The following is a 113,834-nucleotide window of genomic DNA, read 5'->3' as shown; positions in this document are numbered from 1 at the left end:
ATGCCTCGGGGTAGGATTAGAACGAATGTCCTAAAACGATATATTGGATAATTGGATCACACAGCTGGAGAAAAACTTCCCACGACAATTAACTGCTGTAATGTAGGTAGTTTCATGAAAATGTCTAGCCACCTGGGACAAAATGCTTATTGTGAAGGGCAGGAAGGTAGAAAAAAGACCAGGGTAGGTTTAAAAAATTCGCAAAGAATAAAAACTAAAAGTCAAGAAATTTCACATTTCTAGCATATTTCCTTCTGTGTAATATTTCACTACTAGAGTGGGGCGTCCTCATTTGACCCCGTGTCGTATTAAGATAGGGTTAATTCTATTTACTTGTGCTATCGTTATTTTTATTTTGTATTCTGGCCTCCAAGCACGCAGATTTGGCCGCCGAGAAGGAACTCCCGGTAGGCTACGATGGCAGCCAAAAAAAAAACGAGTTTTAAAGTGCAACTGCACGATTGAATTAACATTGGCTAGAATCTATTGCCAACACATCCGGAACCTGTTGAAAAACTCACTTCCTTACAATTGATGCCCACAACCGAAAAACTGACCCTTTTCCCACGCTCTCTAGCGCTTCTCTCTCACGCTACCTGGAAGTAGCAAACTCGTCAACGCCACCTAGCGATACGAAGGCAGTTGGAGTCGAGCTTAGTGGAGACCAAACTAGCCGAGATATGCTTGGCTGCTAGTCAATTCGCAAATTGATCAGGCATCCATAATGCAGACGCATCTTTCAGCCAGCATCATACAAATTTAGTTGTTCATGCCTGTGTGCCAGGAGTGGTTTGCGAAGCCCATCGCCGAAGGCTAGTTTCGCAGATTACAACAGCCAAACTTGGTTATATCGAAAACATTTTGTATTGTATTGTAGGACATAGTACAGCCGAATATCATGCGATAACGCTTTAGCATTCATTGGGACTGTCTTCGGCAGTGTTGACATCTAGATTTTTTAAAAAATAATGTAGATGAAGCTAAAAAAAAATACCAGAATAAACCAAATTGAAGCAGAAATAAACTGAAAGAAAAAACCAACATACCGGTACAATACTGATGACAAATCGCATTACGACACACAAATCGAAAACAAACTAAACCAAAAAATACACCAAATCGAAAAACATAAACCAAACGGTTGCAAATAAACCAGATTTGGTTTTAAAAAGACTAAAATGGTAACACTGGTCTTCGTAACCCAGCATAGTCTCCATCGTCGCTGGGGTAGCCTACTCTCTGCGGATGAAAGAGGCAATGCAGGATGGCAGCCTGACTCTGTTCGACTTGCCTAGAACTTCTCCATCCAACAGCCACACCAGCACGTGCCTATAAGCGACCAGTCTGAATTGCCTGGGAGATATAACAGCTTCGTTTAATAAGGATAGAGCTTCGGTAGAGAGTTTGTCTTGTTGAACCATAGGCATACGAAGCCGAGCAACGTGATCAAGTTTAGCATCTTCAAGTTTATTACATTTACATAAACATAATTTGTATGTATGTTATTCCTGAAGAGGACATCTTGTGATGTCGAAAACGTTTGATACTTAATTTGTTGCGTAGTTTTATGTTTATGTAAATGTAATAAACTTGAAGATGCTAAACTTGATCACGTTGCTCGGCTTCGTATGCCTATGGTTTAATAAGGAATGGAACAATTACGCAACCAGCTCTTGAAAGGCTGTTGAACAGTAAACAAGCTCAAGTAAACTCACTCATTTGACAACTTTCCATCGTGTCCTCTGGGCTTGCCATCTTTTTCCCAATTCTTCCTATCAACCCTGAAGAAGGTTGTAGGACTGCTGGATTGACCATTGCATGGAAGTCGTCCAACACAGTGATGCAATAGGTGCTCTCCGCCATGCCGTTAAGCACCCTTACACACTGCTCGATTTCATGGTTCGAATGTCACATAACATTGGTTAAGACGTAGGCTACCGTACTACCTCGGATGGGCCTATATGACAGCTTTGGTCTGTCCCTTAACCAACAATTTCAATGGATAAGTCAACAGACATGGCTTATTTTTTTCAAAATCGAGATTGCATAGAGCCTATACTACCTGCTTTCACATAAAAAAAGCACGTGTAACAACATTGAAGGAGCGAAAAAAAACCTTCCTCTAGGACAGTGGTCGGCAACCTGCTGCTCCGGAGCCGCATGCGCTTCTTTAGCTCCTCTGAAGTGGCTCCCTCCAGATTTGACATGATTTGGTATAGCCAATGCGTTCGACTGTGATAATGAAAAAATAAAACGGCATCAAAACGTTGTTTACTAGTTGTGTAAGATGATGTAGCAATGAGCCAACTCTGATCGAATGATACTCTGTCAGAAAATAATATACTTTTTTTTTACAATTTTTGTTATTCAAGTTTTGACTTTATCAGGTCAGTTTACAGCTTTTGGCGTGAACACTGAACAGCATACCCTTTTTTATCAGTAGCAATGCACAAATAAAAAAGAAAAGTTTTAGGCGAAAATAGAGATGTTACTCAGCATAGACAATTGGACATAAACATAAACTTTGTACTCAATGTAAATGATGTTGGCATATCTGCATGCTTAATAGGCTATGTGGGAAAAAATCCCAAAATAAATGACTTCTAAAGGCACTGTCAGAACAGCCATAGAGCATTAATTTTGCTGCACGTTATCCCATTTTGGAGATTAGTTAAAGTAGACAGTATTGGAACTTATGCAAAGATCGGAGCAGAGTAAGGAAGCTTTCAAAAAAAGAATTGTTCGATAGCAAAGAAACTGTGGTCTGATCTACTTGAAACACATATATTACGTTTTGTGGCTCTCAGCTGGTCATATCTGCCAAAATATGTAACAGAATCGCTCTTTTGTTAAAAAAGGTTGCCGACCACTGCTCTAGAACAAACGCAAATGAAGGACTTGCAAAAGCGATTGTCGCTTCAGTCTGACTCCAACTGACGTCATAATCCGAGTGTTGCGCAATGCAATCCGCCATTGCAGAAACGTGGCCAAAAATACAAGCGCGTGGAAAACCAGAGTTTTGATAATTTTTATTGAGATAAATATAGCCTTAAAAAGTAAGGGCGAGGTTGGTATTTACAGATTGAAACATGCTCTTTCAGATAAAATGAAGTCAAAGTCATCGTGCAGTTGCACTTTAAGGCCTGTACTGTGTTGCAAAATTTTGTGCCGTAAATATTACTTTGAGGCAAAAATGAAAGATTATAATTAGGCTAAAAGCGAATAGCAGAAATTGTTATATTGCAAAAATGTGCAGTAGCTTACATGAATTTAAAAGGGCACCATTGCCCCCCCTCCCATCCATCTACAGGAAAATTGAGGGCAGGGGGGGCATACGCCCTCCCGCTTCCGGCGCCCCTGCTTCTAAGCTTCAACTGATCGCTGCTTATAGCGACTTCACTAAACTTCCAATTGTTGCTGACTGAACGCAAAATGAGCCAGGAGAAGCACAATGTTGCTTTTGCAAAGTCACAATTCCATTGTTTAACAATGACTACAGTAAAAGAGAGACTCTTGTTTGATCTTTGTATTGTATTCGCTGCAAATTAGATTTCGAAGACAGTATAGGCTAACTCACAAATTTTAATTTATACCAACCCATCAATGTGGCGCCCATGGCTCGAGCCATACCTGCTATACCCTAGGTACGCCACCGCTTGGTTGACAGTCCGAGATACATTTATAAATTATAATCTTAATTTTTTTTTTTTGTAAAATTGCGATTCAATACAAGAGCCACAAAATTTATGTTGAAGAGCCGCATGCGGCTCGCGAGCCGCAGTTTGCCCACCGTTGGACTCTAAAACAAGATAGAATCGCCAAAACGCAAACGTGATAACGTGCTTGAGAACGAAATAAGCAATTAATTTAAGAAAATTGAAATAAGAAAATTGGCACGGTCGAACACCTTCAGAAAACTTTAGAATAAAAAGGAAAAAAAAAAATTACTAACAAAAATCAGTGCCGGTCTTAGGGTATTTCGGGCCCTGTGCGGAATATGCTTTGCGGGCCCCAATGACAATGATCCAATTCAGTAGCGTAGCTAGGTATTTTGAAAGAGGAGGGGCGTAGTTTGGCAGTCGGCTGGGGGTTTGGGGAGCCTCCTCCAGAAAATTTTGAAACATTACTTTGAATTTGAGGCATTCTGAGAGCATGTTCAACAAAAATTTGGGTATGAATATTACTGTAAAATGGGGCTGTCCGGTGGCATAGCACAAGGATAAGATCATGCTTTCTTTGGCATTTTTCGGAAATAAAGCTATGCCTCTATAATTATGTTGAGTTTGGATGCAACCTATTTCGTCCCCTGAAAAATTTGTACCCCGATTTCGTACCTGAAATTGGAGTAACAAAATCAAATTTCGACCTATTTCGTCCTCTAAAAAGATCGAGAGAAATTTTGAAATGTTTGTGGCAACTCCGATCAGCGACTTCGGCTCTGTTGTTTTTTTTCTCGATCTTTTCAAGGTACGAAATAGTTTGCACCAGTTGAGTCTTTATGTTTTCTTGTTGCTAATTCCCTTGTTGAATTCACTTGTTGAATTTTTCCATTGGAAATGACAAAATTACTGCATTTTCTGAGTAAATTGCGGGCCCCCTAATTTGCGGGCCCTGTGCGATCGCACGGTTCGCACACCTCAAAGACCGGCACTGACAAGAATGATATCAACAATTTATATCTAGGCTATAGCTTTATCAGCCCGTATAGTTTTTAGCTGATGTTTTCAAGATTTTTGAAAATAGATAGCCTACTTGCTATGAAGATCAGCCATGGTGTTTTATCAAGAGTGCTGATGGTCGTGAGGGGAACACATCTTGATGCGTTAGGCAGAAGAGGAAGGTAGGCAAAGAAAATCCCATAAAGAAATCCAACCACGGGTGAAGCCATTTCAATCGCAACGCACCAGGTCTTGCGTGACTTACAAAATTGTTTTTGTTTACAATTTGACGATACGATAGCATTGACAAAAACAAATAAGCCAAAACAACACCATCTTTTTACAAAAATTTAATTTTACCCAAGTAAGTTACGTGTTTTGATGTGACGTTACGTGGATAGAGCGATAATTATAAGATGTAGCCTAGTAGCAGCATGTCACAGTAATATTGGGTTATGTTTTACGCGTTAGACCAAAACAGAAAAAAATAATTAAACTTCGCACATTAGGCTACGTGGAAAAAAGTATTAGACAAACAATGGCACGACGATCCAGTCCAAGATATGGATAAAACCACTGGTTGGAGCATATGGCCACAGCTATGGCGGTTGGTTCAAGAGGATGGAAGACTTCTGCAAAAACAACAAGAGCACAAGAACCAAAAAGCCAGTAGAAGTAGCTTATCTACAATGTTACTATTTTGCTAATAACTCCACACCCGTAAGCTTATCATTGCAGGGAAATGAAATATTTGTATGCTTGGTGTATGCCTAGTGCCTACAGTCTAGACTCTAGACAGTGTCTATGCTTTCGATCATGGAATCTTGGGCCAGCAATCTAGGCCTACTTAGATAGGATGCTTTCAAGAAAGATTTAGCTCGTTCATATTTTAATTTAAAATCTGCTACAGTTATATATTCATTTCTTATAGTTGCTTATTCTAAACTTCTGGCCCTGGTAGCCTGGTAGGCTACCGTATTGACTGTTGCTATTGTTAAATACGCAATACAACCAATGAAGCATGACGTGGAAAACAAACCATTTCACGAGCTGAGCTTATAGTGGCGAAGCACAGTTTTTGAACGGTTTGTTGGTTTGTTGTTGTTTTGATCAAAAAATCGCTCTTTCTAGTCGTAGGCTACATTTTGCACTAAAATTACTCTATTGACTTAGTATTACAATTAACTTATTTATTTAAAAAAAGAAAAAGAATTTACTGCAGGGCCGTAGCCATGGGCCCAATTACCGCCGGCACAGCGCTATTGCCGTCTCCACTGAACGAAAGGACCTATTGATAATTTTGATTTTAATATATTTCAGTTAACAATTAAGTAAGTAGCCTATACTTGTTATTATTTCATTTATAATCTACACTTAGCCTATAATCTTTTCGTGCAGCATTTTCGTTTATTACTTGATGTTTTTGTCCTAACTTGGCCTAAGTTTGCGGCTCAGGGTCTACGCTAGGTTTCTAGCCACTTAATGTTTGTGTTTGGTGAGGCTTCTTTTGCTCTTACGGACAGGGCCTGATTAAGGCTCACGGAGGCCCGAGGCACAGCTAAGTTTAGGGGCCCCTATTGGCAATCGCTTTCGATGCAGAGCAGGAGTGCTCAACTGTTAGCCTACTGCAAAATCGTTACACAATTTGAAATTGTTACTCAAAAATAACAAGTGTGCACATACTGGCACAACAACTTTCGCTACCTACGCCTACGGTAGAAAGTGCTATAAAGTGGACCGGCTGATAATTTGGACCACTGCTGTTTTTTCAATGACTGAAGTGAATAATTTCATGGTTTGTGAACAGCTTGAATTAACCTTTCTTACTGACTTAGTTTTTACTGTTTCAGAATTCAGATTCAAAGGATTGAGCTGGTTCTTTGTTGTTACTAGAGGTTTCTTCACGAAATATTAGATAAAGCTATGGGTTATTTCCAGGTGTAAATCGGAGGAAAATCGAAAGTTAAAAAACACGTCTGCCGCGATAGCTCAGTTGCTTAGCGCGTGACTTTGTGAACGAAGACTCTTCAAGATCAAGCGGCACTGGTTCGACTTTGGGAGTGTGCGCTTGAGCAACGCATTCTAAGGACTGCTCTTCATTCAGCAGCACCTAATGGATGGAATAAGTTAATTCTCCGGCAAACACACTTCAAGCATCGCAAAACTTCACTCTGCCAATCTCGGTAACCAGCCCTACGTCAAAAGTTTCTACATAAGCATGCGAAACTGCCAGGAGTAACCTATCAAGGCTTTGTCAGTCCGAGGATAAAGATTTAAAACTAATCATTCAACCAAACAAAACCAACAAAACAATATACTCATCTCCAATATGGCATCACAAGCTGGGGCACAGCTGACTCTTCCAATCTTAAAATTCTAAACACCTTGCAAAACAACGCACTGAGATGTATAGCCAACTGCGACTACAATACAAAACTTTCTCCCAAATATAAAAAGTTTTATATACTCAAGATAGAGGATATTCATCGACTAGAACTAGGAAAATTTATGTTTAAAATTCATCATAATATATTACCGAATCATTTTGAAAGCATGTTCACAAAATCTAAAGACATTCACAAGTATTCAACCAGAAGTGCGAAGAAAGAGTCTATATATATTCAGCAAATAAATTCCAATTCTGGGAAAAAATGCATCAAATATGCTGGAGCCAGTGGCGTAACTAGGGAATGTGCCGCCCGGGGCGGATTCAGATTTTGCCGCCCCTTCAAGAAAAAGCATGTGAAAGTGAAAGTTTTTTAATTGACTTTAAGTGGAATTATTGTATGTTTTGAACCAGTAGCGTAGCCAGGAATTTTGAAAGGGGGGGGGGTTTAAGGGCCGGCGGGCAAAGCCCGCCGGCGTCCTCGCCAAAGACAACACCCAGCGGCGGGGGGTCTGGGGGGCATCCCCCAGAAAATTTTGAAAAATTACTTTGGATTTGGTGCATTCTGAGAGCATTTTCAACAAAAATGTGGGTATAAATATTCCTGTAAAATGGTGCTGTCCGGTGGCATAGCAAAAGGATAAGATCATGTTTTCTTGGGCATTTTTCGGTAACCTAATAAAGCTAAGTCTCTATGTTTTCTTGTTGCTAATTCCTGGCTGAGATATTTGAATGTTTGGAATTGGCAAAACTCGCTCTTTTAATAGAGTTTCGTTTAAAATTAGGCAAACTTTGTTTTAGAGACATAGAGACTGAAAGCATCATTCTTAATATCGTGATGTCACACGCGTAGCCAAAGGGGGGGATTGTAACCCCCCCCCCCCCTTGGCTACGCCACTGTTTTGAACCATGCCATTCTGTTTGCTTTTATGTTTCGTGTACTTTTGCATTATCAACCAAAAAAATAAAACGTTCTGTCTGAAAGTGCCACCCCCCAGACGTGCCGCCCGGGGCGGTCCGCCCCCCCGCCCCCCTAGCTACGTACGCCACTGGCTGGAGCAACCTTGTGGAATAACATCCCAAAGCAAATCACAAGGTTGTCGTTTTCTTCTTTCAAAAACAAATATAAAAAACAACTCATTTCAAATTACTAGGCTAAAGCTGATTTTTGGCATTGTTTACATCCTAATCTGATTTAGGCTACTACTTACTGACCCATTTAAGTGCCATTCTGTGATTATATTGTTGCTTTAAGCTACTGTTCTTGATAACTTTTTTTTTTCTTTCCTTTTTTGTTGTTGTTGTTTTCCTTTGTGTTTGTGTTTTATTTTTTTTTGTACTATTAATCCAATTATATATTGTATCCAGTAAAACATCCCATGTGGGGGCACCTTGACTTAGATAACCGCATGTTTTTTTCGGTGCCTCCGTGGTGTAGTTTCCATATCAAAAAAGCGATTTGTTATATCTACTGATGTGGACATTGAAAATGAATGTGGAGCTATGCCGAAATAAACTTGATTAATTGAAATGGATTTTGGTTTGAGTTCGAAATCAAGTAGATAGGAGTGGAGCGGCAGTGACAGACTTCCAAGTCGGAGTCCAGAAAACCTGACTCAGTAGCCTGCACCTCTGGCTACTTCCTTCTCAAAACGCTCAACAACACAATTTTGATTTTTATGTGAATCTTAAAAACATAACACAAAGTTGCCAGAGTAGTTTAATTTCTCACAATAGTTGTAGTCTGGAGCTTATACTGCTATTTTGCATTCATCAAATGCTGGCATTTGCACAACAATCTAACCTCTTAGAGTAATTTATTAAGAATCGATTTCGCTAGTTTGGAGCTCTAACAAAAATAGTTAATACAATTTAGGCTTTATGTCCCCGGCTTTAAGCTTGCCAAACATAACTTTGATGGCTTGAAACGTGTTTAAAAATCAACAACCAAAATAAAAACTCCTCTGTGTTTAAGATCATATGACAAATTGAAAATTTTTTTTGCCACTTTGTAGTTTTTATTTTTGTCTTCAAATTTCAAAGGTTTGACCAATATCTTCTGTTAATTTGGCGCAAATTTAAATTGTTTCAGTTATGGTTGTCCAATTATCAGCAAAAAAAATGCTTCAAATAAAATTTTATACAGTAAAGCTTCTGTTTGTACTGGTTCATTCCAAGCTAAAATGATTTCGAACAGCCCCATTCAATTTGTCCTCGGCTCGAGAATTTAGATTTGAATCAAGAAATTTATTGGAAAAAAATGATGATCTGGCAACACCGACATGACAAAAGCGAGTGTGAGAAACTTAAAATTGAAAAGAATCAAAAGAAAAAGATTGGTATTGGTGCTTGATGTTGGAGATGGTGTGGCCGTTTCCTAAGAGAGTTTATTTTCCGTACTCCAAAGAATAAAATAAAAATCAACAAATTGTAAACAAGGGTCGCTGTGTGATGAGAATACGGTATTTCGAAAATATCTATGAAGTCCTCTGTCACATCAAGTACGGTACCGTAAATTGGGTGCAACCTACCGGTAGTTCGTACTTTGAACCATTCGTACAGTCAGTTTGTACCCTGAAAAGATCGAGAGAAAAAATTTAAAAAAGCCGAAGTCGCTGATCGGAGTTTCCCCAAACAATTTGAAACAAACTCGAGGGTTAGGATTAGCGGAAACTGCGGAAAAATATTTGCAGAAACTGCGATCAGCAAAGGTTAGGGTTAAAGCATAGATTACTCTATGGTTAGGGTAAAGGTTAGTGGAAACTGCGGAAAAATTTTTGCGGAAACTGTGATCAGTGAGGGTTAGGGTTAGAGCATAGATTACTCCATGGTTAGAATTAGGGTAAAGGTTAACGGAAACTGCGGAAAAATTTTTGCGGAAACTGTGAACAGCGAGGGTTAGGGTGAGAGCATAGATTACTCTATGGTTAGGGTTAGCCGAAAACTGCGGAAAAATGTTTGCGGAAACTGCGATGAGCGGACTTCGGTTTTGAGCTATTTTTTCTCGATCTTTTCTGGGGGAAAATTTTAAAATGGTTGCGGAAACTGCGATCTGCGACTTCCGCTTTTTTTAATTTTTTTTCTTGATCTTTTTAAAGTACGAACTGACGGTCCGAACTGTTCATGGTATGAACTACGTAGGTTGCATCCTGGTAAACTGGGGTAATGGGTGCATTTTAAAAGTTTCAGCGAAGTCACTCTGTAAGAATTTCATCAGACCAACGATGTGCGCTTGAAGAGTCAAAGTCCCCTGTAGCTGCCCAATACACCACATAACGGATTAACTTCGACCGAATGAGGTTGTGTGGCTTCTTGCGTCATAATACTCTGGGTAGGGGTCGGAAAACTTATGCACTAACGTTACTGTTTTTTGCTTTGCTACGTTTCACCAGGCTTTTTTTCTTTGGTTTATTTTTGCGTGTCATTTGAGCGAAAGTGACAAAGAGCACGCTGGTTCATCATTCTCATTTTCAGAATTTTGCCTGGGTCTTTTCTTTCTTACTGCAATATCCAAACTTAACAAATTTTGCTGCAGCTTGTGGTAATAGCCTACTCGTATAATCTATTTTTATAACCAACCTTGTCTTATCAATATTACTCCCGGGGAAATCAAAGCCAGACATTGTGACGTAAGACTTGAATTAAATTGCGCTGACATACGGTACGAAATTTATTAAATTAAAATCAACAACACAGCAGAAGAAACATGAAAACAACACTGTCAAAGTGTCAAAGTCTTCAAATATCTTGATCAGGAATATCTATAACTACGGGATTGGAAACTCTGTGGAACTGAAAGGGTGGTTTGAAAAATTTTTTTTTGCAATTTCAACATGGGGGGGTTCTGAAAACCTGGCAAACCTTTAAAAAATAACATTTACACAAATTTTTTTTGGTAGGCCTCAAAACCCAGCCACCTACCCCCCAATAAAGGTCACGAAAGGTCAAATCTAGTAAAAATCTTTTAACTTGCCAACTACTCATAGTAGAAAGTCAGTTTTGGTGTCAAAAGATGTAGAATACCTATGTTTTTATGTGTCATAACAGGAACTTTTTCTCTAAATGCATTAGTTTTTAAGATAATTCAAAAACATGCATTTTTGGGGTATATGTCACATTCCATGCCAAACGTCCTGAAAATCATTAAGTTCCCAGTTTGACCCACGTCGATTTTGCTCAAACTAGGTTAATATGTTGTTAGGCATGACATAGCTATGCATTATAATACAAATTTTAGCTCAATATCTATTATAGTTTTGGAAATATGATGTTTTAAAGTTTTAGGTCCCCCCTAAACTTTTCCGCATTTGTTTTTTTGGACTAATTTCAATTAGCCATATCTTTCACTCCAAAGGTTTTATGAAGTTTATGTTTGATAAAATGGTTCACTCTTAGTTATATTACATGATTGCATTGTCAAAATGCAATTAATTTGCAGCATAGTGGAGTACTCAAGCCTCAAAGTAGCTCTTTTCTTTACCAAACACAAATTTTGTGCCATATTTGGAAGTCTGTAACTTTTTTATGAAAAGTAGGATGGTTATTATATTTATCATGAATGTTCTTTCTCTACCAGATAACAACTTACCAAGTTTGATAAGTAACACTATATTTATTGGAAAGTTGCAATGCATCAAAATATGTACCCAAAGCAAAAAAGCCAAAATAATGCTATCTTGTGGTGTAAAAACACCCCCGTAAAAAAGTGTTGACAAAACAATCTTTTTTACCTGTTGAAGAACATTACCTAAGGATGAAGAATCAGGAAATATGAGTACACTGCAAGGATGTGTCAAATATTATTCAATTCTTCATCACAAATATGCTTAATTGCAGGGGGTTTTTCCATTTCAGCCAAGTTCATGTTACCATTTTATAGTAAACTTTTGCCCTGTGTTTGAGTTTTGGTCTGTGAAAATGACATATATTGACACATCCTTGCAGTGTACTCATATTCCCTGAGTCTTCATCCTTAGGTAATGTTCTTCAACAGGTAAAAAAGATTGTTTTGTCAACACTTTTTTGCGGGGGTGTTTTAATAACACAAGATGGTGTTATTTGGGCTTTTTTGCTTTGGGTACATATTTTGATGCATTGCAACTTTCTAATAAATGTAATGTTACTTATCAAACTTGGTGAAGTTGTTATCTGGTAGGGAAAGAATATTCATGATAATATAATAACCATCCTGCTTTTCATAAAAAAGTTACAGACTTTCAAATAAGGCAAAAAAATTGTTTTTGGTTAAGATAAGAGCTACTTTGAGGCTTGATTACTCCACTATGCTGCAAATTAATTGCATTTTGACAATGCAATCATGTAATATAGTTAAAAGTGAACCAATTTACCAAACATAAACTTTACATAACCTTTGGAGCAAAAGATATGGTTAATTGAAAATGGTCTAAAAAAACAAATGCGGAAAAGTTTAGGTGGGACCTAAAATTTTAAAGCATCATATTTCCGAAACTATAATAGATATTGAGCAGTGGCGTATATTCAGGGTGTTCAAGGTGTGCACTGCACACCCCAAGAAATCCAGAAAAAAAGAAAACTTCCATCGGTTGTCGATGTTCTTTACTTTCATGATATTCTAACATCTTGCTGCATGCTGATTGCTTTCTTTTCAATTGCAAAACTCGTCCCCTTCTAATTTTGATACTCCAACGTTTGAGGTCATTGCCTTTAATTTTTTTCGGTCATTACCTTTAAGCTGGGTGTGCACTGACAGCTTGGCGAGTGCTATTTAAAATAAACAATTAAGAAAAGTGACGTCACAAGGCAGCGAAAACAGCAATGGTTTTAGGTCAGCCAGGCTGTGCAGTGTGCACTCGCTGATCTGCACACCTTGGCGCGTCATTGGGGGAATCCCAGACAATAGCAAGTTTTCGCTTGTTGGATTAGAGTTTGAGGTGATCAGCGTTGGAAACAACTTTTGCTAGAACTGAAGCAAAAGCAAGCTTTCTATGACGATGTAATTCAAAAATTTATTGCACAAACAAGAAGAATCGAATTATGCTATAGATGAATTTTCCTTCTGTAGTCGAGGTGTTAAACATTTTCGTTTTTACTAAGTAGTACGGCGGATAAAAGTACAGCCGACCAACATAGCAATCGACTTTCTTTTCTTGTTTATTATCGAGTTGCTTTGCTATTGTTTTAACTTTCACCTGTTTGTTTTTAATTCGCTTGTACATTTCTCAAGGTGTTGCGACCGTGCCTAATCCTTGCATGAAGTAAATCATTTCCATCTCGAGCACGCTTTAACTTTCGCGTTTTTTCAGACTCCTGCTGTGTTATGGCAAGCAATATTGTTCGTTTTGATGGTCGGAAATAAAAAGTGAACTGAAGTATGTGACTTTAGAAATGCAACTTAATGTTTGATATTACTAAGGGTCGAATGCACCAACAGTGATTAACTTAAACAATGATTAAAGTTAATCATTCATTAACTAAACAGTGATTAAAGTTAATTCGTTGTTGGTATGCACCAACAAAATTTTGTGCATGATTAGCTAATCAATGATTTAATCAGACTGTTGATGGTTTTTGCTGAGTCATAACTCTAGCAATGAGTATTTGTTTGGGGTTCAGTACAGTTCAGTGGTAGAAAAAGGTACCTACATCCTACATACATTATTTGTTCATAGCAATGGCAAAAAGCGTTATATTTGCTGATAAATTATTTGGTAGAAACAAAAGCTGGACCGGTATTCACAAATTTGCTCGAAATGATATCTGCTGTAATATGTACTGAGCCAGGTAGCCTACTAAGCAGCCCTTTTGTCAGGTGCCAATGAAACACCTTTTTAAGGTGCTCCCTGGTTTTAACTACTGAAGTTGGGGTGCCGTAACTTTCACTACATTGCAGAAGCAGCCTGAAATTAGCTGAATTTAGCAGATGCAGTTAGGCTACAAGGTTGTTCATCAGAAATTTGAAAGTGAATCTTTGAGACAATTTCACTTAGAACAGTGTTTCCTAACCTGGGATGGGAGAGGTGTTATGACAGTCTAATATCAAGAAACCATTTCTCATGCTTTTTAAGAAGTTTTGAAAGGGCATTTCAAGGGTTAGCGACGGTTGTGCAAGGTCGCTTTGCTTTTCAAAGCTTTGGGGGCCTGAATTTTTGCTTGGTACCGGGCCCGAAATGTTCTCTCAATGGCCCTGATAGAAACCGTTGCATTTTGAAAGAGGTTTATCTTGTTTTTGACCATTTTGTGCTCGAAATACTCAGAATGAACTAAACTTAATGTAATTTTTTCAAAATTTTCTGAGGGAGGCCTTCACTTGTTACTGGGGTTGCCTAAGTCAACACACTGGAGGGGGTCTATCTATATGGATTGACTCCTTGCTGTTTAAACTCCTGGCAATACCACTACAAGACTACAGGGTGCTAAACTGTCCAGACCAGTTTACAGTACGGTACTGCTCAGGCTTTGTTAAAAACAACATGTTTTATTTTACACCCATTGCAACAACATACAGTACACTGCAATTACACATGCAACACAACAGACGACTGGAAGCAGCGAAGGAACCATACAGTTATTGAGCAGACGCTCTTACCAGTCAGGCGGCTAGATGTTAAGGTGGAGGTAATGGAATGCATTTCATCAAGACACAACTGCCAACTAGAAATTTATTTTCATAAACATTGGGCTAATATAAATTTTTCTGAAATGATTTGACTACGTTATTTTACTGTTTTGTATTTCAGTGTAGAACAAATATTTCAACATTTTTTCTTGACTGTTAAATTTATATAATTCATTTATAAAATGTCAAAACAACGTTCGCAAAAGTTTTCTCCACACGAAAAAGATCTGTTTCTCACTTGCATTGCAACATATCGCAATATTATTGAATGCAAGAAGACTGATGGTGTGACTACACAACAAAAATGATGACTGGCGGGAACTCACCAAAGATTTTAATGGTGCCTCAACCTTGGCAGTTAAAGAAGAGGGTACGCTTTGATGGTTGTGGACAAACATGAAGGCCCAAGCAAAAAAAAGGGTCTCTTTGGCCCGCCAAGAACGCTTCACCACTGGCGGTGGTCCACCCCAAAAGAGTAATGACACCGAAAAAGAAAATTTGAATTAGCTGAACAACTGATACAGGCACAAATCGAGCAATGTAAAAAATAACAAATTTGAGCTTTGCTACTCTGTTTAAGTATTTATGTGATAACTAGGGCGATGTTTTGTAACCAAAGTTAATTTTTTATAGTTGTATCAATTAACAAAAGAAATGTATAACCAAAATTTCATGGTTGTGGGGGGTCAATGTTTAAGATGTTATAAAGTTACCAAAAGTCACTTTTTGTGTTTTTAGATTACTTTTCATTTGTTAGGTGCTTAGGTCACTTTATTTTGCGTACTTTTTTGCCTAATTCCCCTATTTGTATATCTTTTATTGCTCCTGGAGAGATGAATTTACATTTAATGTACAGTAATGCCAAGACTTTTAATATATCTTCTACTATGGTATGGATTTTAGGTATGCACGAGCCCATGCTTGTTTGTATCACTTGTATTACCGAAAACTCGTTAATAAATTTTTGTGATCAAACAAATTGTGTTAACTATATTTAACCAGTTGTTTTCCCTGCAACAGCTAAAGTGTTTGTTTTTTCCTGCAACAGCTAACTTGTATAAAGTGTTCGATTGACAGAAACTTCTTCCCAGAGAATGTAAAACATTACATTGTGTAATTTGAATGTGTAATTCTGATTTGAGTACAAATTGAAACTAATTTAGATGCTTTTTTATGTTGAATTGTTGCCATTTCTTTCGCTTTCTTGTTTTCGTTAAATAAAGTTACTTTTTGGTGACTTTTTCGCAAAATTGAAGTCATTTTGGTTACAAAAAATCGCCCTAGTGATAACATTTTGTATATGTACAATTGAATGGTTGTAACTTTTCGCTGTTCGTAATTGTTATTCATACAGAACAATTTAGAAATAAACACACCAGGTAGCTGTAGCCATGGTTTCATAACTTCATTAAAACAGACAGAAAAAACTACTACCCTGCCAGCAAATCAACCACTATTTACATTGATTCAACGTTTACAGACGTTTAATCAATGATTTGCTGGCTGTGTATTAACTCACAGATCCCTCATCAGGTGTACAATGAAAGAAAACAGCAACCGGCTCATTTACAGCACTGGGTGAAAATCAATCAATTACGTTAAAAATATTACTTTAGTTTAAAAATATTGACAACCCATGTCCTCCTGGTGACAAGATTGGTGTATGAGTTCCAAGACCGGATTACTTTATCTAGAAGTATTGAGTGATAAGTTGCTGTCTCATTGCGTTTCCACCAACTGTGGGCATGGGTTGCTGTTGGCTCTTTATGCTGGAGTTGGCGTGAGATAAAGATTCTTCAAAATCCACCACGGCGAACAGCAAAATTATGCAAACAAGCAGTTGCGACTATAATGGGAAGGGTGTTATCCAGTTTAGTTCGTAGAGGAATTTGCAAGCACCGAAACCTTTGCTTCCAAACTTCGCTTTGTGAGGTCTTCAGCATCAAGTTCAGCAGAATCCACTACATTCACTGCATCAACCATGTTGTTATTACTATTTTGTATCTAATTGTACACACTGGTACACATGAATTCCATACATGTAATAAAAATACAAAGTGATAGGTGTGCATGGTCACTGTGATTAGGTAAACATTGATGACAAGCAAAAGGGTTAGGGATGGACAATGTAGTATGAGTACATATCAAGTATGTACGGTATGTTGTACAACAACTCCTACCATAAAAATAGTTCTATATATGTATATGTCATGAAATCCTAAAATATGAACAGTCACATATATAAATATATATATGTTCAAACAGCTTGTCAAACAATTTTTAATAGGCCTGGGACAATGTATTTTAGGACATCCCTAGAAAGGGGTCTAAAATAGTATGTATATCTATGTTATACAACAACTCCTACCATAGAAATAGTTCTATATAACATATCATTGAATGCTAAAATATGGACAGCCACATGCATATAATATATCAAATATAGTTACTATGGTATCATACATACTCCCTAAAACCTCTACAGCCTGTTTCATCCTAAAAGAAGGATCAGCAGAAGGTCCTTATTCGAAAACAGCTTGTTAAACAATTTTTTATAGGCCTGGGACAGTGTATTACAGGTATATTTAAGCCACACCAAGCCATCAGTAATAGAGCATATGCTACAATCAGGGGTGCCGGTAAGCTACTGCACATATTGCAATATAACAATTTCTGCTATTCGCTTTTAGCCTAATTATAATCTTTTATTTTTGCCTCAAAATAATATTCACGGCACAAAATTCTGCAACACAGTAGTCAGTAGTTTACACATCATTATAACAAAGCATGATGCCTTTCTTTGTATACCGGACACTTGTTCATTACTCAATAGTGAGCTGATAGATGAGCATTATCGCTATATCTTATCTTAAAACTTTTAAAAGAATTGGCCTTTCAGCAACAAAAATGCTTTTTTCATAATCCTGCACCCCCCAGTCGAAAATTGTTCCGGCACCCCTGGCTACAATAGCCAAATTTTGGTAAGCAACCCATAACCTCAGCTCAATCAGTTGCTGTCCATGAAAAGTGAAGAACCTTTACAATTACATTTTGGTCATTCTAATCCTATCACACATCACACCTTCCATACCGTAGTTCAAAAGGTGCAGCCTGATGTTGCAATTACCAAGAACTAATACAATACCAGTACTAGAAACCTTTGCTGGAAAGTTAATCAAGCTTTAAACCTACTCTAGAGCTGTATTAACTCTGTTACTTAACTTCCTAGTTAATCACAGTTTAATCATGGTTTAAATAGCCCTTGGTGTTGGTGCATACCAAAGTCTCACTTAATTGTAGTTTAATTTAAGATTAAGTTAAATACAGTTTAATCACTGTTGGTGCATTCGACCCTAAGTCTTTCATTCAATGCGATGTCAAATAAATATCTATTTTGTATTCTTCTCCATTCCGACAACATTATTTTTGTCAGTTCTGTTCATGTTCAGAATTTGTGCTGAAAATGCTCTCTGAACGCACCAAATTCAATGTTAATTTTAAAAATTTTCTGGGGGAGGCCCCCCAGACCCCCCGCTGTTGCTTAGCCGTCACTGAACACCCTGTCAAAGTGGTCACGGTACGCCACTGATATTGAGCTAAAATTTGTAATGCATGGCTATGTCATGCCTAATAACATATTGACCTAGTTTGAGCAAAATCGAAGTGGGTCAAACTGGAAACTTTATGATTTTCAGGACGTTTGGCATGGAATGACTCAAATACCCCAAAGCAATGCATTTTTTAAATTATCTCAAAAACTAATGCATTTAGAGAACAAGTTCCTTTTATGACACATAGAAACATAGATATTCTACATCTTTTGACACCAAAACCGACTTTCTACTATGAGTAGTTAGCGAGTTAGAGGATTTTTTAATAAATTTGACCTTTCGTGACCTTTGTTGGGGGGTAGGTGGCTGGGTTTTGGGGCCTACCAAAAAAAATTGTGTAAATGTTATTTTTTAAAGGTTTGCCAGGTTTTCAGAACCCCCCCATATTGAAATTGCAAAAAAAAATTTTTTCAAACCACCCTAACCAGTAGGGTCACTTTTCCTTGTGCGCTGCAGTGATAAATAATCACATAAATTGACCTCAAAGGGCAGCAAGTGGTAGGCTAAACGAACAACCAAAAGTGTAACAATCAATTCACCTGCTTTAAATTGTAAGGACTACGCTTGCCTGGTTTGTTTATTTGTTTGTATTCCATTAGTGCAGTAATGTAGTAGCCTATTTTGTTTGCTGCTTAAAAAATTTCCAGAATGACTATTGGTTTTAGTTCTGATAACATTGTAAACGTATTGGTTTCGTACTGGATTGGTCTGTGAACAAGTTGATGATACAACAGCACATTTCACTGATTGCTTAACACTCTTCATTTAATTCTGATCCGATTTGCAGTACGCAAAATGCTAAAGAACAACAGTAGGCGGTTTTTGGACTCATTGCATTGATTCATTTTTTGGATTCATTGTTTTTTTTTCTAGCAGCATAAATGTACTTTTAATCTTTTATACATCAATTAAGTTTTAATGTGAGTGTACATTTTGTATTATTATTGTAAAATCGAATTTTGTATATCTTTTAGTGGGTATTGTATTTTGTTAATCTTTTTGTAGTCGTGGTAATGTGATGACCCTACTGATGTATAGCATTGAATAGAGTTTCCAATGGATGCAACTTAGTTCGTACCATGAACAGTTCGTACCCTCAGTTCGTACAGTACCTTGAAAAGATCGAGAGAAAAAATTAAAAAAGCCAAAGTTTCTGATTGCAGTTTCTGCAATCATTTTAAAATTTTACCCCTGAAAAGATCGTGAAAAAAATTAGCTGAAAGCCGAAGTCCGCTGATCGCAGTTTCCGCAAACATTTTTCTGCAGTTTCCGCTAACCCTAACCATAGAGTAATCTATGCTCTAACCCTAACCTTCGCTGATCGCAGTTTCCGCAAACATTTTTCCGCAGTTTCTGCTAACCTTTCCCCTAACCATAGAGTAATCTATGCTCGAACCCTAACCCTCGCTGATCACAGTTTCCGGTAAACGCAGTTTCTGCTTACCCATGGATTGAACTAGGTTAGCACCCGTTTCCAATCCCGTAGTTATAGATATCCCTGATCTTGATACGCTTTGCGTGACTAAAACTCTATCAGGCTTAAACAACCTAGTTCGTACCTTGAACCATTCGTACAGTCAGTTCGTACCCTTAAAAGATCGAAAGAAAAAATTAAAAAAAGCCGAAGTCGCTGATCGGAGTTTCCCCAAACAATTTGAAACAAACTCAAGGGTTAGGGTTAGCGGAAACTGCGGAAAAATGTTTGTGGAAACTGCGATCAGCGAGGGTTAGGGTTAGAGCATAGATTACTCTATGGTTAGGGTAATCGGAAACTGCGGAAAAATGTTTGCGGAAACTGTGATCAGCGAGGGTTAGAGCATAGATTACTCTATGGTTAGGGTCGGAATGGCCCGTTTCGGTGAGTCCGATTTGGTGAGTCTGATTCGGTAAGTCCGATCTCTTAACGGGGATTTTTTCAATTTTTTTTTTTAATTACCGGGTACCGTAGCCTAATTATCATTACCGGGTTAGGGGTTAGGGTTAGAGGTTAGGAACTCACTGAATCGGACTCACCGAATAGTAGCAGACCCGGTTAGGGTAAAGGTTAGCGGAAACTGCGGAAAAATGTTTGCGGAAACTGCAAAAAAATGTTTGCGGAAACTGCGATCAGCGAGGGTTAGGGTTAGAGCATAGATTACTCTATGGTTAGAATTAGGGTAAGGGTTAACGGAAACTGCGAAAAAAATTTTGCATAAACTGCGATCAGCGAGGGTTAGGGTTAGAGCAGGGTTTCCCAAAGTGGGGTTCGCGGACCCCTGGGGGTCCGCAAAGACTGCACAGGGGGTCCCTGACGATATGACAAAATGGCGAAAACAGGCTTGACATTGTACGGTACCGTACTTCCATTGTCGCAGATGAATGCCGCCGTGATTTGTAACTAAAATGAATTATTTAATGAGTGTTAGGCCGTGTCAATCTTAAATATTTGAAATGAATTAGTACGTCTTGGTAATTGCTCTACCTTAAAAATTGCATTCGGCGTCTATGATGCAACAATTAAACGTACGGTGTATAGCAGTCGGGAATGTTTGCTATATAGCTACAAGGCTAAACTGTTTTTCGGTTAGCTACCTGTAGGTCTATGCAGTCCGAGCATTAAAATAGATAACCCCATAGGTGGTAAGGTTATGAAGTTCTGAAGTTTCAATTTTTGTTCGAATTGGCCTTAGGCCTAGCTTAATAATTCAAAATAAAATAAAAATAATAGATAAAAACATAGAAATAACTCAATGCGAAGGGGCGGTGTTTAGGTATAAGAGTAGCAGTAGCGAAAGGACGATAGAATAGTAACGAATCGAAGTTATCAGATAATTCATTTGTGTTAACTTTTAGTAGAATGGCAAAGGTGGCACTGCAGCTGACAACACTTTTTACAAATATATTTCTGCGCAGCTTTTTCTCCGGTAGTCTACAAAGTCAGTAGGCCTACAACAATTGAGGCTAAGCGATAGCCTGTTGCAAAAGTTTGTGCAGAAATAAATTTGTCAAACATGTAGGCTACCGGTAGTCAGCTGCAGTGCCACCTCTGCGATTTTTCTAATATCCTGACTGACACGGATATTTTTTTTCTGTTTTTAAATTTTAGTGTTATAGTTCAAATCTTATGGATAAATTTTTGAAGCGAAAGGATAAGTCGAATGATTCGGAATGTGAAGCCCAGCAATCTCAGGATGTTTCATCCCGGAAGACGAAGAGACAAAAAGTTCGAACATACGATGAGGAGTATCTTAAGCTCGGGTTTATTGAATGTCCTTCAGATGTTACTAAGCCTCAGTGTTTAATATGCTACAAAACATTGTCGAATGAATGTATGAAACCAGCCAAGTTAAAGCGGCATTTGATGGCTCAACATCCTGAGCTAGCTGGAAAGCCACAGGCTTTTTTTGACAGAAAGAAGAAAGAATATTTAAAGCAAAAAGAAACTTTTACACAATCTTTGGTGTCGAACGAAAAATTAATGAAAGGATCTTATTTAGTGGTGCTAAGGGTGGCTCGAGCCAAGAAAGCGCACACAATTGCGGAAAATTTAATTCTTCCAGCAGCAATTGACATGTGTGAAGTAGTTTTGGACGGCAAATGTGCAGCCAAGCTTAAAGAAATTCCATTGTCGAACAACACGATTTCAAGAAGAATCGATGAACTTTCGAATGACATAAAAGCACAGCTGCTTGAAAGACTGAATCAAACTAATTTTGCAATCCAATTGGATGAAAGTACGGACATTGCCAGTCAAGCACATCTCTTGGTTTATGTTAAATATTCATGGGGAGACAAAATGATAGAAGATTTCATGTTTTGTCATCAAATGCAATGCAGAACAACCGGTTTAGACGTTTTCAACGTACTTTGTGATTTCTTTTCACAATCAGAACCGTCGTGGGAACGATGTGTGGCTATATGTACCGATGGTGCAGCTTCAATGACCGGCAAGCACTCCGGGGCTGTAGCTCGTATCAGGGAAAAAGTACCGAACATTATACGAACGCACTGCATGATTCATCGCGAAGCGCTTGTTGCGAAACATTTAGGAAAATCTTTGTCTGAAGTCTTATCTTTATGTGTCAAAGTTATCAACTCTATCAATGCTCGCCCACTGCAGTCCCGAATGTTTTCGAAACTTTGCGATGAACTAGGCTCAGAACATTCAAGCCTTTTGCTCCATACGGAAGTTAGATGGCTGTCGCGAGGAAAGATTGTAGCCTAGAACGCCGGTTTGAACTGCGAGAGGAGGTTTTAATTTTCTTGCGAGCGCACAATGCGGACTTAGCTTCACTAGTAGCCGATGAAATTTGGCTTGGAAAACTTGCATATCTGGCAGATATTTTTAACCTTCTCAATCAACTGAACTTGTCACTTCAGGGAAGAGATGCGAACATTTTACTCAGTCAAAACAAAATAACAGCATTCACAAAGAAACTCAACATAATATGGAAAACGAGAATAAATGAAAATGTTGTGGATATGTTTCCTGTTCTGTGTGACTACATTGCCAACAAACCTTTAAATAATAAATACAGATTTGATTTTCTCTGACATTCAACAACATTTGGAATTGCTTTCTGTACATTTTACGAAGTACTTTTTAAAAGAGACATATGAGAATTTTGACTGGATTTTAAACCCTTTTGTTGTTGCAAAAACTGATCTGTCAGGACGCAAAGAAGAAGAATTGGCTGAATTGTCATCTGACCGAACTTTAATGATTAGTTTCAATCAAAAACCTCATGCATCTTTCTGGTTAAGTGTTGAGAACGAATATCCACTGCTCTCACAAAAGGCTACCCAAATGTTATTACCTTTTGCCACTACCTACATGTGTGAGACAGCATTTTCAGCTCTTACAAATATGAAGACAAAATACCGCTTGTCACAAATTGCTCCAAGAATTGAGAAGTTGTGCAGTAAGAAACAATCACATCCATCCCATTGATGTTGTCATTTCGATTAATAAACATGATTCAGTGTTACTTATTTTTATATGTATTAACATTTATCGCTGGTTAGGCGGAAAATTGATGCGACATAAGATTGGGGTCCGCGAAAAAACACTTTGACAAATAGGGGTCCATTGCCCAAAAAGTTTGGGAAACCCTGGGTTAGAGCATAGATTACTCTATGGTTAGGGTTAGCGGAAACTGCGGAAGAATGTTTGCGGAAACTGCGGAAGAATGTTTGCGGAAACTGCGATCAGCGGACTTCGGTTTTGAGCTATTTTTTTCTCTCGATCTTTTCAGGGGGAAAGCTTTAAAATGATTGCGGAAACTGCGATCAGCAACTTTGGTTTTTTTTAATTTTTTTTCTCGATCTTTTCAAGGTACGAACTGAGGGTCCGAACTGTTCATGGTATGAACTAGGTTGCATCCGATGTAAAGCCAGGTCTTCAAATTTAAAAATGCTAACCACTCGCCTACGCCCTACGGTACCTCTCTTGCTAACAAATTTACACTACTAGCCTGTATAATATACAATCATGTTTAAATAAGTTTCTGCATTCTCCAATGCATATATCTGAGTGGGTGCAACCTAATGGGTGCAACCTAATTCGTACCATGAACAATTCGTACCATCAGTTTGTACCTTGAAAAGAGCGAGAGAAAAAATTATAAAAAGCCGTAGTCACTGATCGCAGTTTTCACAAACATTTTAAAAGGGTTAGGGTATCTGAGTATCGGTATCCGCAAACAAACAAACTGAAAAGATCGAGAGAAAAAATAGAACATCGCTGATCGCAGCTTCCGTTTTTCCGCAGTTTTTGCAAACATTTTAAAATTTCCGATAATGATGCTAAGAGTTTGCCGAAGCCGCTGATCGCAGTATCCGCAAACATTTTAAAAGGGTTAGGGTTGATCGGAGTTTCCGCAAACATTTAAAAGGGTTAAGTTTTAGGGCTAGGGTGTTTCCGCAAACAAACAAACTGAAAAGATCGAGAGAACAAAATAGAACAAAGCCGAAGTTGCTGATTGCAGTTTCCGTTTTTTCCACAGTTTCCGCAAACATTTTAAAATTTCCGGTATTGATTCTAAGAGTTTGCCAAAGTTGCTGATTGCAGTTTCCGCAAACATTTTAAAAGGGTTAGGGTTGATCGGAGTTTCCGCAAACATTTTAAAAGGGTTAGGGGTTAGGGTTGATCGGAGTTTCCGCAAACATTTTAAAATTCCTTTAAATGATCCTAAGAGTTTTTGTTTGTTTGCGGAAAATTTTAAAATGTTTGCGGAAACTGCGATCAGCGACTTTGGCTTTTTTAATTTTTTCTCTTGATCTTTTCAAGGTATGAACTGACGGTACGAATTGTTCATGGTACGAAAGCCGAAGTCGCTCATCAGAGTTTTTGTAAAAATTTTAAAGTTAGGGTTAAGCGGAAACTCTGATCCGTGTGCTATTTTGGCTTTTTTTAATCTTTTTCTCAATTTTTTCAGGTATGAAATAAGGGTACGAATTGTTGAGGGTACGAATTAGGTTGCATCCTATCTGAATTATATCTACATCTTAGGCAAAGGCTACACATTACACTTCCTTACCTTTTCCATGACCAGATCAAGCCTGATATGCCAAAGGGCAATGTTAAAATTGCCCAATCTTAAAATTTCCCATTCAGTTCAGTTTATTGTTTTGCTGGTGAAAAACAAACAAAAAGTACATACAAATTGAGTGTCTATCAGCACAACAGGGTGGCAGCGAAAGACCTGTAAGGTCATCTATGTCAGCTGCCACCGTAGATGCCACTCCCGAACCGCAAAACTTACTATCTCCATCTAGCGGTTGCTTTTTTGAACTTTTATTTGTCACATGGCCTTAGAATATTACTTCCCGATTCCATTGATGCTTCACTGGTCATTCTAGGATCACCAGAAGAGAATTTACAGCAAAGTTAGTGTTGACAATCAGAAAGTTTTCAATTTTATTTGAGAAAGGTTTTTGGGCCTAGGTCAAACATTTGCTGATTGCTGCAATCTGAAAAGCGGTTTTAGTCTAATTTTTAGAGCGGAAATAGGGATAGCAATCTTCTTACCTGTGCTATTTCAGCTTTTGGGTTGAAAAAAACATTAGCCTAGGATTATTTTAAAATTCTTGTTTCGGGTTATTTCACTAAATATTTGTGGTTAGGGAAATCACTATATAGTTTAAAATGAACTAGCACGGGTGCAACCTAGTTCGTACTCTGAACAGTTCGTACCCTCAGTACGTACCCTGAAAAGATTGAGAGAAAAAATTAAAAAAGCCTAAGTCGCTGATCGCAGTTTAATAGCACAAAGCCGAAGTCGCTGATTGGAGTTTCGCAAACAACTCGAGGGTTAGGGTTAGCGGAAACTGCGGAAAAATATTTGCGGAAACTGCAATCAACGAGGGTTAAGGTTAGATCATAGATTACTCGATGGTTAGGGTAAGCGGAAACTGTGGAAAAATGTTTGCGGAAACTGCAATCAGCGAGGGTTAGAGCATAGATTACTGTATGGTTAGAGTTAGGGTAAAGGTTAGCGGAAACTGCGGAAAAATGTTTGCAGAAACTGCGATCAGCGAGGGTTAGAGCATAGATTACTCTAAGGTTAGGGTAAGGGTTAGCGGAAGCTGCGGTTAACGGAAACTACAGAAAAATGTTTGCGGAAACTGTGATCAGCGAGGGTTAGGGTTAGAGCATAGAATAGTCTGTGGTTAGGGTTAGCGGAAAGTGCAGAAAAATGTTTGCGGAAACTGCGATCAGCGAGGGTTAGGGTTAGAGCAGTGTTTCTCAACATTTTTTGGCCCAACACCCCCTTCATGAGCTGGCAAAATTTTACCGCCCCCCCAACAATAACGATTAATTATGAAAAGCAAATATAAAACAATAAATACCGTACTATTAATACTACAAAAAGTGCTCAATGTCAAGCAAAAAGTCAAGCAGAACGAATTACATTAAATATAGGCTATTACCAGTCTTTAAAACCCTTACAGCCTGTTTTACCCTAAAAGGTGGATCATCAGAACGTCCTTATTCAAATAGAATTCTATTGGAATATAGGGACCTTCTGATGATCCCCCTGTTAGGGTGAAACAGGCTGTAAGGGTTTTGGAGACTAGTAACTATATTTGATGAAAAACAAATATATATTTGCGAGCATGAAAACAGTCTAGGCCCTACTGATAGTCAATGTGAACCTTGGGCTTGGTGAGAAAGTGCCAGTTTCTTCACATCCGGTGTAAAGCCAGTGAGAAACATTCGAAGTTCACCTCTTATGTCAAGTGGGTTTCGCTGTTTGGTGTGGCAGAACAGCACAGCTGAATCCCTTTTCCACCAGCTATGAGGTAGGAAATGCTACCATGAAGATACGAGCTCTTTGACGAAATCGTTACGCTGGGCGATAGATGGGTTAAACCAGAATGGTCCCTAATAATCAAAACGCCCCCCTTTAGCCGAGGTAATCATACCGCCCCCCTGAAAAATCAAAACGCTCCCTGGGGGGCGGTACCGCCCCCGTTGAGAACCACTGGGTTAGAGCATGGATTAGTCTATGGTTAGGGTTAGCGGAAACTGCAATCAGCAACTTCGGCTTTCTTTCTCTCAATCTTTTCAGGGGGAAAATTTTAAAATGTTTGCGGAAACTGCGATCAGCGACTTCCGCTATTTTTTAATCTTTTCTCTTGATCTTTTCAGGGTACGAACTGTTCATGGTACGAACTAGGTTGCATCCAACTAGCACAGCAATGTTTAGTCTTCTAGTCACAATTACAATAGAAGCTTTTGGGCTTTGAAAATGGCTGAAATAGCTATTCACTACCCCCGCGAGTTAAAAACAAAGATAGCACACAAAATTGGCCATGTCCAAACCATCTGAGATATTGATCTAAACCTTAGGATTATTTTGTTTGGTAGCCTAAGGCATATTATGGCAACTTTTCAGTAAGTCTGAGAGGTGCCATATACATGTACAAGATATCTTCATATTGGCGGTTTTCATGTGGAATGACCCTTTCATATTTTTGTGATAATAGGCTAACAAGTTGTTTAATTTTTTAAGGACTTCTGTAGGTAAACTTTCAATCAACAAAGAGATGATAAGTGCTATTACATTATTAAGGCTATTCTTATATTTCAGATCAAGTAATTTAATTGGTTACGTGTGGTGGTGTTTAACAGGCATCGATGCAATTGCAGCAGAAAATGGCCAAATTAAATTCTCAATCAAATGAACAATATGAAGCTATTGCACAAGATCCTATAAAACATATAATGACAGTAGTTGAAAAGAGGGTACGGAATATGGATAAACGCAAGGTAAACAGTTGGTTGTGCAATCTTATCATCATCTTATGTCATCTTATGATGTTATGTATCTTATGATGTTATGTATTAAGTGACAGTACTATTGTGTATGTATTTTTCATGTACATATGATCGTATTTTTTTCATTTTCTGCTCCCACTAATATGTCTTCTAAAAGTTTGTATATGTTATCAGATGTTATTGATGGTTAGAGTTATTAGTTATGAAACTAGCTGTTAACCTAATTAACAGCAAATGCGTTATGCATATCAGAATGATGAAAAAGCACCTCGGTGCTTACAACATCAAATATTTATTATTATTATCTTTTTGATTTCCATCTTTACCATCCATTTAGTTTGTTACCTGTCTCATTGACAAACTTGAGGGCTTTTTGATCAAATGTTTTGTTGTACGGTATTCAGTCTTACGTCTGGTAGCCTACTGCTAGTTGAAGATTTAGATTATGTAAAAAGGCGGGAAAGCTAATCTTCATGTCCATCTTCAGACATGCTTTTGGTGTCTTGCCACAACCACATGCTCTTGACCGGTATTTAACCACCTCCTTTTTGAATGTTGATCCAGGGCTCTCGCTACTCATCTATGCAGCTTCCTTGTATTTGTTATCTTATATATATGAGTTGTCATGCCTATGAGTAGTTATGTTCAATTCATCACATGAAAAATTGTTGCTTTCTATATCTTCACAGCACAGAAAAAGGACATTTCTCAATATTGTTTTGGCTAACAAACTATATATAAGACAAAGTCTTACTTTGATTGCTTTATCAGTTATAACTTTTGCATTCAAAATTCATAAAAGGCTTCAAACATCCACATTCGTTCTGTGTTTAAAATCCTGCATCTTTCCGGAATGGCCCGTTTCAAAGACTTAGATTCGGAGAGATCCCAATTTGGAGATGTGGGACAAATGACCAAAAAGTCTCAGCAAAAAAAACAGTTGTTTCACAGCGTTTCATGATTCCGCTGTCTATTAAAACAGAAATGTCTACATGGAGATTGAAATTCTTTAAAATCCCACAGCAGCATCTGTTTATTTAAAGAAATTAGTTCATAATGTCTAGAGATTATTCAACTAAGGGTCTGCTACTATTCGGTGAGTCCGATTCGGTGAGTCCGATTCGGTGAGTCCGATTCGGTTAGTCCGATTCGGTGAGTTCCTAACCTGTAAACCCTAACCTCTAACCCCTAACCCTAAAACGGCAATGATAATTAGGCTACGGTACCCAATAATTAAAAAAAAAAAATTGAAAATATCACCAAATAGAGATCGGACTCACCGAAACGGGCCATTTCGTTCAACTAAAGCAATGTTTCTCAACCTTTTTTGGCCCAAGGCCCTCTTCATGAATTGGGAAATTTTTACCGCCCTTTAACCAAAACAATTGATTACGAAAAGCGAAAATAAAACAATAAACACTATTAATACTACAAAAAGTGCTCAATGCCAAGCAAAAAACCAAGCAGAGCGAATTACATCAGATATAGTTAGTTGCCAGTCTCTAAAACCCTTACAGCCTGTCTTATCCTAAAAGAGGGATCATCAGATGGTCCTTATTCAAATAGAGTTATATATATTTCTATTATATACAATAAGAACCTTTTGATGATCACCCTTTTAGGGTGATAACATGCTGTAAGGGTTTTAGAGATTAGTAACTAACTACATTTGATGAAAAGCAAATATATATTGGCGAGCATGAAAACAGTATAGGCCTACTGGTCGTCAGTGTGAACTTTGGGCTTGGTGAGAACGGAATGGCCCGTTTCAGTGAGTCCGAGTCGGTCCGATTCGGTGATTTTTTTTAAATTATCAGGTACCGTAGTCTAATTATCATTGCCGTTTTAGGGTTAGGAGTTAGGGTTAGAGGTTAGGAACTCACCGAATTGGACTCACCGAATCGGACTCACCGAATAGTAGCAGACCCTGGTGAGAAAGTGCCAGTTTCTTCACATCTGATGTAAAGCCAGTGAGAAACATTTGAAGATCACCTCTTATGTCAAGTGGGTTTCTCTGTTTGGTGTGTAGCAGAACAACACAGCTGAATCCCTTTTCCACTAGGTATGAGGTAGAAAAGGCTGGGTCTGCTACTATTCGGCGAGTGCCCGATTCGGCGAGTGCCCTATTCGGCGAGAGCCCTTTTCGGCGAGTTCCTTCATCGGCGATTTTTTGAAATTTTTTTTTTAAATTATCGGTACCGTAGCCTAATTATTATTGCCGCTTTTACATCGTTTTAACGACGTTAAACGTTAAAATAAGACCCCAACCCCCAACAACAGTCCGTTGCAGAATATAAGTTCAATATTTTAGATACAAGTTAGGCCTACTTTTTGTGGATTTTTAGGATGTCGATTGTGGATTTTGGCGAGTCAGGCATATATGGGTCTGCTACTATTCGGACCATTTCGATTTCTGACCATCATATGAAAAACAATACACGTCAACATAGCAAAGGTAGAAGCGACAAAACGCGAACGTTAAAACGTGCTTGAATTCGTCATGTCAGTTCAGTTGTTTTTCTTTCTGATCATGATATCAAAAACAATACGTCAACATAGCAAAGGTGTAGAAAAAGGTAGAAGCGACAAAACGTGAACGTTAAAACATGCTTGTGACCGAAGTAAGTTATTGAGTTGAAAGAAATTTAGCACGGTCGCAACACTTTCAGAAAAATTTAAGATATGAAGGAAAAATAAAACAAAGAAAATGTTACAAAAAAAAAATAAAATAGATCATGTTTATGTCTATAAGTTAGTACTTTTGAATAGTTAAAATGATTAGTTTGGACCAACAAATGTGTGGCCTACAGCTTGGATTGAAAGGAAATTATCGGGTACCGTAGCCTAGTTATCCCGACCAGCAAAAAATTGTTCCAAGAACACAGTTCATTTTTACATTGTAGTAACAGAATGAAAAGGCTAAACAAATGTGTGGCCTATCGTGTTAACGTCGCTAAACGTTGAAATCGTGTAGAAAAGGGAGCTTTTGCTGACTAGGATACTTTGAAACTGAGAAACATTCACAGAAGCCCTACGATTTATTCCAAGAACCCATTTAGCATAACATTTCATTTGTACATTGATTCAACGTCTGAATACATTATCTTAAAAATGCAACGTATCGTAGGGCTTCTGTGAATGTTTCTCAGTTTCAACGTATCCTAGTCAGCAAAAGCACCCTTTTCTACACGATTTCAACGTTTAGCGACGTTAAAACGATAGGCCACACATTTGGGTAGCCTTTTCATTCTGTTACTACAATGTAAAAATGAACTGTTAGGCTAACTGGGTTCTTGGAACAAATTTTTGCTGGTTGGTATAATTAGGCTACGGTAGCCTACCCGATAATTTCCTTTCAATCTAAGCTGTAGGAGTGTAGGTCACACATTTGTTGATCCAAACTAATCATTTTAACCATAGGCGCCTAAGCCGTGGGGGCCAGGCCCCCACGCATATTTTGGCGTGGGAGCAACTTTTTATGCGGCATTGATACATAAAACAATAGATGAACTAGTGATCGGCAGCAGGAAAACATTTTTAAATACAAACCGCAACAGCTTCGCAGTAAATAATCACTAGAACGAGTAGCGATGCTACAATCCCACCCCAGACAAAAAAATCTGTCATTTTTACGTTGATTTAACGTCTGCAGACGTTGAATCAATCTAAAAATGACTGATTTTGCTGCCTGTGACATAGCAAAAATCTACCATTTTGCGTCGATTCAATGTCATCAGATGTTGAATGCGCCTAAAAACAACATAATTTGCTACGTTGACGCAGCGTGCGTTTAACTTAATGCGCTTGCAAACAGCCTCCTGTCGCTTTCGAAAGTCGAAACCTCTGCAGAGAATTGTCGCGGCAGTGAATCGGTTGCTGTGAAAATGAACTTGAAGTCTCGGCCCGAGGTTACCACTAACCAACATAACAAGGGCTGGTACAAACCGCACTGCCCACAGTCGCACAAGCGGCATCATCAACACAACAACGGACTCGCGCAAGTCCGTTGCCATAGAAACCCGATCAAAGGCGGGGAATATGCGCATCTTTTGTTTCATCTGCAACACAAAAACGGGCGTATTACAGCGAATTGAAACTTGAAAGCTGGTCAGCCATAAGTTGCGATATTGTAGTGAAAAGGGAGCAATGTCAAGTCGAAAACTTAATCAAAGGTCTCTCTGTAACTATTTTTCAAGGGCTGTTTACGGATGTCAGCAACTTTTAAATTTATTAAAGGTGACGTGCTGTTGAATTGATGTAAACATGAATGATTTTGCTTTCAACAGGTATATTTTCAAGCATATGATCAAGTTAGTATTTTCATTCCATTTACAGTATACCTTTTAGTAAACCTTTTCGTCTCTTGTTTCATGCTAATAAATCTAGTTCGTTGCTAAACTTTATGTTGCGCTTAGCTTAAAGAGTTGCAGTCCATCAACCGCTAGCCAACGCAGACGCATAGCATGTGTTTTGGTCGAGCTTTGTTTATAATAATTAACGGTAGGTCGAACGTAGCGATAACTCCGAGTGTGGCAATAAAAGCAATCCTAGTGTGACGACATAATTACGTCATCCATCTGCGTGACATTTCGCTGAATTTACGTTGCTGCTGATGAAACACGCTTTCGCCCCCACGGCCAAAAAAATAGTTAGGCGCCTATGATTTTAACTATTCAAAAGTACTAACTTATAGACATAAACATTATTTTTTTTGTAACATTTTCTTTGTTTTATTTTTCCTTCATATCTTAAATTTTTTTGAAGGTGATGCAACCTTGCTAAATTTCTTTCAACTCAATAACTTACTTCGGTCACAAGCACGTTTTAACGTTCGCGTTTTGTCGCTTCTACCTTTTTCTACACCTTTGCTATGTTGACGTGAATTGTCGCTTCTACCTTTGCTATGTTGACGTGTATTGTTTTTCATATGATGGTAAGAAATAAAAACAAACTGAACTGACATGACGAATTTTAATTTAATAGTTCAAACATTTTATTTTTATTCCTTTCTGCACGATTTCAACGTTTAGCGACGTTAAAACGATGTAAAAACGGCAATTGCAATTAGGCTACGGTACCCGATAATTTCCTTTTAAAAATTTCAAAAACTCGCCGAATAGGGCACTCGCCGAAAAGGGCTCTTGCCGAATAGGGAACTCGCCGAATCGGACTAGTCGAATCGGACTCGCCGAATCGGACTCGCTGAATCGGACTCGCCGAAACGGGCCATTCCGGGCTTATATTATACTGTGCGTAAGAGCTGCATAAAATCAGGAGAAGAGCCGCAGGTTGGCCAGCCCTGAACAAACACAAAAACCGCTTACATAAATGATCCCTCCTAATTCTTTAAATATACAGCAGCCATCCTTAGATTTTCAAGAAAGCACCGAATCGGCCTTATCCGAAAAAGGCTGTCACCAAATTTAGATATCTCCGAATAATCCCAGACCAGTACTTTTCACAATAACTTTAGCCACTGCTTTATTAAAATTTGACCAAATCAAACATGATCTTTCTCATCCTTTCACTAATTTATGGTCAAAATGGTTTTTATCTGCATGGTCATTGGTCATCAATAAAATTAACGTTACAAGAGATCTAATGCAAAGGAGGCAAACGTGGCCTATGGAACCATGTTCATAGTTCTCAAGAAGGATTTGAAGATGGGCCCATTCAAACACATGAAGAAACAGTTGCTAAATGTCAATACCATTAAGAAACGTCTCTCCAAGAGCCAGAATTCTGCTCTCATGCATTGAAGGAGGAGGCACGCTGCCAAACCTTGTGTTCAGCGATTAGAAGAAATTTGATGTCCAGCATCATTTCAACAGTCAGAATGATCGTGTTTGGTCAAGAGATGGTGACATGGAAACCTGGGTAATCACTTGGAGACAAGGGGTGACATCAATGATGGTGTGAGCCACAGTCAACGAATCAGGAAGGAGTCCATTGATTTTTGTGGACCAAAGAGTGAAATTTAACCAAGTAAACTACCGAAATTCTTAAGGGTTTATTGTTGCCTTGGGTAAAGAAACACTTCAAAAAACGTAATTGGTCATTCCAACAAGATTCTGGCCCTTCACTTTCACATGGAGCAAAGAGAATGCAAAACTGGCTTTCAGCCAATGTGCTGTTTTTAATTTCCAAGGAAGAATGGCCTCCTTCATCCCCAGACCTGAACGTGAACCCCCTATACTTTGGTATTTGGTCTTACCTGGAGAGCAAGGTTTTGACTAAACACCACCAATGTTTGGAAGCACTGAAGGCTGATCTGAAAAAAGAATGGATCTATAAGTAAATACCTCAAAGAGTTAATCGTGACTTTTGCAGTTTCTTTTCGAAGCGTCTTCGACTTGTTTTCGACGCAAATGGTGGACACATTGAGTAAAACTTTTTTTCATAAATATTATTATATGTTTATTACTCAAAAAATTGTCTACCATTTGTAAAGTACAGTTGGTTGAAGTTGTAACGTTAAATATTGATTACCGTCATGTATTGCACAGTGTTATTATGTTGTTAAATTGTTAATGTTTTGTGTATTTTTATATTTCCTGGTGCTGACCTACGTATGTGAATGTGATATAGTCATATAAAGCTAACATATGGAGGTGGTGACTTGAGCAAAAGCAAGTTTTTCAACTGTTTATTTCAACACGAGGGTACGAGTTGGATGCAACCTAGTTGCAACCTGGATGCAACCAACACGAGTTGGATGCAACCTAGTTCGTACCCTAAACAGTTCGTACCCTCAGTTCGTACCCTGAAAAGACTGTTTATTTCAACTGTTTATCTAATTTCGAAGACTGAGTCACCAATTAATTGGTGACGACTTGAACTGACTTCTGATTCTGAAGTCCTAATACTAGTGCTTGATGTTTATTAGTCGCTTTCCCTTTGTGAGATTCTCAGCAGGGCACTTCACGTATTAAAATTTATAGTGTTTTATCAGTCTAACCTTTTAAATCATCTTGTTATTTTTTCTTGTGTAGGTGAAACTTGATGGATATCGAAAGATGTCTTCACAAGGTGTGACACTTGACCCTGATCAAAAAGCTGCTGTTCGAAAATATAATGAAGTTGTTGGAAGTCTGGATTTTGCTAAAGAATTGATAAAAACATTCTCTTCTTTGTCTGTTGAGGTATTAATCAGTATTAATTTGGAGTGGTCTGTAATAATCTACTGTATATGAGACAATTTTTTATGCCTGACAACATGTTTTAATGTAGTTGTTCATGTCAGGTGATTTAGAGCTTTATATGACAGTAACGACTAGAACATCACACAACTCAGGCAAAAGAGAAAGTTGAAAAAAGAAAACTAATCTGGAAAAATGATGGTTTGCGAAAATGAGAGAATTGAAAGTAGTTACTTTTAGCGCCAAAAAACTCGAGAGTGCGATGTTTTAACTATTTCCCGATTAGTTTTCTTTTTTCAATTTTCTCTTTCGTCTTAGTTGTGTGATGTTCTACTCGTTACCTTATATGACATGGTCGACCTTTGTATTAAACTTTCTCATGATATTGTGCAGACTGTGCGAAGCTGACCAAATTAATTTCAAAAGGCTAAGTTTTTAATCAAACAAGAGTTTAGGCAGCATAAGAATTCAAAGTGTTTGATGTTTTTGTAAATTTGAAAGTGATTTTTTTATAAAATTACCACAATTATGTGTTTTAAATTTTACTTCAAATTTTTCAATTTCATTTGAAATTTCAGTTCGTTTATTTTGTTGTCATTTCACTGGCCAACAACAAATTTCAGTTATTTAAGGGTTTTTTGTCTCTAAACGTATTACTGTACGTACTTCCACTGGTATCAAAAATATCTTTAGTTTTTCTAATAATCAATTTATAAATTGTATATACATACAATTTATAGAGTATCAGACATCACTATTAAAAAAAAAACAACATGAAATAAGTTTCGCTTATATCATAAATCTTACTAAAGGTTTAAAATATTATCGTACAAGTATTTTGAAAACGTTGTGTACTACAGAAAAACAAACTCAGATTTCGAATCAAGGCATAAGATTTATTTAGAAAAGTTTATGTGTATCTCTGATTAAAAAAGTTGGTTAAAATTTGTTGTCTAGTGTTATAAACTATTTTACCATTGAGCATTGAAGCAATCAAACACTTAGTTTCTGATTGTCTGAAGCTACAACTTCATTATTTTCGTGTTGTCTCGGATGATATTTCACAACTTTTTAAGGTACAAAAGGCAAAGGAGCAGATTAAACTAAAGGAGGAGAAGTTGAAAGAAGAAGAAGAGTTGAAAAGATCACAGTTTGTTGCTTCTTGTCTCCTTCTCTTGAGACTTCTGTCTTCTCAAGATAAAGTTCAAGAGGATTTTTTAAAAGGCGAAAATAATGCTGTGGTTGGTCTTTCAATTGCATTCAGAATAGCATAAACAGTTAAACACAGATAAAGCCTCGCTGATGCTACGACACAGCATTTAATGTAATATACAGATACATACAAACTAAAAAATGCAAGCGTATTTGATTATAGAACTTTTGTGTGAAGGGCTAAAGGCTCTTCACATAGTCGCCCTTAATTCCTTTGTGCATTTCTTTATTTCATTTCATGTATGTATAATTGTATAGAGTAGGCCTTAGTCAGTTGATCAGATGCTTGATAAGGGCTACCATGTGGTATATAGCCAAAAACGTTTGCAAGTTTATTTTATGTTTGTATGCATTTTTCCGTTTTGCAGTCCTGGAAAACCCCACCAAGTGGTTAAACTTCAAAACACCATAACCTTTTAGTGAAATGGAATTTTTTCAATTTTTTTTTAGTCTCATTTTTTGACCTACGATATATTTTAAACCATGGCGACCTTTAACACAGGCCGTGACAACGTGCAGTTTGCATCTTCTAATCTGACTGAAGGCTGACTTGATCTGTTGGTAGCCAAAATCGCTAGTATAAGTTGATAGTTTGAGTAATTGCCTAGTAAATATATATTGTCTATAGTTCATGTATATATACTTTGTGTGATTTTGAGTTACTTTTGTACTATTGTTACCATACAAATAATGGACTAGATTTTGGCAATTTTATTGGAAATACGAAAAGCGCCTGGCAACACTGGTAATTGGGAAGTATTTGTCATTTTTTAAACGTAAAATTAGGAATTTTGCAGTGATTTATGATAGCTATGTTTTAAACTTAGAAGATAATTGTAAATAAGAATATCGCATCTCTAAATTGTATGATACAATAAAGTACAACATGTTCCAAAGAAAATACTAAAACCGGTATACACTATACGGCGATGTTTGTTCTTGTATATTTCAGCCAAAATCAGGCAACCTATTCTTAATGATAAAATCATTTATGATTTTGTAATTTCACAGGAAGTTGAACAGAGTGACATGGATGTACTCTTGCAGTTTTATGAAAGTTGTTTAAAGCTGACGGCCGAGGCTGGGAACAAGTACGTCGATTTTTTTAGATTTTTTTCACCTAACAGATTTTTAAGTTAAAACTAAACAGTAAAATAATCTGTCTTGTGTGAAAGAAGGACCTTACCTCATTCACACGACCTCGCGGCAAAAGGGTTGGCCACAAACTAGGTTCCAACTCCCCATTTGACTATCTAATCACACCTGAACTGGAGCCGCTTCATTTGACCGGCTCTTAATAGGTGCACCTAAAAGACTGCTCCCGAAAATTTGAAGTAAATTTAAGGTGTTTTTAACAAAAATCCAAAATGGAAAAGACGAAATTGAAGAAAGTACTTTTCTGAAGAATGTGAAAGACACCAAGATTAGAAAGTTCAGTCGCTTGTAAAATCATTTACAACAATAAACTAGGCTACCTGATTCATTGAACCGAGCTGATTTAATAAAGTCAATAAATTTGTTAATAATAAAGAGAAATAAACCACGACCTGCTGCTGCAGAGAGACCATAGAAGCATTCCCATTATAAATCGTGGCGGAATTGTTGTTGAACAAGAAGAAAAACAGTTTTGAATTGAAACACTTCTGGTGTATGTGCAAAATAGTGTTTATTTGCATGAGTGCTATACATGAAGTTGTGTAAAGACTGTTTGTCTGCTTATTTTTTGTGCTGCCCGATTATTTCTTAGATTGGATTCTGGAATCTGACATGCAGAATCATCATTCATTTACAATAGGCGATTATCTGCCCTTGTCATAGTTTCCTTCTGTCACTAATCTACCGCCACACTTGTATTATTTTTGCAGCATGTTGAACGAAACGAAAGAAGCCAGTCAACATCTCAACAGACTGTATGATGCCAGTAATGCTGCAGTGTGTGGAAGCACATGTTAGTATCGGTTATTTTTTGTGTAGTTTTAAAAGATGTTTTGTAGTTTTAGCATGACTTTCATGAAGCACCAAAACGGTACACGATTTTGGCGTTGAACGCTAACGAAGTCAGAATGGTGTAGGATTTTTACTTTGTTTCGTCATTATTTCACCACGCCTTGTTTGTGTGAAGCAAGCGAAGTTGTCGTATCAGCAGTTCGCGAATCCCACAGTGAAATTACTCCTTTTTGGCAATTGCCATGGCAAACGTTGTGGCCGCTTCAAGCTGAAATGATCCGAGTAGGACTTTAAATGGTTTGCTGTTTATTGCAATGTACAGTATGCACTTTGCTGAAAAGCCATTTCTGTCTGAAACATTTCTTATTGAATATTAGTTGCAACATATTTAAATCTTGGTAGTGTGGCCTGAGAGCGTGGAAAAGAGAATCTGAACAAAGTTTCACCTTGAGGCAGCAGTGATATCACTATCCATTGCTTCGATACTCCAGTAAGTTGCTGACAGTTGAAACGATGATGTATTTTTTGCACTTTCGACTGTGTCGCATCTACCCTCATGACACTTGGACTAATCTTGTGTTTTTTCATTGGTGGCGCGCAATGTTGTGTATGAAACAATGCATGAAATATTTTTATGTTTGTTCATAGATGCTGATATCAGATCGACTTTCATCAAGATTTTGGAATGCGACTACTTCGAGAGTTTCCCTGACTACACTCAATTTGACGAACCAGGTGTGAAAGCTGTTATGACAACTTTACGAGATTTGTATATTGTCTCTGCATCTGAGTTTTCCAATTTGGATTTTTTTCAGCTAGAAAATCTGCCCTTTTGAAAGGGTAATAATTTAGGAGCAAAATGGTCGGAACGCCTGGTTAATCTAATAAAAAAATAAAGACTCCAAAATGTACTATACTAAACTCATGTTTAGCAAACTTTTCAAAAACTAAACTGTGCTATAAATGTGACATTTATAGCACTGAAGATGAAGACAATTTATTTGTTGAGCATCAGTTTAGTAGAAACAAATATCCTTTTTAAATGGGTCCACGTCTATTAGGCGCAGACAGTTAGGCGCTGGTCAAATAGGCGCGCACACTGTGGCGTCTGGATATTTAGGTGCGGAACACTGTAGCGCCTGTTCATTTAGGTGCCATTTCCTAGTAAAGTCTGCAGATTGTATCAGCTCAACTTTGGCAAAACCTAGTCGGGGTTTTGACGCAAAACTAAGTTACTCTTCACTCAAGCCTACCACTCGCTTGAATATAGGCTACGGTATATTTTTTTACTGGTTTTTAATGTAGTTATTATTTGACTTATATAACTAAAAGTGAACTCAGTCAAGTTCGGAAACTTGAATAATAATTTATTGATAAAGCTTTTGCCAACGCAAACCTGGACTAACAACAAATAACTGCCGAACACGCTTATTAAAAAAACAATATATTTTTCTGTTCAATATAAGATTTTGTGTGAAAAGCATTGCCGGTTTAAGCAGCTTCACTCACTGAAGTCATGACAACAACAAATAAATGCACGCGCATTAACAAAACAACATATTTTTCTGTTCAATATAACATTTTGTGAAAAGCATTGCCCTACCTGCCAAGCTTGTATAATACAATCTGCAGACTTTGCTACGAATAGCACCTAAACGAACGGGCGCCACAGTGCTCCGCACCTAATTATCCAGACGCCACAGTGTGCGCGCCTATTTGACCGGCGCCTAACTGTCTGCGCCTAAAAGACTTACTCCCTTTTAAATAGGGCCACTGTGGCTGAGCTGGGATTGCACGCATATTACATACACTCAATAGATTTGAGGATGCTAGATCTTGCATTGTATGGTTTCTTTTAAACAATTTCTTACACAATTTGTTTGGTTAAAACTGATGTGCAAATCACTGTGCTTCAGTGTAAAAGCTTGGTCATCACTCTTTGATCAACTTTTAATCTAATAATCTTGATTGTGATTGCTACGACCTCATACGTAAAAGAAGGGTTTGATCAGCTGCGTTTGATTTTTTTTTGCAAACCTTGATTGCTTATAGAAGCCCAACAATCAAAGCAAGTTTGGTAACTTTATAATTCTTCGGAGCTACCATTTTCATGACAGCATTTTTGCACCACCATTGTTTACAGAACAATCAGAAACTGTATTTCATTGTATTGAATCTAGAGGTGTACCGATATATAGATATCGGTGATATCAGCCATCGATACTAAAAATGTAAAAAAAGCATTTGTTGCAGATTTTTTACACTCAGAAAAGATATAGACTGTTTGAAGTAGTAACTCACGTCACACTGATGTAAAAAATGACAACTTGTTTAAATTTTTGACACCTCACACTCATGTGGTCAGTGTTCAATCTGAGGTGCGTGATTACACAAATGCGCAGCAACACCAGGGCATTTGCGCAGTGTGAGATTTGATTTCTGCGCACTTGCAACGCTTCAAATTTAAAGCAAAGCTTTTCAGTTTAATTTCTACGGAACGTATCTGTGATCTGTTAAATTATACTTAAGTACAATTAAAGTGTGTGTCTCAAACAAAAAACCATCATCAGTTAAAAAACGACCAAAATAAGTTAAGTCTTTGTCAAATTTTTGACCACAGTAAATGAATCAGTAAAAAATAAAATTGTCATGTTGAGACGCAGCCCGACCATCTAGTGATTAGTTTGGTGAGAACTTGAAGAAACCACCCCATATACTTTGGATGTAGTGCGCTTATCTTAGAAACTTGTGTCTTGATTTGGGGCCCGAGGTCTTATTGGTACCGGACCTACCGTAATTTATCTTGTCAATGACCCTGTTAATGGTCGAAATTTTTTGTAGATGGGACTTGGTTAAAATTGTATATCTTATTCTCAATTACGATCGCCTATTTAGAGAGTTTACGCAAACCAAACGTTTATTGTTTTTTTCAGAAACCCCAATTATGACATTTGTTTCTTCCCTTTATATCCAACTCCCCATCCCCAATCATGGTCGCCATTTATTATTAGACACTACTATTATTACACAACAATGCAATTGAGATTGGATTGATTGAATCTTTAAGAAGGAATAATGAATCTTTGCAAATAACTTATGTCAATTCACAACTTTTTGATAGTTTTATGCAGGGCCGCTGCGAGAATAATTTGTGCCTGGTACCAATGAGATCATCAGGCTCCAAATCAAGGCACTTCCAAGAAACATGCATTATGGCCAAAGAATACACTGTGATTTCGTCAACTTTTCGAGCCTTTTGGATAAATTACTGGCCCTTAAATTCATTCCGGCTTGGGTCCACAAATATATCTCCTGGACCTTCTGTCAATGCTACTCACTATTGTTTTTTTGCGAGTAACGTCAAACTTAGCATGCGATTCAACTACAAATACCAAAACTGTTTCGTGCAGCATAGGCAAAATATCGGTATCGGCCTAATGAAGTGAAAATATTGGTATATGTAGGTAGTTAGGTACATTTCTAATTGAATCCAAACCATTTCATTTACAAAGTGCGTTTATTGTAATGCTGAATTAGAATTACTCTTTATCGAAATTTTGACTTTATTAGAAAAACTAGACGAGACTGGTTTGGAACGTGAAAATGTTGGAAGTTCAGCGGATTTAGAACACGGAAGTGACGACTACCTCAATCAGGTTCAAACCGGCGTGGAATTTACATCACAAACCGCCACTCAAATGGAAGCCGTCGAAGTTGAAGGTAGTTTGCTTGTAGTTAAGCTATATCACTGGAATTATCTTTGTTGTTGAACTTTTGGGCACAAAGAATGACATATCTATTATACGACACATATTGTACCAGGGTTGAGAAAAACCCGGGTTTTTTTGGGTTTTATTGAGTTTTTTTTAAAAAAGATGCAAAAAAAAGGTAGATTCATGCTTATTTCACCTCAAAACTACTTTTTACGAGTGAAGTGCTTTTCACTCACAGTACATGCTTGCATAACTCAATAAAATAATGCACTAGGGCTGTTGTTGCTTGAATGTTGCATCATCCATTAGTTTCAAGATCAAGTTGGATGTTGCATCATCCACTGATTTCTATACCAAGTTGATGCTACCGTGGAGTAGTAGAAATCACATTATTGCATCATTTGTTTAGATTTGAAGGCAAGGAGCATTTATGCCATCATGTTTAAAGATTTTTTATCATTTATATATATATTATATATAGTAATGGATGAGCAATTGAACGATTGCGTGGCCAATTAGGCAAATGCTCTGAAACAGCCATGCGTTAGAATCCAGAATCTGTAATTGGTAAATAGCCTCCTAAATTGCATTTCACATCATATATACAGACTACAGTAGAGTAGTACTTTCACCAATTTAACTATAAGGCCTTCTTGCATAAATGAGTTTTAGTGTAGTATACACAAAGTGACATTACTTGATTTTTGTGTACTGTGCAATATCCACTGCGTTTTCAGTTTATTCTTGGAAATTACTTCACAATCACATCCTTAAGTCCTAATTTAAAGTTTGTTGTAAGTACCTTGTAGTGTTTTTGTAAATTTTTTTAATTTTCCAATAAAAACTGGACAAATATGATGTTCTGGGTTTTTTTATGGGTTTTTTTGTTTTTTTTTAAGTGGGTTTTATTAAAAAAACCCACCCGGGTTTTTTTGGGTCGGGTAAAATACCAACAACCCTGTATTGTACACTTTGGATGTTTCATTTTTTCACTATTTTCGATATTCATAATACACGGGGCTTGATGTAACGTTTTGGGTTGGGCTAACAAACATAGTTCACACTTACGTACTCAAATACAGTGGGCCCATATGCAAGGGCAAAGTGGAATCGTTATTGATGCTCGTGAAAAAGTTCAAAGCTTTTCTTTAATACTATTTTAAGAATAAAACAACATCCTGGAAGCTTTTCAAAGATATCCATTATCCAAGCTTGTGAAGAGCAGTCACAAAGCAATTATTTGATTGAATTTTTTGAGCTTTTTATATAGCTTATGCATTTCAATCCCATTCTTTACGTTTCTAGCAGTTTTTCAAAATTATATACTGTACATTAAAAAAATGGAGGTAAAGGAGTAGTAAGTTTTATCTTCAAAAACTTTCAAGTTCTAAATGAGCAAAAACAAGTTATGCCGTAATACATCAAAGTCCGTTATTTGAAATTTCAACCGCCGTACTGCAATTCTTCATGACATCATAAGGATATGAATTTTTAAGTCGCGAGTTTTTACCCAAAACCCAGCTACATATGACCCAAGGTGTGGTGAAAATGTATTCCAGATATATATACCACAAGTATGCCTGTACTCAACCTACTGACATAACTTTTTAATAAAATATATTTTGTATCTCATTAGTTGAAGAAGATCAATCCGAAGGTCTGGATGTTGTGGATGCGACCCCGTTCATGGATCACGCTGATGCAGTGGTAGAGAATACAACAGTAGGCACAATATTTACATTTTGTCACTATTTAGTTACAATAGTTTTTATTTGTTTTTGGTTGTTGATGGTCTTGTCTGAATAGAGGAAGGTCCGTGAAACTTCTTGCTTGGAAGCTCGGCTTGATGCTCATGTAGAGCGTGTTGCGATACCTCAGCAAGGCACGCTCCAGTGTGACATGTTTCATAATAGTTGGTTAGAAGATTAACTATGTTTCCATATTTTCATAATCCTATAGATCGGGAAGTTCTCATTGTTTACCCGAGTTACTGTCGCCACTACTGCAAGTGTGCTGGAATCGCGAAAATGAAATGAACTATTTGTGCGTATGTGCTTCGCCTACTGTAGTAATCGGACAAAATGAGCTCAGATGTAACCAATCCAATATTAAAGCTGTAATCAACAACAAATAGTGACTGGCGTCATTCAAGTAGCGAGCCATTACGCCACGGCGTCATTCGAGCATCGTAGGATACGGATAGGGTCGGAGTTACTTTAGCAGCGGCTGTAGCGCTATAGAAGCTGTGGGCTAGCAGCGGCTATAGCGCTATAAAAGCTGTGGGCTTGATTTTTGTTATCGGCGCATTGGATCCTCTACTTCTGAACACTTCGTACAAGTAGTTTTGTTGGACAACATTACGAAGAAGAGCTTGCAAAGTTCAGAACATTATAAAGGTACCTAAACAGCGCACAGCTTCCTCCCGTGCTACAACTCTCGGTTATTGAATCTAATTGATTGGATACGTTTTCAAATTTTAGGATGCCGCTTGGATTTTTTGTATATTTGTACTCTAATTTTTTTATGCATTATGTTTTTCAGATCCAGACTTCGTTTGACCAAACAGGGTGTTCCGATCGAAATTTGATAGACACTCATTTGCAACAACAGGTTAAAATGTTTGTTGTGTTGAAGTTGATTTACAAAATTGTAGTTTTTAATCGATCTTTAAAAACGGAATCAACAGTTCATTAATTAAAAGAAACTTCGAGCTATGTACAATAGGGTGTTTCATTTTTTCACCATTTTTGAAATTCAAAATGCCTGGGGTCTCATCTGGTGCTGTTTGAGGTAAAAAGTTTACACACCAATTTTTTTTCAATTGTGACGTCATATTGAGGTGGTCCACGAGGTTTGAAATTTTTGGGCCTTAAAATCTCGAAATTTAGCCGTATCTCCGGAACCACTCATCATAGATCGACAAAATTAGTGCCAAAATGCGCAGAAGGGTCGGTTTCCTATACCTGATGTAGAGAATATTAAGGTCTATCTGCTTCAGAAAAAAAGTTATTTCAAAAAATCTGATTTTTGGTCTATTTTCTCCTGATGAACAGAAATCATGTGATCGAGATAACAAGTTTTTCTGTATTTTTTACTCTTGGAAGCTGCTATTTATAGTCCTCGTTCGTTTTGCAAGACATGAAACGGTAATAATGGAAGGTATTACTATTATAATGTAACCGTTGAAGAAGAGGTATGCTGCTCACCTGCTTTAGATTTTGATTAAGTATCATTATGGCATTAAGGTCATTAGTAAGTCGATGCAAAACTTCAAGAAATTGGATAGAAGTGTGCTTAGCGTTTAAATGCACAGCAGCTATTCTTGTTACCGGAACGTTCACCTGATTAGTTGGTGTTAAGGTTTCAGTAGCCTACTTGGCTTGTCTAGTCTTGCTATCTGGTTAAGCAAAGCCCCATCTTGCATTGTTCCAGAATCCTTCTTGGCACCGTCCACAAAAGAAATGACATTGGAAAGATATATTTCGTATGTGGAAACATGCGTTCAAGGGTATGAATATCATGACCAACTTCATCATTAAAATAATTGACCAGTCGAGTATTGACTCCGGACTTTTTTCCTGTGTTGAGAGCAGTCGTATCAGCCATGGCTGAATATACTTGGGACAGATAAACTCTGCAAGCCTTCTGGATGATGGTGTCAAAAATCAGTTTTGCCGTGACCGACATACTTTTGGAAAAAGATTTAACAGCAAGCACACTTTCGTGCTTCATGCCATTATCATCAACAAGTTGACCCAAGAAAACGTATCGATCTATTTTATTGACAACACGCCCATCATAACATAACTGCATGGCAGAAGCTGAGTTGAAAGGGTTCTCACTTTCCATCAGAGATTTTTCTTTTGTTTTTTGTCGTTGACGGTATACTGTCGAAGGTGATGCACTGATGCAGCTATTTAATCTTTTCCAAGAACCGACCTCATAAGATCTGACTGCTGGCGTACCGAAGTCATCCTATTATCAGCAAGTAAACAACTTCTATCATTTATGGAAAAAAAATGTAGGGGTTGTTCATTTGTTTAACTTCACTGCTCGTTTCCCACCTCCTTTTACGATTTTCCAGTTCCAAAGCCTTTGCTATATGGTTGACATCTATGCCACCGATGAACCTTTTTCGATGTTTTTGCTGATCTTTCAAGAAAGCGATTTCTTTCTCCTGGACTCGGTTTTCGAGTTCACAGCTGCAAGAGAGTTTCTTTTGAAAAGCAACCGGATTTTCAGAGATCGAACACTTGCATGCACGTATATCGAACAAGTTCTGTAATCATTCTTGATTAACCTCATTACCTCTGCGCTTCATTTCCTTCTTTCTTGCTGTATTGTACTTCTCTATCACATCTTTTAACTTTGTTTCAATGCTCTGTTTGCTAAGCACTGGAAGACTATCTTTGTTCCATATGCCAACTACATCTTTCAGCAGTTCATCTTTCAAATGGGGTATTTTCTTCAAAAACTTAAGATTTGTTTCGGTTACTTTCTTCCTCAAGTAAAAATAGTGACTGACTATATCTGAATTAAGGAGAAGCACATTTCTATCCAATTGCTTTAAGTTTTGCATCGACTTATTAATACTTGACCTTAATGCCATAATGACACTTAATCAAAATCTAAAGCAGGTGAGCAGCATACCTCTTCTTTAACGGTTACTTTATAATAGTAATACCTTCCATTATTACCGTTTCATTCCTTGCAAAACGAACGAGGACTATTATTACGCAATAGCAGCTTCCAAGGGTGAAAAAATACAGAAAAACTTGTTATCTTGATCACATGATCTCTGTTCATCAGGAAAAAATAGACCGAAAATCAGATTTTTTGAAATAACTTTTTGTCTGAAGCAGATAGACCTTAATATTCTCTACATCAGGTATAGGAAACCGACCCTTCTGCGCATTTTGGCACTAATTTTGTCGATCTATGATGAGTGGTTCCGGAGATACGGCCAAATTTCGAGATTTTGAGGCCCAAAAATTTCAAACCTAGTGGACCACCTCAATATGACGTCATAATTAGAAAAAAATTGGTGTGTAAACTTTTTACCCCAAATACCACCAGATGAGACCCCAGGCATTTTGAATTTCAAAAATGGTGAAAAAATGAAACACCCTAATGTACAATCCACCCGGAGAAGCAGTGATCTGTCAACTTGCTATTTCTTAGAATCATTTCTAATCAGCAACATTTCAACTATAGTCAGAAGCTTCATGCTGTCAACACCTGGTGACCGTCATCCGGCACTAAATCAAAGACCCTTCAGCTTACAAATGTGCTAGGATCAGTGGACAACCTGCTTGCTACAGACTTCTCCAGTTTTCTTTTTCGAGAGATTTTATTCAACAACTGATAATCCCTCGATCCTAATGTAAATTTCCGATCACCTCGTTGGTCCAGGATGAAGGCATAATCCTCTTGGCCTAACTTTTCCTTTATATCAGGTTTCGCAATGTCGAACAGCAAATTCAAGGTTGTCACAAATACCTGTTGCTGCTGTGTCTGAATGGTACTAGGTGTTAAATTTTGTTCCTTTCATGCCAAAGCAAGTTTAGGCTGGTCCAGTAATAAACTTAACTTGTTTTTAATTGTGGTATTCGATTGGAAACCGGTGTATTTGGCTATTGCACCTTTAGACACCTTTTTCCAAATCAATACAACCTCCAGACATGTTAAATTAATTGCGTTTTGTTTGTTGTTCTTCAGAATTTTGACATAGTAGAAAATCTTTCGAAGAACATCTTTTTTGGTTGGAATAGAGAGAATGGTTCAGCCATTGGCTTTCCAATGTATTTAACGTCCACTGATTTTGATCTTGTTGCCATTGTACTCCAGACTCAAAACTAGTGTTAGGCTACAAGCTTTAATGGTACCGTAGGCTAACTTGTCTAACGTCTTTACTGTAATAAAGTCTAATGTCTGTAAAGCAAAAACGGAACAAAATGGTCAAGTTAGCAGTCTTAAAAATGGGTGTCGAATGGATATTTGGTTAAATAAAATTACCTTAACAGTCAAAATGGATATTTTAGATGTTGGCAAGGGCACCAAGATAAAAAAAAAAATCAGATAAAAGCCCCCCCCAAAAATAAAAAAATTACCATAAGTTTTCCCATATGGCCTATCATGTTCCTATACTAAAAATTTTAAATGGCCATTGCTTGGCGAATACCTGAACAAACCTGCTAAAATCTTTTTTTGGGAGTATTTAGAACCAACCTCATAATCTGAGGGGGTTACCGCCATGTTTTGAAAGAAAAATTTTACTTGACCCACCCTAAGGATCGTGCTTCGCGACCGCCATTTGCATCAACATCACAGACCGGCAACAGTCATTAAGAAAAAAGAGCCTGATTAAAAAGAGTCTGATTAGGCTCATTGTTAATTCTCTTTTAAAGTTGTACTACCTTTCATGTGAAACTGTAGGAAGTACGTCAACGGTCTAACTCTAAACGAAAACTTGACTAGCAAGCTGTAGATTTTTCTAATGTTTTTTTTCTAATTAAAACAAATCTTCCAATTGTGCTTGTTAGAATCAGGTCAGCGTCATGAGCTTCCAGTTCGAGGACCCTCCCATAGACGCTCCTGCTCCAGTAGAGGACACGCAGCAACGACCAGTCCACACTATCGAAGAGGTGCTGGCGGATGTGCAAGGGGAATACAACTTCTTACAAGATTCTATGCTCGATTTCGATAACCAAGGTATTTATCAACAATAGCCATTTTGTTTTGCTGATTGTGTGAAGTGTTGGGAAGAGCAATTTCTAATAGTAACTTCTAGATATGTTTTTCACCGAAATACCGATTTTGTTTACACTTTAGCCGCACAAACAACACAATCCTTAGCCTGTCTTGCATGCAAATTGTGTATTTTTTTTAAAAGGTATTAAAAGTGGAAGTTCGTATACTGGTCATGCCAATCCTTCAAATGAGCCAACAAACAACGCTGTGCAAGACGTCGCTGCTCAGCAAAACACAGCTTTTAGCAATGCTTGTGATCCCATTGAAATAGACAATGCCTACCATAAATCAGGACCAAATTTAATGCCAAAAGATGACATCAACCCACCTCACCCTTCCGCTAATCCCGCAACCCCCCTTTACTCGTCGTCTGCATACACGGAACAGGAAAAAACAGAAAACTACATTGCAAGCAGTAATATCGACCAACAACGCTTGGAAAGCCAAATCAAGGCGCCGACAGACAACTTAGGAATGGGACAAACAACGTTTGGAAGCAACGAACAAACATTTCCTTCTGACATAAAATCTTCATCGCCCGCTCAATATGCCGGTACTCTTCATTCTATGGAATCGTATCAACAACATCAGGAGTTAAATATGGTCAAGGTTAGCCATTTATTACCACTTGAGCGTAATGTAATTTTGTAAGGTCTTTTACGGAATGAAATACATCGACTGTACAATTGTACATCCTGGTGTTTTTTGTTTTACAAAATGCGTTCAGATGAATTAAAGCTGAAGGCTGCACAGGAAGAGTTACAATAATAAGCTATGACTTCGACCACAGCGCTATCAAGGAATATAGTTTCTCTGTTATCATTTCGTTTTAAAATTTCAACTTTGCTGTTTGATGTTTAGCTGTCGATGTTGCAACGCATCAATTTACTTAAACTTTTTGCTCCTGTTTACCAGCGTTTTCTTATTTCTGCTGTTATTTTTTGTTTTATGGCTTAGGCTTGAAAATATGTCGCTTTTACATACTTTTACATACATACTGTATAAATTCAGGATTCTTCAAAATTACAAAATACAAAATCTTGTTCATATTCTGAAAGGATTTGCAACACATAGAATGGGGAAGTTTCCCCATTGCCTTCCCATGACATGTGCTGCTTTCTAGAGGTTTTCACTTCTATACATTCAAGCAAACCAACTTTCCTGTTGTCCGGACCATTTCTGGTTGATTGTTTGTTGTGTTACGCTTTTTAATAATAATAATGCTTGTTTTTATATAGCGCTGTATCCATCACCTAAGCAGACAGTGTCAATGCAGCCGTACAGAGGCGCAACTGAGTACATTATTACCCGAGTCCATTCCATTGCTCAGTGCCAAGCAGGAATTAGATTCAGTACCCTTTTTAAAAAGTCTTTGGTATGATCCGACAGGGTATGGAATCCATGCCTACCGATTCAAAGGCGGACGCATTAACCACTAAGCCACCGAGCCGGTGAATGTTTAGCGGCCTGTTTCAAAGATAAATTACACGAGAAATATAACTTACTTTTATTCAGCAGCCTGCACCAGAAAATACGTACTCGACATCGCCTTTCAGTTCTTTGCATGGGAACAGCCAGTCACCTTTTGAAGGTGCATTGCCCGGAAATGCCATCCCCGATCCCATACCGATGCCATCATCCAACCCCGCGATGATGTCACAAACTTTGAATACACCAGACCCACCAACTACTCACATACCTTTCCCAAACGACAAAATGTCAGGATATCGAAGTTACAATACTTCTGCCCCTACTGGTGGTTCCCCAAGCAATGCTGGCGTTGCTGCTGGTCAAGAAGATCCTTCCGCTCAGTATGCAGCTTTGCAAGAGGTGGGCAGCTTTTAAGTTTTCTTCTTTATGTAGATTGCCAGCCTTCCTTTATATTAATAAACCCCTGTACTAAACCTATAAAAAGCTAAGCATTATTTTGTGTGGACTTACAAATTGTCAATATCATGCAGTAGTTTATCAAGCTTTGAAATCATTGATGTTTGATCGGTTATTCACAGATATTAAACTCGAGGCTTTTCCACGTCTTGTATAAATATATTTGGTTTGAGTTAAATGTAGTGGCAGAGTTACTGAGCTTGATAGCTGGAAAAATAGAAACCTTGTTTGTATCAATTTTGCAGAATCAACCACAAAATACTCTTCTATCTTCCGGCGACGCTGACCACATCTCTCCCACCGGTGTAAAGCAAGATGCAACCCGAAATGATGACGCCATTCAAGAGAGAGGTTTGCTTAATACGACGCATGATGAGTGTTGCATTTGCAGTCAAACAATTCCCAATATCTTGCTCTAAACCAGTGCTTCCCAAACTTTCATCGCTGGCGGCGCTCTTTGAAAACTTATATTAAACATTCACAGCGCACTAGTTAAGCCAAAAATTTGCAAATATTTCAAATGAACAAGAAATCGTATAAATTATTTTTAATACACAAAAAAATGAAAAAGTTCTATGACACTTTTTCAAAATTGAAAACTTGTTTGAGAGAAAATCGCTGCTGGGATGACTAAAGAAATGGCTCGATGTATCGTTGTATTATAAATATCCACTCTGATGCTTCCGAAGTTGACTCCTCGTGTGACCGGCTTATGCATCCACCACACACTTTGCACTAATGTCACGAGGATGTCGTAAATTTGCTTTATTTTCAGAACCAATGAAGGTTGTGAAAGAACCATTGGCCCCTTCGAATTCGATCAGAGCGAGCAATACTAAAGCACCCTCTCATCCTCCTAATCAGCAGATGAACAGAGCTCACAGACCTCCACCACCTGTCTTCCAAAACTTTGGCCAGCAGCCACAGCAAAATTATAACAGAGGAAACATGATGCCGAGATTGCAGGTACCTTCTGTCACAATTATTTAGTTGATAGAAACGGCTTATTAGTAGTTTGCTCCTGTGTGAACTTCATAGGCAATTTGTCTAAAAAAAAGACTATTTTTTTAATTGAAGGGGGAAACGCTGCAAGGCATAATGGGTCACTCCATACCAAGTGATCCAGGAAACAGCAATATTTAATCACACTATAGAACTTTTAATCGAAATTTAGGAGATTTATAAAGCTTATCAGCCTGACTTAAAAAACTATTCACTTTTGAAATAAGACAAAAATTAAACAGGTTTGATAAATTGAACTTGTTAATTTTAGGCATAATTTCAAAGTAATTTTTTCTCGAAATTCTGCAATATTCAACATGATTTGGTAATTGCTCAAATGCTCAAGCTGTTCACTTCAATGTTTTTCTGAGCAAATAAATTCACGTTGAGCACAATACTGTAAAAAGTTTTCCAACTCTGACCGTTGAACTTCCTAAAGTTAAGTTTGAAATCACTAGTTTTTGGAGTGCATTCATGCGAAACGAGCTTATGGAGTTCTGTATCTCGAAAGTGAAATTAGATACAGTATCATTCTTATTTTTGAATTAACGCAAAACTGTATACAAGGAAGTATATGAGGATTTATGACACTAGTTTAACAATTTTTCATGTGCACAAAAATTGTGAAATTTCTCAGTTGTGGTAACTTTGTCATGTTTTGTCCAATTCAAAAATATTTAGTAATTGAGGTTTCAATGTGTGATATACAGCTCTGGATCACTTGACATGGAGTGATCAAGTCAGTCATGTTAAAGATCCATCGAATCTGGAATAGGCATTAAAACATAAGATTATTCAGCCTATTTTTTTCCAATTTTGTGTAACTTCAGTAATTGCATTTCTCAATCACACTCGGATTCTCCTGTAACCATGCCTGTAACAGATTCCCCTCTTACGTTTCTTTACTTTAATATTTAAAATAGTGTAGTCAACTGGTAAAAACCATTTTACAAAGTCCCCCTTGCTTGCCTACATACTATAGCCAAAGCTGTGTTCTAGTATGAACAAAAACTCTTGTTGTTTTGAGCTAGGTTTTCAGATAACTACTACCCTGTACTTTCATAAACAAACACTGCTCGAGTTTTCCAAGCCAGATTTCGTTATTTACAAGTAGAAAAGTTAATTTGATGTTAAAAGAGTGCGAAAAAATTAGATTTCTGCAGTTATTTGTTTGTTCTCACGATTGCCCTTTTTCAGAACCAAAATATGGGAGCATTCTACAATAACCGTGGAGGGAATTACAGACCTAGTCACAATAGAAACTCTGGCAACTTTGACAGCATGGGTCATCCGAAGAACTTTGTGGGGCCTGCGGGTGGATACCAGCAACACCCTCAGCAAGGAAACAGCATTCCGCCTTTTAATTCTCAATACAATCGCCAGGTGAGAAGAAATTTTATTAGAGTTCAGGAATATCAGGGTTCCACAAGCACCAGAGTGGAGGTCTTTGAATGAATAGGCCACTTTACCTGAGATTTATTCATAATAGCAAAATGCAGTAGAACGCAGTGCTATTTTTGATGTGTTATTCATGATTTCATATATGCTTAAGTGCTTATGTAGAGACTGGTACTCTTGCCACTGGTTGTTGAAACTTACAAGAAAGTTTGAAATGAATCTTGTATTTGCATAAGGGAACGTTCAAATATTACGTAACGCCTTCTAGGGGGAGGGGGGGGGGGGTTATGCAAAGCGTTACGTTAGCGTCACATCGGGGGGGAGGGGGTTCAAGCAAAACGTTACGTAACGCTTTCGAGTACGGAATGGTAGTTTTTTGTGCTGAATTTGTAGTGAAAAAGCGTTACATGGGGGAGGGGGGTCAAAAATTCGGAAAAAAAGCGTTACGTAATATTTGAACGTTCCCTAAGTGAACTTGCGAACCTGCTCGAATATTTTCGTGTTGAGAATAACATACACCATACACTTTTTACTTGGTTTAAAAGTGATTGATACATTTAGTATTCACCTGTTCCAAAGCGAACTGGTTAATGGAGTGGTTCTATTTAGGATAACGGGATGTATGGAGGAGGAGTGCAGCGTCGTGGTGGAGGCGGATCAAACAGAGGAAACAAAGGTATTTGAGATGCTAATATTAATTCGTTCTGGTTTGTGCGTAGGATTCAGATCTTTTTTCATTTAAATTGCTCTAGAAGCACATTTCCTACTCTGTTCCGCATTTGTATTTTACTTAAAGCCCCACTCGAGTGAGAGGTGTCACAATTATCACCACAGACACGCGTTTGCATCACCACATTCCTGTCTGTAGTTAAAGCACTTCAAAGAGAGCTTGTTTGCACCATTAGGATTATTCTGCGAAAGCGCGACATTCAGGTTGTTGAAACGAAACTTTTAATAGATTTCGTCAAGAAATGTGGCGAACAAAACCTGAGTTTGTTTGTTTCGATATCTGCCGCAAGAACCTTGGTCGATTGTGTCAGTGATGGTGACGTGCGTTGCGTCATACATTGGTTCAAATGTATTGACTTAAACAATGTCAGTATAGCTGTTGTGACGTAGATATTGCAATGATTCCCAACATTGGTAACTATTCGTTTTTTTTTTAATTAAGGATACCCTCCTCGGGTCAACAACGTGAGGAACAGCAGCTCAAGCAACTACAATCGATCGCGGACATTTAGACCACAGAATCCCGAACAGACCGCTTAACTCCAGTTTTCTCTGTTGTATTTGCTCAACTTGGCCTAAACCGCGTGACACATTTTGTAAAGGTCCTTGAACTATTGCTGCAGTTTTTTTCGTTTACTTCAATGATTTTGCGTTTACCGGAGGGTTGTAATTGCTTTGCAGATGAATGGGACATTTTTCTTGACGTGCTGTTTGAAAAAAATCGAGTCGATGCAAATTGGTTGATTCCGTTGAAGAATTACGTTTCATTCATGTTTCTAAATAAATTCAAGTTGCCAAAATGAAATATCTTTGCGTGTTTCAAATCGAAAAGGTTTTGAATAACGCGGAGGTGTTTGGTTTTGCCAGCTGCAAAGAATTTGTCGGATCAACAAGAAAAATGAATCTTTGTAACGAGATATGCGTTGAGTGTTGGTCTGTGTAGACAATTGTCATGGAGAGGGGTATAAACCAAGGTGTAATGTTAAGCTAGTATTCGACAGAAACGAACTCTGTGATAAACTACGTGAAAAAGCCTACTCGCGCCATATTAAATGTAGCGCTTCGACTTTAGATGTCTCAAAAGGCAGCTTTATAAATGTGTTTTATACAGGGATATCTAGAGAAGGGCATACGAAGGCTCGCAGCGATTGCCTTATTCTCATGACACTTCCAGGGCGGTAGTTTCTGGTTTGTAGCACGTTAAAAATGCGGTTCTTTTTGGAATTGCAGAAAGTTTTGTAGTGCAGCTGGTACAATGAGCTACAGAAGACGGTTAGCAAATGTCACGTAGAGCATATTTAAAGAATACTTGTTTACAAAGACAGTTGAAAAGTTACCAGTAAGCTGTTTTTTTTAACAAAGGCTTTGCAGTTTAGTGTGAAACTTCGAAATGTTAAAGAAAGATGCAAATTGTTTCTAGTAGGGGGAGACCGGGGAAAGTTGTGCAAGTCCCCGTTTGAAAGGAAACAAAGAGCGTAATGAATCCTTAACGCCATTATTATATTTTACCTATAGGGAGACCGGGGCTAAAAGTAACAGGGGTAAGTTGTAACACTATCATTTTCTCTCCAACTAAACAGAAAAATATATTTCTTTATTGCGCCCTCTATCAAGTGTATTGTAGCTAAGTTACAGAGAAACCCTCGTTTCAATATCTCTCCGTACAGTTGAGTTATAACGAAAAGCATTTTTTGCCTACTGAAAGTAAAATTTTAGAAAAATAAACTTGTAGCCTAGTTACTACGACAAGAAAAAGTAAGCTAGAGAGCTGGTCTTTTTTTTTAATATAGCCTAACCATTTACTTAGGTATTAAAAAAATTAAAGTTGACCAAAAATATGTGGCATTTTATTGGTGAAATATCGAACAGTTTATGGCTAACCGGTATTGGGGCAAGATGTAACAAGAGCTGTGTTATGTTCTTTGGCAGTAAATGAACTAGATTATTTGGTAACTGTTACAATTATGCGTAATTATAAAAGAAAAAGTGAACGTGGGAAGATTCCACCTGCTGTATTAAAACGTGCTGCTGAGGAAGCCATCACTGGAAATGAGTCTATTCGAAAAATTGCCAAAGATTACAACATATGCCATGTGACTTTGTACAGACTGGTTAAGAAAGTTAAAGGTAAATTTAACTAGCCTACCTAAGATAGCTTACTGATTGTAAGGAAAAACATTGAACACCTGTAGGCTGTAGGCCTATGTCTTTTCTATTTAATTGTTGGCTAAATTAGGCTAGTCAGCCTGTTTTGAAGATTACAAAGTGATGATGTAAGCATACCATCTCATGTCATAAATAGCCTAGCTGGTTGTCACACTGAACTTACAGAACAACAGTTGAGAAAAGATTTGTTGCTATACGGTGTCATTTTAGGCTTTGCTTGTTTTATTATGAGTTTAAATGTCAGTAAAACAAACTAGGCTATAGCCTACAAGCTAGCTTATGTTAAACTATATTCTTTTTTATAGCAAGTGCATGAAGTTAGGCAATGCTTGGAGGATCAAGCCGTTGGATACACAAAGCATAGACAAGTGTTTTCTGATGAACAAGAAGAAATAATTGCAGATCAAATTAAACTTATGAGTGATATATATTTTGGCCTAGCTCCTTCTGATATTAAGATGTTGGCTTACAAGTGTGCTGTCACTTGTGATATTGCAATACCATCATCTTGGAGCAAAAATAAAAAAGCTGGTGTGGATTGGTTTTCAGAATTCTTGAAAAGACGCTCCGAATTGTCAATTCGATCTGCTGAAGCAACTAGCTTAGCAAGGGCAACAAGCTTTAATAAACACAATGTTCAGTTGTATTTCAACAAACTTGGTGAAGTTTTGAATCGTTACAAATTTAAAGCCTTTGACATTTGGAATTTGGATGAGACAGGGGTCACAACTGTGCAAAAGCCTCGTAAAGTTGTGGCTCGAAAAGGCAGCAGACAAGTTGGTGCTATTACTTTAAGGGAAAGGGGAGAATTGGTGACTGTTTGTCAAGCAGTTAATGCCACCGGCAGTAATGTGCCGCCAATATTGATTTTTCCTAGAAAAATTTATAGAGACTGGTTTATGTGGTTCGTGGGGGACCACTTGGCTGCATTGGTATAGCAAAGGGTTCAGGATGGATGCAGGAAGCTCAATTCTTGGAGTTTATGCATCACTTTATTAAGCATGTGCGACCCAGGAAAGAAGCCCCTGTTTTGCTACTGCTAGACAACTATTCTGCACATTTGTCAATTTCTGCAATGAACTTAGCCAAAGAAAATGGGGTTGTGTTTCTGTCGTTTCCTCCGCACACTACCCATAAACTCCAGCCTCTGGATGTTTCAGTTTATGGGCCTCTTAAGAAATATCTTGCTAGTGCACAGGATAATTGGATAAAAAATCATCCGGGTGAAGTTGTAGCGATTCATTATGTTGAAATAATGAATCGCTACAAAGTAATGTCAATTTATCATCTGTCAGCCATTCTTAATGAAGCTCTACCAAGAGCCAACACCCCGATCAATATCATGAATGGGTTTAAGAAAACTGGCATTATGCCTTTTAATCCAAATATCTTTGAAGATCATGAGTTTGCTCCTGCTTCTGTTACTGATGACCCTATCCATGGCAATCCTGCCCCTGCTCTACCTATCATCACAGATGAAAATACTTCCACTGAGATAACAAGTCATGAACAATCCTGTATCACTCCAAGTGAGGATGTTTCTACTGATCAATTTTCAGTTGCAACACCTTCTACTTCTCTTCGTTCAAGTGAAACACCAAGTCCTTCTGTTTCTTTGAGTGCTGGTTCAACAGTGTTTTCTCCTATCAAAGTATTGGGAGGATTGCCTATAAGGCTGCACCTAGAAAAGTTGGGGCAAAGAAACGCAAAACTAAGCAGTCTGCAATCTTGACAGACACACCAGAAAAAGAGAAGCTTGAAGAAGAGCAACATGCTTCCAAATCCAAGCACACAATGAAGCGAAAGCTTACTTTTGAAAAGAAAAAGAAACAAGGCTGCTCGAAGAAAACCGAATGGTATTGTTTGGTGTGCTCCGAACCGTATTCGAATAGTAGACCGGGAGAAAACTGGGTCAGGTGTGAAAAGTGCCATGGTTGGTCGCATTCTCAATGTACCGAGGGATTGTCAAAGTATTATTGTCACCTTTGTGAGGAGTAAAGGAAAAATGTGAATTTTTGAAACGCCTATTATATTGTGTGCAGTTTTGCTTCAGTGTGTAGGGCAAAGTGGGGCGTGTTGTCACAGGGGCGTGTTGTCACAGCACGATTTCCATGTGATAACCCAAGCGTACAACCACGAGTTTTCAATGGAAGGCATAGTTTTCAGTTCTCTTTCCTACAAGCAGTGAAGATTAATAAATTTGTCACCACAGCAGAAATTATGAGGAGTGCCATTGAATTTTGGGCAAAATCAGGTTTTATAACTAAACTAAAAATGGTCTGGAAAACTAAGGTATGATCATAACTGATCAGAAAAGATATCATTCGTTAGCTTTAAGCCTGCTCTTTTCATCATACCAAACAGATAAGACATGCAAGTAGAGATGTACACATGGTTGTTGAAACCACCTGATTTCATACCACGGGGCGTGTTGTCACAGCTGTGACTACACGCCCCGAGGTGTGCATTTTTAATATTAAGAAACATAAAAAATTATTTGTGCTTATACAACGAGGTAATATGCGTATTTGTTAAAATACAACGCTTTTTTAGGAAATAAAAATTAATATTAGATAATGATACACACATATATTCGATAGTGACACATAATTCTCAAGATGACATTTTTATTGTTTTTGATAATGGGCATAAAATTTTTACCAATATGTTGTAAATTAAATTTTTTTGCATTTCGCATATTTTTTATTCGTTCAGCCTGTATTAAAACCATTTTTTGTTGGTTTCTGTCATATTTTAGTCATAAAGCATGTGCAGAAATTTTGTGACAACACGCCCCATGCTCTGTGACAACACGCCCCGGGGTGGGGCGTGTTGTCACAGTCCATTCACTTGCATTAAACATGCATTTATGTAAAAACGAAATAATCCAGAAAAACTTTAACTGTAGCTAAAAGAAGCCGAATGATACCTCTTTCAATTGCACTATCTAGCATTTCGATACCATTGGTACAGAACGAGATATATGCTAATTTGTAAAAATTGTGACAACACGCCCCACTTTGCCCTTCCTTCTGGTGAACATTTTCTGACCTTGAAGAGTGAATAAACCTTTCTTGAGAAAAAGTGAATGTTCAGTAAAGTGCTTGCTATTTATTAGCAGCAAAAATATTCTGTTACAATTAACTTGCCCCTGCCTGTGTTACAACTTGCCCCCAGATCCGGGGCAAGTTGTAACGCCCGATTGAAGTTTTTCTAGGGCAATTTTCTCAAAATCCTTAATACATATCACAGGGCTTTAGGTGGAATGATATGCGTAAATAGTTTACCTATACAACTAATCTCCAAAAAATTCGCTCAAACATGTTTTTACAGACATACAATAAATAATTCAAAAAATGTTACAACTAGCCCCGGTCTCCCCTAATGCCTTTGAAGCACGTGAATTGCAGTTATCAGTTTTTTGGGCAGGTTAGGCTTGATCAACGATATAAGGTGTTTAGGTCTCAGAATCTAAATTCGGATGCAAACGAAATTTTGATTTTTTGGATGCACAATAGAACTAGTCAAACTTTAGCAGCAGGGGTCAGTATAGACATGTGATGTAGCCTAGTTGTATTTTCGCAGGTAAATTTTTTTTGTAGATATGTTAGTTTTCTTGAAATTTTTTGTTCTTTAAAAAAAGTGTGAATGGGGCAAGTTGTGCAATTGATAACGGGGCAAGTTGTGCAACTGTAATATGGTCGTAATATGTTGCTCAACTTGCCCCTGGCACTAATGTTGCTCAACTTACCCCATGGTGCTACACAGCTTGCCCACCGTGGTGTTGCACAACTTGCCCCGGAAAATAATCCGGGGCAAGTTGCGCAATCGTTACTTAAACTTGAATACAGTGCAAAAGAATAAATAAAACCAACCAGTTTTTGTCTTAAAACTTGGCTTATTAGCATGTTTTTGAAATGCAATACTTGAATCTTCGAAAACGTTAGTAAAATAAAAAAAAATTAGATTTAAAAAAAAACCTGCTCAACTTGTCCCGGTCTCCCCTAAATGTTGTCAAGCAAGTGGAAACTCGATTGCCAGCTAACAAAGAAGTTTTCTCTGGATTGTCTTTGCCAAAGCCACACACAGTTTTGTCACATCTTTACCGGCCATCTTTCCATCAACTTTTAATGCAGCATTTACTTGGTGATAGCAATGAAGATGAAGTAGAAGAGCAATATCAAAAAAATTCTTCTCCAGTCTTGGGCTGAAGAGGATATATTTGAAGACAATACTATTCAACATGATGCCATAAAGTTTTGGGCTGGTGTTTCTGATTTCATGGACAGCAGTGGCTACTTGCTACCATTTATATTAAAATCTGGCAAAATTTATATTAAAATCTGGCAAGATTAAAATCTGGCAAGATATGCTTTAAGCTTCCTAACTGCACCAGTGTCTAATGCATTTGTTGAGCGCATTTTTTCTCATGTTAACGCCATCAAAGCAGACACAAGAAGTAGAATGGGCATAAAAATGCTTGAAGTAATAACAAGAGTGCGAACGACTTTGATGGCTAATGATAGGCTACCTGCTGCAAAGATTTTCTGTAACAGAACAAATGTTGAGGAAATGTAATTCTGAAATGTATCACACATTACGTGAATAAATTTGTGTTCTTTTTGAAGTTAATTAAAATTTGTAGTTGGTGCAGTTTACACAATTTTTTGATAGGTGTAACTATTTCGTTTCAATTTTCAATATTTTTGTCTAATTTTGACCTTGTATTCTTGCTATTTGTTGAATTCTTGATAGTTGTAAATATTTTGTTTGAATTTTCAATTGTTTTTATCTAATTTTGACCTTGAATTCTTGCGTTTCTAATTAGGCATATTTTTCAGAAAAATTTAGCATGTCGACGGTCGAAAACAAGACAGTCGAAAATGACATTTTGAGAAATTCCCTTTTTTGCATTTTCAAAACCTATGCACTTACGGCTATTTACTACTATTTAACTACCATAGTTACAGATATTAATGCTCAAAGTAAAAGCATTAACGGAATTTAAAAAATAAAAAAATAATTGTTTTTTTGGCCTTTTACTCCAAAGTGTAAAAATCCACTTACGACTTTTTGTTTTCGACCGTCGATACTTAGGGCTTTAAAATCTGGCAATCCTTCTTGATACAGTCACACGCGCACACCCATAGATCCACCTCCTCCAACAACGAATCAAAACGTGGCAACTGGCAAGTTTACCGAATTTTGATCAAGAAACTCAGAACCGGTGAAGCCGGTATATTTTGTTTGTCGAAGGCGTTTGGAAGCAGAAGAAAATTGTTATGTCTGAGTAAGGTAACATAAACCTTGAGATGTGCAACCACCTCTGTTATGCGTGTGAATGCAGTGGTGCACAGCCCTAGGAAAATAAATAAGAGGTGGACTTCACCAGTCAGTAGGAAAAGCATATTTTGACTTGCTGAATTGCTCCACTTTACCCTACTGTACTTTAAAACATTGCATTCAAGTTCCAGGTCAGCAACCTAAAGACTTGGCTTGCTAGGCTTATTTGATATTGTGTGATAGCCTAAAACGTTTAGTCATGTTCAAGTGGCAGTTGACTTTGGTGACCTTTTGGTCTTTTGCTGCCATCCTTGAAAAGTATTTATAGTTAGAAAAAATAATGTGCAAAAAAGCAAGCTGTATGTTTGAAGAAAAAGCGCTGCTAATGTGAACATGCACAGCTAATGTGAGTGGCAGTTTTTGTAATCTGACTAGGTTCTCAACATGTGGTACGGTAGCCTACCCTACATGTACCACTAGTGGTAGGGTACCTCTAAACATCTACCAGCCTATCAGGCATTGTCAGTGTTGCAAGATATTTTTCACTACAGTAACTAAAAGCAGTGATTATTCTATTGAAGTCAATTTGAAATAATGGGAAATCAAAGGAATCAACAATAGGCTATCAAAACTTGCAACTGCCAAAAGTTTCTCGTAAAGTCTGGAAAGTCAAACTAGCCCATTTGGCAGGTAAACTTGTGAATCTGACAACCCTTGAAAATTACCTGGCATTGTCGACTTTTTCAGAAATTGGCAGACATTTTAAATGGTTGTCAGACGATAATATTTATTTTTACCCTAATTGCAACCCAAACTGTAGTTTGCAGAACTGGTACAATTTGAACTAGCAACCCTGTCAATGCCTAAAAATACTTAACAATGCACGAAAAAAGACGACAATGCCTAACAGTAGGTATTTGATTAGAGGTACCGCTAATGATATATACGCAAAAAACTTTCTGGTGATAGGCCTACAGGCAGTGGCTGGTGAGTCCTAGAAATGGGGGTGCTGTAGATGGACAAAGCCCGGCAACGTGTCTGCTGAAGGCAAATACAACAATGGGGGATCTCCCTCAAAAAAAATTACGTCATTTGATTTGGTGCATTCTGTCTGAGCATATTTTAGCTCTAAACTGTAATAAAAATTTAAGTAAAACTTGGTTTATTTAAGAGTTTTGCAAATGTGTAATATTTTGAAGGGGACGATCAACAAACATAGGTGAACAACACGTTCTAAATGATGCAAGAGAAAACGCTTGTTTTTTTATTGCCTACGGTACTCCACAAAAAATCCCGTGGCCTATGTCACTTGGGTGCAACCTTTTTTGTCCCTTGAACACTTCATACCCTCATTTCGTACCCTGAAAAGATCGAGAGAAAAAATCTATAAAAGCCGAAGTCGCTGATTGCAATTTCTGCAAACATTTAAAAAAGGCAGTGGCTATTTGACCGGCGCCGGTCTTTGAATCTGAAACACTATTTGACCGTCATTACGTCATTGTCCAGTCACTTTTTTTCTTTTTCTCTTTCAAAGCAAAAGATGAGAAGCGCACATATAAGTTCTGAATCCAACCATTTAATTCAACTCGTTATGTGGCGCGTGTGGTACGTCGCCGCTTCCTATTCTAGAGGGACTGAGTTCGATACTACCCAGAAGCGTTCATTTTTTTTAACTAAATTTTGACCCAAAGTGCATTTTGTTGAGAGCAAAAATGTATTGCTTCGTTCGGCAAACACGGTCACATCAATCAATCATTTTATTTTTCGTCATTAACGCGTCCGGGACGAAAAAGATACTAACTACAAAAATCGATACATATAGACCTCCCAGCACAATAATGAACGGGAAGACGTGGCAAAACCTTGAAAAGTTTAAAACGTGCCTGAATTGAAAAATTATGTAGGCTATATACCGTATCAGTAGTTAGCACGGCCACAATCGGAAAATTACCCAGAGAAATTCTCAAATTCCAGCAAATTACAAAAACTCTAACTTTATTACTCACATTTGAAAAGACATAAAAAATAATTAAAAACTGACTACAAAAATGCACTTCGTGTCAAAATTTAGTTAAAAAAAATAAAATAAAAAAAAAGAACGCTTCCGGGTAGTATCGAACTCAGTCCCTCTAGCGTCGGAGGCGGCGACGTATCGCATGCGCCACGTTACGAGTTGAGTGAGATGGTTGGATTTAGAACTGATACGCGCTTCTCGTCTTTTGCTTTGAAAGAGAAAAAGAAAAAAGTGACTATATAGTGACGTCATGACCGGTCAAATAGTGTTTCAGATTCAAAGACCGGCGCCGGTCAAATAGCCACTGCCTTTAAAAAAGTTTCCCCCTTAAAAGATTGAGAGAAAAAATAGAACGGGTCCACGTCTTTTAGGCGCAGACAGTTAGGCGCCGGTCAAATAGGCGCGCACACTGTGGCGTCTGGATATTTAGGTGCGGAACACTGTGGCGCCTGTTCATTTAGGTGCTATTCCTAGTAAAGTCTGCAGATTATATCAGCTTGGCAGGTAGGACAATGATTTTTACGCAAAATGTTATATTGATCAGAAAAAAACGTTGTTTTGTTAATGCGCGTGTGGAGATGAGGTGCGAGACAACGCTCCACTACTCTTGATATTAGCACATCTCCACAGGAAATTTGCTATGCATCCTGAACACAGGTTGCAGCCAGATGGAACTTTACTTAATCTGTTATCTTTCACAATTACTTTTACTCGGGATGAATTGGTTGTGTGGCGAACACGTATGAGATAACGCTCTACTACATGAATACATCTCTATAGGGTATATGAACCCTGGCTGCAAGTTGCAAGCATAATGATGCGATTTTGCTCGTTGTTAAACGTAGTCGGGTTTTGACGGAAAACTAAGTTACTCTTCACACTGAGTTTCAAACTCAAGCCTACCACCTGCTTGAATATAGGCTACGGTATATTTTTTACTGGTGTGTAGTGTAGTTATTATTTGACTCACTATAAGTGAACTCAGCCATTTTCAGAAACTTGAAACCTGGACTAACAACAAATAAATGTCGAACACGCGCATTAAAATATAATATTATATATTTTTCTGTTCAATATAACATTTGTGTGAAAAGCATTGCCGGTTTAAGCAGCTTCACTCACAGAAGCCATGACATATTTTTCTGTTCAATACAACATTTTGTGTGAAAATCATTGTCCTACCTGCCAAGCTGATATAATCTGCAGACTTTACTAGGAATAGCACCTAAATGAACGGGCGCCACAGTGCTCCGCACCTAAATATCCAGACGCCACAGTGTGCGCGCCTATTTGACGGGCGCCTAACTGTCTGCGCCTAAAAGACTTGCTCCCAATAGAACAAAGCCGAAGTCGCTGATTGCAGTTTCCACAAACAAACAAACTGAAAAGATCGAGAGAAAAAATAGATCAAAGTCAAAATCACTGATCAGATTTGCCACCAACATTTCACCTCTCAATGCTACACTGCAGTTTTATTACTACCACTAAATTAATTTTATCGTTAACTATCAGCACCTAGCATTAGAACTTTGTAATTTTGACACAATATGAATGCAAGTTTGTTTCTTACGTTGCTATTGTAGATATTTTAGTATAAGGTATATGTATCTCATCCACTTGGCTAAGGGTGGCTGCTTGACTCAAAAGACCAACATGGTCACTTTGCAGTTCCCCTTTGTGGTTTACTTACTTGAACGATGTTGTGTACATTTATTGTTTTTCATTGCTGTATCATTTAATGCAGGGGTCGGCAATCACCGGTCCGCGAGGAGTTCATAGCCGGTCCGCAAAGAGTTCATATACTTTTACAAATTAAGTAAACGTTCAGAATTATTATAGTGGTCTAAGATTAACTGATAAAAATTCAAATTAATCTTTTTAATCAATACACATGTAGAGGCGTCCTTTCTTCATTAAACTTGCTAACCACTACCACGTGCATTTTCTTGAGCTTGTTGAGACTGGCGAGGCAGCAATGCTGTTGTTACGTCATAGTTACTTTTCTCTAGGTGCCATTTTACAACAGTTACTGTGCGATTCATTTTCAAAAAGAGTGACATGTAGAGGTGTCCTTTCTTCATTAAACTTGCTAACCTCTACCACGTGCATTTTCTTGAGCTTGTTGAGACTGGCGAGGCAGCAATGCTGTTATCACGTCATAGTAACTTTTCTCTAGGTGCCATTTTACAACAGTTACTGTGCGATTCATTTTCAAAAAGAGTGACTTAACTTTTACGTTGACCATTCATTTGTGAGTGTGAAATTAGAAGATAGAGTGCAGAAGTTTTTGGGAGTAGCAGTTTGACTATTGATTAAAAGTTCATAAAGTCAAACTATGGTAGGACTATAATAATAATAATGTATTCTGGTCCAGTACACATGGTACTACAGACTAGACTGTAATACCAGCATAACACGTCTTAACAAAGCAGCTGCTACAGAAATTGGGGTCCAACTAATTTAAAGAGCGTCGGAGTATCGGAATATTTAGAATAAAAGCTAATTTATCAGGAAGTTATGGGTAAGCTTAGGGTGAGGACTGAGGATTAGATTTAGGTTTATGGTGAACGTTATGAGTAGTGTTAGGTTTCCGTAGACCGTAAACAAAGCAAGCTTCCAACAAGTGAAACCAATTTTTTGCAATAAAAATATCTCTTTCAAAACAAGATCTAGAGTTTTAAGATGCTATATTTATCCTGTTTTTCATTACAACTCTGAACCCTGGAATATTTCAACAAAAATGACAGAAAAGATTAATGCTTTTGAAATGTGGTGCTTCCGTAGAATGCAACAAATTTCATGGCTGGCAAAGAAAACAAATAAAGAAATTCTACACCAAGTGAACCAAACCAGAACTCTGTTAAAAAGTATGAAAATCAGACAATATAAATTTCTCGGCCATGTAGTAAGAAAGCAAAAACTGGAGCATCTCTTTTTAACTGGTAAAATTTTTGGAAAGCGGGCACCTGGCAGACAAAGACAAACACATCTGGAACAACTTAACGACAAGACAGAAACAATCATCCATGCAACATATAATAGGAACATTTGGTCTAATTATTCATCTGACGCCGTCGATGCCTGGTTCAGGCAAGGCAACTGAAGAAGAAGAAGACCGTAACATTCCCATAATTCCGACACTTAACGTCGGAAAGGAAAATATCGAAATATCCGATTTTTCAGAATTAGGGTTAGAATTAAGTAAGGGTTGGGGTTAGGGTTTGGATTTGGTTTTTGGTTGTAGTACGGTGAATTAACCCTCATTCCGACACTCAGTAAATTAGATGGACCTAAGAAATTGTTACTGAAACTTAATTGGTAAAATATTACAGATTTATCCGAGAAAAATGAGTACAAAACAAACAACTATGTTGAGTTTTTTGGAAATGGCCGTAGGCAAACAGTATTTGAAAAATCTGATGTCGCAAACGAGGGGTCTACATCTACAACCTCAAACAAAAGGAAGGCTTCTTTCATTCGCCATTATAAGTCGTCCTATGTAAAGTGCGGATTCATTTCAACTTGTGATTCCGAAACACCTTATCCGCTCTGTCTAATTTGTAACAGCAAGTTATCAAACGACGCTATGAAGCCCTCAAAACTAATTCGGCACTTGCACACAAAACATCCCGAACTAAAAGGTAAACCTTTGGACTTTTTTGAAAGAAGAAAAAGTGATCACGAAGCTGAAAAACGATTACTAAGGACAGGTTTATCAACAAAGCCAAATGCACTAAGAGCATCATACTTGGTGTCTCACCGCATCGCTAAGACTAATAAACCATTTACTATCGGAGAAGAATTGATTTTACCAGCGTGTAGTGATATTTGCCGTGAAGTTTTAGGAGAATCGGCAGCTAAAAAGATAGCGCAGGTTTCGCTTTCTGCGCGCACTGTTGCGAGACGTATTGAGGACATGGCGATAGACATTGAAGCTCAACTGTTAGAGCGGTTGGTGAAGTCACCATGGTTTGCGATTCAGTGTGATGAATCTACTGATATCGAAAACAAAGCTGTGCTGCTAGTTTTTGTTCGATATCTTTATGAAGAGGATGTTCATGAGGACATGTTATGTGCTTTGTATTTGCCAAAAAAAACCACAGCCTCCGAACTGTGGAAGGCTCTGAATGAATATTTCATAGGGAAACTAAACTGGTCTTTTTGTGTCGGTCTGTGTACGGATGGGGCTGCAGCCATGATTGGTCGTCTGTCTGGTTTGACTGCTCGAATTAAGGAGGTCGCACCAGAGTGCGAGGCCACTCATTGTTTCATTCACAGAGAAATGCTGGCTAGCCGAAAAATATCATCCGAGCTTCATAGTGTATTCAATGATGTAGTAAAAATGATCAACCTTATAAAAGCGCATGCACTGAACACTCGGCTGTTTGAGCAGATATGTGAGGACATGGATGCCGAGCACAAATGCCTTCTGTTGTACACAGAAGTAAGGTGGCTCACCAGAGGAAAATCACTGAACAGAGTTTTTGAACTAAGTGAGCCACTGCAAAGGTTTCTTTTGGAGAAAAATTCAGATCTTGCTAGCAAATTTATTGATGAAAAATGGGTTCTCAAACTTGCCTACTTGTGTGACATATTCAATCTGCTCAATGAACTAAATCTTTCACTTCAGGGCGAAATGACAACTGTATTCAAGTTGGCAGATAAAGTGGCTGCGTTTACAGAAAAACTAAAATTGTGGGAGCAGCGCGTATACAAAGGGGTTTTTGACATGCTTCAAACATTAGCAGAGACTTTGAAAGACAGTGAGCCTGAGCAAGAGTTCTCCGAACTTGTGAGCAGACACTTGCGTACTCTTTTAATAGAATTCAAGCGCTATTTTCCAAGCGCTAAAGACCCTCGAAATGCAAAGGATTGGATCCGTAATCCATTTATTTTCAAACCTGGTGAATCGACCTTACCTGTTCGACAACAGGACCAGCTCCTGGATATTGCTAATGACGGTAGCTTGAAAGTTATTTTTCATACAACGACTCTACCAACGTTTTGGATGAAAGTCTTGCCGGAATACCGTGACCTTGCCATAAAAGCATTAAAAACCTTGCTGCCATTTCCGACATCCTATTTATGCGAGTCTGGATTTTCTGTAATGGCAGCAACAAAGACGAAACCGCGAAACAGATTGGACGTGAGAGAAACATTGCGGGTGTCGTTGAGTTCTATATTTCCTAGGTGGGATCGTCTCGTTGAGGCAAAACAAGCCCAAGGCCCACATTAAATAATGACCTTGCGGTATATGAGCTGCAATAAATTTTCATTGTTGAACATTAGATTTTTTTAAAGACCGGTCCGCGAAAAAATTTCATTTTGAAACCGGTCCGCAGAGCAAAAAAGGTTGCCGACCCCTGATTTAATGTTTAGCTGTTATGATATTGACTGCACACCACAATAAACCAATCAATCCATCTTCTTTTTTATGAGTTCAATCATTCATTTTCTTTATTATCATTCATTTCTCTGTATCTATATTTCTCCATGTGGGGATTTTCCATTTGTGGTACGTAAAGAGCCACAATATGGTACTTTCGCCAACCTTGCCCAAGTGCTCAAACTGCAAGCAGAGGCATTCCATTATAATTCAACAAATCCAAATAACCACTAAGTCTTCAATTTTAATGACTAAAGCATATGTCATAGTATGCGAAAAATGCATCTCGGCAAAAAAAAAATTTTGAAAATCGGACAAGCGGTTTTCGAGATATCGGGTTCTGAAGTTTTGTGGATGTCACTAGGTGGCGCTGTTGATGTTCCCAATGTTTTTTGATTTTAGGGTTATATTTGAGGTAGAAAGTCGGTTGAAGTGTCTATTCCACCATTTTTCATGAGGCAGAATTCAAAAATGATGTCAATTTTAGTCTACAAGAATTAGCTAAGGAGTTATGTGGCATTTAAAAAAAATTGGGGGACCAAATGCCAACCCCCAAATTTTCATGTGGGTAACAAGATATCCCAAATTTTTTTTTTGTTCTTTAAAGTTTCTTGCGTATACTTCATGATAATATACTGTTTATTTATGAGACTTCTGTCCTTTTTGCACAATGCAACCTTTTATCAAAGACTTGCATGAGAAGTTATATGATCTATTAATGCAATATTTGAATAATGCATGCTTATGATGTCACAATAACAAATTACAGATTTTCCCAAAAACCTTTTTTCATAGTAAAAATTGCTCAGGAAAACTAGCCCTTGTTTCAAAATTGCAGTCAAATTTTGTTTTCCCGGGCAATTTTCACAATGAAAAAAAGTTTTTTAGGGAAATCTGTAATTTGTTATTGTGACGTCATAAGCAAGCATCATTCAAATATTGCATTAATAGATCTTTGATATAAGGTTGCATTGTGCAAAAAGGACAAAAGTCTCATAAAAAAATATTATACTATCATGAAGTATATGCAAGAAACTTTCAAGAACAGAATTTTTTTTCAGGATATCTCGTTACCCACATGAAAATTTGAGGGTTGGCATTTGGTCCCCCAAATTTTTTTAAATGCCCCATAACTCCTTAGCTAATGCTTTTAGACTAAAATTGAGACCATTTTTGAATTCTGCATTATGAAAAATGGTGGAATAGACACTTCAACCAACTTTCTACCCCAAATATAACCCTAAAATCAAAAAACATTGGGAACATCAACAGCGCCACCTAGTGACAGCAACAAAATTTCAAAACGCGATATCTCAAAAACCACTTGTCCGATTTTCAAAATTTTTTTTTTGCCCAAATTCAAATTTTTAACACAACAAAATATATCAAAACCAACACCTTTTGAAACCTAGTGGTTACATTTCTTTCTAAAATTTGTTGAATTATAATGGAATGCCTCAGCAGTGAGCTTTACGCAATGCAACAGCAAGGTGCCTTCAGTAAAGTGCTCAGTCAGCTTAAGCTTAGAGCAATGCCTATCATAAACTTATAATATTTATTGTATGATTTTCCTTGTTTTAAAAGAATATCAGTATGTATATTAAATGCATACAGGTTTAGTAGGCCTACCAACTATCATATATATATGATACTTCTGATATCCCATGCATTGTGTTCAGAACATTCCAATATTATCACATTAATTCTTAGCTAATATTGTATCCTACAAAATGGTGACCACACTGACAGAAGACATGAAAAAGCAAATGCGTGAAGTTTGTGCAAGAATAGTTGCACCAGGCCATGGAATCTTGGCAGCCGATGAAAGCACAGGTATGACGTTGTTTACATACGCGCCGACTTCCGGGGGCGGTGCCCCCCGTAAATTTATGGTTGAGGGGCACCAAAAATGGCTATAACAATATACAAGTGGCGTTTCAAAGATAAAATACTTCACAAAAGAGATTTATATACATTATACATAATTTAAACAATTCAATTCAATTTATTTTTCTTTGTCAGAATGCAAAAGAAATGATATTGTGAAAAAGAAATACAGTAACAAAACCAACAAAAGGAAAAGGTGGCAAAACCTTAATGGTTTAAGACGTGCATGAAAGGATCTAATATTGCGGTATATGCATCAATAAATATAGTTAAGCACGGCCACCAAACCTGATACTTTAAAATAAGTTGATGAATTAGTTAAGAATCAGTCGCCTCCTCGTTCCTGGAACAACTGGAGCGCCAATTCTTAAAGCAATGAGAACACGACTGAACCCAACATCACAAAAACAGACTAACATACACAGTTACACACACATATTGAAATTACGTAACGGACTATCAAAACAGGGACTATTTACAGATTTCATACAGAAATAAAGTGTTCGCAGCAACGATATTAAGTAGCCTATATATTGCAGAACAAACACATAATATGGCAGCTCATTATCAAGATAAAATAGCGGATTTAAAGAATGCCGAAAGCGTAAACAGCCTACGTTGCTCTTGCCCACAAAACAGCAGCTGATTGCATGGCTTTCTCTGGAACTTGAATTACTATTGAGATGCGCACGGCACGCACGCTCACAGTCATACACTGCAGCTTAGTGCTTATCTTCCCGCGTGTGAGGAGCAACTTCAAAGTCAAAACGCGTAGTAGTGAAAAAGCGAATGCGAGGTTGAATGTTTATTCTTATTTTACGAGTTATCCAAACGTCCGTTAGATTTTTTGTGATTTCAAACATGAAATCGATTTTAGCAAACTTTATCGAGTTGAAACTACGACACAACAAACAATAACGTGAATACAGCTTAAAGAAAAAATGAATTTTTCAAAACTGTCACCCATGTTATGCTTCAATAAGCACTGTATTGATGCATATATGTGAAAATATATACATCTGATACACTCATCTATATACACACTCCTGCACTACCGTATATAAATACTCAAATATAGGTCGATCTCGTGTATAAGTCGAACCCCTACTTTTAAGCTGAAAATCGTTGATATTTCCTTCTTCCGTGTATAAGTCGAATAACTTGTTCCCGACACTACCATTCGATGGTTCATCTAAGTCAGGGGTTCTTAAACTTTTTGAGCCGCGCCCCCCTTTGACGTGCCATCCAAACTTGCGCCCCACCAAACTACAAAATTAGCAAACATTATAGTGTAATGACTACAGGAATTTATATTTAGCTTTCATCAATGTGAGGGATGTAATTGTTTTTCGGAAACCAAAAGTTTAATTCGAGGCTTTGTAGCTGATAATGCACACTTCAGATCGGCTTCACAATCAATAAGTTTGTTTCGATGTTTTGTTTTTATGTTCAAAATTGTAGAAAGGCCACTTTCGCACAGATAAGTGGACGAAAACGGAAGAAGTGTGCGCATCGCCACGCTACCCACTCCCTTGTATATGTGCAAATGTTTAACCCAAAAATCAGTTAGTGGCTTTGCTTCATAATCGTCTTTTGCAGTGGAGTTACACTTTATTTCCAAGAATTCCTCTTGCAAACCGTCGGGAAGAATGTCCTCGTTAGCATGAAAGGGATTTCTTGTCATTTTCCATTCTGGAAGGTCGGTGTCACCCAAGTCTGGGAAATAGCGTTCGAATTCTTGTTTCAAAAGCTCATCTTCCAGTTCAAGTTGCTTTTTGTCAAGTGCAGTATCTAGGTTGGTAAATGAAGCTGCATTTCCTATTTGTATTCGGCGGTGCCACAACCCCAGCTTTGCCACAAATGCTCGAATGGAATCATAGCTATTAATCCGGTTAGTATTTCTGCCCTGCAAGAGCAGATTTAAGTCATTGAGGGCCTCGAAATTGTCCACGAGGTATGCCAACTCCAGCTAAAACTTCTCTGATGAAAATGGAAGAAGGAGATCTTGCTTCCCATGAGCTTCCAAAAATAGCATCAGTTCATCTCTCATTTCATACACGCGGGCTAACTGATTACCTTTCGATAACCAACGAACAGATGTATGGAAGAGGAGAGTCTTATGGTTCGAATCCATATCCTTGCACAGCTTGGTAAACAGTCTCATATTGACGGCACTGGTTTTGACGAAGTTTACGGCTCGTATGATTACTGTAAGCTTATCTTTCAGTGCAGCTGGTAGAGTCCTGGAGGCCAGAGCCTCACGGTGAATCACGCAGTGAGATCCAATGGCATTGGGACCTTTTTGCTTTATCCTGGCAATAAATCCACTTAGTCACACGCGTTTAGTCACATAGTTTGACATCGCTCGCGCCCCCCTTGTGAACCTTTTGTGCCCCCCAAGGGGGGCGCGCCCCCCAGTTTAAGAACCGCTGATCTAAGTATTGGCATTGACATGCGTTGAGAGAATTTCAAAATATAGCGTAGAGTAACTTACGCTGCTGGAATAGTCACGAATTATTTACAGCAATAATAAGTAAACCAGCTAAATTAGACGCGCTATTTTCCACTAGGTTTTCCCCCGCTGTGAGATCAATTATGATTCAACAGAACGCATTGTTTTGTTCGCAATGTGTGAGAATTAAATCGAAAACTGATAAAAGAAAGTAGGTTTAATGGTCTTGGTCGCAGATATTTTTTGCATTAACGACGTCTCTTACCGCTATTATCCCATATAGCCAACCTGACATCATTGTTTTACGCGGCTGCTAAGGTTTTAAATTGACTTCAACAATCATGGAATGTTACGCAATAAGAACGATTATGTGCTACACCCAAAAATAAAAAAATGACCGCTTAAAACAGCTCTTCCTGCTGTTTTGTTTCGTGAGCTTTGCATATTGCTCAACAAGCGCAGAAATTTTAGAATTGACAAGAAATCATTAAATTTAAAATTTAAGTTCGAATCACTGGAAATAAACGTATTCTTTTACTTCGGCCGACGTCATTTCACACTCCGTAATCTGCGTTGGCAATGATTTTGCTGCAGCAAACATGCGTTAATTTTGAAAACTGCCGAGCTGGAAACAACAGCTTGTCCCGTGCATAAGTTGAACCTGTCTGTTTGAGGTGAAAATCACTTGCGAACATCTTGACCTATACTCGAGTATATACGGTATTATTCGATAAAAGACTATAAAGACTTTCGATAAAAAACAGAAGAGAAAACACTTCGCCGTTGTTAACGCTTTAAAAGTAAGTAATTGGCAAAACGTGCGATACGAGGTTAATAAAACCGATAGCGGGTTTCCACTCTGCTTGAAATCATGATTTTTTGCGTTTTATTACGATAACTTCACTGTTTTGATCGTTTGTATTCACTCGCACGAAAAGGAAATGAATCGGCTTGTTTTCCAACTGTTCTAATTATGAGCTAACAATATCAGAATTTTTATAGGCGTACCGCATGCGTAAAACTAAACGTTTCAAACAGCGGTTCTAATAAATTTGGTTTGCGACCTAGGTGTCAATATAAACAAGACAGTAAGCTTAATTAAAGACTATTTTTTATTTGAGTAAAATAGCGTTATGGTTATGACGTCATCACCTTTCTCGCCCCCCAAGGTTTTTTGAAAAATCTGCGCCTATGGTTGTTTAGGTGCGTTCAAATATTATATGGTGCTCTTGAAAGGATGTTAGAGTTATTATTATTACAGTACTTTCTATGGCTTGACAACAATTGCCATATTTGTAATCATGTGGGAGGAGTTAAGAAATGTAAGAAAATATCATCTTGTGATATGTGAGCACCCTGTTAATTTTTTTCTCCATAATCATGGAATACCATGGTTCTGTAAAACTTTCGTAAATAGCAAGCATGTTTCACAGGCACAATTGGAAAACGATTTGATATGATTAAAGTTGAAAACATTGAAGAAAACAGACGCCAGTACAGACAGCTTTTAATGTCTTGTGATTCATCAATGGGTATGTCATGTATCATTTTTTTTCTATTGCAGTATATACTGAAAGCTTAAATTTACTTATGATTGGTGAAATAATAGTGTACTCATACTAAATGCTACCCATAGATCTAGTACACTGATATATTTAATTTTGCAATGTGCATGCACTTGTGTTGTTGTAGATACGGTAGTGGTACATACCATTATTTTGACATCCAACAGTTGAAGAAGACTGATACGGTAAAATTTTTAAATTCAACTCTTTCTAATACAGTACAACAAATATTGTCTGACCATTAATGTATATTTTTTAAGTTCCATCCAAAAACTCTCCTACCCCAAGAATTACTTTTTGAGAAGGACTATACTTACGATGCAATAAAAATCACCTCGTATTGTATTTATGTCATGTTTTGTTTTTGGCACTAAAAGGTCAAATATCATTTGCTATTTTAATAAAACGCATCAACAGTTTGTCTGGGCTAGGATTTTCCATAATGCAAGTCGCAATAGTATATCTTATACAATATACATTATATATACCGGTACAGTATATATATAGTTGTTGATATATATTATTTGTGCACATGATTATATGTGTGTGAAAGTGTGATATAATTACAGGTATTTTGTTTAAATCAAATATAGTTATTACTCTCTAAACCAGTGGTTCTCAAACTTTTTCAAAAAATTTGTTGAACGGTCCCCTTGCGATTTTTTCGACGAGTCACGTTCCACGAAAAACTTAAGGCAAATTTAATTAGCGCAAAAACTCTAAATCGTTTCTAGTACTAGTTGCAACGTTTATCTGATGAAATTGAAAGTAAAAGCAACAACAGGCAGGATGGTTTATTGCTTCACTGACGTTTCGCACACCATGACATTGCGCATCCTCAGGGCGAATAACATACAAAATAAAATTTCACAAGGTTATATACTGCAGTGCGATTGCGATAGAAATCGCATATAATCGCATATTGCCATAGAAATTGCGATAGAAATCGATAGAAAAGGTAAATAATATCATAGAAATCGCAATCATAATAACATTAAACTATTACATAATAACATTAAACAGTTCGCTGGTTGATCGGAGAAAGATCACTCTACCATCATTGCACATCAAACTTGGACTAATGAAGCAGTTTGTCAAAGCACTTGATTAGTTCTGGGGACTGCTTTAACTACTACATATGCTAAAAATTTCTTGGCCTGAGGTATGAGTAGAAAAAAGCAGGGATATTTGTTTGGATTCAAATTAGAACGTTGCTCAAGGACCAGCACTTTGTAACTATCATGGCCACCATCGAGGCTTGAGCTTGGAATGCATTTGCTGATGTGGTTTATAACTTTCTTCGGAATAAGAAAGCTGATAATTACAGAGAGATGGTTCAGGAGCTTCTCATCTGCATGCACGAACTTGGGAGTAGGATGAACATTAAAGTTCACTACTTGCACAGCTGCCTGAGTGAGTTTCCAGAGAACCTTGACGACGTAAATGAGGAGCAGGGCAAGCATTTCCATCAGGGCATCAAAGTGATGGAAAAACGTTACCAAGGTCGATGAAACTGCAACATGATGGCAAATTACTGCTGGGATTCGATGATAGATGTCCCTTATGCAGTTCATAAGAGATCAGCTACAAAAATAATTTTTTTGGTATCTTAACGTGACTGCGTTTGTTTGTACCAAGATATGCTTTGGATTTTTACAGCACTATACAAATTGTTTTAAGGTGACAGTACACTGAGCTTGCAATGCATATGTTTAGTTTAAATCTGCAGATTCAATTCTGTCACAAAAACACATATATATATAATTATATATAAAAAAACAATGAAAACTATTAATACTACAAAAAGTGCTCAATGCCAAGCAAAAAGGCAAAGCAGAGCGAATTAAATCAAATGTAGTTATTACTATCTGAAGCCTTTACAAATTGTTTCACCTAACGGATCATCAGAAGGTCTTATTCAAATAGAATTGTTGAATATTCAAATATTCAAATATTATAATATAATATTTGATTCTAATAAAATATATAATATATAATATATATAATATATAATAAATAATATATATATAATAATATATAATATATAATAAAATATAATAATATATAATATATAATAAAATATATAATATAATATTTTATTTTGATTATATAATATTTGAATAGTTGATTCTATTTGAATAAGACCTTCTGATGATCCGTTAGGTGAAACAATTTGTAAAGGCTTCAGATAGTAATAACTACATTTGATATAATTATATATACATTACAATTAAAAAAAATCAGCTTTTCAGGGGTGCCTTACCAGTGATGACTGATAAGGTAAATAATATCAATTTAATTTTTTTTTCATATCTAGAAAAACTTGAAGTGATGAGCAAAAACTAACACCAGATTGAAAAAATTCCATGCAAGAAAAATTGTGTTAACCAATGGTGTTATTTTTTGTGATTTCATTCTGCATTCAACTACAAATATCGAATTATTTCATTGACGCAGAGCAAAGAATTAAAATTATGTAATGACTTACAGCAAATTCGATTGGAGGTGTGATTTTATTTCATGAAACTCTGTACCATAAGGATGAGAGTGGGAAATACCTTAGAGACCTGCTTAAAGAGAAGGGAATCTGTGTGGGAATTAAGGTAATGATTATTTTGTGGAATTACTTTCATTGTATTTCTTACCAACAGAGCAGCTAACCCGAGGGCCGATGAGTATCATGGTCTTGCTGCACACTGTGCCTGTGCATTTATAAATTTGTCACTGAGACCTTTCGTTAATGTTTGAAACGACGTGGATCCGAGAGCACTTGGCTGTGCGTTGGTAAGACATTTAATGACATTCTTGAAAGTGATTTTGATGATTAGCTTTGTTGCCTTCTCGGCCACTGTATTCAAACTTTCAAACGCTGTGCCCCAGTTGACGAACAACAGTAATCATTACAAAAACTGTTGTACGAAAATATTTAATACATGTTCAGCTGGATAAAGGCGTTGTGAAACTCCTTGGAACTAAAGACGAAACAACCACACAAGGTAATCAAACTTTCAACGGTGGAACTTTTGATATTGCGCTTTGTTTGTGTAGTGGAAGATTGCTTTGCACTTCATTCTTGATTTTCTCGCTCAAACTGTTTACTTATACAGCAACATAGTCCACCCGATCGTTACACATAGTCGGCATAATATCCTTTTACCCATTTTCCTGTCGGTTAATGTATAACTGCATAAACTCGAATGGACAAGGCTAGCATATTCGCTCGTTGATGTTGAAGACCTAGTACTTTTATTTCAATCATTGTGATTTTTCAATCACCTCCATCAAGTGTTAAGTTTATGTGGTTAATGACAATATTGTAATTTGAATACTGTCTTATATAGGTGATCGACAACAAAGTATTCATATTGAATAGCACTGAATTCAAACTATACAAAAAATAAAATAAGCCAAAAAACCTATCCTACTAATGGCTTCTTTATTAAAGTTAGCTCATTGCATGGTACAATTGCAAAATGGCCCATATAGCGTACTTTCATAAATATTCATCAGTATAGAATCATTGAAGAAGCAATATCAGCTGTACAAACGGCATCATCGGAATGGATGGATATGCTCATTCAAACAACTCAAACCTGCAAAAAGCAGCCAGAATCATTTTGTGTGCTAGAATAATAAAAATAATGCGTATATAGTTATATATTATATGTATTTTACTTTAACGCTGTACCCCAACCTTAACTCTAACCCTTGTAACCCATCGCTGATAAGCGTTGTTCGCAAACAGTTTCATCGCAGCCTTATATTCACATCCGAGTACATTCGTGTCCTAAATGCATTTCCACAACGCTGAACTAGAACGAGATTCAATGCGGTTTCCAGAAGGGTTTTGGTATGACCCTAGTATCCAAGTCTAAAATCGAAAGTAAAAACTAGGCTTAGAATGTGTTGGTAGCAGAACCATCCAGCAGTGAAGCGGTTTGACTAGCGACAGAATGACCGCGCAAAGAGTAACGTTACTTGTTTGACTTCTTATCTACATCTCTCATATTGTCGCTAAATATCGAGGCATCCGTCAGTTAACTGCTAGCTGGTGTCATCGTCAATAGAAAGTATCTCCTCTTTATTTACTTCTCATTAAGCATCTGTTATCATTTGTGAAGGTTTGGATGGGCTTGGCGATAGATGTGCTCAATACAAAGCGGATGGTTGCGATTTTGCTAAATGGCGATGTGTGTTAAAGATCACAGACAGCACGCCGACTACATTGGCGATCAACGAAAACGCGAATGTACTGGCAAGATACGCAAGCATATGTCAGCAAGTAAGAACCTGTCCTTGAAAGGAATACATGATGGGTTTTGTATCAATATATACATTTTGATCAGCCTCGCATTTTCGGAGATGGTTTCATGTGAATTTTATAGCTTTTCCTTTTGGTCACAAGTCAATGAATGTACAGTATTTCAACCGTGATTGGTTGGCGAAGCTGGTTTAGCCCAACTGATGTTCTTTCATTGTTAACTTGGATTTGAAACAAGTTCGCTCTCCAAGCATATTTCTTGAACAGCTATCTTGCGCAATTGACTGGTTTGACGATCAGACATTCATGTGAAAAAAAAAAACTAGTTTTTGATTTTTACAGCTCAATTCATTTTACAAGGGCAACTTGCCCTACTACTTAATGTCTATAGCAGGAAAATGTTCACATTTGAACTTACCTGGTTATTTACAACATGTTCATAGCACTGCATTGTGCCCATCGTGGAACCTGAGATCTTGCCCGACGGAAACCACACTTTGGAGCGATGCCAGGAAGTCACTGAAAAAGTAAGACACCCCACAAACCAGTAGTTTTCAACAACTAAGAGATGAAGCTTTGGTAGAGAGTTTGCTTTATTTCAACTAAGAGATAACACCTAATATTTATTGTTGACTTTCCTTTACGATGAATCTAAAGCCCCATTGTTAATGTTAATTGTTATCCCTAACTTCACAATAGCTTAAGTATAATTATTAGCTTGCAATGGGTAAGCTAACAGTTAATGTGATAAAAGCACTTAGAGAAAAGTTCAATGAAAGATTTTCCATTTCTTGGTAACTAAACAATCACTTTACAAAATGGAGGCAATCAGAAAAATTTTTATGGAATCATGGGGGAGTGGGGGGGCCTTAAAGTTTGAGAAACTTTTAAAAAATAACATGAGGATTTTCATATCAAGCAATTGTTTTTTTGATATTTTAATACCATAATTGAATTTCTCAGCCATGAGAACATGGGAATAGACACTTTGTTCATCATAACTGGACAAGAAATGGTGACTTTAAGGCATTTTCCCAAAATATTTCCACGCACAATGGCGCCACTAGTGGCAAAAATGTAAAATTTTAAATTGCGATAACTTGAAAACGACACAAGGTATCAAAAAAATTCCAACAGTTATAAATATTATTCTAAAATGTGCACCAAATATGTAAAAATGAAGAAAATCTAAGAGATGGTGGTGTTCACCATTTGTTGAATTATAATGGAATGACTCTTTGATCAACCTGAAATTCGTAACCGAACTGAATCTAAAGTCGATTGATTGAACTAACAATTTTTTCTCTGTAGGTACTGGCAGCCTGCTACAAAGCACTTAACGATCATCATGTTTACCTGGAAGGAACTCTTCTTAAACCAAACATGGTCACAGGAGGTCATGGTTGTGACACCCAGTACACTTCTGAGCAGGTGGCTGCGGCTACTGTGACAGCTCTTCGCCGGACTGTTCCTTCGGCTATGCCAGGTCAATGCTGATGAAACTTTTTTTACACATTATTGGTTCACATGTTGTCTGATAATGTTAACGTATTATCTTCATTTTATATATTTGCTTTCCATTTATTTCGGCAAAGTACTTTGTATTTTTATTTTCTTAATGGAGAAACGTTGGTTACGGTATTCCGAAATGTTGCAAGTAGATTTTAGGCCTGACTGTGTACTTAAGTACTTACACCATTTATTTACAAGTGAAGACCTGAGTTTGACCTTATTTAAGTTTCATTTATTGCAACTACATGTATCTCGTTCAAAAGAGTTTGCTGTGGCTTGGCAAAATTTTATATTTTGTCTGAAAAGTTTTTGTGTTTTAGGGATACTTAAGTTCAAGTTTTCAATTGCTGTTGCATTCAGTGTGAGAAAAGAATCGTTAACTGTTATTGAATAACGAGAAACGCGCAGCGATGGAAAACCAACAATGCGGAAAAAGAGACACACGAGACAAATTAAAACGTAACTAACTACAAACGGATTTGCACCACATCCGTTTGTAGTTAGTTACATTTTCTCTAATGTACTTCAACTCAATTTGTCTTGTCTGTCTCTTTCCGCAATTTTGGTTCCTACAGTAGTAGTTACCGGTACTCTTGAGAAGTTGAAATTTATTGTATTTTTAAAAAAATTTATATTCCTTGAGACCTTTAAGCCAAAAACGTTCAATGGACTATGTGTAAATATTAAATAGGTAAAAATATTCTCATAATGTCAACCCTGTTGTGTTGTTGTGCCTTGCCTGTCTTTGGTACAAAAAAGCAAACTCTCACCCGAAACTATTTTATTATTGAATTGCCATACAATCTTCCACTCATATGTCCAAGTGCTTAAATTTCTTGTTCTTACAGGAATTACTTTCTTATCTGGAGGCCAATCCGAAACTTCGGCAACTGAAAACTTGAACGCGATCAATTGCATTGACTCGAAGCAACGTCCTTGGGCTCTCTCTTTCTCATACGGGCGAGCATTGCAAGCATCTGTGCTCAAAGCTTGGCTGGGCAAAGAAGGAAATGTGGCCGCGGCTCAAAAGGCTTTTTTGCATCGGGCTAAGGTATGACCAGAGATGTACGTATGCGCCGCAAATTCTACGCCGCACACTTGCGGCGTAGACTTTTTGTTTACGCTAACGCTTGAGGCTACGCCGTAAAGTTTTAGCTACGCCGCCTTGAGGCTACGCCGCGTTTAGGCTACGCCGCCTTGAGGCTACGCGCTTGAGTTCTACGCCGTAAAGGCTACCCCGTAAAGAGGCTACGCCGTAAAGTAAAGTAGCGCATAGCGTCAACGCATACTTTTTAATGTATTTTTTTCGCTACAACACGCTAATACCTTCCAGCGCTGCAGTTGAAAGAATGTTTTCAATGGGCAAAGACATATTGGAACCAAAACACAGCAAAATGTCAGATGAACACTTTCAGATGCTTGTGTTTCTTCGTGAAAATTCAAAATAAAACTTGTTTGTTTCGAGTGGTTTATACCGTGTGAATGTTTGGTACCTAGCAAACAAAATGAGTTTACTCGAGTATATGCGCTGACGCCGCCAACTTTTTTTACAAGTTACGTTGACGCATACGGCGTATGGTTTTCGAACGTTTGCGTTTACGCTGACGGCGTCAATATTTTTTGTATGCGCGTACATCACTGGGTATGACGGAGTACTGCATTGAGTTAATACGCGCGGCGATTCACTAGTAGCGCATCTGACTGGGAAATATGTAACTGATCACAGCTTTAGCAGTGAATTGCCGCCTGAAGTGAATAGGCAGTTTTTTAATCTGAACAGTATTTTTAAAGTGGTCACCGTATTCAAATTCACACTTCTCTGTTAGTTTTGTAAAGTACATTATTAAGCCTCTTCCATTTGCTTTGTCATTAGGTTAATAAATTACTTTAGGATTTTAGATTGTACTTGAATATGTTGATAACAGGCATAGTACATTATTTTCGTGCTGCCTCTACGTACGACTTACGTTTCCTGGTGGGCTCCCCTGGTCAGGGGGAGCACTAATCTGATTAAATCAATCTTCGACACGTATTTCATTTCCAGATGAATTCCCTGGCTACTGTCGGAAAGTACAAGCCATCGATGGAAACCGATGGGAGCGGTGACCATGTTGATCTTTTCGTTGCCAACCACCAATACTAATGGCCAACCACAACGTTCTTATTGCGTTGATAAAAGTCAACTCATGCATCAATAATTTTTATAGAGCAAATCAGAAATTGCTCGTTTTTCTGTTTCAAGTAATACCATTTTTTATTAAGACGGTACATATATTTGAGTTGTCAATCATTTAATCGAAGTTCCGTCATACTGCAGTAATTAAAATCGATAGCGTTTAGTGAAGAGCTGAAATAAAGATACGTTTAAGTGAATATTTGACTCTGAGCCAGGTTTGTGAGGATTGTCTAGAGCAGGGTGGTCCAAGACTGCGAACATGAAGGGCCACATTAGGATCTGAGAAAAACTTCACGGGCCGCATAGTGAGAAATGATAACGCGTTGCTGAAAGTAGAAACGTTGTTAAATAAAAACTTAACTAGGTTGCGATTTTGAACTTCTTTTCTGTACATTTCGATCTGTTTTAGCTGCATTCTTACTGTTCGCAGGCTATGAACATTAACAAATCTTGTCGCTGACAAAATACAGTTGCAATGAAAGGACTGAGTTTGCTGTTCTGATCGACCTAATGTTTTGCTGCACGCCTAACTTACTTTTTAATCTCTGCTTGCGACTCAAAAAGTGATTTTCAGCTAGTAAAAAAGATACGATACATGACACGTCAACAAATTAGCAACCCAAAACAATTTATTGTTTTTTGCTTTTGCATATAGTGTCGATCTCTGGTTTAAATTCAGTGGTCGACAGACGTAAGCAGGCATCCATGGTTTCATCAGCCATTCTGTTCCGTGTGTCGCTTTTTAGTCGCTTCATAACGGAGAAAGTGCCATCATAACAGAGAAAGTGCTTGCAACAAAAGCAAAATCTTGACGCACGTTTGTGTCGTCACAAACCGACATTGTTCCCTCATAGTTACCTATTGACCCGATTATGCGCGACTTATTCAGGGTTGTGGCAAATGTAATGTATTTAAAAAACGTAGGTGTATTTTTAAATCTTGGATTTAGCACTGATAATTCCGGGGTTTGGACCAGGGTTTGGACCAGCCTATTGACCCGATTATGCGCGACTTATTCAGGGTTGTGGCAAATGTAATGTATTTAAAAAACGTAGGTGTATTTTTAAATCTTGGATTTAGCACTGATAATTCCGGGGTTTGGACCAGGGTTTGGACCACCCTGGTCTAGAGACCCAGTTTGAATGGTACACTAACCAGGTACCGGATAATACATTTCTCAGTGTCTCGCATGGACCGGATAATGAACATGGCCGGATTTAGCCTAAGCGCTGCCCTAGGTAGATACGAAAAGTGCCGCCCCCAAAAAATTTTTTCGATGGTGCGCTACGATTTATATTTTTAATTCTTTACAAAAAAGTTATTTGCACTGTTTATTTGAATACATCGATGAATGTCATTGTATAATAATGAACTAATTGTTTAAAATCGCTTTCGGCGGGCTTTTTCTCTTGCAAACAAATCAATAATTTCTTCAAAGTCTGTAGAAACAAGTAAAGATGAGTTAATCCCAGAGATGTACGTATACGCCGTAAATTCTACGCCGTAGACTTGCGGCGTAGACTTTTTGTTTACGCTAACGCTTACGGCCACATTTTTTTGCATAGTTGTCGCTTGAGGCTACGCCGTAAAGTTTTCGCGTTTTTTTAGCGCATAGCGTCAACGCATACTTTTTTAATGTATTTTTTTCGCTACAACACGCCAAAAATGTGAGATCATTCATGCATTGTTTACATGCTTTAAGCATCAAGGCAAGTACACAAAATAGCCTGCAACTTTTCCATCAACCTAACATTGACTAAAAAATTTTTTTCTTGGCTCCTTTAAATTTACTGACAGTGAAACAAACCGAACAAAGATAAAAAAAAGTTGCACAGACTAACCCTAGTCCTCCATACTAAGCGAGACAGATAAATAAAATAAAAGAAGCAGCACATGTTGTTGAAAACCAATCAAGCGTGAAGTACTCTAGGGGCGATGACTTGCTATACATGACTTGTCGCACTGTTTATAAATGTGTGTGATGTGATAACATATTTATTAATTCCTATATATCTGTTGTGAATTATTATATTCACGTACAGTATTATCAATGTAATATTCGTATGTATTTTGCCGCCCCCAATAATTTGCCGCCCTAGGCAACTGCTACTGCTAAATCCGGCCCTGATAATGAATAGCACAACTGAATAGCCCACATGGGAATTTCTTGATTCAGGGCCTTAAAATGATCCCGGGTCCAAAATTACCCCATGGACCTTCCTGTTATGTTACTGGTTGCCATTCTTTCTGAAAAACAAAAGCTCAGTTTTAATTTTCAATCCGTTGTTTGAGGACATAAGATTTCTATACTCAGTCTTTCCAGTAAACTACATTTCAACTTAAAGATTACAGTGAAATAGAAAGAGTTTTCCAAGGGGAAGGAAACACGTCTGCATATGAATATATTTCATGGCTGGTAAAAGAAACGCAGTGATAAGCAAAGGTGGCATCCGCTTCTTTAAAAATAGCACGATACCGCTACTCGGGCTAAATTAAAGCTACCAAGTGTCACACTACCGCTACTAGGACTAAAGTAGCCTGCGCTATCGCTATTTTTGTCTTAAACTGACACATGAAGCACTTTGTGACGTCAAAATGATGTTGAAAACAAATGATATTCGTTTACGCTGCTATTTCAACCTCGTTACAGTAATTTATTGTTACCCATCTTTCAAAATAACACGAACATTTCAAAATACGAGTCGCTGAGTCGAACTTGCGCCGCGTGATCTTGAGCCGTGCGCGTATAACCACTGAGCTAACGGGGCGGACCATGCAAAAACAAAGTAGACTACAATGCAAAAACAAAGTAGGCTACCGATTACCTCTCTTTCAAATCTCAGAAAAAATTTGCAGATCTATCTTTTAACTTTAAGTTGTGGCTTGAATTTTCAGGAAAAAAGTTTCACACTTTTTGGCTTAACTTAGCTTAATGTTAGAGCGGAATATTCACCATTGTATGGCTTAGCAGTAACCGCATTCCTGCCGTTTGTCTCCGCGTATATGTGCATGTCAGTGTTTTCAAAGTTGATAAAATACCGTTCAAGCGTACCTAAATGACATCGAAGCCACCTTGAGATCAGCATTGACAAACATCGAGCGACGGCTAGACTTGCTTTGTCGTAGAGAGCTGTCGCATCCATCACATTGAATAAATGTGTTTACTTTTTGTTTGGTTTTGTTTCCAGCAGGCTACAAGGCCTAGTAAACTAGTAGGCTTCGAGTACATACTGTAGTTTGCATTTAGTTTTCGTTCAAATTAAACCTTTCAATAAATGTCACAAACGTATATTTCGCATTGTTTATCCTTTTAACCGTAAAGAGGGTCGCGGAAAATTTTAGGAGATTAAAAGGGGTCGCGAGCAAAAAAGTTTGGGAAGCCTTGGAATCTAATCTACCCGCAATTAGGCTAAATGACGTTTTCTGTGACGTGAAAGAGCGAAAAGCAGATGATACAAAACAAATTAAGTGGTGGTTTTGCCGTCAGCTGCTTGAGTTAGTGATAGGGAATAGTCATTTCAATGACCTGGGTCGATTCGATTCCCACACCTGCCGGCTTCCATTAGGAGAAACTCGGGTAAGTTGACTCAATGGGCAAGTCGGCCCACTCTAAATATTTTTTTAAGTACAATAGTTACTGTTACGTATCATACGCATACTGAGAAAGTGATACTGAAACTACCTTATCACCAGGCTGGGAGGCTCTAGCAAGCAATATAAACAAGTGAGCGCGATTTTTTATGAAAAATTATGATTTTTAAATTTTTTGGATTTTAGAATTTTTTAGATGTCGAGTGAGTTTTTTCTTAGTACATAAGAAAAGTTATTATTTGGCGAGTGCAACGCTAGGTAGTTATTAAGGTTAACTTTAACGGTAAAGCCGTTGTTAGAAGCTCGATAGTTTGACATAAATTTTAGTTTTTACAATATGGTTGTCATGCAGGGAAGTTGGCCCATTTCGTGGGTGGGTAGGCTACGTACGTTGGCCCTCATGGCCAACTTGCCTTTATGAGGAATTATATAGAATGATAATAATTGACTAATTAATACGACAACTTATTTTTGCAAGATTGAAGTAGCCTATCATCAAGTATCCAAAGTAAGTAAATCGCGGCTTTACATCGGCATTAAACGATTAATAACAATAATACACTTCCTAACATCGTTTTTATGCCACATATTGCGACAACTTATTCCTAACCCATATGGTAATAATAGAATAATGGTAAGTAATTATATCAAGAAAACCAATCGATGAAATGTGTCTCAGCAGGTGTATTAGACCGAGAGCCTACGACAGAAGATTTCACCCCATAAGGTACAAAAGGTTTGACCCCTTGAAGTTACTGGGGTCAACCATGTCACTCACAAAAAGTATGGAAGATTGACCGCACCGGGTGGATCTGGACCCTAGAGCCCCCTAAAAAGCCCAAAAAGGGGGTTAATTTCACCCCATAAGGTACATGGACCAAACTTGGTGAAAACGAAGTTCTATGTCAGGACATCACAAAAATATCAAATCTAACAATATTTTCGAGTGGAAAGGTGATGTAAGACTCCTCCCAAAGTGACCCCCCAGGGGGTTAATTTCACCCCATAAGGTACATGGACCAAAGTTGGTCAAAACGAAGTCTTATGTCAGGACATCACAAAAATATCAAATCTAACAATATTTTCGGGTGGAAAGGTGATGTAAGATGCCTTCAAAGTGACTTCCCTTAATGTGACCCCCTCGGAAGGTTTATTCCACCCCATAAGGTACATGGACCAAACTTGGTCAAAATGAAGTCTTATGTCAGGACATCACAAAAATATCAAATCTAACAATATTTTCGGGTGGAAAGGTGGTGTAAGATGACTTCAAAGTGACTTTCCTTAATGTGACCCCCTCGAAAGGTGAATTTCACCCCATAAAGTACATGGACCAAACTTGGTCAAAACGAAGTCTTATGTCAGGACATCACAAAAATATCAAATCTAACAATATTTTCGGGTGGAAAGGTGATGTAAGATGTCATCAAAGTGACCCCCAGAGGGTTTATTTCACCATAGAGTACATGGACCAAACGGGGTCAAAACGAAGTCTTCTAGGGCACCACAAACTATCAAATCTAACAATACTCTCAGTTGGAAAGGTGATAAAAGACCTACCCAAAAGTGAATCTCCTCCTATAGTTTAATTTACTTCATCCCTTTCTTGAACCAACCTAGGTGTAACGAAAGTGCTATGCCAGGACAGTACGAATGGATTAAATTTAAAAATATTTTTATATAGGTTTTGATGAAATACATTCACACGCTGTCCCATGATGCATGAAATGGAACTATAGCCTACTTTACAAAAAGTTTTTGTATAAATCATATTCAGTCAATCGAAAAAAGGCAACAGGACATGACAATACATGGCTTTGTAACACCAAAAACAGAAAGTACATAAGAAGCATATAGGCTACAGTAGCCAGAAAATTGATCGAAGATCTTGATACGACCACTAAATGTGGACTTAATCGAACAACTGACTATCCAAATCAAAACGTTTCGAAATGAATCATTTGGAACGTTAATTTAGGCAGTAATGAACATTTTCCAGCTGCTACAATAAATAACCCAATAAACCCAATGTAGTAAATTTTTGTTTAATGCCATTTGCTTCATGTCTCCAATCAGTTATTGTAACTGTTCATTCATAAACAGAGATTGTTCGTGTAAATGTAAACGGTCGTTTCTTTATTCTTCATTGTCACTGCTGTCGCTTTCACTTTCTTCATCTTATTCTTCAGATTCATACAATTCTCCTGTTATATACAGAGATAAAGCAAGCTGTCTGCGATGTACCAGCCCCAAGCAATGTGGTTATCCGCACGTCTGACACTGACTGTCTTGTAATTGGCCTAGGTTGCTATGGAACTTTTGATCCTTCATTAAAGATATGGATAGAAGCTGGCTTGCAAAGCAATAACACGCAGCGGTACATCAACATCAACCAGCTGCATAGGCCTACCGCACTTGGAGTGACGATTTGCAAGTGTTTATCTGCATATCATGCCTTTACAGATTCTGATTACACCTCGTCATTTAGCAGGAAAGGGAAAGTGCGGCCGCTGAAATTACTCCAAGGAAACCACGAAGCGCAGGCTGAACATTTTCCAGCTGCTACAATAAATAACCCAATAAACCCAATGTAGTAAATTTTTGTTTAATGCCATTTGTTCATGTCTCCAATCAGTTATTGTAACTGTTCATTCATAAACAGAAATTGTTTGTGTAAATGTAAACGGTCGTTTCTTTATTCTTCATTGTCACTGGTGTCGCTTTCACTTTCTTCGTCTTATTCTTCAGATTCATACAATTCTCCTGTTATATACAGAGAAATAAAGACTGTACGAAACAATTGCTATTATGCACTACAGATATGCGTAACATACAATAGTAATTTTATTATCTTTTACAGACGTCTATTTTTCTTCGAATAATGCAACATTGCAACTTACTATTAACTGGAAAAAGTTCAACATTTATTTGTTATTTAGTGCACCCAGGCATTTTTCTCAAGATTGCAGAAACTATTGGTTATAGGTTCCTAAAACGAAACTTTACAGCCAGTTATTGGCTAATGTTTACAGTAAGAAAGTAAATGACAGATAGACCAGGAGAAAGTTTTATATTTATAAAGGGTAACCCAAGCGACATCCAATGTTGTTTACCTTCTTCTTGACTTTCCTGGATGAGATCAGATTCCACGCAGAGACATCTAAAGATGCTTTATACCTTTACCTTCAAACCACACCACTTTATAACAACCTCCTTCTTCTTTCCAGCCATAGCCTACTCTAGCAGCGACGTTGCTGCTTGTTCACTTCTAGTTGAAGATAACCACCATCTTGTGATGAGATGAGTGCGCCTTGTCTTCTGGAGAAGTACTCGTAAACAAAGTGGTAGAGTACTACTATCTACAGTAGCTTCTGGTATGCATGATATCCTTTCATTTTCTTTTTTGGGTTTGTAGCCGTCTAAAAACATTTGTAAACGGACTTCGTTGACATAATTAATTTTCTTGTTTTTGTACATGTTACACACAAAGTTCTCTATTGCGATGATAATGTCTTCACTAATTTCTTTGTCTTGTCCGAGTTGGCTAAAAGCTGCCTGCGCTTCGTGGTTTCCTTGGAGTAATTTCAGCGGCCGCACTTTCCCTTTCCTGCTAAATGACGAGGTGTAATCAGAATCTGTAAAGGCATGATATGCAGGTAAACACTTGCAAATCGTCACTCCAAGTGCGGTAGGCCTATGCAGCTGGTTGATGTTGATGTACCGCTGCGTGTTATTGCTTTGCAAGCCAGCTTCTATCCATATCTTTAATGAAGGATCAAAAGTTCCATAGCAACCTAGGCCAATTACAAGACAGTCAGTGTCAGACGTGCGGATAACCACATTGCTTGGGGCTGGTACATCGCAGACAGCTTGCTTTATCTCTGTATATAACAGGAGAATTGTATGAATCTGAAGAATAAGATGAAGAAAGTGAAAGCGACAGCAGTGACAATGAAGAATAAAGAAACGACCGTTTACATTTACACGAACAATCTCTGTTTATGAATGAACAGTTACAATAACTGATTGGAGACATGAAGCAAATGGCATTAAACAAAAATTTACTACATTGGGTTTATTGGGTTATTTATTGTAGCAGCTGGAAAATGTTCATTACTGCCTAAATTAACGTTCCAAATGATTCATTTCGAAACGTTTTGATTTGGATAGTCAGTTGTTCGATTAAGTCCACATTTAGTGGTCGTATCAAGATCTTGGATCAATTTTCTGGCTACTGTAGCCTATATGCTTCTTATGTACTTTCTGTTTTTGGTGTTACAAAGCCATGTATTGTCATGTCCTGTTGCCTTTTTTCGATTGACTGAATATGATTTATACAAAAACTTTTTGTAAAGTAGGCTATAGTTCCATTTCATGCATCATGGGACAGCGTGTGAATGTATTTCATCAAAACCTATATAAAAATATTTTTAAATTTAATCCATTCGTACTGTCCTGGCATAGCACTTTCGTTACACCTAGGTTGGTTCAAGAAAGGGATGAAGTAAATTAAACTATAGGAGGAGATTCACTTTTGGGTAGGTCTTTTATCACCTTTCCAACTGAGAGTATTGTTAGATTTGATATTTTGTGGTGCCCTAGAAGACTTCGTTTTGACCCCGTTTGGTCCATGTACTCTATGGTGAAATAAACCCTCTGGGGGTCACTTTGATGACATCTTACATCACCTTTCCACCCGAAAATATTGTTAGATTTGATATTTTTGTGATGTCCTGACATAAGACTTCGTTTTGACCAAGTTTGGTCCATGTACTTTATGGGGTGAAATTCACCTTCCGAGGGGGTCACATTAAGGAAAGTCACTTTGAAGTCATCTTACACCACCTTTCCACCCGAAAATATTGTTAGATTTGATATTTTTGTGATGTCCTGACATAAGACTTCATTTTGACCAAGTTTGGTCCATGTACCTTATGGGGTGGAATAAACCTTCCGAGGGGGTCACATTAAGGGAAGTCACTTTGAAGGCATCTTACATCACCTTTCCACCCGAAAATATTGTTAGATTTGATATTTTTGTGATGTCCTGACATAAGACTTCGTTTTGACCAACTTTGGTCCATGTACCTTATGGGGTGAAATTAACCCCCTGGGGGGTCACTTTGGGGGGAGTCTTACATCACCTTTCCACTCGAAAATATTGTTAGATTTGATATTTTTGTGATGTCCTGACATAGAACTTCGTTTTCACCAAGTTTGGTCCATGTACCTTATGGGGTGAAATTAACCCCCTTTTTGGGCTTTTTAGGGGGCTCTAGGGTCCAGATCCACCCGGTGCGGTCAATCTTCCATACTTTTTGTGAGTGACATGGTTGACCCCAGTAACTTCAAGGGGTCAAACCTTTTGTACCTTATGGGGTGAAATCTTCTGTCGTAGGCTCCCAGACTATATGAAGAGGGGCTAAAGACGTTGAAGAATGGTGTGAGTCAAAGAAAAATATACAACCACTTCTCAAGCGACGGTCTAAAACGTAGCCTACCTCGTTTCGGAGATTCATTAAAAAATGTTCCGCTATGCAAAAAAGGGTTTTTTTACTGCAAACAAGGTTCTACCTATCAGTATCGTTAAGGTGACCAGATCGGTAGGAATAAAGGCATGCCGTTCCAACTACTTGATAGTTAATACAGTCTTCGTTATTTTCGAAAGCTTATTTGGTGTAGGCTACTCATGTAAAAAAAAGTTTACTGAGGTAAAATACAGCATTATATTAGTATGGTGCATTATATTATGCCTGGTACAGACTGCGATAGTGACCATGTTCCAGTTGTCTGCTCTCTGAGGGTCAAGCTAAAGAGATGCAAGAAAACTAAGCCAAACCCGAAATATGAAATTGATCTACTACGTAGAAATCCCGAAATACGTACAAAATTTTCCGCCTCAGTCAAAAACAAATACGATTCGTTTGAAAGGCTAAAAACAACAGATAAAATACTGGAACAATTTAAAAATAGCGTGTCGGAATCACTGGAAGAGTTCATACCACTAGTCAAAACTGAGAAACAAAAGAAATGGATGACATCTGAAATTCTTGACCTCATGGAAGAAAGAAGAAAAGCAAAGAATAATAAACAAAGATACAAAATTTTGAACAAGAAAATTAAAAGGATGTGTGTTGATGCTAAAGAAACCTGGATAAATACTCAATGTGAAGAAATCGAAAATGTTAAAATCAAAGATAGTAAATATATACACAAGAAGGTGAAAGAGGTAACAGGGAAGAAGAGGTATTGCTCACAAGCAGGATGCATCAAGGCAAATGATGGAACTATTCTGATGGACCAAAAAGATATTCTGCAGCGTTGGTGTGAATACATTGAAGAGCTGTTTTTCGACGAACGCGAAAACAAGCCAGGCATCTCCAAACCCATGGAAGGTCTTACTATTATGAAAGAAGAAGTAACAATCGCTATGAACAAAACAAAACATGGAAAAGCAGTTGGACCAGATAATATCTCAGTTGAAATTATCGAAGCTTTAGATGAGTGGGGTTTAGACCTAACCACTGGGATCTTAAATCATATTTATGACACCGGAAACATCCCTAGTGATATGGTACGTTCCATATTCATAGCTTTACCAAAGAAAACTGGAGCAACAGAATGCCCACTCCACAGAACAATTAGCCTTATGAGTCACCTAACAAAGATCCTACTCCGAATCGTGATGATGAGATTGAGACCAAAACTAAAACCGGAAATTTCAACAGCACAGCTTGGATTTGTCCCAGACAAAGGGACCAGAAATGGAATTTTTACATTAAAAATGTTAACAGAGAGATGTATAGAAAAGAACAAGCATCTTTATCTATGTTTCATAGACTTTTCTAAAGCTTTTGATAAGGTTTAACATGCCAAATTATTCCATATACTGCATTCTTTAGATATCGACGGTAAAGACCTCAGAGTCATACGAAACCTCTATTGGGAACAAACGGCTGCAATACGTATAAATAACGATCTTAGCGAATTCAAACCGATACAACGTGGCGTCAGACAAGGATGTGTCCTATCTCCAGACCTATTCAACGTTACAGTGAGATGATTTTGAGAGACATCGAAAATATGAATGGAGTGAAGGTTGGAGGACAAAATATAACAAACTTGAGATACGCTGATGATACAGTCTTGATAGCAGAATCTGCAAACAATCTAACCTACAGGACTTATTAAATTCTGTTGTCAATAACAGTAAAGCAATGGGTTTAGAGTTAAATTCAAGAAAAACAGAATGCATGACGGTTTCAAAAAAGAAAACTTATCCAAATTGCAACCTAACACTCAATGGTGTTAGCCTACAGTGAAACAAGTTGATAAATTTAAATATCTTGGATAGGCTACATTATAACTTCCGATGGCAAAAGTGACACTGAAATTAAAAAGAGAATCGCCATAGCAAAGGATACTTTCAGTCTCCTGGAGGAGGATGATGAGGGCTTGATGCTTGGTGGCCAGGTGCTCGATGATGTTGAGCTTGCTGGCCGTGATGCCCTCGGTGTTCAGCTGCAGTACGGTGGGTCGTCGGTACTTTTCGACAGTGCGAGCACTGCCGTGCCTTGAAAAGGGCATTTCCCTACCCACCCTGCGCTGAACAGTCTCATTAGCTCTTGTTTGACAAGCTTCGTTTCGCATACGTATTTTGTATAATTTCGTATGTTACTGACGGGGGGGACCACGTGAAGGTGCTTGTCTTCCTTGTCTTCCTCTTACTTTCAGTAAAATGAGCACAGTCTTCAGAAATCGCAACATGACAATAAAGACCAAAATTAAACTTTTAAAAGCATATGTAGAATCAATTCTAACCTACGGATGTGAATGCTGGACAATAAGTAAAGATATGAAGAAAAGACTAGAGGCTGCTGAGATGTGGTTTCTCAGAAGGATGTTGAGGATATCTTGAACTGAAAAGAAGAGTAATGACGAAGTTATGAAATTGGCAAATGCAGAAAGGAGATTAATAACAACAGTTAGAAGGCGTCAGATGCTATTTGTAGGTCATATTCACAGACATGGAGATTTGGAAAAATTAGCTCTATTGGGGATGATACAGGGAAAAAGAAGCAGAGGTCGACAAAGATTAACTTATTTAAACAGCTTGAATCAATGGGCCACAAACACAACAGTTAAAACGAACGATTTTATACAAATGGCAAATGACAGAGAAGTTTGGAAGACCATGATTGCCAACGTCTGTATCAGATCAGGCACATAATCATCATCATATTAGTAGATGATATCATAAAATAAATCCTATGCCTCTATAAAACCAAGAAATAACTAAAAAGAAAAAAAAATTGAGGAGAAAGAGAACTTTTCCACTGTTTAATATACCGTAGATGGGCATGTTGGCCACGTGGCCAACTTACCTTCCATGGTGGGCCAAATTACCCTCACAGGAAGGCAAGATGGTCCATTTTAATTTTTTCGGAAAACTTGAAAAATTATATAGCCTACCTAAGAATGTTGGTTTGATGCCAGCAGTGTTGGGCGCGATAACTCATTTTTCAGTTAAGCGATAACGATAATCGATAAACGAAAAATGCTTAAAGCGATAACGATAAACCATAAATCAAAAAAAAAGTTAAGCGATAACGATAAACGATAAAATTATCGCCGATAATGTCCGATAACAATATTTTTTTTTTTTTTTTTTTTCTTGATTGGCGCTGCCCCATCATAAGCAGCACGAACTGTTTTCACAACATGACGAAAAATCGAACATAATATACTGTAAAGGGACAAAACTTTTGTAAGTTATGCATGAATAGAATCGCAACAGCGGCAGGGGGTATCGAATCTTCAACCTCTTGATCTAGAATCAAACCACTGAGGTAACCGCCGTGCTTATAATTATACCTTCAGATACCAGTTGGATGCTTTTATCGGCGATTATCGGCGATAATCAAATATTTTCTTTGGCGATAACGATAAACGATAACTGAAAAAATAATTGAGCGATAACGATAGGCGATAAAAATTTATCGCCGATAATTATCGCCGGTAAATTATCGCCAATAAAGCCCATCACTGGATGCAAGAATATGTCAACTTCTAGAGTGATAAATTCTCTACTCTTCAATAGCATTCGCTTTGACATATGTTTTGTTATTAGCTCACAAATTCAATTTTATATTTTGCTGGGTCAACTTACCTGGCCCAGCAAAAATTTTATATTTTGCTGGGCCAACTATTTTGCTGGGCCAACAGTCTCTCCTACTGTTTTTTTTTTCTGTGATTAACAAGAAAAGTTCAAGGCAAGGATGAACTCACTGGCTGAATGCTGGACGGTCACAATTGGACGGTAGCCTCTTATAACATGCTGTGATTGGATGGTAGTTTCACTGCAGTCATTGGGATCTGGCAGAATGTCTTGTGGCTTCCTCAAGTGTTACAATGTTAGGCCCAGTGTTGCCACCAAAAAATCGCTATGAATCCCTACAGGCGTCATTCAAAAATCCCTATATTTCCCTATGCATTATTGACAATACGTGCACCACAGTTTCAATAGCACTGCCCCTGGCTTCCTAAATAAACTTTGCAAAGTTGGATTTTGTGATCAAGTGTCCATAGAAATAAACCCAAAAAATTTTGATGTGTGTAGTAGTCCACCCCGATACCTCAGTTGCTTAAGCGCCCGACTTTGTGCACAAAGAAATCTCAAGATCAAATAGTGCTGGTTCAAGTTTCGGGGTATGCGCTTGAGTAATGCATTTTCATGACACCAGCTCTCCATTCAGCGGCTCCCAGTGCACAGAATAATTCAAAGACAACAACATTTCGACAATCGGAAATTTCACTCTGCCAATCTCGGTAATCGGGGTGCTACTCAAACTGTGGTAGCCACGCGTGCCTTTGCCCGTACACAAGCACTTGGCCGCCTGTACGCACATAGGCGTAGGGGAAAGGTAGTTTAGGTGCGAAAAAATTCTCGCTCATATAGCCTACTATAAGCAGAGATGTACGTATACGCCGCAAATTCTACGCCGTAGACTTTTTGTGTACGCTAACGCTTACAGCCACATTTTTTTGGATAGTTGTCGCTTGAGGCTACGCCGTAAATTTTTCGCGGTTTTTTAGCGTACAGCGTCAACGCATACTTTTCAATGTATTTTTTTTGCTACAACACGCCAATACCTTCCAGCGCTGCAGTTGAAAAAATGTTTTCAATAGGCAAAGACATATTGAAACCAAAACACAGCAAAATGTCAGATGAACACTTTCAGATGCTTGTGTTTCTTCGTAAAAATTCAAAATAAAACTTGTTTGTTTCGAGTGGTTTATACCGTGTGAATGTTTGGCACCCAGCAAACAAAATTAGTTTACGCTAGTGTACGCGCTGACGCTGACGCCGCCAACTTTTTTACAAGTTACGTTGACGCATACGGCGTATGGTTTTTCGAACGTTTGCGTTTACGCTGACGGCGTCAATATTTTTGTATGCGCGTACATCACTGACTATAAGTAAAAGCGCCCGAATATTTTTTGAGACAAAGCATAGACCACCTGATAAAAAATTCTACACTGCTCCCAATAGTCTGGTATAATTTGAATTATTTGAGAATAAAAATCAAAAATAAGTTCAATTTTAATAAAGTATGAAACATACTGAAATTTTTTGTCCAAATTTTTATCAAATTTGCCAGATTTTCGACTAGTTGAATAGTTTTAGGGGTGCGGTTGCACTTTATTTAACATTTGCATAACTATTATTTGAACAAAACATCAAAAATAAGTTCAATCTTAATGAAGTTCTTGAAACATGCTGAAAGTTCTTGACCATATTTTTAATAAATTTGCCCAAATTTACGACAAATTGAAAATTTGGAGTTACTGTTGCACCCTTAGCTCCTACGCTTATGGGTACGACGCGACTAGTTTGAAAATAATTTTTTGAGTAGGCTATTGTTTTGTGATGAGCAAAATGTACTTTTCACGATGCCCAGGTTGTATTTCTTTCTCGGTATAATTTCCGTAGTTTCTTATGCTGTTAAAAGAGTTAATTCATAAATACATAAATAAAAGACCATCACTTTCAAACTTAACTGATTCCGATTTGGACAAAATAAAGTGATAACTGATAGCCTATTGGGAGACGGGAGTGTTAAATTGTCAAAATTCTTTTGGACAATAGGCCTACGATGCATCACAATGAATATTTAGCTTTATTGCAACAAATGGTGCTGGTCTGCCGAAACCGCAGTATGTTGTTTGTAGAGTTTTGCTCAACAATGACCCAATAAAACCATCAAATCTAAAGTGATGTTTAGGGCCTGGATTCAAAACACAGAGAATTACAATTTATTTTACTTGTAAGGATGATTTTATTAAGATTTTAAATGTTTATTGGCTGTCTAATGAAATTTTGTCTTCCTGATGGATATTCTACTAATTTGACTATCTAACTCCATTAAACTATTTCCACACATTTATTATTCGAAATATAATTTTTAGCTATCAGAAGGTGTTCGTATAATATTGTATGTCTACAACAAAAATATATTTAAGCATTATAGCCTACTGTAGTGTAGAATAATGAAACAATAAGAAGTTATGAACTATCACATTTTAACAGTCATCCAAATATTGTATACGGTCTAATTTTTATTCTCTCACGTGTCTCGTGTCTCTTCGTTTCTCTCTGTCGAAGGTCGAATGTGAACAGTTTTATTTTCTGTTTCCTTTTTTCTATTTAAAGCAGCTCAGACGGAAAAATACAAAATCTTTAGAAAATGACGCAGCCTATGAGTTAAAATGGTTCACTTGCCAGCAAGGAAAACGTGTTTGGAATGATAGCCTACTGGAATGATAGCCTACTGGAATGATAGCCTACTGGAATGATAGCCTACTGGAATGATAGCCTACTGGAATGATAGCCTACTGGGTTGCTACAAGTAGAACTAAACTAATTTTTAAAAGGAAACGAAACGAATTAAAAACCTGCCCAAGCACAAATAGGGTATAGGCTAGCCTACGCCCTACAATGCAATCTCATAGGCTACAAATGAGAAAGCCTTGTGTGCATCTTATGAAGTACCGGAGCATTAAGGAATGTAAAAGCTCAAAAGTCACAAACTGTCAGCAAAATGTTAGTCAAGACTGTTTGTAAATTTGATCATTGTAGATTTGTAATAAGCTCCTAAGATTGGACTTGTTATTGTCAGTTTTTTTCGTTTGAAATGTGTGACCGGTACGGTGAATGACAATAAAACATCTGCCGGTACGCTGAATTAAAAAGTTAGAGTAGCACTGAACGGGCTAAACAAGTCTTACTCGGTCCAAGACAAGACCGATCAAATTAAAATCTCCTCGGACGTGAACAAAAGCAAGCTGAGTACTGACTACGTTAATTTAAAGTTAATTGGCTGTGGTTTTGTCTAATTCATTGAATGTGATCGCTTTTGTTCTTTGACTTTCCTTTTTTTTTTAAACGGAGCAAGTAAATCACATGGAGACACGCTAACAACAAAGCTAGATGTTTTTATTGATGAGCAAGAGGCCAAAAACAGCCTATTGAAGCAGCCATGGTTTATGGAAGAGAACCATAAACCATGAAATGCTGAGAACTACTGGTTCTAATCTTACTGGAGCCTATTCTGAAGACTATCTCACTCTAAAGCCAATGAAATAAACACGAGAGTTATTCTTTTAAAAAATATACCGGTATTGGCTAAATAAGTAGGCCGATCCTTTAACCAAATGTTGTTGCTCACGTTACTTTCCGAAAAACCTTTCCAGTCTGTTTCACCCTTGGAGATCATCAATTGATTCTTAGTCAAAGATAATATTTAAATATAAACGATTTGAACTATTATGACTTCTTATTACAACTGCAGTAGGCTATATTATATTATAAGTTATTCTATTTGAATAAGAAAACAAACCAGTTTGCTTTTCTCATTACTGATTTTGATCTATTGGAATGAACGTTTTCTGAATATTCTAACAACGGTGAAATCGACTGTTAATCATTGAGATAAATCGAAACAACATGGCAACAACATGGCAACAGCATGGCATCAACATTGCGATATTTCCGGTAGAAACGTTTTATTAAAAAAGTAACAACGCAAGCAATGGCGAAAACTGTGACCATAAATCGACCAATCAGAGTAATGACATAGCTGCAGTGGCAGACAAAAGCAAAGGACAAATTAGAAAAGTTTGAACAATTGTTTTAAACAATTGAAACAAGCACGACGTAAAACATTGCTAACCACCTTCATAACTTACGGTCTGTTTACTGGACCAATGGTCACAACCTTTCAGAATCAGTTCAAGTTTAATGCCACGATCTTCATTTCCAACAAATTGCTCACAGTGTTCTTGTTCTACATCTTTTAGCTGGTGAAAATTTTCTCATCAAACTTTTTGTGGGAGACGCTAAGGGAACTTTAGGTCCCGGTTTTGACGAGTATTGGCATTTCTTTGAAATTTCTTCTGAAACAAATATGAAAATGTACTTAATTTGTAATATTTAAAATCATTCTTACATAGGATAGTTAAATTTTGTTTAATATAGACAAGAAACGTTTAACCGAAAGCTAAACTACACAACCAGTTTTAGCATATTTTTTGATACCTAATGCGGTGTGATACCAAATTTTCTGTGTAGGCTATGTGTTATAACAAAGTGCATTCTCCACAAATGCTTTATCAATATGCTATCTATTGACAAACCAGGTTGGATAAGTTACAATAAGTGCTGTTGGTTACTACACACATTATTCTCAAAAAACATTTTCTTAAAGGGGTATTAAAGGAAAAACCTGACTTGGCGATTTTCCACGTTCTTAGTGTTTAACATGCTACCATAAAACGATTTTCAATAAAATTTTGCCCCATTGCGGTCTGACCACCATTGTGCGCGTGCTTTTGTCAGAGCTTTCAAAACGAGATTGGCCTGAGCAACGAAGCGTGCGACTGTAAAGAACGTCATAAAGTCTACGTCATAAAGTCTAGCAATCAACTGATCACGCAATAATTGTTACTGCGGGCGATTTGACTGTAGGCTATGTATGTATGTACATCAAAACAGCACATTTCAACATCAAAACAGCAGACAGTTTGCTCAAAACATCAGATGTGGTAACGTGGCTTTTGTTATTGCTGGACTTTATGACGTATTCTTGAGCTGTGTTTGCACGTTTTGGTCATTTTGAAAAAAATGAAAATAAATGAAACACTGGACTTTGGGCCTTGCCAGCGCCATTGAAAACAAATTTTTTTGGGTAATTGTTTTTGAAATGTATTCTTGAATGTTCAGTTTACTCATTTTAATGCTTAATTCCGGTTTGAAATTTTCCTTTAGTATGCCTTTAAAACTGGACTAGAATTAATATACGGTTTTTGTTTTAGAAGGTTCAAGTTTCTTACCTTCATTTACTTTTTGAAATTTTATTTTTCTGTGGAAGCTAGTTCCAATGTTTTTTATTGCTTGTTGCCACGGCTCGTATTCGTCTTTCGTTGGTTTCCGGTAATTGCTAGTTGCATCGCAGATGTTTGCTGCAAAGCAATACATTCAATTAGAATAAAAATTGAATTGCAGTCAACGTTTCAAATAAATTTGGTTATGATAACGATTTAATCTAGGCTACATGTAAAGCAAGTTAGTTAAACTACAATCGTATTGACTCATGCTTATAATCGTATTGACTCGTGCTTACCTTTTAAACCTCCCAGTAAAAATGTTCCAATTGTTTCTTTCGTTCTTCGGTTTTTGCCAATAACTTCAAAAACAACTTGTTTCTCTTCTAGCTCTTCAGGAGTAAATCCATATATTTTGAAAACATGATGGAACCTAAATTAAGAAAAATGCAATAAGATAATTTGGTAATAGCATGGCCTAATCGAAATATTTCTTCTTCAACTTTATGTCAAAATATGTTTTCTATAAATTTTGCCAAAGGTTTTAAATTTGAAATTATTTTTGGCAACTTTAAATTCAAAAGTGGGCTGTGCAATGTGCATGCTTTTTATATAATTATATCACCTTGAAGTTCCTTTCAAGTTGACATATTTTGATTTTGTTTTGAGACACTTCTGCTTTTTTTTGCTTTGTGGATGCATAGTACACGTTATCTTGCAAGTGTCATATTTTCCTGCTCCATCTTGCATCCAGTTCAGGAGATATTTTGCTTTTAAAACAGTGATGAGCAGTTCTGATGTCACAATCGGACTTTTCTTTCTGTGAACGGGACTCACATTAAAGATATCGCAGTCGTTGATGTCACTTTTGCTAGGAAATGAATTTCTGAAAATAAAAAAAATGTTTAAGTAGGCTTAGAGAAAGTGAAAACAAAAGTTTTCAATATTCGAACACACAGCTTACAATTACTGTACTTCACCATTTTTATTACAATTACAACACACATTTTTAATTACTTTACAATTACATATTTTGTAGGTGAACGTTGTTATATGAATGCAGCAGAATTGAAATAAGTGGAAATTGTTGTTCACTCGACATTGTAACATAAAAATTCATGAGCGGTAGCCTATCTGGTGTAAATTCTTACAAGTACTTTTTTAGTAACATAGGCTACAGTAGTAAGCTTTATCAGTACAATATCTGGCATTGTGTTGGATTTATGCCACAGACGTGCATTTTAGTTGAATATAATTAATATCTTGTTTCACCACGGCCTAATTTGACTCATTTAAAATCTTAATTGTAATGCAATATTTTGCACGAGTTACAGTCACGCGTTTCTAGCGTCAAGACAAAAGAGGGCTTGAATTATTATTTATTGGTGTTGTTCGCTGAAGTCGAATCTATTTATCATATTATTTTTGCATACTTTCTTGCAGCCACGATGCGTTAGAAAATAGCCGACCCTCAATTAGCTGAAGGACAACACGTCATCGTCACTCACCTTCGAAACGCTTCTTCGCTGTAGTTGACGTCATCCGTGGTAAACTTGTATTGCATTTGTATTTCAAGCTGCGGAGCCTAAAAATATTCCTTGTTAGTTACAAACTTATTCATCGTTTTCAGCTTGTCACATTTTATTTGATACTTTGACTGCTGAAACAGCCATATTTGTTTAGCTGATCTTTGGGGAGTTCTATTTACTTGTCGACTTCACAATGAAACAATAAGCCTACTATTTGTCATTAGTAGGCAGAGTTTTTCGATTGCAACAGCTTAATACAGAGAGTATAAAGAATAAACAATGGGTAAAATTTCAACTATAACCAATCTGTTTGGGTTTCATATAAGCTGAATGTTTTTTTAACTGCTCAGAAATATATTTACCTTTAACTTTCGTTTAGCTTCAGCAATTTTTTTTTCAATCACTATTTCATCTTCTCGTTGATAATATTTGGTCAAAAACGAATCTTCTCGATGTATTCCGAACGATTCCATGGCAGTTATCGCTCTATCTTTCTCTCTGTGCTCCCACTGCACTGAGTACCTGCGTCGGTAGTCGATTGCTTTGTCCAGTAATGTCGGTTCCTCAGGTGAACAGTTTATATCTGACTTATTACATTCCTTGTAAATTTCGTCTCTTATTTGTTGCCTCATGTTGTAAAATCTATAATGGTTTGCTTGGGTCTAAAACACTTCCACAACTCCGGTCTACAAATTGCTTGTCATGCAAATGATTGCTTCGGCATCTCGCTGATGCTTATATAGGCCTAGGCCGCGCATTAAATATAGCTCAAGCGCTAAAGCTGGTCGATCACGACTTACTGCAGGTACTTTCAATCACTCAACTCTGGGCTACTTTTTCTGTCATAAAAAAAGCAGCCAAACATTTGAAGGTGTTTAGCAATTCAACGATCCATTTGTCACAACAAACAAAATCATAACTTTTTCTAAGAAATTTTGAAATTAGCAATTTTCTGTTTCTCCTAAAACATAAACAGAAGAAAAAGGTTACTTCAGTTTGGCATTTTTGTCAACCTACTGCAAATCGTAAAAAAATAAAAAATTCTATTTAGGTGATTTTATTTTTACCACGCTTCTTTGAAAGTGTTTTAAAGCTTTTATAAGATATCTTTAACACCTGCATTATTGTTCTGTAGGCCTAATATAATTTTAATCTTACAAAATTTTATCTAAGCATGTAATTAGTGAAACCAGGGAGTTAGGAATCATGTATGAATACGAAAATAGTACAGCGACTGCAAAACCAGGCTTGTAAGATTATAGCTTAGATTAGACACTCAATCATAGCCTAAGGCCCTAAACAACAAATACTATTAATACTTCAAAAAGTGCTCATTGCCCAGCAAAAAAAACAAGAAAAGCAAATTACATCAAATGTAGTTATTACATTCTAAAACCTCTATCAGTATGTTTCACCCTGAAAGGGGGATCACCAAAAGGTCCTTATTCAAATGGTATCTTATTATTATTCTATTTGAATAAAGACCTCCTGATGATCCCCCTTTTAGGGTGAAACAGGCTGTTGAGGTTTTAGGAAGTATTATTTGATTTAATTATAGGCGATATACAATAGGCTATTATCCAAATAATTTTTTACAGTCTGCAAAGTTGCTGACAATAAAACGCCGGTACCTCATAACAATGTTAATTCAAAATGCAACAGCTCATTGTCTCTTGAAAAGAGTGAAAAAAATTAGAGTTAATAAAAAAATATTCTCTACTGTCTGGTATTTTATAAGTATAATCATAACATGGTTCAGTTTTAGATGGACATTTAGAACAAAATTAGCAGAGCTTTTAGAATATACTAAACTCAGGGCTAAAATTGGAATGAGAAATTTTTTTCAATAACCCTCACCCTACTAAAAGGACTGAAAATTGAAAGGATAATAATACCTTGCTTTAAAAATGCACTATTTGCATAAATTTGTTGTCAGGAGATCCATTTTGCCTCTGTTTACTTTTATACATTTACTTTTATATCAACCTCTAACCTCGTGATCACTGCCAGTAGCGAAAATCAACTACAGACTTGTTTCTGTAGCGCTACAGTAAAATTAAATTTTTGACTACCGGTACTCATTATGAAGAGACAAGAGAACGTGCATCGGTGGGGACGTTGGAGTTTTCGGACAAGTCAGCAAAAGCAATTCCAAGTGAAATCTAGAAAGTACCAATGCATGTGTGCGACATTACAGGAATCAGCCTATCATTGTAACAAAACAAAAAAAACTTCTTTCTAGAACGAAGTTATAGTAACTTAATGTAGCTTATGTCTACGACCGCGCAAAAGAAGAACCCTACATTATAACTATAAAATCCATAAAAACATTGGTATATTGCTTACAAACCAATTAGTGAAGTTCAGCCTATATTTAAGCACATAGGAAAATATACACTCAACTTCACTAATTGGCGCACTCAAAGGGAAGTGGAATTGGGCCATGCTCCCCACCATTTCCAAAATTTTGTTTGCCCAACTGGTAGGTTACGGTAGCTTCAAACTTTAGCAGGCTATAAGATGTTTAAAGTGTTATGCTGCTCTTCGTCAAAAAATGTCAAATTACTGTAAATTGAATGCACCCTTTGCAAAATCATCCTGGTAACGTCACTGTGCCTAGACTAGAGTAGGATACATCGTAGCGAGCAATATAAGAAGTTGGTAAATCCTTACATTATGTAAATGTCAAAGACATGCGTAGGATTTGTAGGCTATAGGCCAATAGTAAATAACCTCCTCATTTGAGTTTCTTTTCAAGATCACCCTTTTATAGATGAACAAACATTGTTTAAAACAAATGGAATTTGTAGTAAACAAATCACTAAAAATGAACATTGCAAACGTCAAGACAAACATTGCAGAGGACGGTTAAACTCCCTACGTTTGAAATTAATCAACGCATTCTATTAACCAATCTCTACGGCTTTTAATGTAGGGAACAAGGAACAACTTACAAACACCACTTCAACAACATTCAAATATTTTACTCTGTCAGTCTGTTTTTTTCACACCAGGCGATGGAAAGTTTATCGGTAAGAAAAATAAAGTTAAAATCTAGAAGAGTTTAGTTTTAAAAGTTTCTTAGCAACGATTTACCAAATTGGAGTTAGCCTTAAAAAAACTCCTTTTGGCAGTCACCTCAACACTGTTGCAAAATTTCAATACGAAAGAAGTGTCGAAGACTGCTTCCGAATGTCACAAATTTTATGACAAACAAACATTTTTCTTTTGAAAATAATGAAATCCTATCTCAAATTAGAAATCTTATATTTTGAAATTTGGATGTGGGCACTTTTAAAATTACACTCATTCCTCTCGATATCAATGAAAGCGAATATTGTTCTTGAAGTTGTCTGAGGGGGATTTACTTTCTTATTATCCACTTTGACACACAAAGCGAGTGCTACCGATAGTATCAAGGGAAGTTTGAAATTTGTTGCAAAGGTTTGCAGAGAACAAAAATAGAATTATTAAAAATCGGGAAAGTGGCTAATTAAACTAGCATTATTGATACCGCTATGTTTTATTTGTTTTTTCATGGTGAGCAGTGGTTATGAATAAAGAAGAGACAACCAAACATGGTGTAGTCGTGGTAGATAGCATATTCGTTTGCAATAAATTACATTTGTTATGGTCGTTTACCCTTATACTCAGGTTTCACTTGTTTTAATATTTTAACCAACTTACTTCACTTCTCCCATGCACCCGAAAGTGCATTTATGTTGGCACAATGATTGATTCTCTAATCCGTGAGTGATTCTCTAATCCGTGAGTGATTTGAGTATTTTCAGAATGATGTCACCACAAAGCAGTCAGGTTCGTGTGGAAACAAACATGCACATGCATTTATCTTTGATACACATTTCACCGGTGGTTTTTATTGCAATGAACCGACAAACTTACATGATTTATTACTTGATTAAAAAGGTTTCGATGTGAGATGATTTCGTTCATCTCGACTGAACTCATGTTTTGATGTCCACGCGATTGAAGACGCATGCGCTGCCTGGCACATTGCCAAACAAATATTGTTGTAGCGTTCTTCTTAATCCTTAATTTAAAAAAAATCCCTTCAATGACGAAACTGTTTTCTTGGTTCATACGACTCACTAAAATTCAACAATAAATTATGGATGCACACTTTCCATCAAATGTCTGACGTTATTGTAGGGCCTACTATAAAGATAGCCTAATCCTCTAACATTTATTTCACAGTTATCCGATATGTTGAATTGCCCAACGTAACTTTCTGCGTTTCTGGTACAGAGGTTGGAGTTGAATAGATTTTGACATGCGCGATTCATTTAATTATCAACCTTTTGTACCACTTTTCTCCGTTCTTTCTTTAAGCTGTGTGTTGGGCGACTAAAGTGTTTGTGTTCAGTGAATAATAATAATAATCAAAGGTAGGCCTACGTTGGTACGGTACGTATACAAAAGGACTCCACTGTTGTACGCTACATTGCAAGTAAACTGTATTCCATGGTTATTCTGACACCATTATTTGCTGACTGGACAGTACGCCTGTCAATACTTTTCAACATCATTCCTGTTTATTTTTATTTGTAAAAATACAACCAAAAGCGAGTTATGAAAGTCAGTGATCGATGCTCGAAAGTTCGTTTGTTCAAAGCCCACTGCGAGCAGATAGGTAGCCTACAATTGAGATTGGTTTCACTTTGGCGATTTGCAAAATTTCGACAAAAAATATTTTAAAGTTAACATATGAATAAAAAAATCTTGGAGCCGGAATAATTGAACTAATGTGGAAAAATTGTTGGGTCATCGTCGTCAAACAGCTAATACAAAAACTGCATAAAAGCTGCCATGATACCGATACTCTTTACTTGCGACATATAACAAAAATAAAGGCGTATTTGAGCAACGGTTGAAAAATTGAAAGCTCTCAAAAAGATGGATACCCGAATATCAGACAAAAACATTTTACGTATAGTTGAAAAGGAATACGTCAGCTGCATAAAGTAATGTCTGCAACAAAGTTAATCTGAATCGAATCTCTTAGTTGCTGTGGTGCAACGTAATAGAATAGAATGCGTTCCGTTTCAAATTTCTTAACAACCTCAAAGTAAAGGAATTTAGGAATTTGCGATTGAATGCTAAACTCAAAAGAAATTTCTAAGTGAATTCACTTGTTACGATATTTCTATTAAACACACTAGTGGTTGACTGCTCATTTCTTAAAATGAATAAAAAAAACCCACACAATATCCAATGGGCTACCTGCAGTACATATGGCCTTCTCTACTGGACCTACTCTGCAAATTGCTTTTGATTGTCACAATGTAGCCTACTGAATTGATGCAATAAAAAGCGTATTTTAGCTTCTTTACAAGAACATAGATCGCTGAAGAGCATCTTTAAATAAAAACGCCTTCAAAAGAATTTGTCTATCGATGATTTCAAACCATAGCTGATCTATTTAACTGCTGGAACAGTTAACTTGTAGGTAGAACGTATATCCTGTAAACTTCAGCGTACGGTGAAAGGAATAGTTTGCATGACTATAGCTATATTTCACGCTTTTGCAAGAGTTGTCACAATTTTAAGATGGAAAATTACAGAAGTGTCAATGCCTTTGGTTCTCGTGACAAGCCTTCAAAATATAGCCAAAGGAGAGTAAAACATTTTTGAAGTATTTTTTTTAATTAAAACATACTTTCAAAAAGGCAACATTACTCTGAATCTCTGGGGTGGTGTATAGAGGAAGAGTGGGGCTAGTCGGAAAGTTTTTTTTTTAAGTGAAATTTAAAACATTTGGTGCATAACCCGACAACTTGAAGCGGCTTAAATTATCATCTATGATGTCCTCTATCATACAATCAAAAATAAGCATTGAATCAATTCAGCTTTTAATAAAAATTTAAAATAAACAAACATACATATGATTTTCAACTAACCCCATGCCTGGGGTTAGTTGAAAAACGTCAGTTTAATGCCCACTAATGAACTGGATACTCTTTTTTTCAACCAACAAACATTTACATGGGGTTGTAAGCAAACATGTTTACTTGCTTTAAAATCAAAATGCAATGAATTCTACACCTCATCAGCGTAAAAATACTTTTCAATAAACGCATTATTGAAACTTGTGGTGCCGTATGTATAGCACTTCCAAGTTATTCAAATTAAAATTTTACAATTTATGTCTGCTTAAAACAAGTACATTGGAGTTTATACTACTTATTATCATGCCACGACGATATACTCGTATCATACTACGTAGTCATACCGTTATCAAACCATTTTCCAACTAACCCCACCCACTATTTTCCAACCAGCCCCATTAGCATATGACAAACTATTTTCCTAAAATATTCAAGCATGGTGCATTGGACTAAAATTTGTTTGTTTCTTAGTGTTGTAGAACACCTACAGCTGACACACACCAAAAAACTTCTGCCTATCTTTAACGATATCGTCGCATAAGATGTTTTTTTAATAAGACAAAAATTTTACTTCGAAAGTAAGAAAATACAAAATTGTCAGCCAAACAGGTATTCCTTGACTCAACAAATCGAACCTAACATGGATTATGTGTTTTTAGAAACTACTTCACATGTTGGCAGTAAATATTTAAAAAAGTTATTGAGAGTTAAAAAAAAAATTTTTTTTCAACTAACCCCTTCTTCCAACTAACCCTACATAGAGGGATAAAAACTACATTTTTGGAAATGTATTTCCGTATGAACCATAATGCTTTAACACATAATACAACTAACATTTAGTGGCAGGAAATGGAATGAGTTGCAAAGTGGGGTCATGTGTTTACTGAAAATGAGAAAAACAGCAAGGAGTCTGGGGGACCCGTTTTAGACAATTTTGAAAATCTTTGAACACAACTAAGCTTACATTTAGTATTTCATGTAATATTAAAATGCAATCATAATCCATGTTATTTCAATATCATCATTACGTTAATAACTGGATATTCTTGCTCAAATATTTTTACAAGTAACTGCATTAGTAGGATGTGGACAAAAAACTCAAAAAACCTAAACAACTTTCCGATGCTAAAACAAAAACCTCATATAAGGTTAGCAGTACCCAGCAGGCTTTCAAAATTGCATCGATGAAAAAGTGTATACTATGCTAGATTGCTAGTGTCCTAATGAATATCTGAAATAAGCTTACATCTGCTTACCAATTCCATTCTTTTACATTTGTTTCTGTCGATATTGAATCGAAGCTCAACATTCAGCCCAAATTGCAATACCAGATACAAAAGCTTCCAAAATTGATTATGCTACATTTTACATTCTAAAAAAATGTTAATGTAATTTAAAGTACGACGTTATACAAAGTTCCTAGGCTGGAAAAATGTTGAAAACTTATGGTAAAAGTTAATTTATCCAAATAACTAAACGTTTTTGCCCAAATGATTTTATTAATAACTGCATTAGTATAGGATATATAGAAAAAAGCAAAAAAAATTCATCTACCCAGCAGGCCTTTGGATCCCACCCAGGAAGAAATGTAGCACAGATGCACAAACCTTTTACCTACTATGACAGTTTAGCCTATGCAAATGTGGTCTACCAACTTCAACTTTTTATCTACCAATTAATAAACACATTTTGATTAAACCTGTCTGTTGTCACCGTGCTAGTTATTTGAGAATTCATGCGATATTTAGAAAGTTTGTTAGGGGGGGGGCAAGACATTATGTCAGTCAGCCGCATAGCGGGTGGAGGCCAATGAGGTCTGGGGGTAGTACACACAGGTTAGTTTCAACGGTAGTAGCCTACACAGAAAGCTCAAATATGGTGAAAATGGCTGTTAATTGGTTTAAATTTTTTCTACTTGGGATAAAATTAGACTTATTACCTGATCATTAGGGGGTGCATCGCCCTTTATCCTCCCCCATAAATAGGCTACTGGATATGATACGGTAGCCCTACATGCGAAAAGGGTTTACAACAGATAAAAATAACAATCTTCCCTATTCGGCAAGTAGGTTTAAAAAACATATATTGATATAAAAATAATTCTTGCTGTGTAGTCACAAAAATGATAAAGCTACTAAATTAATATTTTTGTAAACGTGTCAATCCTAAGCATTTATTTTGCCAGACGGTCTTATTTGCGCCTTAAAATTGGGACCAAATACCTAATAAAATAAGTGAAGGAAAAAGTTGCATAAGTAATAGCCTACGTAAGTAATAGCCTACAAGTCTCAAAAATAAGTGAAATTTTTTCACAACAAAGCTTTGCTCTAATAATTAATGATTAATTAACTATAAGATATATGACTTTGTTGCTGTTTGTACGTCTGCTTTATAATTGTTTTTAAATAATTATATTAAATAATACGAACTTGCACTCAGAGATGGGCGTGATCTTGATCTTGAAGATCACAAGTGATATTAAAGATCAAGATCGTGGTCTTGATCTTGATCTTGATCTTGAAAATCACTTTTTTTGGTGATCTTGATCTTGACCTAAGATCACTTTTTTTGTGTGATCTTGATCTTGAAGAACAATAAGATCAAGATCACTTTAAAATTGAAGTTTACTTACTAGATAGAGGCATTTTTTTAGAACTCGTACTGTACAAAGTAGTTAGTGGCAACTACTAACATTAAGTCACTGTTAATATGATATGACGTGTCCAACAAAAGACGATTTAAAGCAGGGGCGTGCAACTGTTTATCGCAATGGGCCACAACGTACAAGTATAATGATGCTGAGGGCCAGTCCATCGAATAACACATGAATTTATGTTTCTCGGCAGCCGATTTGTAGCAAGAATTGACAACGATAGACACCGTGTTTCGCCCATGAGGCTGGGCTCGTCAGTATCGCACCACTAGTGTTGAACTGTTTTATTCGCATCAGTAGCTCACGGTACAAAAGATTGACACGGTGAGAGAGTACAAACAAACATAGCCAGGTCGAAGACTTTAGGAAACCGGCCTGCCACACCCCGCGGCGGCGGGGAGCGGCGTGATTTATGGGGTGACGATGCACCGGGAGGGTTAAGTCCACCAGCTTAGGTCGCAAGGGCCAGGCTGAGGAGTCGAGGTACCTGTGGAGGGAGAGTGTGGATCGAAACACCATATGGCCCGTCCGCAAATTTAGAATGGCGGAGCGGGCCAGGGAGACAGGCTCTTTCCGCATAGCCCAGAATGAGCCCTGCGAAGGACTGGGCGACCCGTCGCGTGTGGACGCTGGAACCGGCAGTAATTGACCGCCGGGCAGCGCCCACGTCTCCTTCACGCGTCCTCGCGCAGGTACTTTGACTCTTATACCCGGTATGCCAGTAGGCAGAGCGGATAAAATTGGGGTCTCCCACGAGGAAGAGAGTCGAACCATTTAAGGATAATTTGGCTCTCGTGGCAGACGAACATTCAATAAAAATGTGGAGCAGAGGCTCGATGAATCAATATACTGTAATAAAAAAAATATATATATATAGGTGGGAGTGTAATTAATACTCACTGGAGAAGAGTAAGCTTTCATTCGGCGAGCACGGATGTGCACTGGCCAGACGTTGAGGCAGGTTCGCCCAGCTGGGTCGGGGAGGCTAGCGATCGAAACCAGAGGCACTGATAGGCTACATTACCGGTAAAAATAGAAAATTGGGGTAGAAGTTTTGAGGCTGCATCGAGTTGATCAGGGGATCGTGTTGATCAATGCATTGAAAGCGGAACGATGTTGATCCGAGCGGGCAAGAACAGCGTTACAAGGCGAAAGCAGCGTATGACAGTTCGAAACAATTGATTGATTAGTAGGGGAGAGTGGGGCTAGTCGGAAAGATTTTTTTTAAAGTGAAATTTAAAACAATTGGTGCATAACCTGACAAAGTAAAGTGGCTTAAATTATCATCTATGGTGTCCTCTATCATACAACCAAAAATAAGTATTTAGTAAATTTAACTTTTAATGCAAATTTAAAATAAACCAACATACAATTGATTTTTCAACTAACCCCATGCCTGGGGTTAGTTGAAAAACGTCAGTTTAATGCCCACTAATGAACTGGATACTCTTTTTTCAACCAACAAACAATTACATGAGGTTGTAAGTAAATATGTTTACTTGCTTTAAAATCAAAATGCAATGAATTCTACACCTAATCATCGTAAAACCATTTTCTAATAAACGCATTATTAAAACTTGTGATGCCGTATATATAACACTTTCCAAGTTATTCAAATTAAAATTTTACAATATATGTCTGCTTAAAACAAGTACATTGGAGCTTATACTACTTATTATTATACCACGACGATATACTCGTATCATACTACATAGTCATACCGCTATCAAAACATTTTCCAACTAACCCCACCCACTATTTTCCAACCAGCCCCATTATCATATGACAAACTATTTTCCTAAAATATTCAAGCATGGTGCATTGGACTAAAATTTGTTTATGTCTTAGTGTTGTTGAACATCTACAGCTGACACACACCAAAAAACTTCTGCCTATCTTTAACGATATCGACGCATAAGATGGTTTTTAATACGCCAAAAATTTTACTTTGAAAGTAAGAAAATAAAAAATTGTCAGCCAAACAGGTATACCTTGACTCAACAAATCGAAACTAACATGGATTATGTGCTTTTATAAAGTACTTCACATGTTGGCAGTAAATATTTCATAAAGTTATCGAGAGTTAAAAAAATGATCATTTTTCAACTAACCCCGCCTTCCAACTAAACCCACTCTCCCCTACATAGAGAATCTAGTGATGATTGAAATTGCTTAATTGCTATTAAACCAGTCTCAAGTCACAATGTACATGAGGTATTTTATTTCCTTCCTTTTTACTTTAGAATGATTGTTTTTGAAGAGACTGGAGTATCATATAAAAGAAATGGCGCAGGTTTATAGAAATAAGGTGATGACATAAGGTGATCAATTTTAAGCCATTATTGTTATAAGGTTATATAACGTCTAAATGGTTTGCTGTCTTGCGCGCTCGGATACTTACTGCAACGTTATTAGGGAATAAGTTTCTGATCGCTGATGTCGTCTTTTCTATGACGTAGCCCCTCCACAAGTGAGCCCGGCGTTCCAAGCTTTCCAGACGCGGAAGGATCCTTCAGAGGACACTGTGAAGAAAGGGAATTTATGAATTTATATGAAAAATTTATTTAATAGAAAAGTACACACAATCAAGTTACACATTGCGTGAGTGATTAATGAGATGTCTGATATCTTCTCTGTCCAGAGATCTTGCCAATGTCAGCTTTGACGGAGGAAGTGGCAACTCGAAGTTGACTTGACAAGTGCTCATCTGTAAGCTGATTCCTGCATTTTGTCTTGAACAGCTTCATTTTTGAAAAGAACTGCTCTCATAATGCAATGCTATCATGCTATAATAATTAGCAGAGTGTTTTGCACGCTTGATATTGTACTCTTTCATTACTGCTATAGTGTTTTGACAAATCAGGCAAACAACATGTAGACATTTTTACTATGCTAAGCTTTTTGTAGAATAAATATTAATATATTCACCACACTGCACCCATAAAGTAAGATTTATGTTACTGAATTATTGCCAGAAGAACAAGGCGGTTTTCTACAACGCTTACTAATGACGCAACAATAATGCTAATGATGTAATAATGCTAAAAGTCAATAATGCTAATGATGACGTTACAAATAACGACATCCTCCGATCTAACCGTGAAAAGTATTTAAAAATAATGGGCTACTTGATGAAGAATGTGCGGGCCACGTAAATGGGTACCGCGGGCCGTGCTGTGGCCCGCGGGCCGTATGTTGCACGCCTCTGATTTAAAGTCTCCGTCTAATCTGGTCAGTGTTGCCATTTCAAAATTGAAAAAGTTTTCTGTGTTGGTCATAATAAAGAAGTCAACTTCCGTGTACTTTATGTTGACGTATAATAAAAAATGATTTAACTTTGTTCACAATTTCCATGTGTGAATTTTAAAGAAATATTTTCTTTCTTTGACCTAATTTTAGATGTTTCAAAAGTCTAGAATGGCGGTGTTAAAAAATCTGGACTCTAGCCGACTTTGGTCATGTAAAGTGGTTTATTGCAGCAAATCAACCAGACCAAGACTTGTTTAGGGTCTGAGTATGGAGCGGTTTGTCTGACCACAAACCTCTGAACTTTTTTGATAGCAGACAACAGTATCAATGTTGCTAGATGGGTAAATGGTGCAATAAACATTGACATAATACAGTGAAAGTTAAAAATACTTAGTAACACAAGTAAAAACTCTCACATGAACCAAACAAAAATTTGGTAAAAAATGATGCAGTTCAAAGTTTATTTTTATTTATTTATTATAAATAAAAAGTATAAAACTAATTGCAAATTTTGCGACTTTTTTAGTATTA

The 113,834-nt window shown here is 37.3% G+C and overlaps 5 protein-coding genes and 1 pseudogene across 8 annotated transcripts; 5 read left to right on the top strand and 1 right to left on the bottom strand.

Moving 5' to 3' along the window:
• Positions 1–21,355: 21,355 nt before the first annotated feature.
• LOC145771008 (protein FAM200B-like) lies at positions 21,356–22,456 on the top strand. Its single transcript, XM_082582748.1, has one exon. It carries the CDS (start codon positions 21,356–21,358, stop codon positions 22,454–22,456), a length of 1,101 nt encoding a protein of 366 aa, XP_082438874.1.
• Positions 22,457–27,330: 4,874 nt separating this feature from the next.
• LOC145770781 (uncharacterized) lies at positions 27,331–54,208 on the top strand. 3 transcript variants are annotated; one of them, XM_082582499.1, is made up of 17 exons: positions 27,331–27,505; positions 34,507–34,656; positions 35,730–35,894; positions 36,877–36,956; positions 37,731–37,813; positions 38,461–38,547; positions 41,383–41,532; positions 43,162–43,247; positions 44,067–44,135; positions 48,068–48,236; positions 48,418–48,884; positions 49,794–50,105; positions 50,408–50,513; positions 50,938–51,128; positions 52,362–52,547; positions 53,172–53,238; positions 53,734–54,208. In XM_082582499.1, the coding sequence occupies exons 1-17, from the start codon at positions 27,374–27,376 to the stop codon at positions 53,829–53,831; spliced, it is 2,598 nt and encodes an 865-aa protein (XP_082438625.1). In that variant the 5' UTR covers positions 27,331–27,373; the 3' UTR covers positions 53,832–54,208. The 3 variants fall into 3 exon arrangements, with proteins under 3 accessions (XP_082438625.1, XP_082438624.1, XP_082438626.1); XM_082582498.1 differs by having other exon boundaries at positions 49,791–50,105; XM_082582500.1 differs by having other exon boundaries at positions 35,730–35,898; positions 36,881–36,956; positions 49,791–50,105.
• Positions 54,209–55,255: 1,047 nt separating this feature from the next.
• LOC145771007 (uncharacterized) lies at positions 55,256–57,189 on the top strand. Its single transcript, XM_082582747.1, has 3 exons — positions 55,256–55,402; positions 55,763–56,233; positions 56,347–57,189. Exons 1-3 carry the CDS (start codon positions 55,256–55,258, stop codon positions 57,187–57,189), a joined length of 1,461 nt encoding a protein of 486 aa, XP_082438873.1.
• A 9,151-nt stretch (positions 57,190–66,340) lies between these two features.
• Positions 66,341–67,990, top strand: LOC145771006 (SCAN domain-containing protein 3 pseudogene; annotated as a pseudogene).
• Positions 67,991–69,823: 1,833 nt separating this feature from the next.
• Positions 69,824–82,190, top strand: LOC145769891 (fructose-bisphosphate aldolase B-like). The gene is made up of 9 exons (XM_082581433.1): positions 69,824–69,973; positions 73,913–74,011; positions 76,535–76,647; positions 76,986–77,040; positions 78,166–78,326; positions 78,749–78,832; positions 79,617–79,791; positions 80,666–80,868; positions 81,862–82,190. Exons 1-9 carry the CDS (start codon positions 69,871–69,873, stop codon positions 81,958–81,960), a joined length of 1,092 nt encoding a protein of 363 aa, XP_082437559.1. The 5' UTR covers positions 69,824–69,870; the 3' UTR covers positions 81,961–82,190.
• A 16,488-nt stretch (positions 82,191–98,678) lies between these two features.
• On the bottom strand, positions 98,679–102,377 carry LOC145771398 (uncharacterized). Of its 2 annotated transcripts, none has more exons than XM_082583158.1 (6): positions 101,858–102,377; positions 101,475–101,551; positions 100,592–100,852; positions 100,266–100,399; positions 99,976–100,104; positions 98,679–99,039 (listed from the first exon to the last, which is right to left on the bottom strand). In XM_082583158.1, the coding sequence occupies exons 1-6, from the start codon at positions 102,125–102,127 to the stop codon at positions 98,915–98,917; spliced, it is 996 nt and encodes a 331-aa protein (XP_082439284.1). In that variant the 5' UTR covers positions 102,128–102,377; the 3' UTR covers positions 98,679–98,914. The 2 variants fall into 2 exon arrangements, with proteins under 2 accessions (XP_082439284.1, XP_082439285.1); XM_082583159.1 differs by having other exon boundaries at positions 98,679–99,036.
• Positions 102,378–113,834: the final 11,457 nt, after the last annotated feature.

The sequence above is a fragment of the Aplidium turbinatum genome, chromosome 5, assembly GCF_918807975.1.
Source record: "Aplidium turbinatum chromosome 5, kaAplTurb1.1, whole genome shotgun sequence".
NCBI classification, from domain to species: domain Eukaryota; kingdom Metazoa; phylum Chordata; class Ascidiacea; order Aplousobranchia; family Polyclinidae; genus Aplidium; species Aplidium turbinatum.
Note: the sequence above shows the minus strand (reverse complement) of the source record. Positions and strands in the feature narration are given on the sequence as shown.

Excerpts from the sequence above, each read along its gene's own strand:
- LOC145771007 (XM_082582747.1), top strand. The coding sequence starts at position 55,256 with ATGCGTAATTATAAAAGAAAAAGTGAACGTGGGAAGATTCCACCTGCT. Across the intron at positions 55,403-55,762 it reads ATGTGACTTTGTACAGACTG|CAAGTGCATGAAGTTAGGCA; the intron begins GTTAAGAAAGTT and ends TCTTTTTTATAG. Across the intron at positions 56,234-56,346 it reads CTCGAAAAGGCAGCAGACAA|AGACTGGTTTATGTGGTTCG; the intron begins GTTGGTGCTATT and ends AAAAATTTATAG.
- LOC145771008 (XM_082582748.1), top strand. The coding sequence starts at position 21,356 with ATGGATAAATTTTTGAAGCGAAAGGATAAGTCGAATGATTCGGAATGT.
- LOC145771398 (XM_082583158.1), bottom strand. The coding sequence starts at position 102,127 with ATGAGGCAACAAATAAGAGACGAAATTTACAAGGAATGTAATAAGTCA. Across the intron at positions 100,105-100,265 it reads TTTACTGGGAGGTTTAAAAG|CAAACATCTGCGATGCAACT; the intron begins GTAAGCACGAGT and ends ATTGCTTTGCAG. Across the intron at positions 99,040-99,975 it reads ATTTCAAAAAGTAAATGAAG|AAGAAATTTCAAAGAAATGC; the intron begins GTAAGAAACTTG and ends TATTTGTTTCAG.
- LOC145770781 (XM_082582498.1), top strand. The coding sequence starts at position 27,374 with ATGCAATTGCAGCAGAAAATGGCCAAATTAAATTCTCAATCAAATGAA. Across the intron at positions 48,885-49,790 it reads AGGAGTTAAATATGGTCAAG|CAGCCTGCACCAGAAAATAC; the intron begins GTTAGCCATTTA and ends ACTTTTATTCAG. Across the intron at positions 51,129-52,361 it reads ACATGATGCCGAGATTGCAG|AACCAAAATATGGGAGCATT; the intron begins GTACCTTCTGTC and ends GCCCTTTTTCAG.
- LOC145769891 (XM_082581433.1), top strand. The coding sequence starts at position 69,871 with ATGGTGACCACACTGACAGAAGACATGAAAAAGCAAATGCGTGAAGTT. Across the intron at positions 76,648-76,985 it reads GAATCTGTGTGGGAATTAAG|CTGGATAAAGGCGTTGTGAA; the intron begins GTAATGATTATT and ends ATACATGTTCAG. Across the intron at positions 78,327-78,748 it reads ACGCAAGCATATGTCAGCAA|CACTGCATTGTGCCCATCGT; the intron begins GTAAGAACCTGT and ends ACATGTTCATAG.